This window comes from Chelon labrosus (assembly GCF_963514085.1).
Source record: "Chelon labrosus genome assembly, chromosome: 11".
NCBI lineage: Eukaryota > Metazoa > Chordata > Actinopteri > Mugiliformes > Mugilidae > Chelon > Chelon labrosus.
The window spans coordinates 3,688,010-3,832,188 of record NC_140344.1 but is presented as its reverse complement, the minus strand read 5'-3'; the positions used below and the strand labels follow the sequence as shown (position 1 = coordinate 3,832,188).

Sequence of the window (144,179 nt, the reverse complement as noted above, 5' to 3'; positions counted from 1 at the left end):
TGGGAATGCTAGTGGCTAGCCTTGGAACGAGTTGTCAGGAAAGTCAGTTATGTAAATTGTACATTGCTGTAAAATTTGTAATTTTTGTGCTGAAAATTCGTGTAAATCTGTGTACTGTTGTGCTCCCAGTTCCCTCGTCCACAACATTTCATTGCACTGCTGACCCTGTGTTAACCTGCACATGACAAATAAACCTGAATCTGAATCTGAATCTATCTAATGACTTGCGGGGGTAACCATGTGAAAGCTTGAAAAAATAAGTCACAGAGCTGAGTCAGAGGGCGACTTATCTGATTGTGTTTTTGTCTCTGTGATACCCCTGGCTGGAAGAGATTCGGTTTCCCTTAAGAAGGGCTATTTTAAAGGTTTACAATAAATTAAACTACATTAACATTATTATTAGCGCCACCTAGTTAGGGAACGTCAGTGTAAAGTCATCATAATCATCATAATCAGATAATTTGTACACTTTCCAGCACTAGAATAACCAGAAACTAGAATAATTTCCTTTTCATGGTAAAAAAAAATAAAAATCTTCGATAGAAATTTACTGAGTCACATTAGTCTCTCTTTGATTACTCTCAGGTCTTCTCTTTCATGAAAACCCTGCTAACTATGATGGAGACCCACTTCAGCCTCTGCTCTCATCAGTGTTAGTCCAGGACAACATCCATCCATAATAATTATTTAAATGTCAGAATACATCCTAACAGTCCACAGTCACAGATTAGAAACTGCGTCATCAGTACAGTTTCTAAAACTGGTCTGCAAAATATTCCAGCAAAGCCTGTGATCACTAGCAAAGTAAAAAAGTGACTCTGCAGCTTTGATAAATTATTTCACTGCTGCAAGAGGGGAAAGCGCATTAATTCTAAACTAAACAAAACTAACTGTTGGCTGGATGTAATAGGGTTGTTCAACTTATTATCACAGGTCCTGTTGACTCCAGCAGTTCCCAAATGAAAGTGAAGTTAGAACAGTTCCAGTTAAAGCTCAAATGATGGTAAAAGGACATTTCTACTGTTTGTTTGCATAAATGAATTTAAAGTGCCTTTAAATGAAGAAGATGTGGTGCACTGCCCTTTACTGTCGATTTACTGTCGAAATATTTTGAGCTGGATGTTTTGTGTAGGTGCCCTTCAACAACAACAAATGAAAGAAAGAAAGGAAAATGAAAAGGTGTCATTTGGCTCAAGAGAGTAAATTTTACCAATGTCCACTGGAACTGAGCTCCACCTCCTGACATCCAAATTGTGCCTCTGTCATCGCCTCGCACTCTTAATATCTGCTTTCAGACACTATCTACAAACCCGGCCTAGAAAAAGTCAACACCTATATTACTTTCTCTGGAGAATCTTTTTTTTCTGGAGAGACTTTTGAGTTTGGCTGATCGCATGCAGTAATGATGGCAATCGTCACTGCAGGCAGGAACTGATTAATACGCCATAGTGAATAGATTAGTCAGATATATATATCTATGACAGATGTATGTGTATCTTTTTTCTCCTGCTGTTCTCTTCTCTCTTTCTTCTTTCTCTACATGGCTGGCCTTAGGCAGATGGGTCCCTCCATATGAGCTGGGTTCTGCTCAAGCTTTCTGCCTGTTAAAAGGGAGTTTTTCCTTGCCACCGTCGCCTTCAGGCTTGCTCTGGGGGTTTCAGGCCGGGTTTTGTAAAGCGTCTTGAGACGATTCGTATTGTTATTGATGGTATATGAAATTGAACTGAATTAACAAATCAACAAAATTATTATACTTATTTATTATTTTATCTATACATATGGGCATACTTTAGTTAAATCAGTCCCCAACTATGTCTATTTTTATGTATGACCGGAATATCTAAAAACAGAGCTAAAGCAAAATCAACTGGACTTGCTTAAGGTTTCCCCTCTTATCCAAGTAGCTTTTACGTTGTGCGTCTCATCCGGCACATAATGACGTAATGAATAATTGTGTGTCAGCTTGTCTTAACTTTCTCCTGTAGAGAGGGTAGTTGCAATTGGGTGACTCCATGACTACAGAATTCTAAGAGGAGAGAAAACTGACAGTACAAAAAGACCTAGTAAATGCAGCTAGATGCACTTCTTCATTCAAAGGCTTAATCCAAAGCAGCAAAGTTTTCCTTGTACATTTTCCCTCATACTTCCTTTTTGCATTTTTTGAGCTGATGGGGTCCCACTGAAAGTATTATATGGATGTCAAGGATGGACACTACATAAAGGTAGAGAAAACAGTTCCTGGACATAAAAAGAACTTAAAAACATCCACTGGATTAATCTTATTACACACTGACAAAGTGATGATGAGAAGTGGAGAACATTGTACTCATGATGAGAAGAAACCTGATTTAATGTCATGTCAGAAAGCTCAGTACTTATTAGCCTGCAGATACTATTCCTGAATGTCTTTGGTGAGACTTACTGCTGCAGTTTGATATATAGATGCTTGCTGTTTTTATTAATAAATGTTTAGCATACTGGTAAATGCTTCTTCAGGTTATTTTACTAACTTCAAGTGTGATATGTGCAGATTAACTAATAATTAAAGTAACTAGTAATGAATGGATGGTTGCTTAATCAAGAATGCCTGAAAGAAAATGACTGTTGTTCTGTTTCACTGATACTCAGTCAATAATCAATAACTAATGATTTAGTGATTCAATATCTTCCATTTTTTTTTTCTTGGTAACTCATTACATGCAATGCAGTACTCGATTCAGTTCGAGTTATACGGCACATTTCAGTCAGATTCAGCCTGATTCATTCCATATTCTTTTCTCTGTAGCTACTTACAGTTTTTACTGATAATAGGGTGACAAAACAACTTAGAATCTAGAGTATTTTGTTGGTGATATTGTTGGTTCAATAAAGTCAGGAAGAAATCAAACCATGCAAAATATACAAAATACATAAATTGTGGAGGGACTGTACAGATTGTGCATGAACAATTTTATGAAAGTGTAAAAATAAAAGGTGCATTAATAAACAAGGTGTGTTATTGTAAGGCATGACTGTAAAATAAATATCCTCAAAAGTGGAGCCAAAGCAAATAGAGCTCTCCCTGGTGTCTGGCTGCAGTATAGGTCATAAGCTCCACCCCCTCTATGTTAGTGGATGGGACTTGGACCGAACTAAAACACTAAAATACACGTACGAGTACAAAGTACAATTTTTTTTCAAGGGTGGTTTCTGTCATTTTAGGTAATTGATATAATACTGGTGTATGTTCAGTGTTTCTGATAAGTTTAGCTTTAGTTAGTTGATGCTATGATAACAGGATGTGACATCACAATGACTACAAGTTGCCATGCCAGCTGCTCCGTAAAGTGGCCCTGTAGGACTGTGAGAGTTGGAAAACAAAAATAAATACAGTATATAATCCAACATTTCTTTGTGAGAGAGTGAAGAAATAATTCAATGAAAAGCGGCTCCGCGTGGCTCCACTCGAGGACCATAGTGTGCAGACTCTTGCTCCAAACTTGCAAGATTGCGCTGCCCGTATCGCCACAAAACTAACATCAGTTTGGCCAATGCAAGGAAGTGGGGGTGCATTGTCCATATTTATATACAGCCTGTGATGTAGACTTATAATGGGAGTCCGTGTGTGTGTGTGTGTGTGTGAGGGACTTAATACCAAAATTCAGTTGCAGATGAAAAGAGACTGTTTCTGTGGCCTTTTTAGACCACAAGTTCCTACCAGAGGGGACTGGCTTAAAAGTTTGTGTCCAGGGTGAGAGGGGTTGGCTGCAATCCATAGAAAGGTGTTTGTCACTGATTCTAAAAATGTCTGGAACACAGCTGGAGGGACAAAATACCAATATTTTTTAGAAGAATGGTGTTCCATCCCTCCAGAATGGTCTTCAAATTCACTACTATCTCTTCCCAGCTGAACACCTACTGTTGGTAGGTGATTAAGTGAATGTGAAGGCCCTATCATATGAGTCACATCATTTTTAAACTCTACAAAGCTGTTTCAAAGTTACTGCTGCAGTCTAGTCACCAATTTATAAGTTAATAACCACAATCTGCTTCTCATTGTTGCCTTGAGCCACTATATTATTCAAAACATGTTTAAATATAAATTCTTCTAACACAAAAATTTGATCAAACATGCTTTGCCACAAGCTGCAACTGCTGGAACTAAACTATGGTGATGCAGATCTTCTTCTGAGATGGTATTCCTTGGTGCATCCACATTGTTGGAAACTCTTCTGCATCGTCAGCAGGGATCTCAGGTTCACAGGTGTTTTGACCCTTAACCTGTACACCTCGCCCGAGTGGGGCAGCAAAGACTGATTGGTGGTCCGTTCAGCAGAGCAGACCATCAGAACCCTCCTCCTCAACCTGCAGGACATTTATACAAAACGTTGCAGGTGCATCAGGCCGGTGTTTCCGCTGTCTGAGGACAAAGACTGGGAGGCTGAAGAAGAGTTTCTATCCCTATGCCACCCATCTGCTCATCTCTGAGCCTTAACTGGTTGGAGCGGGGTCACTATCACAACCTGTGGGAAGACAAGATTCCTTTTCAGGTCCACACTCAACTCAGAGCTACGTTGCAAGGTAAAAGGTGGGTTCTTGGCCACGTGCTGGTCTCACTAGTCTTGTCCCCTTCCATCACAAAGGTTATGGCTTCAGGCTGTTGGGCCTGCTTGTTGTTGGCTTTGACTTGCTGCTGTTCCACCCATTTGCAGATTTCCGTGAGGACCTTATTGTGCCTCCATCTGTAGCTCCCTTCTGCCAATGCCTTTGGACAACCGGTCAGGATGTGGTTCAGTGTACAGGAGGCTGCTCCACGTTGTTTGCAAGATCGGTCTTCCTCTCTTCCCCAGATCTTCAGGTTGCTTGGGGTTTGGGGTTGGCAACAGGTCAGTCACAGAGCACAAGAGAAAGCTCAACTTCCCTTGGTCCATCAGCCACAGTTCCTTCCAAGACAGCGGTCGCTCCTGTGCCTGGTCCCACTGCATCCATTAACCCGGAGAGGCAAGTCCGATCACTTTCACCAGGTGGTCCTCCTCTGCTGCTTGTACCATGAGGCCTCTTCAGGCTCTGGCATCAGCTCTGCTCCACCTCTTCTTGCTGTAGTGTTCAAGGCCCAGGCATCCCTGGCATACCACGCCCACGATTTACTGGTGTTTCCAGTGGGATTCTGCTTACATCACAACTTGCTGGGACTTCCACTTTCTGCCGCATTAGATGATCTTGCTTGTGTGTCTTACTTTCCCATCTTCAGACAAAAGGAGTGTACCGACTGCCCTTGCCTTGGTTGATTGCACTGAAGGATGGGGGTACTCCCAGCCATTGTCTGTACGGATTTGCTGCACAGTCTTTCCATTCCTTCCACTTGGGACATGGGAAATTCATAAAGTAGGAAGGGCCATTGCAGGCGAGGTATGATGCCATACTGAAAGCATCAGAAATTAAACCTTCCGACTGGTTGGCTGTGCTCGATTGCCTAGAGCCAGGTGTTCAGCTGGACTTTGGTGTTGGTGAGATTGCCGCTGTTCTTTAGTGAGCTGTCGTGCTTTCTGCGGCATTGGATCGATTGATCTTGGATTATTGGGATCTCAGAGCCTTGGTTGCTGAAGATGTTTCCTGTTAGCTTCCCCTTCAAGATACTGAGGCTCCTTGACTTTTCCGGTTCGGACTGCAGGCATGACCATGTTGCCATCTTGTCCAGTGTGCTCAGGATCCACTGTGTCCCCTGAATTGATGGAGTCATCACCGTTATATCGTCCATGAAAGCTCAACAGGCAGGGTGTCTCGTGCCGTTGGGACACTTGGGTAAGCCTTGGCGAGGTCCAACCAAACGACCTCCACAGATGTTATATTGTGCTTGGTCTTTAGTGTACTTAATAGCAAAGATTTCTTTTTTTTTTTTAGACAGCTTTATCGATTCTCTTCACAGTCTCTTTAGAAACAGGAGCACAGTGCAGTGAGGGCAGCCTGAATATGTTCTACAGGTAAGATGTTCACTAATCACACAGTCTGCCACCCAAATCTGTCACTGATCCGGTGGACTGGAATTTGACAGAAAATGTTGCTGTTGCTTTCGTGTGAGTTTCTTTGACACAATTTTGACTTTAGTGCTGAATGGTTATGTGGCTTTTCCAAAGCAACGCTGAACCTTTCAATGCATCAAAATGAACACAAATCTGGCAGAGGCAGACACATCATCACTGTAAACCTATTCGTTCTCAAACCACTTAATAACAAATGTAGATGGATGGGACATAGGTGATCATTTGAGCCTCAACAAAACGCAGACAGACAGCCTCTGCTCTGCTCTGCTCTGGATTTCCTGACAAACTTTGAACAGCTTGTCCCTGAAAACCAATAACCATGAGGGTGTGAAATTGTCCTGTCATCACTCTTCTTTCCTTCCCTCCTCTCTTATTTTCCCCTTCTCTTTCTGCTTTCTATAAAGCTGATATGTCGTCCAAACAGTGCTAAGCAATATAAGCAATCTAATAGCTGTAATCACTCAGTCGATGATGCACAATTACCCATTCAGCACGCTGTGGGCACTGTGGCGACCTGGCAGTCTTATCGATCTCCAGCGGGGGGAACGATTAAAGGCACCCCGGCAGTTAACAGATGGTGAGTGACGGTGCTCATAAACCTCACACTAAAAGACTAATGTCCTACAAGCTGCATCTGGTGTGGCAGCAATAAACAACTCTGCCGCTGACTGTCAGTGCTGCGGGTGGGGAGAGTGGGATGATGGAAGGCGACGGGCCAGCTGCTGCCTTGCCAAACACGGTTTGACATGAGGGGAGCAGCGAGCGGCGAGCTCTGATGGAGGTCATGGAGAGACGGACTTCTCTCAGCTTTCAATTACGAAATTCAAATGGTGACAGAAGGGTTCAAGTCTGACTGGAGTGGTGGTTGGAAAGAGGCCACAGAAAACCAGAGAGGATGCTGGAAAGGTTTTTGGGTACTAAGGAGGAAACCTCAAGAACATCAAGTGTGTTTGCCAAATTTCATAAAGTCCTTAATTTACCATTACAAGGTTTTCTGTGTGGCAGTGGTGGTTTGGAGGCACGCTGCTTTGATTCTCTCAGACTGTCAGCAGCTATTTTTTTGCCATGACATTTTGCAATCCTCACTTATTCTGGTGAACCCTTCATTTACTTGTAAAGGCACCATGAGCACACATTTGTGGTTTATAGTGAAATATCTCGATAATTTGATGGATTTTCACGATGTTTGATTCGGACATACTTCACCTCACATCTTAACTGTCAGTGATGAAGCTGTGCTACCAAACTGACTTTTTAGTTAGAGGTATTGATTTTTATTTTAAAAATTTGTATCTGCTAGCTGCTATGTTAAACTGCATGTTGCCTTAACTATCAATGTACCATTAGCTTACAACAAACAAATAAAACTGCAACAACGTGCAGAACAAGCTGGAGCCTGTCCCAGCTGTCATCGGGCGAGAGGCGGGGTACACCCTGGACAGGTCTCCAGTCTATCACAGGACTTCCACAGAGTGACAGACAACCATTCACACTCACATGAACACCTACGGCCAACTTAGAATCATGAATCTATCTTTACTCTATGGTGGATGCTGTGATTTTCCATCTACAGCATCATCATGTCACATTTTTATTATTTTATTACTCCAGTCCTGTAACCTATGATCAAATACCTTCAAACCTAATGACATTCTCACAAGCCTCAACTGTATATCGTGCATTGTTGTACTGTAATTATCATATGCTATCATGCAGGTTGCCCAGTGTCAATGTCCAATCTTATTAGACTCATTATTTTATTATTTTTCTGAGCCTTCAACCACAGTGACTGTGAGATCTCTGTGTCCGTTCATTCTTATTACAACGTGGTAAAATCTGTAGAGATATAGAAAAGTCCATGGTTGTACAATATTAATGTAACTGTACAATATTGACAGCCTAATAAATACTTTACCTTAGTGTTACCTTCCATAAACCAATATAGAGTCAACAAATGCGTGACTAGTATCTCAAAACACATTAACACTATTGTTCTTGGGATGAATGGTGGTTTTCACCTGGCTATGAGGTCTTTACCCCTGACTAATCAACAGATGAGGAAATTTAATAATTTTCAACACTAAACAAACATGGAACGGACAACAGTCTTATTGTAGAAAATATGTTGACAGTTGTGTTGATGTTCACCGTTGCTGTAAAATGCATGCTGAGATAATTGACTGATAACTCTGAACCGTATTTTAACAGCACTTAAATGCATTGTTGGCAGTACTTAGCATGTGGCTGATGAGAAACACTAAATTAGGAAGAAAGCAAGAACCTACTGGAGATGACTTTTTTATCTTGTGTAACAGGATGAACTGACTATTGATTGCAAGGAAAGGAGAATATTCTTGACTGAGAAAAATAACTATTTGTTTAATGGAGCTTGTATCAGATTTATCTGTGTTAAGCAGAAGAGAGTTTCCCACAGTCCTCAGCTGATCAGTACAGCATGCTGTTCAGTGAAGCCCTCTCTGTATCTGTATACACAGTATGGACCTGTTTAATCCACCAGCGCTGCAGGAGATGGAGTTAGAGAGTAGCTGATGAACATAGTGGAGTTGGTATACTTCCACATAAAAGGGTGAATATTACTAGTACTTCCAGTCCTCAAATGGACACACACATGACCATAATGCGATGCTGTTTCTCTGGGTGCGTAAACAGGAAACTGTTAAATAAAATGTTAGCGGGACCATCTTAAAGACACAGCTTTATACAGGATTATTTGTTGAGTTTTTTCAGCACACTAGAGGCCAAAACATCACTTGATCCAAATGAAATCGAAATTGATTCTGCTTCCCACTGGATGTAATTGTTTCCCCCTCCACCAATCACAGTTTGAAAACTTATATCAAATGGATAAGGTTTGGTTAGGTGTAGACCCAAAAATGACTTGGTAGATTTGAGAAAAGTTCATGCTTTTGATGCTGTGGCTAGAATCAGTTCAGATCTTGTCAGAGTATGATATGTCTCTGAACAGGCAATTTGAATTAATTGTGGGGTGTTTTCAACTTTCAGGGACAGAGTAGTCAAAGGACCAATAACAACCGATACGGAAAAAAATATATCGTTGTACACAATAGAATAGTTCTACAACCAATCAGAGCTTTTTTGTTGTGAACTAATTCAGCTCTACAGCCCTTACATGACATGTATGACTTTGTCAGTGTTACTCTTCTGTCCATTACTTCTGCATGAAGCCTGCCCAAATTAAATAGTTTAAATAGATATATAATATATATATATATATATATATATATATATATATATATATTAAGTTCCCAACGGAGTGACTCCAGATCAAAAATTTTATGGGTGGTTGAAGTTTAGGCTGGCTTCCATGCCAAAATAGAATAGGATACAATTTATTGCAATTTGCACAGGTAAGAACGTACAGTAAGAACGTACATTCTTGTGCACAGTTCCCTGAGTCAGCTTTTTAATAAAAAACAAAGGTAAACATTTTAAGTAGCAGCAGAGTAAAGAACAAGAAGGACAAATAAATATTAAATACACACATTATTTTCTGAAATATATAAACTTTGTTAAACTATAAAAATATACAGTAGGCTATTGCATATTACGTTATTTCATTAAGATTATTGCACTTGTGATATAGTAAAGAATAGCTCTCTGTATGAGACTCATAGGGAGGGGGGTGACTTGAGCTAGTTAAATGACAAAGAGAAAGAGAGACAGTCCAGTCTGTGAGGTGTGACATGATTGTCTGTAGAGAGGTGTTAAGTGTTCATGATGTGAATGAGGTGGGGGATATAGTGTTTCTTTCCAACCTTGATGTCCTTGGTTATCATCCTGACAGTGATTGGTGTAGAAGTGTGACCTGTGAGTGTTGATGCTCTCTGGCCTGTGGTGTCTAAGGTTGTATTCTGAATCCTTTTCAACTGAGCAGAGAGTGAGTTGGATGGTGTTTGTCGCTGAAGATGCTCTGGACGTTTCTCCTGCAGCACTGTGTGAATAGTGTGTCCATGGAGGGGAGGTCAGAGGCCTCTATCGGCCTGGGCGAGGGGCTAACGTCTGAGTCTTTCCTCCTGATGTCCAGAATGAGTAAGAACAAGGTCGTTGTCCTCTCTGTAGATGAAGATATTGGTTACTTGTTCTCTTTTTGATGTCTCATCAAAAAAACTTGGGTTGGGGTAAGGTTAGTGCATAACTACGCAGAGGAAATTAACAAATGTTATTGTCATATGAAGTGGTGGAAACATGGCCGTGGGTTTAATCCACTATCAGACTACACATAGTTCACTGCGGTGTCCCTCAGATCAAGTGGTGAGACTCCAGGCTTCAGCGTCTAACCCGGTGTGATGTCTGTTTTCCAGAAACCGGGATGAACAGTGAGCCAAGAGCCGTTCGCACCGCAACAGCAAAGAGAGGAAGCGGCGCCCCCGACAGGTGAGTCTGTCCTACTAAATTGAATCTCTGAAGCTCAGTTGGTAGAGCAGGTGGTGGGCTTTAGAGTGCATCTGTGGATGTGCTCCCAATTTTTTTTTATCCTCTAGTCCTCTAGGGGCTATTATTTTAATCATGAATGTCCCTTGGTGACTCTAGGGGAATTTAGGGACAGACAGACAGACAATGACCAAGGGTCTACAAAGAGAGTCATGGTAAGAAGAAAAGAGTTTAAAAAATTTACTGAAAAGACTTTATACATACATTGTGGGGAAGGATGGGACCATGTGGTTGTCCCAAACAAATATAAACAATATAACCAGAATAAGGCTTAACTTTTAAACAACAAGCAGAAGACTGTCATATCTAAGAAATGACGTGATCAAAAATACATGAGTGGTATCAACCAATAACCCTAGTTAGTGTATATAAACAAGAGTTACCTGTGGAAGGTGCAGAGGGTACCCCAAACTCACCTATAGGCCACAACCTCCAACCACTCAGGCAGTCAACTTCCACAAAACAAACAGGTGGAAGGGAGAGAGAGAGAGAGAGAGAAACAAACATAAGTAGGTTGCCCCTTCCTGGCGCATAACAAACCCAAAATGTCAGACCTTAACCTTTTAGAGTCCTACGGGACATAGACACCGCAACTTGTACGTAACTTGTAACTTGTGCACTCATCACTCTGGCTCGCTCTGCAAAAATGCCACCCAAACACTAGTCGGTATATTTTTTGCGAGTCTGGTTAATTTTTGTCTCTACTTCCTTTCGTACAAATGTTTGTATCTCCGAACCTCCTCAGTTAATCTTTCCTCAATGTGTTCCATCTGTGTCAATGTCTATCAATTCGGAAATTGCAGAGATGAAGAAGCGTCTGGAAATACTAAAGTAGAAACACGCTACTACCAAGTGGACCCATCACAGCTCTTGCGCTGTGCGTCGCCGCAGCACATAGTTACATTTCTGGGGAGGTGCTCGTCAGTTACGGCGGTAGAGTCTGTGTAGGGTGTGCGTAGGGGTCTGCACTGTTGCTGTAGCTTCTGCGTCAACTTAATACAGAAGTCTAAACCGCCTATTAACCCTTAATTTTGTTTTTAACTTTGATAATTCTACAACAGTAACCAAATAGCTGTTGTGTCTAAACCAAGCTTTATTATTGTCACATCATAAACATACAGTAGCTCTCTTCCAACAGTTGTGGTTGATGTATTTTGTTTTCGAATTTGGAGGGGTCAGGATGTGGCAGGGGCTAGATGAAGAAAAGTCAATTTAACAAGATCTTACAACAGGGTGAACAAAAAAAATAAATGGTGCTACAGGTGTATAGCAAGATATTCAAACCAAAGAATCCAAAAACTATAGGAAAAAGGAAAAAAAAAAACACAGACATGGTGATACTGATACGGGAACACAGCAGGTAACATCTGAGATGACAGAACAGACTTGACAAAAGGATAGACATTGCTATATAAACACAAGGGCTGATGGGTAACAGGTGAACCTAATAAGGGGAGGAGCTCACAGACAAAAGACAAAAAATAAAAAATAAAATACCAAAACACACTAGGTAATGGAACAGAACCAATAAATAGTAAGACTAGTAAGACATCATGACAGGTGGACTTGATGAGAATCAGTATAGCCCTTAGGGGTGTCTTCATGGGAGAAAATCTCACAAATTGTGTGACCTAGTGGAATCTCTAATCAACCTGTGTTAACATATCTCCTTGTATTATTAACACAACCCTACTTTAAGTGCATATACAGTAAGGAGACACTTTATGTTTGGAGAAGAGTTGCTAGCATTTATTGCTATTCAACATGCATTCTTTACTGAAGTGCTATTCAGAATAGCAGCAGTATTGTGCAACCAGTTTTTAATGCTGGTTTGGTCGGTCAGCCGTTTTGTGTGAAGCTGACAGTGAGTGATGGTCCAGCTGTCCCCAGCTTTAACCTCATTCTCTATTTACATGGAAACTAAAGCCAAACTGTCCGCCAAATCCCACTGCCACCCGCCGCTGGACGGATTAAAGCTGGGATGAACACAGCACCGGCCAGAGCTGGGATTTACAGCCAGGCAGCCGCGCGGCCGACCCCGGAGAGACTGTGAGGATCTGTGAAGAGAACCAGTGGGAACGGTTCACTCTGCATGAACCCTCACTGCTCCGACTTTGAAATAATTAACTTACTGCAGCAGAGGCAGCATGCTTTCATTCCTAAATCACCAATTTTAGGTGAGGTGAAGGGTCAGAGTCTGTCCTGAGAATATTTGAAGATTTTAGAATTAATACTGTGCAAGTCTACTGCATCTGTAATCAGGGAAACATTTATAGAAATGACGTACAGTACCAGATTTGGCTGCCTGGCTGTACTATCTGATAATACTGGTCCAACTTGAAATGGTATTTACTGGATGGAAAATCTGTGAGGCTGGACGGGAAACTATTTCTGAGGCAGACTTGGCATAGAGGCCCATTCAGAGAAGGAGACAGCAAATTGAAATCACCAGAAAAGTAAATGCTTTTGTCACTTTGCAAAGAAAAGTATACGAATTTTGGAATATTCAACTCTTAACATTGTATGTAATGTTTTAACTGACTTTGTGCTACCTGAAAACACACTGTGTGAAGAAATACTGAAAGTTGTTTTGGGACTGGATGCTGAAATTTGAATCTTCATTTCTTCACTTGTCTTAGATCCAGGTTGTTGTTTCCTGGTGTGCTGTATGATTATTACAAGACTAGTAAAGGCCAGCAGATGATTCTGTACCGGCTATCTTGCCTAAAGTTATGACTTACGAGAAAATTCATCTCATGATCCTTGTTATCTTGACACAATTACCTTTGTTTCTTATTAAGATCAAGTAAAGATTACACCAGTGTATAAAGTAAAACTGCAGTTTATTCCAACTCTGCCTGTTTCCCGTTACATGGCTATTGTGGCTCTCTGGGTGATGCTAACTTGTCATACACCTCCTCTGTTGTAGGGACTTGAGGAAATGAGCAGTCACACAAATCTGTGTGAATATTGGCGTGCATACTGTACAAAATTACAGAATGAAGCCAAGACACCAGCTCACAAGTATAAATGTTCAACCAAATATCTGCAAAAGTAAGCCAACATAGCTAAACAGCAGATGGTCGGTTTGGACATTTAACATGTTATTGTTACATTTTTGACCTTAGAATGCTGAGCACAGACCAGACTGAACCAGTTTGTGTCAAACTGGAGCAGATGATGAGTCGGAGAGCGGAAGGCAGATATCTCATCTCATCTAGAGAGAGCAGACTGAAAAGGAGAGTTAACAAGCAAGCGAAAAACTAAAGACTGGCCTGATCTCACTCAGGCAGTCACACAGTGAGAGAGAGAGCGAGAGCAGAGGAAGCAGGATTGTCTAGTGGTGACGTATTACGTTTTTACAGTTTATTTAGCAAGAAGACATTGGTAGCTAGGTAACAAGCATAGCTCATTTCTAAAATTATAAATGATGCAATCCAACTCACAACTTACTCTTTGTAGTTTTGTTATGTTTGTGTGTTTTATTTGTGTATTTCTTGTATGTCAGTCCCAAACTTTCATGGGCCATTTGTGTAAAAACTCAACAATCAGACTCAATATGGCAAGATGGCACTGCTACAAAATCTTATTGAACCCTATCAATGAGTGATGGATGTGAATGTCATGATCAAATGGGGCACTCCTGTAATAATTTGTTTCCAAGTTCTGCCTTCAAGCTATTTTTGTTTCCTCACATCCTTTTTATTCGCTTATGATTCTTGGGAGATTTTGTTTCGCCCTCTAGTGGACGAGAATAAACTATGCATGCCTGCCTGTTAAAAGAAAAGGAAGACAAACGACATGGAAAAGAATACTCCCACACATCTTTCTTCATCAGTGTCTGTGTTTTCTGCGGTATTCCCTCATCCGAACGTACCAGGTTGTGTTCCAGATGGGGTTCGGCCTCCTTCACCGTGTCCTAATCAAAAGTAACGACATCAGACTTGCTCTGAGCCTCACAGAGCCTGACTGAGAGAAAAACATACACAAACTCAGTGAGGAGCTAACATTTATCAGTGACAAAAGTAAAGTATGCACTGGTAGGAAGGTGGGAAACGTGTCGTTCCAAGTTTCTTCAAAGTCTTTTAAGATTTAGTCAACCAGGACCATACTAGTGTTTGGTGAGTCTTTTACAGCTGGGAGAGTTTCATGCAAATCACCTATCTAACACCAAAATCACTACACGCGGACTCATTTTGGTTGTCATGCTGGATTTTTTTTACAGGGTGGTCTTATTTGAAACCAAGTGGCACTTTAGTCTGCAAGGCATTGTTATTTGTATAGAAATTCCCTACGTTCAGAATCCCATCCTATACTTTTTCATGCCTTTTACTTTTAGTCCATAAAAGTTCTGCAGCTGCTCTCACGATTCATTCAATTGGGACATGCTGTTGCAGTCCATAGAGCCAAATTTAAATGCTTGTGCAGTATTTTTAACCTTGAAAAGGCACCAAAAGAGCACTGGAGCTGAATGGTGCATACATACATACGTATGGCTTTCTGCATCGGACATTCTATGTTTTGAGGCATATTAATTCCTTTTCTAACATACTAAAAGTATTCATAATGTTGGTATCGGAATCCAGCCCATGTTTCCAGGCTAACATGTTTATGTGGCAACATTTTCCAGATTTTCTCTCTCCTGCACATATTTTTAGACTGAATTTTAGTCTGAACTTTCCCTTTAATATGTCAATGAGGGCACTTTTTGTTTGCAGTATGAGTGTGTTTGAAAAAGCTGATGATCTGTTCAGTTTTAGGTCTGTAAATCCATTACACTATAATGGATGACTGCATTTATTTTTTGCTACATCTTCAGAAATGATCATATACTGTATATCAGATCAGAGTCTCCTGTATTTTGGTTCTCTGACCATCACCAAATATCCAAGTAGCGTTGTAGTATTCTTCTGATTCTCGTCCCTTTCCCTGTTCTGAATCAGGTTGTAGTCTCGTAGTCTCTCGTGAGCTACTGTTAAGGAGCCAGGGCAATGTGGTTGTGACTACACGTCAATACTTTACAGGACTGAACAGCAAACAACAAAGAGAGAGAGAGAGACAAAAGCAACAAGCAAACATTAGTCCTTCACTTACTGTGAAAGCTGATAGCTTCCTCAGGTTACATTATGTTTTCATTAGTTTGAGTCATAGTTAATCAGAGGAGATGATTAGCTGCTAATGTGTCTCTAGATAGCACACGACACTGTTTACTCTCACATCAGTGATGAGTGTCTTTATTCCAAGATGCTGTGACCCACTGCTGCATTACAGTAATTGTATTCTTCAATGTCACAACGTTATACTGATTCTAATCTGATTCCCAGTGTGTCTCTGCATCAGGCTATTCACTGTCACATGGACGTCACCAATCAGACATAACATTATGACCATCTTCCTAATATTGTGTAGGTCTCCCTTGTGCCTCCAAAACAGTTGTGACTCATCAGAGAATGGACATGGGCCTTCTGAGGGTGTCCTGTGGTGTCTGGCAACAGAATGTTGTTAAGTGGGGGCCTTTGGGTCCTATGGGTTGAGGGGAGGGGCCTTGATGCATCAGGCTTGTACCAGTCCCACAGATACTCGATCAGTTTGGGTTCTTTGCCACAAAGTTATCTAATAGCAGGTCTAACATAACATAAGGGCTCGTCCGGGATTTGAACCCGGGACCTCTCGCACCCAAAGCGAGAATCATACCCCTAGACCAACGAGCCATATATGGATTCAGAATTTACTTGGTTTTAATGTTATGCTTGGTCTTATTTATACATGTATATATTCAGTATATCAGCGGCATGCAAAATCTGAGCACTCTGCTTGGACAGTAGTTAGTTGCATCCCTTTAGCAGAGCTTGTTGCATTTTTTGTAGCTAGCTTTTTCAAGTCGTTCAGTCCTTGTGTCCTTCTTTACGTGATAGTTGTCCATACTGTACTGAAAAATTATTTTATATTTTGATAAAATAACCTATACAGACCAAAACTGATTAATGTACCTTAGCTGTAGACATGAGACACTTCATACTGCAAAGTTGGACGTTTTTCGCTTCTGGAGCCATCAAATGGTCAAGACTTGAATGTGCTTTGTTCGAAAAATCATCTATAATTCTATCATATGCCAACAAAAATGTTGATAAATGTAGAGTATTAATGTGGAGTTCCACTTTCAAGTGGACCAGCAGTCAGCTTCCATCCGAATGCCACACAAATTTTAACTGAAGTTCTAACAAGATCTGCAAATGAGAATGCATGCTCTCACAGTATGTTTCCATCCACTACAGTTAACAAGAGTTGGGTTCATCAAATAATCAACACAACCGATTGGTGGTGCTGATTTTCCATTTCACCACTACAGAAGGGTTAGGGATCTAAGAATAAGAATAAGAAAACCTGTATTTGTCCCACAAGGTTCTTGTGACAGGTTCTTGACAAGTCACAGTCTCCTCATTGTTATAAGCAGATCTAATCTTCATGTCCACCATGGAAGGCTAAGTAACATTTTCACGTGCTTTGTGTCATCATTTTTTTATTGTTTGACTTGTACTTTTTTATATGTTACTATTAGCCATTATAAAAAAATTGGTTATATTTTTGTGTTTTCACATTTTTACCACACCGTGACAGATACATTATAAACCTGTGTTATAGTCAAACAAAGAAGAATTATTACTGGCACAGGGTGGAAACAATCTAACCCAGTCTCATGACTGTAGCTGTAGCTGGTCATTCTGTCTCCATGTGTTTGTTTAGTTTGATTGCACATCAAGTGAAGGTGTCTGTCATCATGGTGGATGAGCTGTGTTCCACAGTGCAGCAGCTGTTAGTTCAACATGACATGATGTCTTTAATCAGAGGTGCCTGTCCTGCAGAGAACGCACACACACACATACGCACCCACACACACACACACAGGCAGACAGGCATTGTTGTGAGATCATGCAGCTTCTCACTGAGGCTTCACAACATCAGTACAGCATGATCAATGTCTACAGCCTCACACAACCACTTAGAGCAGGGGTGTCAAACATAGGGCCCGCAGACTGCCAAAACGGGCCCGGCAGAGGATCTAATCTTGCCCGCAGCATGAATTTGCAAAGTGCAAAATGCGGAAATTACATAGATGGTTACTGGTATGTCCTATGTTCAACATGGTTCCTGAACGCATCATAGTTTTGTGTTGTAAAGGGTATGGAAAGGTGCCAATCTGTTTGATTAGCCAATTAGGGACCGAGAAGAGAGAGAGATGGAGCGAGAATGAAAGTCACCAATATATATATTTATTTACGTTAGTGTGATTTAGTTACGTTACAGCTTCACAAATGTTAAGATTTTCTGCTATTTCTTTTCATTACTTTATAATTGCTTGTGTATTTTAAACATTTCAAGCATTTGAAGGTTTGATATCTTCACAGTGCATGTTGTGTCCAAGCAATATATTATTTAATATTTCCCACCACAAGGATCAAATGATTAATCCTATATGAAATGAATTATTAGTAAGGTACAAACAAGTCAACCAACTAAGTACATAAAAATTAAGGAGTAAAATCTTGCCTTTACATGAATAATTTACAAGGTTTTTTGTATATACGGTGACCTGGATGACTGAGAACCTTCACAGACATATTTTATCTTTATCTCGTCTAGTCTTAGTGCTCTGTAGCTACCAGCGCAGCTACACGTCCACCATTTGTTTGAAAAAAAAAAGACCTCTTGATGATAATATGAGAGAGCCTGTTGCCAAAGTGTTAGAAAAAAATCAATATTCCTGTTTTGACATGCCAAGCATGCCGGGATGTCTGTGGTTCTCTTTCCTCAGGATCCATGTGAATCGGTCTTTAATTAACTGACGGAGAGGCTTCTCAGACTCCTGGCAGGTTTGTTTTGACACCGATGTGTGGATTTGTTGGAGGTGGACCTTCTGACTGCATCGTGTGTTTTTACCACCTTTCTGATTAACTTTACGTCAATTGAGCAGAGAGACAGGGGGCAAAAAAAATAAAAAATCGAAGGAGAGACAGAGGACGAGAGTGAGGTAGAGCAAGATAGTGTTGATGGGAGAGGGAGGGAGCGAGTGCACTGTGCCGAACACTGTAATTATGTCTTCTTGTCCCTCGATCGGCCTGCTGAGATGAGCGTTTAGTGGAAACAGATGAATCAGCATTTGATTTGAGGAGAAAAATAACAGCTCGATAAGGAAGAAGCACCCCCCCCCACCCCCCCCCCCCCACCCCCCCCCCCCAAAAGAAAGCAAAAACCATTTAACCCACCACACACACACACACACACACACACACAAAGAAAAGATAAAGAGAGGAAACTAAACAGCTTCCTCGTTTAAATTTAAATGTCGCTTTTGATGGAGCTGAGATGGTGGCTGTAGTTTTCCCTCCATTTCACCTCATCTTCTCTAAAATGACCAAATGTTGTTTGCACGCAAACAAAACATGCAATTTAAATATAATTTAGATAAGACCGAGGGTAAATATTGACCCGCATGTCTTATTTAGAGCTCAGAGTTACTGCAGGGACAGCTACCAGACCTCCATGCTTTGGAGACAATGTGATTTGTCTTACTTTGTAATTGATCAAACATTTAACATTTAATATTACATCATTTTTGTGGGTTCATTCAATTCTAAAGATAATTGAACGCAACAACATTTCTTATAGTCATAACCCTCTCATTGTACATGTTGGACCAATTTTTTCTTGATATTCATGGACAGAATTTTTAAACAGTAGCTATTACTGATGTCTTGCATTCAAAGTATTCAACTGGAAAACCATAGTGAAGCAGCAAAAAAACAAACAAAAAAAAACACACACAATGCATTTGTCTATGGCTTTTTCTCAAACATTTGATGAACACTACATTAGTAGATTTATGGTAAACTGTGGAAAAGACATGATCCAAATATAAAAATTTGCCCACAGGCCGCTGGAGACAAATCCAGGCAATGTAAGTCGCTGTCTGTGGATAAAAAAACACTTGTATGTTAGCATGCACACTATTTACAAGTCACCATTAGCATGGTTTAAGGTTCCGCTGCCAGGTATCTACAGCCACCACACTGACAGTGTAAACTCATGATGACCTCAGAGCTCTCAGAAACCTAAGGCCACCTCAGAGTTTCGTCTCCTCCAGTCCTGGCCTTTGATCCAAGCCGAGCGAGTTGATGTGGCAGAAGCACTCCTGAACGGCCCATTAACCACCTTCTCGCCATGCTACAGTTCGCCGCCGCTGATTTATGACACTGCAGCAGGCTGCTGAGGGCGCACGGTAAATCTGTATAAATGAATGTGGTGTGAGAAAAAAACTTAACAGTACAGCATGATCTTACCTGCCACCATACAATCATCCAGGAGCACATGCATATTTATGAACGCACACGAACGCACAGTTACTGTTTAGCTGTGTGAGGGGGCAGGTAGCAGAGGGGGTTATTGATGCTGAATGCTATCATTAGTGTTGGGGGGTTGAGCATTAAGTAGCAGCTATATAAATGCAAATTCGTCATCATTTCCTCGCTGTGTCTCTTTCATTGTTCTGCATTCAAGTGAGTTCATTGCCGCCATGTTTACTCGCTTTGTAAACACTCGACACGGCAGAGAAGATCTTCCTCACACTCTCCTCTACTGTTTTCCTCACATATTCTTCTCCCCTAGATGCTGCTCCTGCTTTTAAAAAAAGTAGACTTCTCATATCACACTGCCGGACAAGGAAAGAGTGTTTGAACACATCATTGATTTCTCCCCCTCTCAACAAACACTCTGTAGATGTGTTTGTCCAAGGTGTTCATTGACGTTCCTTGCTGCTGTATAATTGTTCCCATCAGGAGAATGGCCACTGAAGCTCTCTGGGAACACCATTAGGGTCTACAACAGTGCAGCAGAGAGCAAATTAAATGAACACGTGAATGAGTGATTATGAGCACAGCACTGTCCTCTGGCTTTTAAGCAGCAGTTATCGATCCACCCAACAGATACCCACTACTGATGAAGGAAACATTACGAAGAAATTGTATAAAAAATGTTATTATATTCCAATTATATTATAACTAAAGGAGAACTTATTAAAAAATCAAAACAGTTGTTCCAAATCAACTAGTTTACATACACCATTGTTGTTGTATGTACAAGAAGTTATTTAACCCCAACTGATGCAATGAGTAGCTTCTCATTTCTTAAACAACCACGTCTAAAGACACATCCTGTGGTCGTGGAAAAGATGTTAGTCTGTTTGAGAAGGGTCAAGTCACTATTAAAAACTGGAAGAACAGTGGAGAACCATCGTCTTCAAGGAACAAATGTGGTCAGTAAAGAATCCTGATTGACTGTAAAGGGAGGGCTCGTCCGGGATTTGAACCCGGGACCTCTCGCACCCAAAGCGAGAATCATACCCCTAGACCAACGAGCCACATTTATTCAGTATATCAGCGGCATCGAAAATCTGAGCACTCTGCTTGAGCAGTACTTAGTTACATCCCTTCAGCAGAGCTTGTTGTACTTTTTGTAGCCAGCTTTTTCAGCTCTTTCAGTCCTTGTTTACGTGATAGTTGTCCATACTGTACTGAAAAATTCTTTAAAATTTTGAAGGTTTTGGGGCAATTTCTGTATGCTTTTGACGTCTACATTTTCAATCTCATCATAGGTGTGTAGGTTTCCTGAGGACTGTTTTAGGCCTGCAGGAATCTAAAATAACCTATACAGACCAAAACCGATTAATGTATCTTAGCTGTAGACATGAGACACTTTATACTGCAAAGTTGGACGTTTTTCGCTTCCGGAGCCATCAAATGGTCAAGACTTGAATGTGCTTTGTTCGAAAATTCATCTATAATTCATATGCCAACAGAAATGTTGCTAAATGTAGAGTGTGACAAAAATATTTTATGTGGAGGTTTTCTAAAATAATTAAATGTTTATTTTGATAGGATGGATTTCATTCATTTTGGACCAGATGTGATATTTATTTATTTTTGCAATATTGAGTTAAAACATAATTGCATTGCAAATTGCAACAGTTGTAGAAGTCATGTCAGTCTCCACTAAGACAGTCAAAATGTATGTGTTTTCCATGTGGTTGGAAACTGAGCATACTGTTATTATATACTTTTATATAAGGCAGGTTTTTTTCTTCAAACTCCAGACTCTGCAATGCAGTCTGAATGGAGATGGCTCTAAGTAATGTGATTCTGTCATATGTATCCCCTTTTTATTTTAGGTGTCTGTGGCGGACACTTAGATAGTGATCAAGACATTCTAGCAAAATGCAGTGGGTCAGGAGCATCTGAATGCCCTGGCTATACGTTGTGTGGAGAGGGAACATGTCGGATTTCAATAAGAGCTTAACTGATCATGTTTTTTGCTTTGAAAGAGGACTGATTAATGTAGTTTAAATCGCATCTTAGTATCTGAGTATACACCATCTCCAAATAAACAAATAAGTGAAACCCATGTGAATTTGAATTATCTTCTAACTTTCCAGTGACAAATGGAACAAGATCAGGAACAAGTTAAACACCACTTTCATTGATTCTATAACGGGAGGCTCTTTAAATGCTTGTGAAGCTGTTGTGAAATCAGTCATGCGAAATGTGCTTCAATAGCTTTTTAAGATCTAAACACTGTGGCTTTATTAATTTTTCTAGATGCACCACAGTGAATCTGAGCCCAAATCCAAAACAGCCTGAAGGACATGTTTAACGGGGATCATGGAGAGTTAACATGCAGTTGTATAGTGTGTTTCGTGCTCATAATCACATTGTGGAACATCCTCTCAAGTTGTGCCGCTGCTATAATAACAAACCTAATTACACAGATAAAGCAGCAGTGTGAACCGTAAAAGAGTTGTTTTGTGTGATTTTGTGTGATTCCGGCTTAAAAGGGGGCTGGGCTGTCCCGCAAATCAGTAGTCGTGTTTAAAGATTTGCTCTTACACAGTTCAATACGAGATGCATGGCTGAGCAGCTCTGGTGACACCTGATCAATACCATCTTTAAACGTCTTTGAATAATACCCATCAGTGCTGAGGAAGATGAACGATATCAGCAGCAAGAGCGATGATGCAGCAGCTTACAAAGGGTGAAAGTATATGACTTTTACGCCCAATCAACCATTACTTTTTGCCTTTCTCTTTCTTTATCTGTCCATCCCTGTGGTGCTCTCCTGTTGCCTCCCGTTATCTCCTTCTTTCCTGTCTTTATTAAGCTCTCAGCTTCCAGAAGCTTGTCTATGCTGCATGTGTGTGTGTGCTATTGATTCCCTCTCCTGGGAGGATAAATAGGGCCATAGTATGGAGTTTAGTCTCCTTTTCTCTTTTGTCATTTACCCAGCATATAACAGGAGCCAACTGTGCCACTGGCACTGGTTCAGACTAGAGCTACGTGTAAACTGTAAATGTAAAGATTATTTAGCTAATAAACAGTGAAAAAATGGTTGTAGTCTACTAAAATAAGAGAAGATAATTCTTAAATTTAGCCCACAGTGGGGAAATTTGCAGTGTTGCAGCAACATATATTATTAAGGTCAGTGCACACAAGACAAGGAAAAGCAAACATTAAATAAGTACAAAAAATAGCAAATTAAAGACAACAGTAGTTATACATATGTGGACTACTGGGAGAAGGCTTGGTTGTACAGCAGCAGGAAGGAAGGACCTGTGGTAACGCTCCTTCACATAGTGCAGGTCAAGCAGTCGGCTGCTGAAGGCACTGCCCATGGAGGGGGTCGGATTGGTGACGGACTCGGAGTCTGCTGTGTCTCTGGCTTTTACAGAGAATAAGCAATACTTAAAGATTCATCTAAACCAAGGGTTGGCACCTTTGTGACATGGAGTGCCACTTTGCGTTATTGTTGATAATGGCACACTCGTTGAGAAGAAAATTTCAAAGTTAAATTATGACACAAAATACAAAAACATTTCCAACATACCTGGAATTTTATTCCATCCATATAAAGCACATCCAATCATATTTTTAAAGATATTTTTCTGTTATTAACTCAAAACACTGCTTTCATAAATATATTGCACTGGGAAGGGAGGCCAAAACTGAGACCACAGTTCAACTGTACCATATCTGTTATATCATAACAAAACACCAATAACAGTACTAAATCTGTATTATATCATAACAAAATAGCCATGTCAACATTTCAAAGACATGGACAAACAGCTACACATTTAAACTAAAACCAAGTGTAGACTGAGGCAACATCAACTTAACAGGTGCCTACCAGATAGTCAGTGTGATCCCTGACCCTGCTTTGCTTGGCTGAGCTCTGTGACCTGGGGCTTGTAGTTAGTTACTTTGAGTTGCAAACATGCCTCAGAGTGCTCTGCTGTTAACTGACTGCGGGTGGGGCTGAGCACATGTTTTATATGTGAAAACACCTGCTCACAGAGATATGTTGACCGGAAGACTGACAGCAGCGCCAGTGCAATGTCCCAGAGACAGCTGAATTTCTCAGGTGCAGATTCCCAGCAGGCGATGATGTGGGCTTCGTGATCTTGCACTGGTGTGGCTTCTAACTATTTTCTGAGCTCTGCAAACTTCGTCACCCACAGTGTTGAGCTCTTCAGCTCAATCAGCTGCATTTCCATGTGCTCTGTATCCATCCAGTCGATCAGAATAGCATCCAAATCATGTCCATCAAAGTTATCGGGCTTGATCAAGAAAGAGAACATTGGTTTGTACCTTTTAAAATCCACAAATTGCGTTGTGAACTCAGCCTCCAGCTCACACATGTACGTGCTTATCTCAGTGTTGCTAGTGTTGCGGTGGGAGGACAGCTCTCTTAGGTATTGGAAGTGGAGGAAAGTGGAGGTGGACATGTCATCTGAGAATACTGCCAGCTTACTGTCAAAAGCCGTCCATGTCTCAAACATGTCCAAAACAGTTTGTCCTGCACCTTGCAGTCTGAGACTGAGCCCGTTCAGGTGTCCCGTAATGTCCACAAGATGCATAAGTTTCACAATCCACTTATCGTCCTCCAGTTCTGGATACTTTTGGCCTTTTTCAGCCAGAAAGGCCTTGATAGCGTCAAAGCAGCTGACAAATCGCTCCAGAACTTTTCTGCAGCACAGCCATCTCACTGCTGAGTGGGAGTGGAGAGGGAGATCTGTATAGGCCCTGTCCAGCTTCTCCAGCAGGGACTGAAACTGCCATTGCTTCAGTGCGAATCGCTTCACTATGAAGTTAATAATCTTTGCCACCGTGGCCATAACTTCATTGAGATCCGAATTTGACATTTTTGCACACAGATTTTCTTGATGTATTATGCAGTGGAGTTTCCGTTTGCTGAACTTCAGCCATTTCATCGATACGTCGATGAACACTTCTAGCTGACGTGGGAATGTCCTTTATTCGTGACTTGATCGTTCCTTTATTTGGCAAGTTTTCAAAAAGAGCATCTGTGTTTTTTAGCAGTGGTAAAAACTCGGAGGAAGCCAGCTTGTTTATCATACCTGGACACTGCATGTTCAATTGACTCTGCTTTGTCTGCTTGGTCTTTGAAAGTCTCCTCGTGCTTCATCTCAAAATACTGTTTAACACTTGACATTCGGTACACAACATTCTCACAACATAAAGTGCACACAGCGCGGTCTTTCAAAAATACAAAACCAAACTCTTGTGTCCACAAGGACTGGAATGCCCTAGTTTTGGCCTTTTAGGCAGCCGGCGTTGCCATCGGCAGGTCTCTGGGAATGTGAGCTGGGCTGCAGCTACAGCGCTGCAGGGAATGTGGGTGGGAGCTGTCACTCAAACCCAAGAAATCAGGCTACACATAAAGCGATGATCGTCAGAACACTGAGAGGTGTCAGCGTGCCAGTGCTTATGCCATGGGGTGCCACCCGTGGCACGAGTGCCAAAGGTTGCCAACCACTGATCTAAACAGAGGAAGGGCAAGGTTCAACAGCGCCACATATGGAGTTGTCTTTCACTAGAGATTGTTACTAGGTGTTAGTCAAGTCTTTTTATCTAGTCTATCCTGACAGAAGCATTTTTAACCCTAATCTCTTTCTTTCCTCAGATCTGAATATGATTTGGAGTATGACCGGTATCCTGATGAACCATATAACCGGTAAGCCTGTAGATCATCATAGTGGTTCTTGAGTGAATGGTAGTTTCCAAAATTCGGGACCTGTTCCGCAACAGTTTCCTGATTCAGTCATGCTGACCAAATGGTTTACTTTGTTGTAATTAGGGTTGCAAAATTCCGGGAATTTTCAAAGTTGGAAACTTTCCATGGGAATTAACGGGAATATATGGGAATTAACGGGAATTAACGGGAATATATGGGAATAAACAGGAATAAATAAGAAATTTACAAAATTGAAGGTTGGCCCTTAACAGGGAACTTAAATATAGTTGGGGGGAATATATTGTAGCATAGTCTTGGCTAAAACAACCAGATTTAATGCAAGTACACTCCTCAATCACATGCACACAGCACACTGCTTACTGCAGGGCTATTGAGGCCACGCCCCCTACATGAAGCCTGGAGGATACACTTTTGAGCTCAAAGCACAAGACTATTGAAGCCACACATTTGAGCCCGCGGACTATATAAAGTCAAGTAAGTTTTGATAATATCATGGGGTAAATATATTTGATCTATAACGTTATTAATGTTTAACTTGCAAATATTAAATAAAAATGTATTAATACAGTAGCTAACTATCTGGTAAGTTAGGTGCTAAATGAAAGCTATTTTTGAAATGTCATGTTTTTGTATTATTTTGCATGGATGTCTGTTTATGACAAAAAATATTTACATTTATGTTTGGATATGATACAGTTTGTTTAAATTACCCCCAATTTCCAGTTAATTCCCATAAATTCCCAATAATTCCCATAATTCCCATAATTCCCATGGAAAGTTTCTAATTTGGAATATTTCCAAAATTCCCCAGTTTAACTTCCCATGGAAAGTTTCTGGAAATTTACCGGAAATTTACCGGAAATTTTCCACCCCTTTGCAACCCTAGTTGTAATAGAATGCATCTTGACTTGAGTTTGTTCTTTCACATGTTGGGTTAGCTTTATAACTCTAACCTCGTTTTCTAAAGAGGGAATGACAGGATGACACCAGTCTGCAGGATGCTTCAATGTGTTGTTTTAAAGGATATGAACAAACAACAAAGTGTGGGAACTTGCATGGATAAAATTACAATGTGGAAAAAAACAAATGTGTTGAAAAAGATCACACAGAAAAATTAGTTTTATAATTACTATATTACTTGCATCATGGAAATGCACCGGTAGAAACCAGAGAAAGCCTGCCTCTGATTGTGGTAATGCGATGTAAAAGTGGAGAAGTTGCCTGACCAAATATGTATTCATATAAGAACTTCCTAGAAACTGAACTGATGTTCTGGGTTTGATCCCACCAGCCATTTTAGTCAGGAGCTCTGGAAAACATCTAAGCATTTCAACAGCTTCTGAATGTATTTTCTGAGTGACTCAGATGGCACATTCACAAAAACTGAAAGGCGAAAATTGGTCACCCTCCGAGAACATGAACATCCCAACAACCCATTTGTTTCTTTGGCAAAGTGGCAAAGCGTTTTGCTGTTGGATGGCGGCAAACAGTTGACTGTGAGGTTAGGAAGTGATCTGCCTCTCTCAGAGTGCTGTTTACAGTTCCAGGAAAAGATGGAAACTGAGTTTGACCTTGCTGTGTTCAGATTTCAGCCACTAGAACAGGCATTTTGATGATGAATGCTGCTGTTGGCATTTGCCCTCCATCCACAGCTCGTATTATTTTACCGGGTGATGAAAACAGAACGGGGAACAGATACACATGCTCTGACAAAATATAGTCATGTTGAAAATAATACTGTACGCCAAGCCAACAGCGAGAGAGAGGAGGGGAATGACAGCTAAGCTGGGATGATTAAAATGACAGGATTTAATGGAACAGAAAAAAGTAAGAATGAGATTGAAAATAGGAAAGGAGAGATAGAAACGACAAGATAAAAAGAAAGGAGGAAAAAGAAATGAGTGCTGAGAGATGCAGACTGTAGAAAGAAAGAAAATGATGGGATAGAGTAGAGGAACAGAAATATCGAAGTATAATCAATAAATAATTAATCATAATGAAATCTGATTCAGTTTTCTGGAAAAAAGTTGGTGTACTGAGAAATATACACCAACAAAGACAAACCACCAATATGATGCATCATGAAGCTGAACTTGAAGCACAGTGTAAATGTTAATGGCTCCAGATAGAAAAACACTTTGACTACATACTTCAAATACTATAGATCATTATTAAAGGGGGAACCCTCAATACAACCTACAAGACACGCATAGAAACGGAACAATCACCACCGACAACAGATTGTTGTCGGTGGTGGCGACATTATTAGGCTAGCACCAAAAATGGGAGGAGCTGCCCTGGATGCTCCCTTAGATCTAATGTCTGAAGTAATCACACATTAATGGAGTACATTGTGTGGACAGAACTTTCTTTTGGAGGACTAAAGTTCCTTATTATAAATGTTTCATTATTAAGGTGAAGACCTTTAGGGCTAGGCTAGGTCTGGACCACATGTTAGGATCAGATGTTACACAAACATTTAGTTAAGGTTCAGTCCACAGTGACACTAATCAGCATGTCTGTTATTACAGCCAAACTATTTCCAGGTTTATTTACTGGGCAAAATTGGGTTTCATTAAGGAAGCAGGAAGAAAGATCAGATTTTTGAATGGATTAAAACATTCCATGTTGGGATGGGACAAATCTGATCAACAATAAAAGCAGATAATGAATGTAAAGAGGTTAATGCTTCTGCTTGGAAACTACATTTTCATAAACTCCAAAGACACTGCCCCACTCCAGCCTCTCTTCAGTTGTCAAAGAACAGTTTTAAAAAACAATGAAACATATGAAACATGAAAAACTACCTGACAGCACTGAAGGTGACACCATTTGTATTTGAGCACACAGCAAACTGAGGAAAACAATGAAAAAAAAAAAAAACTAGCACGATGCCAGCATTTGTTGGCAACAAGTGCCGTTACGGCATTTTAGTAAAATCAGTGAAAAGTAGGAGATGAGTTGGTTAGAAAGCCTCTCCTCTCTCTCAACCTGTAATTCCACCTCCATCAGCCGCTGTGAACTTACTTGAGCTGCTGGATGTGTGCAGCTGAAATCACAGGGAGGGTGCAGATAAACCAGAACACACACTGGGAGGGAGGGCAGCTCAAAACTACACCTCTGCTCACCCCAGTCCATCTGGCTCTCTCAGGCTTCCTCACAGAACAGAAAACACCTTCTGATGGAGAGTGATGGAGTAGACAAACTTTCACTCTGGATTCACTATGTTTATCTAGCATACAAATGTTTTCAAATGGATCTTTTATTTTTCCTCTTCAAAGTCAGGGCATCACATCCTGTATCCCAGTGGGCTCAAAGTAAGTCCAAACACAGAGCAAAACAAGAACAGAACTTTAACAACCTCAAAAATGCCATACATTTAGTTTTATCAGAATTTAAAACAAGCTGAAATGTATCAAGCACATATATGCATTAGAATTTGGAGATGGTTTCTCTGGTCCTCACAAGATATTTTTTCCAATAAGATATTGTGATCCACACAACCAAATGCTTTTGGTTTTGTATTCTGATGTGGTGTTAATCTGATGAATCTATTCATGATTATAACTGTGCATTGATAATGATAATAATTTTTTTCCAGAGGCTAGGCTGGTGTTTTTACTCACATACCAAACCATATACCATACACAGTAACAAGTTAAATGTTGACCTGTACCATGAAATTCTTCTTTTGCCATCCACCCAAACAGTAAAAAAATCTTTGAAATAGAATATAAAAAGATAAATATAATACATAACATTAAATAACTAGTGCAAATATCAATGCTAAGCATGCAAATGAGAATGTAAACAATTAACTGAAGTGTAAGCAGAAATTGAAAAGTGAACAGTGCAATGCATGACATGAAGTAGTCGATGATTATAGACTCCTGTCAGTTGTTTAGAAATCTGATGGCAGTGAAGAAAAGGGACTTCTTCAGTCTTGAGGTCCGAAATGTCACACTGCTGTACATCCGGTCTGAGGGTAGGAGTGTGAACAGTCCGTGCTGGGGGTAAGTGGGGTCCTTAGTGATGGAGACAGCTCTCCTGTGGACTCGACACTGGTGGATGCTCTGCAGAGAGGGCAGTGGAGTCCTGGCGATCTTCTCAGAAGTCTTCACCACTCTCTGCAGGCATTTGCTGTCCATGGCCATAGTGCTGCCCTACCACACAGTAATGCAGCTGGTCAAGATGCTCTGAACGATGCTGCTGTAGAAGTTGCTGAGGATCTTAGGTGACATGCTGAAGTTCCTCAGCCTCCTCAAGAAGTACAGTCACCGTTGAGCCTTCTTGACCAGCTGTGTGGTGTTCATTGTCCAGGCAAGGTCTTCAGTGATGTGGACCCTTAGGTACTTAAAGCTGCTCACCCTTTCCAGTTCAAGTTCCTGGATAAACCGTGACTGATGAGATCTTCTCTCCTTCCTCTTGTCCACTATCATGTCCTTGGTCCTGTCCGTGTTGGGGGTGAGGTTGTTGTCCTCACACCATGCAACTAGACTGGCCACCTCCCTCCTGTAGGCTGCTTCGTCCCCGCCAGTGATGCGTCCTGTCACTGCAGTGTCGTCCGCCAACTTCAGGATGGTGTTGTCCTTGTGGGGGGGGGGGGGCGACACAGTCGTGGGTGAACAGGGTATAGAGCCGGGGTGCCCAATATGTCAATCGCGATCGACTGGTAGATTGTGAAGGTAGTGCAGGTAGATCGGGTGCCATTGAGAAAATGTTTTAGATGTTAGTCTACCATAACCTCTGAGAGAGAGGTTAAAGATGGTGGTGAGTTAATGAAAGGTGAAGTTGATGAAATTGTGTCAGTTTAAGGTTTTGTTTTGTCATCCTGCTATGGCATCCATGCAGTTTAAATACAAGTTGTTTCTGAAACACAATGACCTTGCTTTCTCATTTGACTTTCACCCCCAAAATGGTTAATAAACTAAAAAGCAAAAATCTCCAAACAGCACCAGATCGCTCTGCCACGGGCTGAAAGCGCAGATCACTGCAGGCAACCAAGGACAGGTGGTGGAGGAGGGGCAGGATAACTGTATATAGGTTGTAGAATAAGAGACAGGAGATGGAAGAGAGGAGCAGAGGGCAGAGAGAACAACAGACGAGTGCAGAGAAGGAGAAAGAGGCTGACAGCATGAAAAATGAGCATGTTGGCAGCCGGCAGCCACTCAGATAAACGCTCCACTCACTTTCCATCCACGCTCTTGCTCACCTACTGTTCAGTCAGCTTCACCCAACCCCCAACACATCCTCCAACACCGCCTCATCTTATTCACTCGTGTAGATCATCCTTTTTGTCTTTTCCTCTCATAGTTCCGAACACATTCTCCATTTTCACACTCCAACAATGAAGCCTACCCTGGCTGTAGTTCAGTTACAGCACTACAGACATACATCGTGCTAAACAAGGAAATTACAGGACGTGCTGTTTGTTTCAGGCATAACATTATGACCACCTTCCCAATAATGTGTAGGTCTCTCTTGTACCTTCAAAACAGTTGTGACTCATCAGAGAATGGACATGGGCCTTCTGAGGGCAACAGAATGTTGTTAGTGGGGGCCTTTGGGTCCTATGGGTAGAGGGGAGGGGCCTCTGTGGATCATCCCACAGATACTTGATCAGTTTGGGATCTAGTGAATTTGGAGGCCAGGTCAACAGCTCGTGCTTCAAAGAGTGATTTTACTGTTATGGTTGATCGGTGTAAATGGTCATAGTGCAAGACATACAGCATATTAAAACACTCGAAGATGAAATCTGACTTCATAGATCCTTTAAATTATGTCTTTTTCTCCTGTCAGGTGATCAAGCAACATCCCGTATTAAACTAGAGTTTGTCAACACCAGGCTCTCTATTTAGTGTATTTTGTTTGTGTCCACATAACTGTTTTCAGATTATTGTTGTAGAGGTTTCAACACCTGAACCATGGATTAATGTTTCTGGAGTCTCTTGCCATGTGGTTAACAACAAAAAAATATATATATTAATGTTAAATTGCGTAATTAAAGAAAAAAGATATCCCCCTCGTCTCTGTGGCCATTTATAATGTGTTTTAATGTGTTGGAGTTCACCTTTCATATTTCATTAATGGTGTCTGAACAAGTATTGACTTGAGATTTGATTCCTGCCCATAAACATTACAACTGGCAGCCACTCAGAAACTACAGCTGATAAAATTATCATTTTATAATCACCAAATACCAATGCCAGTCCAACAGGCAACTTATCAGTCTGATGTGGAAATGTAAAGCTTGTACTGCACATGCATTAAGAATGGAATTTAAAATATGCTTTTGAAATAATAACTATTTGCATATGGGATTGTCATTTTAGATAACATCAACTTTTTTTTAAAGTAATTGCATTCTTTTGAATTGGAAAACGAGAAAACAACAAACATTTCAAATATTTCTCAAAGCAGAATGTGTCTGTTTAAATGTGCTTTAAGGAGATCTTTCTAGCTTTAGATTCTCCCTAACCATAATAAAGATGTAGACTAAATCTGACTAAATCTTAAAAGTGACAGTTTAGAAATCATAAATCTTAAAATGTAATATTTGTAGTTAATACCTTTTGAAATGTATTTACATTTAAAAAGGAAACTGGAAAGTCTGGTGTTCTTCAACCACTTGTGAGGAAGCTGCTTTCCTCAGTGTGGTCCATTTTGGTCTGCACTGCCCCCACTGAAACTTTCAGTCTTCCGCTCCCAGAAATAGCTTAAATTGTTGTGCTTTGTTTTACATTTTGCAATTTTTTGTTTTAAAATGCTTTTAAATCCTCAAACTTTTGGATCATTTTTGGGTTGACACAGGGTTTTCCATAGGGTCTCAGACTTGGACCCCACTCAAGTACCACACACTGATTGTCAGTATTGTTTCATTTTGTAAATGAGAACACTTTTCTTCACTTAAGCATGGGAATCTATACTTTAAGACATTAGCTTGTATGGGAAAAAATGTATAAATCTACAGTCCCCTTTCTAGCTTTTTTAGAAACACCTCAGAGTTTTCATCAGCTCAGGTATTTTTCTGGTTCTGTCATGGAAGCAATAATTCATCTTCCGAGCTGGCAGACCTTAATTAGACTGCGAACAGTTTCAATTCATTTCTCAATTTATTTTGAATCTTTCATATATATTTCATATATATGGCTTCTTATTTTGAGTCTTTGGGAATACTCATTCGGAGGGTTTAAACACTATAGCATAGTTTGTCCAGATGCCACAGAATATTTGACCCTTTTTAGCCAGATCAATATTCCATGCGTGCCGCCTTCTCTGAAAAGCCTCCAGCTATGATTATGGTGTGATTTATTTATTTTCCTCAATAATTACACAGATTTAATATATGAGGTGAGGCAAGGTAAAGCCATAAAGCCCAGCCATGCCAACACCGCCGTCCTGTAAATATTTATAGGAGTTTATTGGCTGGGTTGTGGATTATCAGCTTAGTGAGGTACAGTAGCCCCCGATCAGCATGCTACACACCCATAATCCTGACGTGTAAAGACTGCAGGGACAAACACAGCAGGAGGTTTAAGTGTGTTTATGTGTGTGTGCTGATCGTCCAATGCAACGAATCGAAAATTTGCTTATCTTATGTTACTCCTCTCCTGTGGACCTGCACCCGTATTTCACAATACTAAATAGTTTGTATTACACAGAGCTCACAAAGTTTTAGACAGAAATATATCAAATCTAAAATACTGAACTTTATAACAAGGAGAATAAAAAAACAAGTTACCAAAAGGTGAAGTCAGATCTCTCAGGCACCATCAAACCTGCAGGCAGTAAGTTTATATCTAGCGAGACAAAGCCCCTGTCCTCTTTGAATACTGAGCTTTTTATAGTTTTAGATTTTCCTTTACCTTCTACTTTTATTTGGCATAAGCCAACTAATTTTAATCCATTTATTTTTAATCTGTCTTTTTGATCATATTCATGCAAGAATTTTATGGCAGATCCTAAACAGATTCAGATTAAAGGCCACTTTTTTTTAGGTGTCCTGGTAAATGGTCTTGTTTTCATATTTGCTTTTGTACCTATTGCTACTCAAAGCAGTTTACAGTCACAGTGACTCATCAACCCATTTGCTGGGAGCAACTGGGGGTTCAGCGTCTTGCTCAATTGCGTGTTTCGGGGATCGAGTCTAATCCTCCGGCTCGATTCCAACCCACTCAACCCACTGAACTACAGCTGCCTCCATCCGGTAGTCAACTGGCAGTAAAGATGTACATGACTATCACGGTCTCACTAACCATTAATGAAGAGGCCATTAAAATTGTAAATCAGATAGATTTAATTGGTAGTTAAAACATCTGATACTGGAAACATCCATGCTAAAAGCAAACTAATAAGAGTAACTGTAATAAACCAGTATGATAAAGCGTACCTCCCAAATAAATTCTTTACATCTTAGACAGTTTTTTCCTCTTCTAATGCTTTATGATAACTGACTATGAATGCATCAATACTATATAACATGTAACTGTAGCAGCAGAAGTCTGAAATGTAAGAAATGTAAGACATGTACTAGGGCTATCAACACTAGGGATTTTATGATGAAAAGGAGCTTATTTGTCTTTCTGTTTTCATCTGCAGGGTGTGACACTGGGCTGAACACCCTTTAACCTTCCACACTCCACTGTGCTGACAGCTATCTGCATGACCGCATGGCATAGCACATCATCCACCGCATCTGCTATTGCTTGGCAAGTGTGCAAACCCTAAAACTGCTTGTGCATGTAGAGCGACTCTCTGAGGAGTAAAATCCTCCTCAATCAGCTGCACAATTAAACTGATTAAAGATACTGGGCTGACAGCTATAGTCCAAATAACAGTGGTGAAGCTGAAGGCTGAAACGTCCTGCAATATGGCTGATGTGCTTCTTTGTAATAATGCATTTTACTGGTCATATACTGTAAATGAAATGCCTTCACCTTGTCCTGACATTCAAATGCACATGCATGCAGATGATGCAGTTTTGTACTGTACATTACTGTACATGTTTAGATTTGTATCCATCAAACAGTGCTATTGCATAGGTGCCTGGTCCTACATTCAATCATGGAGAGTGTCTGGGATCACATGTAGAGACAAATGACACTGATATGACATAAAGGTGTTTTCACACCAATGTCTTTGTTCCAAAACAAGGAGAGTTTATTTCTCAGGTTGGTTTGTTTGGGCTGGTGTGAACACAGCAATCCTGGGATTTGTCTCAGGAGATTAGAAACAAAATTATAGACAAGCTTGTTAAAGGTAAAGGCTATAAGACCATCTCCAAGCAGATAGATGTTCATGTGACCACAGTTGCACATATTATTCAGAAGTTTAAGATCCACAGCACCACCCTGGATGTGGTTGCAAGAGGAAAATTGATGACGAGTTGAAGAGAAGGATAATACGAATGATAACCAAAGAGCCCAGAAGAACTTCCAAAGAGATTAGAGATGAACTCCGTCACTGTTTGAGCCAAAGTGGACTTAATGGAAGACGGCAGAGGAGGACTCCATAGTTGAGTTGGAATTTTCCTAAATGCATATTGACAAGCCACAATGCTTCTGGGAAAATATCCTTTGGACAGATGAGACAAAACTGGAGCTTTTTGGCAAGTCACATCAGCTCTATTTTCACAGATGCAATAATGAGGCAAAGGTTTTGTGTCTGTGCAGGGTGCGATCAAATTCATAGGTCATGGGTCCTCCAACAGGATAATGACCCAAAACAGACAGCTAAAAACATCCAAGAATGGCTAAAAACAAAACATTGGACTATTCTGAAGTGGCCTTCCATGAGCCCTGATCTAAAGCCTATTGAACATCTGTGGATAGAGCTGAAACATGCAGTCTGGAGAAGGCACCCTTCAAACCTGGGACAGCTGGAGCAGTTTGCTCACAGGGAGTGGGCCAGAATACCTTTCAGCAAGTCCGGAAGTCTCATTGAGAGTTACAGAAATCGCTTGATTGCAGTGATTGCCTCAAAAGGTTGTGCAACAAAAAATTAAGTTAGTGGTACCATCATTTTTGTTCAGGCCAGTTTCATTAGTTTGATTTTCAAATTCAAAATCCGTGTCTGATTTTCATTAGTTAATTTTCAGTAAATTTTTGTGAATTATTACTTTTGTCAGTTTCAAGTTATTTCAGTGACCACCGTGGGATTTTCTTTCTTTATCGGAAAGGTACCAACAATTTCGTCCACGTCTGTATAAACATAATCATTGTTTTCTACACTAGATGCTTGATCAGTCTGAACATGTTGCCCATATACAGAACACTGATACATGACTGATGCAATAAATGTGTCCACACTCTATGCCACTTTTGATTTGATAATGTCCTGATTTCCTGATGTCACAAAACTGTTGGCAAGAACAAGTGTTGAGGTAGTTGTTCTGTGAACACAAACTGAACCAATGCAACACTGTATTGTATGAATTACTCTTTGAATTTCAACAAAATAGAGATGTGAAAGCACCCTTAGTTCTCTGAGATGCCGGAACAACCTCATGCTTTGTGCACTGAAAAATGTCAGTAGCTATACCTCAGAGAGTGCATTTTTGAAACTTTCATCGCTTTGTGTCTCATATAGAAGATCTTGAAATGGCCCCTTTTCATTGAAGCAGAAACAACCTACATTTACACTGACACTGTATGTTAAAAGTCAGGGCTGGGTCTCTATATGAAAAAAAAAAATGACTAAAGATGGATACAGCCTTTGATTTCAGGTGAAAGCATGAAATATTCTATTAACATTTGATATATTTTTTTAATGGTGTGTGTTCTCGTTTTCTCAGGTGTTTGAAATGTAAATGCATTTTTCCAAGTCACGAAATAATCTTCTGAAATGAACTGTGTATGCACGCAGGTAAGCGTGTTCATGCATTTGTACGCGTGTGTGACAAAGAAAAAAATATCTATTCATGTTTCCCGCAGTCAGTCCTCTTCCAGCTGTAGATGGCTGATATGATAGACAGCAGAGGTTGACAGGGAAAGGAAAGGCTGCTCACCGTCCTCCCCATCGCCTCCTGTATCGCTCCCTCCATCAAATTGGAGCTGTCAGTCAGCTCTCACCCACAGCGCAACACACTCTATCAGACCGCAACAACCGCTGGAGAAAACACAGTGTTGGTGTCAGGGAGTACTAATACAACACGAACGCCTTAGAAAAAGGGAGAAGGCACAGCAAGTGCTGAAAAGAGGGCGTGTGGGATTATTTGATGAAATGGAATCAGTGCTGGTTATCCGTTTTTATAATACAAATCACTTTGCCCTTCAAAAAGTTTCAGTTCTCCCCCACTAGGTAACGCAGCCTGACAGAGAGGAACAGCTGTGTCTGGATTAAGATCAAATTCATTTTCGCTTGACTTTCAGCTGCAGCTACATAATAATGGCAGAGCTTTCATTCTCAATTAATTTCCATGTGGATCATTTAAATACTTTTATTAGAATTATTAGAATTTTTTGTGAACAGTTTTATGGACAAAGGACATAAGATGATGCTTCAAGTAGAGGAGTAGTCACTGTGGACCAAGACCAGTGTCCAGAGGATTTTGTTTGCAACATTGCAACCAAGTGAATGAATAAAAAGCATAATAAATGCATACACATCACCCAAAAGTCTATGAAAATAATCTTCAGCTGCAAGCAGAGCATCACACAGTTCTGGTGCCACAGGCTCAAAAACTCAATCACTCCAGATCCCTAAAGGAAGTCCTTTGGAAAATGCTTTGCAGTCAGTGATTGTCCTAGGTTGTGGTGCCACAGATATCAGCGGATGCTTTGCATGTTCCCTGCTTCATTTGTGGTGCAATCTTTGCAATTAGGGCACTATGTGTTAAAAATCTTATACATAGTCAGTATTGATAATTGAACTGTAACATGCTTATTAATGCTTATTAATCCGCACTTGATGTTTATAGCATAGTAAAAAAAAACTACATTGTGTGAGCATGGTAATTAGGCAAATTGTCACCCAGTGCAACAGTGCTCTACGACACAGAGGACATAAAGGATACACTGTGTCAGGCTTAGAATACACTTAGTGCTTGTTAGTAGGATACACTCACTGGTTTGCCTCTGCATATGGAATTTATATAACTGTTAACCATGTTGGAACTGAATTCTTGTCATGCAATTGGGGACGCTCCTGTCAGTTTTATCTACATGACCCCATATCACAAAGTCACAATCACAAATTGCCTCAAAGGACATTCTATAGGCAATCAATACAATATACAACACCATGGCTGAGTTCCAATCCAGCTATATATAAAATAAGTAGAATGCAATGTGCAGAAATAACCTTGTGTTTCTAATTCAACTGGTCTATTTTAAAACCTAAACAGTATATGACTTCACTGAATCACCCCACAAACTGAACTGCTCTTCAGTTTGTTACTAACATAAACATGCAGTCTGTTCATGACATAAATGACTCTACACTTTATTACCCTAATAAAACAGACAAGATACAAACAAGCAGCATGTCCGCTAAACCAGAGCCCCAGGCAGTGGTGCATTATGGGGCTCTCGCTCTCTCTCGCTCTGTGTGTGTGTGTTGATGTGTGTGTTTAAAACTTGTATGTGTTTTGCAGGGTGTTTGACTACCAGCGTGTCCCTTGTTCAGTCCCAGTGGAACCCAGTCATGTGAAACGGCCTCGCCCTTCATCTTCCTCCTCCTCTTCCTCCTCCACAGCGGCGTTGAGGATGAAGAGCAGCAGACCGTCCAGCAGGAGCAACAGAACGCACACCTCCTCCGACAGCAGCAATGACAAATGTAAGAAGATGTGCTGGGGTAACAGTGAAAGTCTTATAGCATTGGCACCTGTTTTTCAACATTACAAATTACTTATTTAACCCTTTATGGGACAGGGAGCCATATTTGATAACTTCAGCACACATATATATTGAGTTATATTGAGTCCCGGTGCCTTAGTCCTGGGTCTCAGTGTTGGGTTCTGTCCACTTCTCTTATTAAAACAGCGGAAAAATTATGGATAGTAGTTGTTTTCATTGAAAAGTTGCAGTCTTCTATGTAATTTTCCCACTTTGCAAATTCACACTGCGGCCCAGATTAGACTCTCTGGCGGGCCGCTTTTGGCCCACGAGCCGTATGTTTGACACCTGTGGTTTAAGTAAATTTGTTTACCACTTAAGGGCAAGGAACCATATATGATCTTGATTTTCTACATGAAAATGAAAATTTCTGAAACTGTCACAAAAGTAAAAATGGCTTCTTATGTCCTACAATAACTCTAGGGTTGGAATTTAGAATTTCCAAATATTTCAGTAAGTGTCTTATAAAGGGTTAAATGACAATAAAATACAAATACCTATACTTAAGGCAAGATCTTAGCTTTTGGTAAACAATACAAAAGTGGAGCACCAGATGTTTTTTCCCAGGAGTTGGTGGAGACTGAACCAAAGTTGAAAGGAAACTTTGGATTAAAACTGAGAGTCAATAAATGTACACCCCTACTCACCATGTGTACAAACCAGAAAATCACATATACAATGTTTCTGCTTTCAGTTCAGTTTTTCTTGAACAGCCTTGGCTACTGTTGGTGTGACCATCACCACCTTGTTGTTTTTGTGCGGAACCCTGGGGTGGCCCCTGGCGTGCCCTTGAAAGCCGACAAAGACTAGTAGAGATCTAGTTATTCAGAATTTCAGTCTCTTTGATAGAGAGGTAACCAGGTGAGTTCTGGAACGGTTTAAGTGGGAACGAGAACCTCTAATCCCTAAAATGGGGATATTTTGATTGAGCTGACAAGATGTGTGAACGTGGCCACAGTGTGAACAACTCTGTGTGGTGTGGTGGGTCACACTACATGTTCAGTGTTTGGTGTAGAAATTTTGTGTAATCATGTGTAGGGGTATTTATTTTTGCACGATCTGGCATGATTGCAGAGGGGCTTTGTTCGTTTTAAGGGCTCCTGGAGGATCCCTTTTGAGGAGGAGGTGTTACGCCCCTCTGCACCTCTAATGTCTTTGTAGTGACTGTGCAAGTGTCTTTGGCTTGTGCTTCATTGCCTTAACAAGCCACACTTGAGAAGATGTGTGTAAAGAGCGTTGTTGAGGCGCGGTTTATGCCTCTGCGGGACATAGACGCCATAACCTATGTACGTAGTCTACGTTGGTGCGAGCCATTTATACTTGTGTGCTCGTCCGTCTGGCTCGCTCTGTAAAAACACCACCCAAACACTAGTTGGCGCTGTGTCTTTTTTGCCAGTCGAGTTCATTTGTGTTTCTACTTCCTGCTTCACTTTCTACTTTCCTGCTTCACATTCAACAATGGGAACTGAAACTTCTGCCAAAATTTCGCCAAAGACGAGTCTTTCAAATGTTTGTATCTCCGAACCTCCTCAGTTAACCTTTGCTCAATGTATTTTATCTTTACTGATCGAAAAATCTGTAGCTATGGCGTCAAATTGATGCAGAAGTATAAGCCACTCATAAGAAGACCCCTTTACAGCTGCAGAGGCTCACCATGTCTCACCTTTTTGTCTTTTGTTGAAATAAACTCACAGTTTTGTAACTCTGTCATGTGTCTTCACTTTATGTTGTGGCTCCCAAGCAGGGTCGTAACAGCTACAGTCACGATTTTGTTTTCCAAGGCAACTTGTAACTTTGGCCTTTGCTTCTGTTTTTCAAATGTTTTTCAGTGACTGTTGAATCCAGTGAAACCACCAATAAACATTATAACTGTGTTTATGACAGTCACCCTGCAGAGTGTAAAGGACAAAAAGATGTATTCTTACTGTGGACGTGTCCTAATGGAAGAAACAGTTCAGGTTCGGTCATGTGGGACCGAATATTAAAAAGCTTTTAACCGAAGAGGTTAGAGACACCTACACCTTGCTGTTGGCAGAGGGCGATATGCAAGGGTGTTTAACACTGCGAACCTCTCCAATTAAAGGCTTTTACATTTCAAACCACACAAAAGCCACGGCCTTGATGACAGTAATATCTTGGGTTCCCTCTTTAAATTTGTAGTTGACAAATTTTCTTTCTAAAACTCTGCTCTTGTTATCTCCCGCCTGTGTGACAGCTCATCTCGGTGGTAGGGCCCCAGGGTGCTGGAGAAAAAGCGGGCGGGGGGCACTACAGATGGTCTCTTCATTAAAAGCTTCTGTACCGCAGGGCTCTCCACCCTGCTATAACCCTGCCGAGCCTATCAGCACTGGCAATTAGACTGAGTTAATAGTGCATAGCAAATAAGAATTGTTTATACTAGTTTATTACAAGCCTTAATAGTTTTTACTGCGCCCCATCACAAGAAAATTAGATTGCCTTTGCAAGCTTCCGAGGTCGAAAAGCTTTCAGGATTGAAGTAGTTTTCAGGGTCGTTTGATGAGCTGTTGGAGGTGCCATGAGTCCATTACAGAGCACAGCAAGGGCGAAGGCTCATGCAGTTAGAGGAGGTAGAGTACAGCTCTGAGACTAACTGATGGTGCAGGACTACAGTCTTGATGACTGCAGGGGTCACTGAGCGACACTTGCATCTGCATTGAGCTTTAAAACCTCACTCTGGCCAATGCGGAAACAGCACTCAACATAAAGTCAACATAATCAACATAAAACACATCAACACAAGAAACAGCTCCGAGTGATTTTACTGTACACATTGGTCCATGTTGTTGTTGATGGTTTAGGCTTTCTACCAGAAGCTCACGCCAGGAATGTGGATTAGTGAGGTACATCACGGATGTGGTCTGATAAGGTTTGGCTTGCAGTCGGTGTTTCAATTCATCCCAAAGGTGTTGGGGTCGAGGTCAGTGCAGAGTTCTGTGCAGACTAGTTCTTTCGCAGCAAACTGGGATGTTTTTTTTATGGAGCTGGTGTTGTGCACAAGGACATTGAAATATGCATTTAAATTGTAACCTTATGCTTTAGGATAAGACTTGACCTTAATTAAAACTATTGTGCTCAAACCAGACCTAGACCAGAGTTTTACCTAAAAATACCTAATTAATACATCTCTCTCTCTCTCTCTCTCTCTCCATCCCTGTAGTGAAGATGGCAGAGCTTCTTGCCATAAAGAGGGAGCTGACAGTCATTAAGGTTCAGATCGATGGCCTGCTGGATTGCGTAGACAAGATGGACAGACAGAGGAAGGACTGCTCAGGTAAAGACAGTGGACAGCTGGACAGCTTCATGTCCCTCACCTATCATCTGTTTATCCATTTGTTATTGCCTTGGAATTTCCATGAAAGGTTTTTCCTCTATGGGTCCATTAAGTGTGTCTGAGTTTAGATCCATTTTTTTTTAATTGTTTCTCAGTTCAGGACTGTGTTTCAGCCATATGTACAACAATAATCGGACCAAAGTTGCTGTCCATGTTGCTGGCAAGAACACTGAAAATTCTATCCAATTCCATCCAACACAAGTTTTCTTATGCTACAATAAGATGTGTTTCCATTTATGCAAGGCTTTCATTTATTATCATTTTGTTTGTATAATTGGAGATGTGCTACTGCTTTTTATCTATATGCACACAAGATTTAACTGTAGCTGATAAACTGTGACTCTGTGTGCATCAGCTCACCTCTCTGAAGTGACAGCACATTGCGATTTGCCATAAGATCCAGATTGCTTCCATCTCCATGTCAGGGAAAATGTGTATTTATAAGTATCATAAACATTACCATAAGTATCATGTGGATCCTGCTGGTGTTTGAAGCTGCAGGTATGTATTAAACTCAGAGAAAAACTGTTCTGTTAGTAATAGCTATGAAATTGTAGTGCAAATTGAATGAGGCATTCAGTATACTTTACATAAAAAGTGATTTGTCAGTATGGAGAGGTCTGTGGGTGTACCTCCGGCAACTAAAGACAAGCAAACTGTGTCTTTTGCACTTTCTCTGATGTTCATCAATCAATGTGGGAGCTGAAATATGGAAATGGCATGATGTTTAACATACTATATACTTGTAGTTACTTAATATAGGAGGCTATATGTGAGGCTTCCTTTGATTTGGTGTGAGATTTGTTTGGGCAATGTGAGTGTGTATTTAAGTTGCCTGCTCCTGCTAAAGTTTACTAGCCAGTAACCGTCCTGTTTTGTCAAAAAATCATTGCTATTTCAGAACACACGATGAGTTGTTATCTTGGCTATTCCCAAGTAATCTAATCCATCAGTGTATAACCTTTTTTTTCTTCTTCATAATTCTGGGGCTATATTTCTCATTACAAGGATCCCAGTTTTATTAAATGACAATATCAGCCTCACCCATCAGCCTGATCCATCCAAAGTTTGTTTCTGCAAATAATCTGTGGGATGTGGCATTAGGGGATGCCGAGAGAGTTCATCATCAGATATGAGCCAGTATCACGCTGCATCTGTAACTAATGGTTCAGTGATAAAACAGCCACCAGTGAAGCATGGATTGTGACAGTGAGGTAAACAGCGATAAACACGGGCCTCATAACCTTTCATAAGCTCCCCTTCAGCGCTCAGGACTTATCTTGTTGTCACCTTGTGTGTGTGTGTGTGCGTGCAGTTTTTTGGGGTGTATGTATTTTATGTCCTCATGTGTTAGATGAGAAAATTATCCAAAGTGACACGTTGACAGTTGTCACATATTTAGACTATTTTAAATCTTTTCTGATACTGAGAAAATTTCTCTTGCTAGCTGTAGCAAGGAGTTCTAGTGACACTTTATATTTAATAAAACTGTCTGTTGGAAGATGAAGCCAGCATTTTCATACAAAATACAGAGCTAAAAAAGTAATTTTGCGGATTAAAAAATATATATAAATATAGAAAATATATTATAGATTATACTCATGGAAACAGATATTTCACCAAAGAGTTTAACACTAAAATAACTACTTTTGGCTGTGTGGTCTGCAAGTGTAGAGATCATTTTAGCCTTGAAACATTTATTTTTCAACCAAGTGTTCTGGGAAGAGGCTTCTAGAGGGAAAACAAAGGTCTAAGGAGTTGCAGTTACCCATTTATTAAGAGGATATTCTGAGCTGAACTGGGATATCATGTTATATGGTGATTGTCTTAAGAACCTCTTTTTCAAGGCAGTCCTGTCCATGATAAGCAGCAGCAAATACAAAGCACAATTACAAAAAAGTTTACGAGCAGATTATGAAAAACAAGTGCATCTTGTGGAGTTGACCTCAAGTACTTTCAGTTTGGATTTAAAAGACCTAAATGAAATTATGTTTCCAATCATTCTGCAACATATTCCAAGTAAAGGGTGAAGAGTGGACAAAAGCCCTTTTTACCAAGTCAGTATATGCAAATAGAATAGAAAGCAACCATTGATCTTATGATCAGAGAGAGTAAGGAGCAGCTCTTCTCTGTGCAATTAAGGTGCAAATCTCCTTACAAACCTGTTTGTCACAATGAGAGAGAAGGCAGTAGTCCAGATATTGACTTGTATATAGAAGTGTATCAACAAATGATCCTTTGGGTGGCCAGAGCAGGTCATCCCACCCAAGAGTATTACTCATGTGGAATTGGCTCTTCAAGTGAGGAATCAGGTGAAATAACACAATATGGCGATGTAGACTGCTTATTATGTCTGATGGATTTGGTGGATCAGTGCATTGACAGCTGACAGAAGACCAAAGCTGACACATGCAGTACTGATACATTACTGTTACAATAAGTGCATAACATGAGCACAGTATATACAAACTGTCATTATCTCACATCTTTCTAGTGCAACACTTGGTGCAACTCATATTGGAGTTTGTTTTTTTATTCATGATATTCATGAATGTCAATATGTATATTTAACCCCTCAATTTGCACAAGTTAGTTGTTTCAACTTCTGACTAGCCACTACCTGATGCAATATGTAAATATTTTTTGTACCAATAAATTATACTTTTTATATAGTTTCTCTTGTCTACCTTATTCTATTTTTTGTATCTTTTTTGTATCTTGCACAGTTCTTCCCTGCCGCTGTAACACCCTAATTTCCCCACAGGGATGAATAAAGTCCTTATCTTATCTTATCTTATCTTACATTAATACAAAAACTGCTTCAGTGCATTAAAACGGTTTTGCACTTGCAATGGTACACAGGTTAATCATGGTTATTACAGTCCCTATTAATACAATAAACAGGCCATCATTCCAGTGACCCAAAGATTGGTTAAGCTGTCCACTATCTGTGGAAACTCTATTACTTGCTCCACAAATAAATGTTGACAAAGAAAAGGCACTCATTAAATTACATCATGACCAGTCCAAGCTCACTGGTAAATGATCCTTCTGGCTTGCCTTGATGGATGGCGGAAAAGCTCCTCAAATGTGAAGCCAAAGCAAGTAGAGCTCCCCCTGGTGGCTGGCTGTAGTATAGGTCATAAGCTCCATCTCCTCCATGTTAGTGGATGGGACTTGGGCCAAACTAAAATGTGAAAGTACACATCAAATCATTTAAGTTAGTTATAGTTAGTTAGGTAGTTAACAAAATGCTGATACATGTTCAAGTGTCAGTTTTTCAGAGTTTTGTTTTAGTAAGTTATTTGACGCTATAGAAACAGGATGTGATGTCATGATCACTACAAGTTGCCATGTCTACCGCTCCCTAGCGCCGTGAGAGTCAGAAAGTCTATAATATATAATATATAAAGTACAGTCTATAATTCAACATGTCTTTGCTCAGTATTAATTAAACGAAAAACGCGTGAGTCTAGTGGAAGAGTCGGTGGGTCAGTGGGAAGATAGTGTCAGTTTGGGGATGCATTGTTCACATTTATACAGTCCATCCCTCACTCTATGTCACTCCAGACCTCACATGCAAATCCACCATCATGCTCCTAAACTTACATTATTTTATTTTATTTATTTTGTATTTTTTCAAAATGACACTTTGGAGATTCTTCTGGAGCCAGCATCTAGTGGTATTTTGTAAAGTAGTGAGTCATACTAAGCTCTGACACACCTCAACCTGCTTTCAAGTTTTAACAGCTACAATTCCTAGGTACTACCAGGAACAAGTAGACGTTCAACGGCACGCAAAAACGTCCTAAAGCAGTGTCACTTTCTGCTCTCAGATACTGCTAATGGTCAAAATATCTGTAGGAGAAATAACACTGCTGTTTTGTATGTGTGTGTGTGTCAGAATGTCCTCAGAGCAGGGAGCCCAGTGCGATGGACTCTCCTCACCAAGGGTCCGTCAGCAGCCTGGAGAGAGAGAGTCCTGAACCAGGAGAGGCCAGCGAAGACGAGCTGTTGCACTACCAGCACTACTACCCCCACAGCTACCCCCATAGGGTAAATATATATCCCAATACCGCACGATTATTCAGCAGGGACATACATGCCACGCTTGTCCCCACAGTTACTCACACAAGACAAATACAATCAGAGCGCAAAACACTCCTTTACAAACTATCAGCCTCTGGATCTAAATGCTATACAAGAAGAAGCGTTGTATCATTTTGTTGTTAATTTCATACTTCCGTGATTCAAGAACTGTTCAACCACTTTACCCAAATAAAAAATGATGCAAAGAAAGATAAATTGTAAATTAAATTCATTCATATATCCCACAACTACCCAAAGAGGTAATTACACTCAGTAAACATAGAAGTGTCCCTAAGTATGCATAACTACACCTACATAGATATCTATCTGCAAAACACATGAGTTCCCAAAATCTGCCTTCTGCTACATCCATAACTAACCTCCTACACCCACCCACCCCCCTGGGGTAAATGACTCAAAAGCACTCTCCTCTGCAGTTAACACGACTATAGAAGGTAATGTAATACTGCTCTCTTGTGGATAATTCATTATAAACATCAACTCCTGTAAACTCGATGGAAGGATAGTTTTTTTCTTTGAAATGAATGGAAAGGTCAAATATGGGACTGCAAAACGACTTCCATTGAAATCAAATCTTTATCGAGTAATCCTCAGCTCAACAGAATGTCAGAAGATAGCAAAAAAATATCCCAGTTTCCAGTCCAAGGTGATGTCTCAAATGTCCTGTTCTGTCTGACCAGCACTAATGTAACTGAGGTTAAAGTAAAGTGAAGGTAAGAGACCTTTATGTACCTCAGTCCGTCCTTTCACCTCTTTTTACTGTTCTTTATGTCACATGGAACCCCTCAGAGACAACTTATTTAACATTCACCAAGCAGTAAACGTGTTCCTCACTGCTCCACGCTGCCAAGGCTGGCCCAAAGACAGTTTGCATCATCTCTGTTGGATGATGTTTACTGTTGCCTTGCAGCTCTTTATATTCAGCATCTCACCGGTGTAAAGCAGATCAGCCAAGCGGAAGAAAAGTGTTTTCGTGTTTCTTCTCTTTTTCTTTTTTTTTACAGGGAAACATAATGATATAGAATTAGCCTGCAGGCTTCCTACCTGCCTGACAGAGCGAAGCTGCCTCATTAATCTGAGCACGGGAAGAGAACAGACTGGCCCTTAATCTGCTGTATTGTTCCTCCGACAGGAAGAATCTGTGTGTGTGCGTGAATGTGTTTTAGTAAGGACAATTTGTCTCCCTGTGTGTGTGCGCGCAACAAAATGAGTGTTATTTCGAATGGGATAAAAATTGTGGGGGAAAAATGACTTGAAAAAGTGTGTGCGCTGTTTCCAGTAGGGTGCGGCAGTGATGATGAGGGGGAGAGAAATATGAAATATGGAAGGTTGTATTAATGAAGGCTAAATGGATTCTGATTTAATTGACTCACAGATGTGTTAAAAATTACATCCTTAATTCTTCCAGATAAAGCAGCGTCAGTCTGATCAGGAGGACGAGCTGTGAGACTGCAGTTCAGGTATGAAGATGGCACACTGGACATGACAGCACATCAATGGATCAGGCGGGCGTTACTCTATAATGTTGCTTGTGTTCTTTCTTCGAACAGGCCTGATCATTTCCTAAATTCCTAAAATAGCTTACCACTCCACACCATTACTGAAATACGAAGAGTGTATTTGTTGGGGAACACTTGCAGGGGTGGATTAATCCACATTTGTTGCTCAGGAAGTTATGCAGGATCGATTTAATAAAAGAAAAAAAAAAAACTTCTGGTAATGAAGGAACATGTCATTCAGTTTGGATCAGAGATGTGTTTTAATAGTTTCTTGACAGCACTGCAGCTCACTGACTCAAAGAAATAAGCTTTATCGGGCTTTAGATGCAGAGATAATACCCCCGTCACGGCTGACTTTGGTTTTGTAATAGGGAATCACTTACATTAGGAAAACAATACATCCAGACTTATCCTTTAACCTAAAATTGCACATATTTTGCATCATTGTACAAGAGTTTTGATTGATTTCCATTCTCCGGAGTTTCCGTTAATTTCAGTGTACCATTCATTTTGTTGACATAAACCTTTAATAGCTTTCTATGCATTGTGAGAGGCAAGTCAAAAGCCATCTGGGTGATACATAAGGAAGCTGGAATACTGTATATTTTTTAAATCAAAAGTTGCTATTCGGCAGCAGACTTAATTTCAGATGCTGTGTTCTTGAAGACTTAACTATTTGCAATATGTTTCTCATTTCAATGCTGAAAACAAAGACCGCATTCTTTTTAAATGCATGTCTGGTTGTCTTAACGCATAGCCAAGAGAATGAAATGTCATGACTTTTCAAGTACATTCTGAATTAGATTCTAACACCAATTTTGATCTTAATTTGTGCCCTGGAGAACCAAAGAAATCTTACATCAAACTCCATTCATGTCTCTTTCCAGGTCCTTTCAGAACCAGAAGGGCACATCAGTAACCGGTGGGTTGGGAGATGCTTCAAGAAGACGTTGGCAACATGAACTTCACTGGACTGATTCTCTTCCAGACATAAATTTATACATGACCATCAGTTTGACTTCTATTGTACTGCACCATCTTCTGTTCTGATTTCTCAATGTGCTCCTGATAGATCACTGCCTCCAGTGCTCCATAATATGTTGTATTGACACATGCAAGAAAACCTGCTTGATTTGATTTTGGTCTGTCCTTAATGTTGGGATCAGGGATGGGTCGACATTTTTGTATAACCAAAACTTGATTTTAGGGCAGCTGAGTTGAAATTAGAACACTATTGGCCTTTTTCTCTTATTATTTTTTACTGTTTGCCCGACTCACCTTGCTTCCCATGTTGGTCTGCATTCTGATCTGTGTTAGTAAAGTCTGTGTGGCAGCAGCTGGCAGCTCCTTATCACACACATTATTTTCATCCGGCCTGTTTTCATTTTGTGTTACCAGCTGTGTACAGGACCACGTTATGGTTGTGTTAAAGGCTCAGTGAGCGCCGTTTTATGACTCTGGGTGAATTACACTATTCAGTTCACTCAGGAAATCAGTAATAAAACGATACACAGACTGACAATTTCCTGAAATGAGCGCTAGCTCTGAATATAAATTGCATGCAGTGGATATAAAACAGAAGATTACACGGAGGATTACATTTTTCCACCATGAAATGATTATATGACAATATGAGTGATTGCTACATTTTCCCCAGTTAGTCCGTTATAAAACAGTTTGGTTTAGGTTAGGTCAGTTTTGCACAGTATGATATTTTGCTTCAGTTAAGCTAATGGATTCATTTGGTAGATAAAACAGTATGCTTTATGTTAGCTAGAGTAGTTTAAAAATCAGAAAAGTGATTGTTTCTGTTTAGCAGATTCTTGAGCACAGTTTGCATCAGGCTTCAGTTGGGACAAAGGGCCTGTTCAGACCTTATATTAGCATCCATCCTGGGCAATCCGATCCAAAGTGTACAGGTGTGAATGCACCCAGGATGCTTTGAGGTTACATGTGAGTGATCCGATCTCTGACCATATCAGGAGGTGGTCTGGTACACACTTGACCACATAACATTGATGGCGTAAACACAGAATGCGTCCTGGGTCACATTAAACACCACTTACTCAGCAGGGAGACTCTTACATAAGCAGTGTTCTGCCTCATTCATTCACAAACACACACACACAAATGATTACCTGAAAATTACCTGAATGTCTGTTCATTAGTAATGAGAGCCTTTTGAAATATTCTGTCCTTGTTGCTGTTAACTAACTAAATAAGACATAAATCTCAACAAGAATTGACAAATGAAATTAGTAAATGAATACACTGTAAATAAAATAAAATAAATAACGTAATGTGGTTAATTATTTATGAATGTGATCTGTGAATGGAAGGAGCTATGTGAGCTTTGTCAAGCTCAGTTAGGTATTTCCTCAATAATCACTGGTGTCTTAATCTAACTGTACTACTGGAGACTTTCCCGTCACTGCTTCAAACAGCACGGCTGTGGAATTACAGTGTGTTTGGAAGCTTTGAGCAGGTCCTGAAAATAGCCTACCATCAGGGTGGAGAAAAATAAATAAATAATCACTTCCAGTGAGTCAGAGAGACTTCAGAGCTTTTCCCAAAATGTAGAACATTTTCCCATGTCACAGCAAACAGCTGTCTGTGGGTCTGATACAGTGGTAGGTAGAGATCCATTAAAGACAGCAGGCCCCAAATAATGCCAGTGTTTATTCATTTGCATGAGTGTGAAACTGAGATCAGATCTCAGGTGCTCCCTGGGGACGCATGTGGAGACTCATTTTCTTGCCTGACACGTAAAGCTGCCCACTTGCAAGATGTTATTGCAAGGTCTGAACAGGGCCAAAGGTTTGCTAACTGCTTTTTTTTTGGAGTTAAAACAGTGAGGTTCAATTTAGCTAAAATGTGGAGGTGAGTAACAATGTTTGGCTAGCTGACAGATTACTTTGCTTCAGCATTTTAGCAAATCAAACTGTTTGCTTCAAGACAACTAGAGCTGTTCAATAGCTAAATAAATCTTTCAGAATTAAAACATAGTAACTAATGGATTTCTGTAGTGCATTTATTTGTACTATAGTACAAACTAAATTAGCCGTTGTGCTAACCCTGGCACACTGCCCTTTTTAACAAGTTAGTATTGACTGATGGGCATTGCTATGGTAAAAGTACCAAGGGTTACGTTTCCAGGCAAGTGATAAAGCTGTGCCAGAGGTTTGCATCTGTGGTAATAAGATGTACGATGATCCCTGGGCCATCATCAGTGCTGGTACACTGGACCGTTTTCTTGATCAATAGTTGATGAACTGAAGTGATTTGAATGACACCCCAACCTTTCTCTTAGCACCACTCTCAGGTCAAAACTTCATATATTGCTCCATTGGATTGGCTTATCAGTTTATTTGTCCTATGCTTGCTGTTAGCTATGAAAAATAAAGATATTCATATGTATATGAATATCAGATATTCAGTTTGATTATGCACAACAGTTGACTGTACATTGTTCGCATAGACACAGCACAAATACACATCAAGTGTATAACATTTACTGTGTCACCATGAAGGACCAAGTGTCATACTACTGGTTTTAGTTGTCCTGTTTCTATTATATTTGTCTTGCATCGTACTTTATGACGTCATGCTCGTTTTAGTAGGCTTTACAGAGAACACAGCTACCAAATGGCTGGCAAGTCAAACACTTTTCAAGGTGGACAGTTGTGACCTAAATACATTCAGAGCATTCACGTCAAATATTTGTCAGTTTAAAAAAAAGGACAATTGAATATATTTATGTGTGGCTCTTTATATGACAACACTGACATATGGACTTTTAAAATGGTAACACTAAAACAAACAAACAAAAAAGGTTTTATTAACAAATCTTGGAAGTGCAGATTTCCATTTGGAAATATTTAATTTGGCCTTATTCTAGCTACTGCTGTTGGTGTTTTTCTGTTTGTTCAGTGCTGAATGTAACCCATTACATTGTGGATGTATTAAAGGTATTTTTCATAAAAGATTGTTGTTGAAGCTTGTATGATTTAGATTTCTGCATTGAATGATGTAAATAATTATACAATTTAATGTGTCGATAAAAGTGCTGTTCTATTTTGTTTCATCCTGGTTTGCAAATGTTCTCGTGCAAAGTGTGGAAAAACGTAGAATCTATAACTACAAAATTTAGATTGAGATTTTATGCCCACTTTAAAAACACAACTTAGTTCCTGTGTCTGACGGACAGAATTGGAAATAAGGATGTAATTTTGACACTAAATAGGTTAAAAAAAAAAGTAATATTCAGATTCATATGGCAGAACACAGCCACATTATTATGAGTCTGGTAGGTGTTCAAGAGATCAGGAACAGACAAACATCGAGGTCAATTCCTCCTAAACCTGTGGGGTCTTAGGACTGTCCCACTACCCCAATTAGACATCCACTCTGCACCTCCTTAATATTTCCAGGAATGTAATCCTCCAGTGCACCCATAACCGCTCAGATGTTTCTTTCTGAGCAGGTCAAGGCTAAGTTGGCACAAGCTACCACTCTTACTTTGCCATCCAGTTCCTGGGATAGCACTGCCCCCATTCGACCGAGACTGGCATCCAATACTACACTGAAAGGAAAGGCAAAATAACTTCAAATATCACTTCCATCAGCTTCTGAAACCTGGCATATTACAGAAGCAGAAGGGCATGCAGTTGAAAGCCATTGTGGCCTTGTCTTTCTCAGCTGCTGGTACCTGGTTAAACACATTTCCTTAACGTCCTGTTCCCCCGAGACATTACTTGTGGTGGCCATCGTAGACAAACCTCCTGGCTCTTTAAGGCCAGGAGATTACAGATCAATAAGGTTAAGGTCTATGTGTACACTAGCAAGCCTGAGAGGACGGCGTCTTACTTTGCAAAAGGTTCCACGTAAACACGAGAAGAGGGTAAGCATTTTTGGGTGTCACCAACTTAACTATTGCTTCTTGTATGAAGACTGCATTTCTCCCTGGAAGCCTCACTGGCATTCTGACCCAGTGGTATCAAAAAGGGATGAAGCATACTGCAAAAAGAGCTCTGCGTAGCATCCACGGATCACATTCATGCATGAATAGTACAACAGGGACATTCAAAACACATATCTAGGAAGAGCAAAACTAAAAACAGATACGATAAACTGTTAGACCTCACACGGGCAGAAATAATTAATGCCGGGGCACTCCATAATTATGCTTCATGCTGGCACCAGTTATTCCAATTTCAGAAGATCCATTGAAACCCCTCCACTATGCCCATACCCATGTTCTCACATACCGTGGGGATGTTGTCTTCCTGCACACATAGAGGAGGCAATCAGTGGTCAGGACAACTAGAATATCAGTCTCATGACATAATCTAAGCTATCAATTTGGAATTAATAATTAAATGAATGACCTTTTATTCAGAAGGTAATAATTGGGAAACACAATATAAAATGTTATATAGCAAACTAGCAAAACAACAAAGGGTCTGTGTGAAAAAAATAGTGCCACCTACCACCTACAACTTAAGCAACAACAGCAAATTGTGCATATAATTTCAGGTTTCACGGCTGCAAAATCTGGCAGCACCTCTAAAGCTCTCTATTTAAACTAAACAAGATACAACCTGTCAGTTACTGATCCTGGTAGATCTATTTTGTAAGCTTGGACAGAGTTGGGTTTTCAAATCTATGCGCTATATGCTAAGCTAACAGATCCCCATTGAAAACAGCTTTTTAACAGATAGGAACAAACATGCTGTAACTCTTCTCATCTGTCTCTTGGCTAAAAGAGTAAATGAGCAGCATTGTTTGGCAGTGTCATTATATCAGTTTAAGAAAGAACCCATGTTTTGAGAGAGTCAGTAAGAAGTCAGATACCATGATAACCATGTACTGTATGTTAAATGTCTGGAGAATATGAAGAAAAAGAAACAAAACACCCAACTTTTGTCCAAAAACGTCAGAGATTACATTGTCAGTGTTTTAATTAAATCAGCAAAGCCTTATCATGTGTGAACTATAACAATAATCACATGCTGTTGACTGAAGGGAAGCTGTGCACTATGAGCTGGTTTTAATGATTTATTAGAATCAGGACAACCTTTGACATCAGGTCTGTTTGCAGTGAATGCTGGGTAAGTCTCTGGGATCGGTGGGTGTGCACAGTGCAGGCATAACTGGTTGGATGAGTTTTGGGAAGTGAATGAACTCAGAATAGAGTGGAGCGGTCACAGTCGCTGAAGGTAAGGCTTCTCTTACAATGAGCTACACTGAGACGTGTTTTTGTTTTCATCAATGGTAACTGTTAAATAATACCTAGGTTTACAGAGTGCTACCCATATGTGAGTGTTTTGTAGCTGTCTTTAAAGCTAGATTTAAGACACGTGATAGTGCTCTGTTATCGTGAGATATTTAACCTCTATCATTGATCTTTTTGAGATAATAATGTGCTTTTCTTTCCAATTGTTATCCCTGTTTTGTGTAGTTTTTAGTCTGTACATGCATGCTGTTAATTACTGTCCACCATGTTTATTCATCTAGTACAGTGAACAGTTTGGTGGGGAGCCCTTACGGGGTCTTAATACACAGGAGTCACGCGTCTTCAAAGACTGATACTGTATAGTATATCATATTTTTTAACATTATAAGTGTAAAGTAACTGATATATATTAAACAGATAGTCTTGAGAACTTAATTACAAATTGCTGAGCTTCATGCGCATCCCTATGATTTTGAGAGATATAGAGAGAGGGTAAAGGGTCAAACAGCTGACTATCATTGGACTAGTTTGACTGATACAGAGGTACAGAGCTTTAACCTGCTGGTCCTCCACTGAATTTATTCCTGTGACATGAGTCAAATGTTTGTAAAGTATACCAGATTAATTCAATTTATTAGTATTTCCATCCTTTTCCTGTTGTTTTCTTAACGTTATAAATGCAGCTGCTCCTCCAATTCTTAACAGTATTTTAGTTGGTTTTGGTGTGAAGATAGTGCAAAGTGTCTAATCTTCAATATAACATATGCACCGATCAAGCATAACATTATGACCATTGACAGGGGAAGTAAGTAACATTGACCATCCTGTGACAATTCAATGTTCTGCTGGGAAACCTTTAGACCTGGCATTTGTGCGGATGTTATTTAGACATGTAGCACCCACCTAGACCAGACCAGGCACCCCCACCCCATAGCAATGACACTCCTTGATGGCAGCAGCCATCCCAGCAGGATGCAGCCTGACACAGACACACACACAAAAACGCTTTAGGAACAACTCAAAAAAACATGAAGAACAGCACAAGGTGTTGACCTGGCCTCCAAATTCACTAGATCCCAAAATGATCAAGTATCTGTGGGATGATCCACAGAGGCCCCTCCCCTCAACCCATAGGACCCAAAGGCCCCCACTAAAAACATTCTGTTGCCAGACACCACAGGACACCCTCATGTCCATTCTCTGATCAGTCACGACTGTTTTGGAGGCACAAGAGAGACCTACACAATATTGGTCATAATGTTATGCCTGATCAATGTATATCTTACAAGTAAGTTAGTTCAAATATTAGAAGAAAGGCCAGTGACAACACAGTGAGCAGCAAGGTTATCCAAACATTTCCAAACTATTTGTTGTTATATTGGCCATTGGCTATACTAGCTATACAAATGTTTATCTAAAGGGCCTGCATAAATAAGTAAAATATCATCCAAAATATGCAATACTACAATACGAGCCATTAATTGACATATAAATCTAGGGAACAACTTCCCAGCACATGTGTCCCATGAAGTGTACACTTGAACTGTTTTGTGCTTTATGAACCAACAGCAGAAGTTTGTTTTTGGTTTGTCAATTCTTGGACACTCAGGGACTATATAGTAAATACTTAGCAAATGAGTCTTAGTGAGGATTCTGATTCAGCCAACACTTCTAGAGAGACTGTATAAAGATAAGACAATTCCGGGTGAAGTCTGGGTGATTTTTAAGCTTAGGTCTGAGTCTATGACTAGTTCTGTGGCGTCATGTGATCTCTTAGCTAAGCAGCAGATCTTCTTTTTTTGTGTCTGAATGCACTTCTTCCAGTTTTCTTTTACTTTAATTTTTCATTCTGGCATATCCAGTCTTTAATTTGTTCAGTGCACTTGAACACCAGCGCAACTGACAACAGGCAGGTGATATTGCTTTATCTATCTGTGTGTTATCTGGTAAATAGGATTCAAACTACTGATTGTGCTTACGTGTGTTGAACGCAGCACTGATAGTGTTATAAGACATACCAGTATTATAAAGTATTAAAGTTAGAAGAAGCCTGTACATATTAGTAATACTAAGTTATTCAACAAAGAAAACTACTTTCATAGATGTTTTAGGGAGTTACTTAACCAGATGTTAGCTCCTCTTGTCTGGCACCACTTTCCATTGGTACTGTGACCTATCTATTAGATCATGGCAGGAAAAGAGTCCAGCCCCCTGACTACTCACGTGCTGAACACCGGCGATGGCATCCCAGCTGGCAGGATGGCCCTTAGCCTTCATCGGCTGGACTCCAAGTTGATGATCTGGACCATGCTGAGCGTCGGGTAGGTGTTGAATATGCGTGTTTTGATTCGATCTCAGGAAACACGAGCCATATGCAGGACACAGGAGGCAGCTAGAAGAAGAACAAAAAGCAAGCTTTACTTGCAAGCTGATGGATATGAAAGTGCTTACTGGCATGCCAACTTTAAGCCATTTTACACATTTCACACAAATGGCCAACTGTCACAAAGCCTGAGGAGCAGATTAAAACTGTATTTTGATCTTAAAAACATTGTTATTCAGAAAACACTAAGAAGACAAACAGAATCAAAGGACACTTTACTTCACTGTGATTAAAGTAGAGGTTGAAGAAGACCTACACATCTGTGCGCTTTGTTAATGATTTTAGGACAACAAACGAAGATGGCCGATGCTCGGGACTCATCAGCCAAGAAGCATTCACCCCTGGCATGTACAAGCTGCGTTTTGAGACAGGTTCATATTGGGAGACGCTGGGCCAGACCTCCTTCTACCCCTATGTAGAGGTGAGATTCAGCGATAAGGAAGCGGACTGCGGATAGTTATATCTAAGCTCTACAATTCTGTGAACAAATGCTATAATGATCATTTAGAACAAATGCTAACAGAAAGACCTCAGTGTACAGGCTGTATAATAAAAATGGTTTAGTAATAGCTATTTAATCTGTATTTAAATAGACCATAAAGATAAGATAATCCTTTAATCTATTATTATAGCAGCATGTAGTTTAAGGACAGCTCACAAGACTAGGAAAAGTAAACATTACAGCAGCAGGAAGGAAGGACATCAGGAGTGCTCCCTGCACTCCGAAAGACCTAAGTGTCCTTAGCAGGTCTCACTGGAAGAATTTACTATAATGTAACTATATTAAGCTCAAGTGCTTATGAAAACACTCCTGACATGATTGCTAATCACCATATGTGAACAGAGCAGCATCAGGAATTACATTTGACCATGTCTAAGATGGAGAGTGTAAGTGAAAATGTTGAATAAAACACATTGTCATTGTTTTAGATGTGCTATCTACAAATACAAATCAACAAATAATGCCACAAACTGTTGGCAATTTAATTATTTTTCTAGATAAACAAAGTAAAAATCATTTGTGTCACTGACCCCATTTGTCTGCGTAATTCTAGGTTGTGTTCACCATCAGTGACCCGCAGCAGAGGTTTCATCTCCCCCTGCTGATGAGTCGCTTCTCCTACAGCACTTACAGAGGAAGCTAAAAGCTGTAAACAGGATCGACTGCAACCAGAGCTGGAAGGAGACGGCTTTCTAATGTCTTAGTAGATATGTGCTTTGGACTAACCCTGGACTAAGACAGACCAGTAAAGTTGTTGTTTAGTATTATAGTTGCAGACTGTGGGGTTTAGATACTTCTACAAAGTACAAATTGTATTTATATTTATAAATACTGACTAGAGTTGGTGTGACATAAGTACATCAATTACAATTAATTACATACTACATACAGAATCATGTTGTATGTAGCCTATTGAGAGAGAAATAAGCTGCCCAGATGCAAAACTCTTATTTCATTATTTCTCAGTGAATGTAGAACTGTCAACTATATACAAATCATTTTATTTTTTTTTTTTTTTTTTTTAAGTTATCCCTTTTGACAGAAAAATGTTGCTGGTTTTCACTGTAACTGGTGTTCTTTCTCTTATGTGATACTAAGTTAAATATCTTTGGGATTTGGAAGGCTGAAACAGTTTAAAGAAGTTTGCATGTGGACCTTTTTTTCTTCCCTTTCTGTTTTAAAATATTTAACAATTGTCAGATAAATTCAAAATAAAAAATAGTGTTAGTTGTTGCTGAAACTGAACGTTTATAATAGATATGTTTATTTAAACTAGTTTACTGTGCTGACTTAATGTGTCGTGACGTTTTATTTTTAATCTTTATTGTACTTAATATGATAACTTATGCGTGTTTCATTGTGTTATTTTTTATTATATAATTTTTTTCCCACGTTAAATAACGAATGTCAAGCGCAAAACAGCGCAGTCATTCTGTTTTGGTAACAGTTACACGGGGTTCAGGAAACCACTGTCATTTTGATCAGCCAATCAAATAGAGTGTGGTCTGTGAGGACCCGCGGTTGCCCCTGTTGGTGCCTGAATGGAGAAAGGTGTTGTCAAATTTAAATAAATTATTTTGCACGCATTAAACTTGTAATATGCCGTCCTTTGTGGTATAGCCCATTTTTGTGATCTAACTAAGTTCATAATTATTAAATAGAGTTCTTCATGCAACAATTCCAGCCAGGTATCTGACGAGGACGTCTCACTGGCCTTTACATCATCCTTCCGTTGACATTACATGCTGCTGCTCTTACTCAATAACACTTGTAGCAGCTATATGGACCAGGATGGGATTTTGGGCTAGCTGTTAGGCTAATTTAACAAAAAGCCAGCTCTGCATTTTGACTGAAAGACTGGACAAGTGGCATAGAGAGGATGTCGCAGGTCCTGAGGCTTCTTCTGCCTCTCTGCCGGGCTGGAGGTGCTCGAGCTCGGCACTCAGCGGTGACCGTAGGGCAGTTCTTCACAGCCGGATACCGATATCCCTCTGCTCTGGTAGGTGAAAGAGGAGGTTTACTTTAGCATGCCTTGCTTTTAGTGTTGGGTTCACTCGAAACTTAATGACCCAAGTGGGGTTTATATATGTACATCTAGATGGCCGGACTGCCTGTCCTATCCTTGTGGACCATCACTTTGCTCAGTGATCGTTTACTTTACAGCAATGTAGTGAATCCCTTAAAATAATAATGAAATGTAATAAAAAAGGTCTCATTTGTTTGATTATAAACTACTTTTCAGTCGGCATTCATATGATCCGCCAACAAATTTTATCATCAAACGTTATTGGGAAGAAAATGTGAATTTTTTTCTCTGTAACGCTGCTGTCCACTGTAGACTCGAATATTGCAGCTACGTGTGAATGACTATCCTGTAACTTAATTGCTTTTGTACGTATGTTATATGACATATGTATGTTATAAGAGTTTCAATGACTCTTTTTTCTCGAGATAAGCTAACGCTAGGCTACACTAATTAAAACAGCCGAGGCCTCATATTAGATTAAAAGTCATAATGCAAAGAACCAGGACCAGGATTGTATCCATTATGTTTTGAACCCCTCTGTCATTATTTGTTAGGTAAACTTCATGATCAACGTATAGTATGTAATATGTCACATGACTTTTTTTTTTTTTCTCGGTTCCAGTTCATTTTAAATATCCGGGCTAGAGTTGATGCCAGCGCTCTGTGGAGCCCATAGAGCAGACTTTTAGACAGAAAAGGGACATAGACGTGTGAAAGAACAGTAATGTCTAAGAAATATAATAGCTTATTGTGGCATAGGGGTTTCTTAACAGACCTGGGCAAAACCATCACATACGTCCCCAAATCCAAAGGTATGCCAAAGTGTCCTTGAGCAAGACACTGAACCCTGATTTGCTCCCAGTGCTTGGCACTTGTAGAAAGTACAAGCCATTTACCATTTCTATAAATATTTTTGAAATTTGCAGTTGTTTGCGGTTCACATCTGCCCTTGAATAAAAGGACTTGACTTCAAAAATTCTTGACCTGAGGAATAAAAAGGCTCAGAAAGTCATCTCAGCTTTTTATAGGTCCACAGTCAAGTGCGGTTTATGCCTCTGCGGGACATAGGTGGCATAACCTACGCACGTATCCTATGCTGGTGCGAGGAATTTGTATCAGTCTGGCTTGCACTGTAACAACACCACCCAAACACTGCTCAGCGTTGTGTCTTTTTTTGTAACTCGGACCTCCTCAGTTAAACTTTCCTTCATTTGTTCCATCTTTATTGATCCAAATCCAATAGTGGAGATGGAGAAGCAGCTGGAAATACTAAAGTGTAAATACGCTGCTACCAAGTGGACCAATCACAGCTCTTGCGGTCTGTGTCACCGTGACACATTTCTGGGGAGGTGCACATCAGGCTATGGCATTAGGGTCTGCGTAGGGTAGGTGTTGTAGCTACGGCGTCAAATTGATGCAGAAGTATAAACCGCGCATTAGACACACCAAATATAAACAGAGAGAATTTAGTTCAGTGACTTCTCTCCTCAGATGTGATCCTCCAGGATATTGTCAGGGTGTGTGTGTCCAGTTGAAGCTTTGTAGAAGTTACAGGAGAACAATAACCCTAAACATATTGCTAAACCTGTGACATGTCTTTAAATAAAAGTAAATAGGCTTTTGTAGTAGCCCAGTCCAAACTACGGTCCAGCTGCTGCTGAAGTGAATCAGTTCTAGGAGGGGGAGTGGTATAAATTCACAGTGCTTGACACCTGTGTGTGAATGTGTGCGTGTTTGCATGAAGAACTGGATAAATGTGTACTTGTGACAGTAACAGCCAGGGAGGTGCTGCATAAATACAAGACCACTTACCAGAACCTTTCAGATTGCTGTTGGTACAGGGTATTCAGTGTGCTAACAGTGTCTCTGTGTTTTTCCAGAACATTGGTCGCAATCCAGGAAACTTTCTGTCTTCTCACAGACTCCAGTCGGTTCAGCGAAGACTCTACTCCACTGAGCCCAAAGGTGAGAGCCGCTGGGTCTAAAGTAGGCCACTAACTATTAACATTAATACTTTCCTCATATTTCACATAGATTAATACAATAATTGATAACTAATTTCACATGCTTTTCACATGTACACATATGACACATGTGTTGTATGAAATTATAGTAGGGGTTATGGTTTAAGATTGGAATTGTTGTTTGGTGTGACAGATGTGCAATCAACCATTCTGTAACCGTTCGTTTATAGATGGAAAAGGAGGACCAACACCAGGAGGAGGAGGAAGATCAGGTGGAGGGAAGAGAGGAGGAGGAGGAGGCAGCAAAGACTGGTGGAGTCGAATACAGAAGGTAAATTGTAAAGCCCTGAAATGAAAATGGTTTCACGTTGATAACATTATTGATAGTTACTAGTGTGTGTGTGTGTGTGCATGTATATATTCCGTACCAGGAACAGTGAAGCCTATCTGCATTCATGTATACATTTTGTTTTTCCTAAATATGTTACCTAAATTCCAGTTACTAACAAACCCAATCTCTTTGATCTAATGCTGCTGCCACTGTGTTGGTCTTGTTTATAGTGGATACATAATTCACGTGTTCACATTGCATATTGGTAAAAGTTAACCCAGACGACAGTGACATCAACAGAAGCTGCCCGGTCAAGTTTGCTTTTGCTGGAGTTCCGTTTTGAGTCGTCGTGTTCGTGCTACTTTGACATACATATTTGTTGTTTGCTGCTCACAGATAACCTCTTCTGTTGTAAATAAGGCATTACATTTCTTGCCACTGTTAAACTTTCAACAAAAGGACATAGACATGTTTACCTGTGTGCTACATCACATCATCCTTTACCAACACATATTTTACCAACCATATGGGAACTCAGGAGACCAATGGCTGTAGTTTCGAAAACAAAATGTTCTCCCATTTTTGCTGGATAAAGTATTTCAGCAACTCTTCTGTATGTTTTGTTGTAGATTTTCAGTGGGTGACTGGTCTTGACTGGAAGCAAAACTCTTTTAGTACACAGCCATGCTGTTGTGATACACTCAGAATTGACCTTGTCTTGCCAACATAAGCAAGGCCTCCCCTGAAAAAAAATGTCTGGATGGCAACACATGTTGCTCCAAGACCTGTAAATACAGTATATATCTGCATTAACCGTATCTGTGTGAAGTTACCCATACCATGTGCACTAATGCACCACCATACTATTACGTAGTCTGACTTTTGAACCGTGCGCTAACAAGACCCTCTCCCCTTTAACTTGGAGGACACAGCATCTATAATTTCTTTAGTTGTGTCAGAACACAGTTATTCTGTTTTGGTTTTCGGTCTTGTTCCTTGCACACTGAGGTGTCTCTGGTCTCTCTGAAACTTTCCGTGCAGAGGTATAAATTCAGTTTTAGATTGTTTCCAAAAGTCAAGAGGAGGAAGCCAAGGTGACATTGTTGTGCTATATTTCTTTCATCAGTTGCTTGTAGATATTTCACCTTCATAAATGAAAACCTGATGGTAACATCGTCATCTGTGTATGTGTCGGTCTTCAGGGTGACTTCCCTTGGGATGAGAAGGATTTCCGCTACATGGCGATCACCGTGGCTGGCGTGAGTTCAGCTCTGCTCTACTTCTACTTCAGAGACAACGGCAGAGAGATCAGCTGGAAGGACTTTGTCCATCGCTACCTGGGCAGAGGCATGGTGAGGAGCACTCTGGGATGTTCTCACTGGATGGCTCATAACATGAATGAGAGACATGTTGAGAGAATGGAGTTGTCCTTCCAGACACAACATTGAACATTGATAAAACTAATAAAAGTTGACAATTTAATGCTTTGTTCAGGTGGAACGCTTGGAGGTTATCAACAAACAGTATGTCAGAGTCATTCTGGTACCGGGAGCTGATACAGAAACGGTGAGAGGAACTCAAACATTTCCTCCTTTATGTATTGCCAGCCTAATAAATACGTGGAAAATGGAACCAAGAAACTATAAGGAGGTTCAAGAAATCATCTTGACTCAAACAAGAAGGAAAACAAATGTTTGTCTTGCCATCGTCAGTGGACTTTTTGCATTTGGCTTAAACACAGTATAGAACAGTATACCTGTCCCATTTTCTGCTATTTATAGTTGATCTATTACTAGTTTTGCTTTTCCATTAAGTATTGTGGTCACTATTATCTCAAAATAAGGAGAACCAAAATTGCCTAACAAGTTCTGGTTGACAAATGGTTGCAGCTGTACTTTAGCTTGCAGAAGATGTAGTTTAGCTTCATTCAAAAATGTCAGCTAAATGAAAAGTGATGTTCTTTGACCCTCAGAATTACGTCTGGTTCAACATCGGCAGCGTTGACACGTTGGAGAGAAACCTTGAAGCTGCACATATGGAGCTTGGCTTGGAGCCATCGCATCGGGTTGCTGTTGTCTACAGCACTGAGAGCGACGGGTGAGGCTACTGCACAAACACGCCATGTGTTATATTAGCCAGTGGTTTTTAAAAGCTCACAGATCACTAACTACGTCAACTTTGAAATGTGGGACCCTTGTGTTGTAGAAGATTCTCAGTCAACCAGACAACAAAGCTAATACAAATCCTTAATTTGTTGGATTTACATTTTGTGGCTGTTTATTCTAACTATACCATTTTCCCAGCTCATTTTTGATGAGCATGATCCCCACCCTCCTGCTAATTGGCTTCTTGCTATTCACACTCCGGCGTGGACCAATGGGAGGGGGCGCCGGTGGTGGACGGAACCCCTTCAGCATGAGCGAGTCAACAGCTAAGATGATGAAGAACAACATTGACGTGAAGTTCAAGGATGTGGCTGGCTGCGAGGAGGCCAAGCTGGAGATCCTGGAGTTTGTTAACTTCTTGAAGAACCCTCAGCAGTACCAGGACCTTGGAGCTAAGATCCCCAAGGTTAAATACAGACACACATGAAAACTCACACACAGTCGATACTTGTGTCTGGTAGTTTTGGCAATTGATCCACCACTGGGTCAATATAGTCTAACCTCAAAAATCATCAGTTATCACTTTTATAGCCAAGTACTGACTAATGACAAGACAGGAATATGCACATTTAATCAAACTGCAAAAACTCTAAACAAACATGGTCAGTATGGCCTGGTTTGTTTGCTGCCTCACTTTAGACAGAGCTAGAAGGTAAGTTAATTGAGTTAGGCTATTCTATCTGGTTTAAACCGTGTATCAACAAACAAACTTGTAAACAACTTCATCCATTGTTGTTTATCTTCCAATTCCTTGACATCCTGCCCTTCAATAATAGCGGCTCCAGATCTTTCTCTCTAGTTGGAGCATAGACTGTCTAAAGATGGATGGTGAACAGCTCATCAAAAGGGAAGCCAAAGCACGTAGAGCTCCCCCTGGTGGCTGGCTGCAGTATAGGTCATAAGCTTGTTAGTGGATGGGACTTGGGCCGAACTAAAACACTAAAGTACACATCACATCATTTTTCAAGGATGGTTTCTGTCATTTTAGGTAGTTAACATAACACTGATGCATACTCAAGTATCCATTTTTCTCCCAGGGTGCTGTGCTGTCTGGACCTCCTGGGACAGGGAAGACCCTGCTGGCAAAAGCCACAGCTGGAGAGGCCAATGTCCCCTTCATCACCGTCAACGGCTCAGAGTTCCTGGAGATGTTTGTGGGCGTGGGCCCAGCCAGGGTGAGCGTGTGAACCCTTATTGTGTAGGACTGTTGAGTTCTTCAGAAACTAAATGTTTGACTGAGCTCTCTCTTCTGAAGGTGAGGGACATGTTTGCCATGGCGAGGAAGAATGCACCTTGCATCCTCTTCATTGATGAGATTGATGCTGTGGGGAGGAAGAGATCAGCAGGGAACTTTGGGGGTCAAAGTGAACAGGAGAACACCCTGAACCAGCTGCTGGTGGAGATGGATGGTAGGAGTCGGTTTTTGTCAGTTAAAACCTAGAGATTGGCTATGAAGTTTGGAGTTAACTGCCTTTCTTTTGTTTGTCTTTTACTGCAGGTTTTAACACAGCTACGAATGTCGTGGTCCTGGCTGGAACCAACAGACCTGATATCCTGGATCCTGCACTGATGAGGCCAGGACGCTTTGACAGACAGATTTACATAGGTAAACAGAGTCTTAACTCTCTTAGTGTCCACACACTGACCCCTTTGGAGTGACATGGTTAAGAGTTTTGCACAATTGACCTTTGGCTAAGCCCCGCCCTAGAATGTAGATTGACCAATCACAGCTCCCACAGGGGTCCGACACTTTTTCACAGCGCTCCATTGACTTTAACGCAGGCGTCTCATATTTTCGGTCTCGGCAGGCTATACTGTCGGTATATATCCAGGGTATGGATAAGCCCAATGATGTGCGCGCAAAACCCTGTGGAGCTAACCAAAACATCACCGTTACAGCTTAAGTTGCATAGTTGTTGATACGCTAGCACACGCTGAAGAAATACAACGTTATACGTGCGTAACGTTAGTCCTTTTGCTTCGTAATAACGATTACAGAAGTGAATAGAGACGTACCCAGCTTTACATGAACAGTGTTGCTCCTTGATATTGTCAGTCCCAGCCTCCGTCTCGATTAATAGGATATGCGGTGGTTCATTTTTTGACTGTGACCGGTATGCTTTTGCCTCTATTTGGATGCCTTGTTGTTCGTTGCGTTTCACTCGTATGTCCTCCTGAATATAGCCTTCGAACGCAGCCCCTTTGGCCTACTTCTATCGGACACTTTATTTGCTGCTTTATAAAAGTTTGACAAAAGTTCAGCAGGAAGAGCTGTCACAGCATAGGTCATGTTGATACCAGAGCCTTATAGATAACCAGAAAACCAAAGCCCAGAAGAGAATGTCGGACGTAGCAACAGTAACTAAGGGGGGCGGGGCTTAGCCAAAGGTCAATTGCACTAAACCATTGTAAAGACCTGATTGCGGTATGTTTTGAATATTTGTCAACCAAGCTAGTGAAGGTCCTCAGTCATCCAGGTCATGGTATATCCAAAAAACGTTAAAGAAAGGCAACTGGACTTGTAGAGTTTCTGGAAGATGTTTCGCCACTCAGCCGAAGAATCTACTCGGATGTGTGGTGAAACGTCTTCAAGAAACTCTACAAGTCCAGTTGTCTTTTTTTTTTTTTTTTTTTTTATTGTAACGTTTTTGGATATAACTACCTCATGTTCATCAGAGGAACAGTGTGAATCCATTAGTAATTAAGTGGGGATTTTCTCACGTGTGCCCACGTGACAACTGATTCACAGCGCTAATGGTGTTTAGAAACTTGCAGCATAGGTTTTTAAGTTTTAAATGACGGAATGAAGATAAATGAGGGATTTCTTTGCTGCCACACATGAACATCTCCCATCTCCTCTCAGGTCCTCCAGATATTAAGGGCAGGGCGTCCATCTTTAAAGTCCACTTGCGACCAATCAAACTGGACCCCAATATGGACAAAGACAACCTCGCCAGGAAGATGGCTGCTGCCACGCCAGGATTCACTGGTTTGTAAACTTCATTCTTTATCTTAATTTAACATTCCAATGAAAATGACTTAATTAAGGCAATCTACATTAGTTGATGTGATCCTCTGGATATTGAGTGTACATCATGTGCCATAAATGACGGTCCAAATGACAGGCATCTGCAGAACAAACATAAACCTTGTCTGTTAGTTGGAAACCAAAAACATAGCTTAAAACAAGGGAAATCTGCATTTTACGCTACTAGTAATATTGCACTAAAACGTAAATGTATAGAAGTGTTCCTTGATATCAGTCAGAACAGAGATATTGGTTGACGGCTGTTATTCTTCTTGTGAATAAATCAGGAGCCGACATCGCCAATGTCTGCAACGAGGCTGCTCTGATCGCTGCCAGGTACTTGAACCCGTCCGTCAACGGCAAACACTTTGAGCAGGCGATCGACCGGGTCATCGGAGGTCAGTGTGATGTCACTTCGCTTGCTGTTGTTATTTTGGCTGCTTCTCTGTTAAATAATTGCCATTATCTATGTCTGCATTTGTCAATGTACTTTATTCGAATGGCGAAGAGACAATAACAGTTAAGCGCCAGTCTGAGTCCTTGGTCGTCTTTTGTGTTTTTCAGGCCTGGAGAAAAAGACTCAGGTCCTGCAGCCCACGGAGAAGAAGACCGTAGCGTATCATGAGGCCGGTCACGCCATCGTTGGCTGGTTCCTGCAGCACGCTGACCCTCTGCTCAAGGTGACTATATAATCAGTGTGTTCAGAATTTAGCACTCTAAACAAGACATTTACAAGCATTTGTAAATCATAAATGGACATTTTCTGACATATGGAAAACAATGAATCGCTAATTATTAATCAGTAACAGAAGTAATAAAAACCCGTTGCTATTTGCTGTCTCAAACAGATAGCACACAGTAACAGATGTGTGGGGTAAATTTTTAATATTTTTTTTAGACGTGGTATTTCTGCAAGATTTTACCACTCAGTACTTCACTGATAGATTGCGCTGATCCTCCTGTTACTGGTGCACCCACACACATTTGCTTTGTGTCCAGGTGTCGATCATCCCGCGGGGGAAGGGCCTGGGTTATGCTCAGTACCTGCCCAGAGAGCAGTACCTGTACAGCAAAGAGCAGCTGTTCGACAGGATGTGTATGATGCTGGGAGGCCGCGTGGCTGAGCAGGTCTTCTTCAGCAGGATCACCACCGGCGCTCAGGACGACCTGAAGAAGGTCACGCAGTCCGCCTACGCTCAGGTACGCGCGCACCTTCCGTCCGATTTATACAACAGTCGAGTCTTATTTGTCCCGTGACACTTCATTCTGCGTGCTGTCTCCAGGTGGTGCAGTTTGGGATGAGCGAGAAGGTGGGGCAGGTTTCATTTGACCTTCCCAGACAGGGCGAGATGGTCATGGAGAAGCCGTACAGCGAGGCGACGGCTGAGCTCATCGATGCGGAGGTCAGGCAGCTGGTGGAGCGGGCGTATGAGCACACCCTGCAGCTCATCAAGGACAAGAAGGAGCTGGTGGAGTTGGTGAGACTCTAATATTTTTTATGCCTCCCAAAAACAGTATGTAGAAACAAATCTCTACATAATTAATCATAAAATGTAGTTTAATCTCATGCCAGTGATGTTAAGTCCCGATGTCATCCTCAGGTGGGAAAGCGTCTACTGGAGAAGGAGGTGCTACACAAGGCGGACATGTTGGAGCTACTGGGCCCACGGCCGTTCGAGGAGAAGTCTACGTATGAGGAGTTTGTGGAGGGGACGGGGAGCTTCGAGGAGGACACGAGCCTGCCGGAGGGCCTCCAAGGCTGGAACCAGGAGAAAGGAGAGGAGGCAGAGGAGGCGCCTCCCGCTCAGGAAAAGAAGCAGGCCGTGTAGAGTCAGAGAAATTCCGTGAAGAAGAAGAACAAACACATCCCAGCTGCAAAAAAACTGCGTACTGCTGTCTCAGTATTACAGAGCCTGGGAGGTTTTGTCCACAGTTTAGTACAATTAATAATCAAACACTCAAATTACTGAAATCAGTCCTTGATGCTTCATCTAATTTATTCCCTCAACAACTGGCATGGACTTTGTAGATTTGATTTTAAATTAGAGCCAATATTTTGATATATTTTACATTCAGACCTCTTCTTTTTCAGATGAATAAACCAAAATAAAGGAGGCAGAGGAATAGGGTAGCTTAGGAGCAGGATTTATTTATATGGGGACACTGATTAAGCCATTTATTTCCTAATTTCATCATTTATCAGAAATGGTCCTCCTGAGAACCACCAGGCTCTGTACATTCACACGCTGAGGCAGCCATGAGTTTTTTGAGGACGTTGGTCCAGTAAGCCTTAAGACTCCAACTGGAGACCAGCGCACTGCAGATTTGAATGCTCCTGAACGGAGTGTACTTGTTACACATGTAGAGTGTGTAAACATATAGACTCTTCCTGTTATTTATGTGCAAAACAAGGGAGGTACGTTCTCTGACTGACGCCTGCCTTCGTGATAAAGCGTAGGAGGTGCTCATTTTTAAATATTTTGAGAAATTATGTGAACTTTCTTGTTTGCTGGATTTTAGTAAAGTAAAGCTGTTACTGCTCACGCTGACGTGTTCCACCTGCTTCAGTGTTTGTTTCAGCGTGCTGGAAGGCTTTAATGATGGTAAATGAAGAGATATTGACCGGACAGGAAGCTCTGGTATCATCAGCTCAGAATAGTAGGATCATTTCATATTTAAATAGACTTTGAAGGATTTCTGCAGAGGCATGTGCTGATTTTAAAGGAAAATTCCTCCAAAATACTGAAACAGAACAGCCACTTAGTGGCTTCATTTCTTCAGTTCAAATGAACCGTCCCGTCTGCAGACTGCAAGGCTTGTCAAGTGTTTTTTCTTCATCATCAACTCCCCTGAACAGAGTACATTAGACCTTATAGTACTGCTATAGTACTTCTCCAGTGTCTCCATACCAACTCTGTTGACATCCAAAAACTCATAAACGCAAAACAGATGAACTGACACAGTGACAAACCGACTTAATCAGTCTAAATGTCTTCTAAAACAAGAGATAAGATACACATAAACATGTCCTGATATGTGACTTTATGTTATTATGTTATTTAAGCTGGACTTCAGTTCTGTTTGACTGCATGATAGATGCTCTTATAGCTGACTGTCTGACATTCACAGCCCTTTCACTCTGTGCTTAGTCACCTCTGCAGAGATGAGAGAGGGGCCAGGCGTGGCACCTCTCTCTTTTTCATGTGAACAGCTAAATGCAGCACTATCAGTGTTTGCTTGAGAGGTTGCTGCAAGTATGTCCCATTATCTCGAAGCAATTCAGCAGCCCCCTCTCTGTGGTGAACACTTTTTATTTCCGTGTCCCAAGTTCAGAACCTGGCATTATTCTCAAAAAGATTACTGCATTTTCATTTCCAAAAGTATTGACACAGTGAGGCCAGTTCAAAATCAAAAGATGAATATGAGACAGGAGATCAACAGTTCAGCTTTTCACGATCCACGACTCAGAAGACAGCACCTTTTGCTTGAAGCCACCTGTTTTTCATGTAAGCAAAAGTATTGGAACATGTGACTGACACGTGTGTTATTGCCTAGGTGTGTCCTATTGCACTGATTATTCAAACAATAAATGGTACTGAATGTCTACGCTCGGTTTAATTGTGGGTCTTGCCTGTGCAGACTGCATGTATAGTTAGAGGTGTAACCAACATGGAAACCAGAGAGCTGTCTGTGGGTGAAAACCAAGCTGAGAGAAAATGGAAAATCATCTGTCCAACCATTTGGAATGTCCTGAAGAAGAAAGAAACCACTAGTGTGCTGAGTAACAGGCGCTGGACGGGTAGACCAAGGTAAACAGCAGCAGTTGACGACAGAAACATTGTGCGAGCTGTAAAGAAAGACCCTAAAACAACTGTTCGTGACATCAGCAACTACCTCCAGAGGACAGGAGTGAAGGGATCACAATCTACTGTACACAGAGGACTTCATGAACAAAAGTACAGAAGCTACACGAGAAGATACAGAACACTCATTAGCAAGAAGAATAGGGAGGCCAGGCTGGAAAGTCAAGTCTAAAAAATTCTGGGACAAACTTTATGGGCTGATGAGACAGGTAAACCTTTACCAAAGTGATTTGAAAAGTTAAAGTTTTGAGAAAGAGGATCTGCTCATGATCCAACATACAAGCTCATCTCTGGAACAAAGTGGAGGTAGTGTCATGGCTTAGGCTTGCAAGGCTTCTTCTGGGACGGGCTCATTGATCTTCATTGATGATGGCAGCAGCAAAATGAACTTGGATGTCTGCAGAAACATTTTATCTGCCAATTTAAAGAAAGATGCAAGCAAACCGACTGAGAGATCCTTCACCATGAAGCAACATAATGAGCCAAACACACTGCCAAAACCACAAAGGAGTTCATCAGGGGCAATAAGTGGAAGGCTTTAGGCTGGCCAAGTCAATCTCCAGACTTGTAGAGCGTGCATTTTACCTGCTAAAGAGGAGACTGGGTGGAGTAACCCCCAAAACACACAACAACTGAAAGAGGCTGCAGTAAAAGCATCATGAAAGAAGAACGCAACGGTTTGGTGATGTCAATGGGTCACAGGCTTGATGCAGTTATTGCAAGCAAAGGATTAGCTTTAGCATTAGTCTTACTCACTTTAATCTAATTTAAATCTGTTCCAATACTTTTGCTCACATGAAAAACGAGTGGGTTCAAACAAAATGTGCTATCTTCTAAGCCTTGTATCAGATCCAGATGTAAATACCCGGAAAAAAAAAAAAGCTGAAATGTTGATCTCTTGTCTCATAATCATCTTTTGACGTTAAACCCAGTTGTTTTCAGTGTACAGTAAAAAAAGAGGAATTGGTCTCACAGTTCCAATACTTTCTGAGGGGACTGTATGACACATTAGATTCCTATCACGTTCAAACACATGGTTAACCCATTTATTAAGGTGAGACTCATTTAGACCTGTTAATATTAGCTTGTACATTCTGGCTGCACAGTGAACTGTGGCTCAAGTCCTATCTGTATTTGATATTTCTGCCCAGTGATGAAAGCCCCACATTCCAAATTGTCCTATTATTAGGAGTTCCAACTTTTCTGTAACAGCGTTCTGAACTCAACACAAACCATTTTGGTTAATGTAGGAAATGATTGCCTGAAGTACAAGACCAAGATCTCAAGGGTAATAGCTTTGAGTCAGTAATGGCGTCTAAAAGTGGATTTTTATGACCGTCATCACTGCAGCGGATGGAGAGCTACCTGTGTGTGGTACCTGTAATGTGCTCTGAGAAAGTTCTTCTGTGTTCAAAGGAAGTTTTGCTGCTTGGGCCTCCTGTGACCTCACTGACAGAACACAGGTCACAAAGAAACAATGGAGATCATCAACATATCTACTGTAACTTCAAAGCCTGCGATCATAAATTAACATCATGTGAGATTTATTAACTATCCAGACAAATAGTCACCGTTTTAAAAGTGTAAAGTTTTCCCTGCTGACAGTGTAGACTTCACAAAAGTGTAAAGGTCAGCTGAGGTCATCAGTTTTCAGCAGCTGTACAAGAAACACCTCATGACTTGGGCAAATTATCTATACTTTGGAGCAAGTCACACTTGCTGAAAGTTCATATTTACACCAATCAGCCACAACATTATGATCACTGATAGGTGAAGTAAATAACATTGACCATCTAATTCACAAATTCCCTAGATCCCAAACTGATCAAGTATCTGTGGGATGATCCACAGAGGCCCCTCCCCTCAACCCATAGGACCCAAAGGCCCCCACTAACAACATTCTGTTGCCAGACACCACAGGACACCCTCAGAAGACCCATGTCCATTCTCTGATGAGTCACAACTGTTTTGGAGGCACAAGGGAAACCTACACAATATTAGGAAGGTGGTTATAATGTTATTCCATGATCTGTGTATTTATTGATCTCCACCCTGATAGGCTATTTTAGAGACTCAGATAATAACTGAACATAAATGAACATAATCTGCAGCTCATCAATAAAGTGAATGAAATACAAGTGTACCCACATGTAGAAGTGAGAATGATCATTTATTTTGTTGTTGTTCTTCTTCTTCAGGTAAACACATCTATTAAAACAGAACCCAGACTCAGAAAAGACATCAGAAATCCCTGAATACTGTTGGAAAGGTTCACTTCACCGCTGACTGCTGCTGTTCTACACAACTTTAATCACAGCACTCGTAATTTTAAGAGAATATTTCTCCCTCCCCGAGGATCAGAAGGCAGCTGCTGCTGTGTGTTCAGCTCCAAGGTTAAAGTTCAGCTGCTCGATTGATGCCATGACTGTATGAAATGCTCTAGTCTGCTGCAGGTTATTCTGCACAGTAATATTTGGTACAAAGTACATTTTAGATGTAAAATACTTCAACAACATGTAGTTCAGATCTGCTCCACATTAAAAAGTAAATGGTGAATTTAACTTTATAGAATTTGGTGTTTGGGGGAATGCACTTCTAGAGAGTTCAGTTTTTCTAGTTTTATCGTGTGCAGCTACAGCAGGCAGAATAACTAGCTTAGCACGGAGTCCACAGATAGGACTCTAATGTACAGTTTCCTGTCTGAAATCTTTGCTATCTGCCTCTCTGCTCGTCATGACATAGTCCAACACATAACCCCTAAACAAACCTGTGAGACACATCAGAGGAGCTCACAGGTTGATACCGTTGGGAAGTTGCTAACACAACTTGGCTGCTACTGTGAGATCTGTGTGTCTCCAGGTGGTGTGTGTTGTACAGTTCAGCTACCTGCAGCTGGACAACACATCTGCCACGTTGCTCCATGAGCCACAGACTTTGGTCCCCTTTCCTCTTTGACTCGGTTTCAACAGATTCCTCAAATATTGTCCACTGTGCGCTCCGTTCACATTTGACCTGAAAACGTTTAAAGCTCTACCTTGATTCCCGTCTTTCGTTGAAAGAGTAAAGGTAAACAATGTCAATGTAAAGCTCTACTTAAAGACTTTATTTCAGTATCAAAATGCTACAAAGATGCTACATTCCTGTTTGAGTGTAATGGCAACACGTCTCCTCACACAAGCTGCGCTGTGTACACCTGGCCAGCGGGGGGCACCGACGTGCCCTCAAGAGTCTCTTGGGCATTTTCAGAATGATTGCCTCTCCTCTCTCCCACGGCTGACGAGCCACTTCACAGCTTTGATCCAGAGTCACTTTTACGTATTTGTCAAGATTCAGTTTAAAAAACAAAAAAACAAATAGCCCTTTATCTTTGCTGCAGAGTGAAACCAAGCTCCTCTGAACAGCTGGAAATAAAAATCTGAGATAAACCATGTTCTCCAACCTTGTTCTGTTGTCTCTTATGTTCAAGTAAAAAAAACGATCCTTTGGCTACCGACTCAGTATTTCCTTTCACGTCTCCTTCAACTTCCTGCTGCTGCTTTCATCCAGATACGTGGATTTGTCCTGGTTTAAATCCAGCGGTGGAGGACTAACGCAACGAGCAGTGAGACAGAGAAAAGAGTGTGTGACAGGGAGATCGCCGACGCCCCGCCACAGTCTTTAGCGTCCTCCTGTTGAGCAATAACAACATATTCACATTAATATAAACACAAATATTAAACTGACTGATTTACATCATAAGGAGAAGCTGGTTCATTTCTTAAATAATCATTTATGTATAGCACATCAGTGAATGAGAGAGTTGGTTTTACAGCAGTTCATTGATCACAATGCCACAGCTGCCAGTAGGATGCTTGAATGATATGCACTGTTTTTGCACCCTTCAAATTTTTCTCCATTTCTGCATAAAAATATTAAAAAACATGAGCAGATATTCACCTCAAAGTAGACACACAGAACCAAATCAAGTAAATGAAATAGAATTATTATATTTGTGCATTCACTTCTTCAAGAAAATGAATTATTTGTACATATCTGTGAGTTAAAAAAAGAATGTTAACCTTTGTTTTCAGTATCTGTGTGATCTCTATGTGCAGCAATAACAGTTAGTAAATGTTTCTAGTAACTGATGATCAGTTGTTGGCGTCTTGGAGGAATTTCAGCTCACTCTTCAGTACAGAACTACTTCATCTCTGAGATGTTGGTGGGTTTCCTCATATGAACTGTTTGCTTCAGGTCCTTCCGCAACATTTCTACTGGATTAAAGTCATGACTTTGACTTGGCCATTTTAAAACATTAACTTTAACCATTCTTTGGTAGAAGGACTTGTGTGCTTGGGGTCGCTGTCTTGCTGTATGACCCAGTTTCTGGGAGACTCAGATTGAGTTCACAGCCAGATGTCCTGACATTTTCTATTAGAATTCACTGGTATAATTCAGAATTCATTTGCCTATCAATGATGGCAAGCTGTCCTGGCCCAGATGCAGCAGAAAAGACCCAAACAAGGACATTACCACCAAACATGACATCTCTCATTTAAACTAAACAATACTTCTTTGGTCTCATCTGACAACTAAACATTTCCCAGATGGTCTTCTGGCTTGTCCACATGATGCTTAGTAAACTGAAGACGGGCAGAAATGTTCTTTGTGGAGTAGTGGCTTTGTCCTTACCACTGCCATGCACACCGTGGTTGATACATTACATTGATTGGAGACACTTCTGAACAGATGGACTCTAATTTGGCTTTGAAGCTAACTTGCAATCCAAGAGGTGCACTTACTTTTACACCTCACAGATATGTAACATTGTCTCATTTTCCAGAATAAACAAATACACAAATCATGAATCATTTACATGCTGAAATGTAAAAAATTCTGAAGTTTGCAACAACTTTTAAGTGGCGCTCTATACAGATATATTTATATTTAAAAATGTATTTTAAAAATAAGTGTGTTGTGTGAAAGAATGGTAAGGGTCAGATATACTTAACTCTTAACTCTGCACTCTCAGTCAGCGGGTGTCACACCGAACTTATTTCTGTAGTGCAGCCATGAACTACTTTTCCATTTTGTAAACACATACAGTACATTTAGCTAAGTTTGATTCTGGGAACAGCGGACTGCAGATTATCACATAACTTGATTAGAAACAAAGCAAGCTATTTAACACAGACCTGGCTGATGAGTTTATTGAATTTATTTATTTAGAGGCTGCGTCCTCCAAGCCTTCATTGAAAGCACTGACTCTGGAACCTACTACGTTTTTGGTTTGTTGTGCTCTCTTATTAAAGTCCGCATTATAGCATTATGTAATAGTGCTATGTTTTTGTACGTTTGTTCAAATTCAGTTCCAGTATGTAATGTGTTCAAAGAGTTATCTGAAAGTCTATTGATAGTAGGGAGACTTGGCTCTGACCTTTGGGTGGTAGGAGTGGCAGGACTCCGGACGTCGTCGCACCTTCTGAGATTTCATCCTGTTGCACTTCACCGTGGCGTTATGTTCACAGATGTTAAAGAAGATATGCTGTTTGCTGCTGAGAACTTGGAGCTGGCATTATTTGAGAAACTGTGATGCTACTTCTAATGACAAAACCCCCTTCCCAGAAAACCTTACCTTCAAGGAACATATCTACAAACTATTGTTTTCATCCAAACAAAAGTAAAATTGTCCAAACACAAACAGACTAAACAGAAATTTATCAGAAGTACAGTTTGTTTCTGAAGTATAGCAAGCCATTTGGGGCCAAATAAATGTAACAAGTCTGGACTGATTATAATAACAACTTCCTTCATCCTTGTTTGTGGAGTTAAATGAGTTATCTGTGCAGAATGGGGTATCCGAATGCACCACTGCCATCTGTAAGAACTCAGCACAAATGTGATATTTTAACAAGTGTGATGGTGCTGCCTCCCTGCAGTGGGCCTGTCTGCCCAGCAGGGGGCATCCTTGTTGAGTAAGGGAAGGATATATTTAATCTCTTTGGGCTCCAGTAGGATGGGTCCGTACTGACGAGAGCAGTCACAGTCGGCCTGGGTCACAACCATCACCAAGTTACTGTCGGGAATCTGCTGCACCACAAACATCCTGAAACAACAAGTTTCAGCCAGTCACTAAACAATCCACAACCAGTCAGTTTACAGTCACTTGTTAGAAATCATTTCAAGAGAAGTTTAGCTGCTGCTTAATAGCCAGTAAAGAAAATATATATAAATATCACAGTAACCTCTGAATACTATCAACTGACAATCAAGCCCAGTTTTAATTAATTGTCATCTATTCAGTCATGACATGTCTCTTATTTTGGTTTTTCATTCATGTTTGATTCGATTAATCACAGTAAGTAATGCATTACTCTGACATAAACACAGAATGAACAGGAGTCTAAATGAAAACTAACTCTGAGAATAGTTTTTAGCCCATATTCCTGTTTGGCCGGCAAAACACTGAAACCTGAATATAGAAGTCTTCTTTGAAAAAAGCAGCTCTGTATTAGTTTATAGGTTGATGAATGTGTTAAGTGTGTCATACTTCTGGCAGCGTCCACACTTAATGAGACTGTTGGCCTCTCTCACGGACGGGTCGTACATGAAGCCGGGATACGCCGTGTCGCAGGGCTGCAGCAAATCGACCTTCTTCTGCTTATGACCTGAGAAACACACACACACAAGATTGCTACACTTGCGACAAATAGTTCTTCTACTGTTTGTGTACTTATCAAGTACACAAACAGATGATCATGCCAATTTTTATCACATTTCTATCTCTGCCAGAACATTTTTATAAATGCAGCCAAACACGCATACAGGCCATAGATTACTTACTTGTGTGATAGCCAGCTTTGGCTGAATGGATGAAGATGGAACACAGTGACGACACAGAGGGCAAGGCGATGTGATGTGAGGGTGATGATGGAGAGATGACGATGAGGATGAGGCAGCCGTTGACATGAGACATAAAGCAGTGACATTGTGGATGATGAATGAAAAACAAAAGCTACATGTGTTTGTCTGTTCACAGCTCCTCTGACTGATCTAATCTTTTTAATCGTTTCACAGCTCCATTGATCTTCTGTATTCTGTTCTGCTGTTGTTCAGTACATGTTTCAAAGCCTCTTCATCCCCTGTGTTCTGTGAACTCTTGACACACATGATATGACATAGTTTTCCGCCTCTACCATCCAGTCTAGTTGCAGTTTAAATTTAAATTGACGTTGTATAAACACATGATTTCCTGGACTGATAGTGAGCCTCATCACATATGTGCATCAACAATCACACGAAGCATTAGCAAAAACAGAGAGCTTGCAGTGGTCTACCAGGTGAACAGGAGGCTCCCTGGTTGTTATCCAAGCACAATTGTGTGAAAGTTTGTCATAATTTTGAATTATGTTGATTGCCACATTGACCCCTGACCTCCACATTCTAGTTAACTTGGACTCCTTAAGTCATACCTCCAGCTGCAGCTGTCGCCTACACCAGGGGTATTAAAACTTTTGACCATAGGGTAGAAAATCAGGGATCACCAAAGGTATTATTGTTAATCCTGTGAACATGTATGAACCTTTTTATAGCTGTGAGGGTATTTCAGTCTGGACGACAGTGGTGCACTGATCAACTTCGTGGAGCTATTCTGCTAACTAGCGTAGCTTAACATTTCTTTACAAGAGTATCATTTTACAGTAAAAAGACAGAGAAACCTCTGACAGCATCAGCACAACACCTTACCATCCACAAAATAATCAGAGTGCCAGAGACCGCAGAGGTTGAAGTCCAGCAGGAACCTTACAGGAGACACAAACACCTTGTTAGAGACAAATAGAGCATGCAACATACAACTCCTACTGAGGAACACACTAATGAAATGAACTCACACATAATGAAATAATCACTATTCATATATACTTTTGATTAAATAAGTGTGAGTACTCCTATCACCACGACACTTCACTACTAAATAAAAATCCTTAGTTGACACTTACATGAGTGCGTTGGAGAAGAGCCATCTTAGCAAAGCCACAATGCTGAAAAACGGCTGCAGGGAAAGATCAAAACACATGTTTTTTTTTTAGGATTTGGGAAAAACCTGTCAGAACTACTTAATAGTAGCTAAATCCCTGTTAACAGCAGCAGTGATGAGACTCACACTGAGCAGAGGTCGAGCACTGCTGGCGTGATGGTGGCTGTTCTTACACATTGCCTGGTAGTCAAACAATGACACTCTGCAGAAAAAAACAGGTTAAATCAGTGACATAAGCAGACATCATGGGATATTTTTGCTTTTCTCAAGTGCAGCAGCACACCCGGCGTAAGATCAAAATGTTTTCTTAACTAAAGTTGCAGTAGGGCAGTTTGGTTGGAAACATAGCGTATGTACATGTATAATGTTTGGAAGCAAGAATTACTGGTTAAAGTTAAATGGACACACTATAGAACAGATCAGGGTTGGTGTGCATATAGAACTTTTGTGTTAGTAAACACAATGATGCTTTTCTGTGGGTGGGGCTTAGCTGGAGGCAAAACAATCCACAGTATCCACACAGACTAGCAGCTTGTCAGCTTGTTTCTGTCTGAATGTGTACTGTCACTCACTCCCCAGGACCGACAGTGTTACTTGAAAAAGTTGACATTAATAGACGGAACTGGATTAGCTTCTGTGCAACGGTCGGACGCTTGATAGAAAAACCGAGGTCTAATCCTCTCATTTTATTGTGTTGAACCACAGGTTTCTACGATCTTTTTGATGATCTTTAGAGAGTGGCAGCTGGTATACAATAAAATTTCAGTTCGGAGCTATTAACCACACTTCACCAATTCTGGCACCCCACAACACAGCAAGATGACATTTTAGTAACGGTAGCCACTGTGGTTTTTGCCTCCAGCTAGCCGCCGTGATGTAATCGTGACATAGGCCGTAAAAGGGTCTATAGAGATTCAACACCTAACACTTCCACCTATCACAAGGTAACACTACCTAGAAATCTAGCTAGAAAGCCAGTCAGTAGCAGAGAAGAGACTGCTAGCATTCCTGGCTACACCAAAACAGTTCCAACGCCCAACTTTTTTTTGGTGTAAACTCTGATATTGTTTTAAAATCAAAAGTAAATTTGTCCAATACTTTTTAAACATTCCCATCTTGATCAGCGATGCCATGACCGACCCATCGACCTCGCCAAAGAAACGTCCAACCTGGAAAAGACAATGTGAAGGTAGATATTTGTTGTTACAATTCAGCAAAATGAACAGAAGAACAGTCATGGTTAAAAGTAACATTCGAATGTAAAAGGAAATGAACACCAGTTCAGTATTTTTGCTAACCCGTCCATCCACCCTGACCTCCTCTTTTGTTCCTGTCTTAATTACCACAGTCACCAGCGGATACAGTCACAATGTGATTTTTCTGGGAGAGCAGTCTCAACCAGAGATATTGGAAGTGCACAGAATTACTGGGCAGATGGACACAATGACATTTGGCAAGAAATAGTAAAGAAATATCATGTAACTCCCTCTAAACCCATTGAATCTAAATCATGTCTGCTTGGATGTGGATTAAACAAATAGAAAAGCAAGTTTTATCGATTATGGTAGGTGGGTTTATGGACTTGACAAAGCCAGAGTACTACTTCGAGTTCTTAGGCTAAAATTCTACAGTCTAACCAAATCCTGGCTCCCTAGTAATATATGTCCAGCTCCTGAAACTGAAATTCAGCAGTAAATAACATTATTCTCACTGCAGTCTATTCAATTTGGGAGGAATGGTCCCTCGATTCTACTAAAATAAAATTCTATTATGTTAATGTTATTAGATTTTAGACGCAGCATGTAGATGTAAAGAAAGATTTTAGAGACTTAAAGTCATTCCTGTCTGTGAGGGTCTGCAGTGTGTCGGTTCTCTCTGGCCCTCAGCAGCAGCAGTAGCAGCAGCAGAGTCTGAATTATTCAGAGCATTTTGTCTCAGTGGCTCTATTCACGTTTTACAAGCTGTTCTCTGCCGACACTTCATCTTAGTCTGGATGGGATTCTCTCAGCAGCCTCTGAGGATTCACAGGTTGCTGAATGTTAGAAGGTAGAGGCTGCTTACACTGAAACTTGACCCTACGTTTTCCTGACAGCAGCAGTTGATGCGGAGGGTAAACACATTGGACTAAACATAAAATCAAAGCTGCACAAGTAGCAGGAGCTCTGCTGACGCACAGCAGCAAAGAGAGCAAGCTCTCATTACAGTCTCTAAAGAATTCAACGAGGAAATTGACTCAGTATAATCTGGACCACAAAACCACCTGGAAAGAACTGCTAAGGCTGATATAACATAGTCAATAAATCTTAATCTGAGCAAGACAGAAGCAGCAGCAGCAGCAGCAGCAGCAGCAGCAGCACCATATATTTAAACCAGAAGAAAGTGAAACGTCCGCCCATAAGACGGGCCTGTTTCAGAAAATTAATCTGCAGCCTGCAACCAAATTTCCAAAATCCTCTGTGCACTTGCATGGGTTGCATGGGTAGTAAACACAAGTGATTCTTCCTGCAAGGTGCAAATGTTAGCGTTTAGTTCAAAGCAGAGGTTGGATTTAAAAGCTTTGCCCTGTCTTACTGATGTTTTAAAATCGTCACTGTACAGAGAACACAACCTTTTAGTAAAAGTAAAAAAGTTTGTTTTCTTTCTGCAACAGGTTCCCAGGCAGGACCATGGATGGCATTTCCCGTGCACACCGCCAGTAACAAGCCTTCTGTTTTGCTTGGTCACCCTCTACACTTCCTCTTGCTGACCTATTTCTTTTAGTCAGCACTGACTTAATTTCTCTCCTGATTAAATATTTACCCTGCCCTGCAATGCACTATGAGCTGCACCTTCACACCACAGCGGCTTCGGCACCGGGGAGGACTCTAGGCATTTCCACAAGCACCCTCAAAAAGCCCAGAGCTCAGCAAAACATCGAGGAAGCACTTCATCATAATATCTGCTTAGTAAGGCCACTGGGAACGCAATAGAAATGCAAATAATGAAAAATGAGCTTTACAGCAAATGATTCTTTTTTTAAGTTTACCCTACACCACAATATTTTGCTGCTGTGCGTAGAGGCCGTAGCTCCTCTTAATCACGCTTCAGTAATGCCGCCAGTACTTCTGGTTTTTATATCTCACCTCCTGTACTTTTGAAAAACAAGAAGAATCATTTAAAAGAAAAAGAAATGAAAATGTTTGGTGGCTTTGTTGTGCCTAAGTGATTATTGATCAGATATTGCACTGGTTGGACCAAACATTCAGTCTCATAGCATTTGCTAAACTTATTCTTATTAACACTAAAACACCTCTGACCTCAAAAAACGTTGTAAGTCTCCAGTTTAGTCCTCTGTCTAGGATATGACAGTGTGTTTCAGTATGCTGGATTTAGATGGATCCATTATATATATATATATATATATATATATAAATAAAGCAATATATTATTGAGTATAGCATTATGTTTTCAGCAGTGTATAACTACACACATATTGTGTCACGTTTGTTTGTAAGGGAGCTAATCCTCTTCCATGGGGTGAGTCCTGTTGTGCCACCGTGTTTCTACAGGAGCCCAGAATCAACAAACCACCAATGATGGCAACATTTTGGAAGTAGCTACTGGCACCATCACTTAACATGACCAAAACTGAACCTTGTCTAATGTGGAGTAGAAACTAAGGCTACATTCAAGACAGGTTACTGACTCTTTACTAAACAGTACATCCATACTGAATGGATCCAAAGGCAATGTATTAAAATTGGTCATTATTAGTCCAACATCTGGTGATTGGCAGTATTTGAGGGTGTGTGTGTATGTAGCCATGGCCGAAGCAGCATTATTATTCTTTGGTCACAGTATTTTATTTAAGCAGTAGCCTACGTTATAATCAGCTGTACATTTGAATAAAGTTGCCTTCGCGTTATCTGCTGACATCAGTGGTCTTACACAATGGGAACATTTTAATTAATTTTATTGCTCCTCTTCTTCAATTTAAGACACTAAATCAGATCCTTGATAATCAATAAGCTGCTAAGACAGGCTGAACAGTTGCCCAGCACTGTTTGAAAAAGACTCTGATGGTGTCAGATGAAGGGCGTCTCTGTTTGTATCCTGTAACTCAACAAACACCACAGATAGCAGCCAATATGCATATGAAATTATCAAGTACACAGCTGCATATCCAGTTTTGGGTATAGTTCTCTAATGGGTGGATTCATGAATTGCTGCTGCTTTTAAGCTCTTTGATAGAAAAAAGAAATCTGTGCAGCAAGAATGTGTGTAATATGGCTAAACTCCAGCTGCTGCTTTCTCTCAGCACACATTTAGAATTTTGCTTAATGGGTTCATCATTAAATTGTCTTAATTCTCGAGGAAGCAGGCCATTAAATTAGCTAAATTAAATGGCCACTTCAAACAAAACAACAAAAAAAACTGGTGTTGTACTCAGCCAGTATCTAAGAGATTTGTCCAAATGCCCAACCCTTCTGCTTCCCCACTTCGCCGTCAGCCTGGTCAGCTTTATGTGTTATGACATAAGAGATTACTCAACCTGTGTCTGCACACTCACATTCACCGAACTGCTCTATGAAACTGGAATTCGTTGTAACCCTGACAGCTGTACACAGACAGCGTGCGACAACCCAACCTCATTTGGCCTCAGCAGAGGCTGTTCATGGTCACTGAAACTGGCCCCTCACACCAAGATCACAGATTTGACTGCTGACGTGAAGCTGAAGCTCAGGAGGGAGATTAAACAACTTAAAAATAGATATAAACATTCAACGGAGCAGGAGAGAAGGATCATGAACTGGGTGTGGCTGCTCAGCCGAGTATGTGTGCATATGTGCATTTATGGTGGCATGGTGGGCTCAGGATTAATCCCCAGTAATATGGCTCTTAAAGGGCTGACTTAATCCAGAGCTAACGAGCAGCTGTCAGATGGACAGCAGGCTCACAGTATGCACATCCCTCCACGCTTCAGAATGATATACAAAATGATGTCTGTGCAAATGGTCTAACCGTTATTAGTTCATTTTTTATTCGATTGTTATTCAATTAAAACAATCAAATTAAATATATATACACACCAATCATGCGTAACATTATGACCACCTTCCTCATATTGTGTAGGTCTCCCTTGTGCCTCCAAAACAGTTGTGACTCATCAGAGAATGGACATGGGCCTTCTGAGGGTGTCCTGTGGTGTCTGGCAACAGAATGTTGTTAGTGGGGGCCTTTGGGTCCTATGGGTTGAGGGGAGGGGCCTCTGTGGATCATCCCACAGATACTTGATCAGTTTGGCATTTAGTGAATTTGGAGGCCAGGTCAACACCTTGTGCTGTTCTTCATGTTTTTTGAGTTGTTCCTAAAGCTGGGGATGGCTGCTGCCATCAAGGAGTGTCATTGCTATGGGGTGGGGGTGCCTGGTCTGGTCTAGGTGGGTGCTACATGTCTAAGTAACATCCACATGAATGCCAGGTCCAAAAGTTTGGTCAATGTTATGCACATCTCCTGTCTGTGGTCATAATATTGCAGCTGATTGGTGCATATGTCTAAGGTAAATTGATCAGCAGAAAACATGGATGTTCATGATGCACTATTTAAAATGCTTGTTTTAAGAACGAAGGTAAAGCATTGGACATGTTTTGGTAGATAAGAGCACCTCCTTTTGTGGTATTCATGACCTTGTTAGCGGATATTTTGGATAAAGTCACGAAAGTCATGGAGTATACGAGTCATGTAAATGACTTCCCATGTTGTAAAGATGAGCTCACGAGTTCCATTTCAAGGCCGCATGAAGTTTGAAGCAAACTGAATATTTTTTCTTGGTCACAAAAAAAAAAACCCTTGAAAATCTGACTTTAAATAGAGTTAAAGACATATTCAGACATCGCAGAGCTGTGGATCGGTGTGACCTCAGACTGCAGGGGTCATATCTATCATGCTTCCGGCAGCTCACTCTGTTCTGTGAAAGCTCCGCCCCCGATGAAGGAGGTGTAGCAGCTGCTATATTCCCTATTAATGCATCACACATAGAGATTAAGATCCAAACTGTCCTCAAATCCTGTGAGTCATCCAGATGTTGTTTATGAGCATATTAAATCACCCAAAGAACTGCCACGAAACTGGGGAAATCATTCCGTGTCTGACAAATGGGCAGCACGCCCAAGACTATAATGCCAGAACACATCACGACTGTCAGAAGAATTGGCTTCTTGACAATGAAGTAGATTCAACTGAGGAGGTCAAAAGGTCCTGTTTAATTAAGTGAGGACTTAGAGGACTCCATCTTAAAAAAAAGACTGACTGTCCTCCTTTCAGACAAATCAGAACAATTATTTGAACTTCTGAACATTTCTTCTCAGTTTGTTCGACATGTGATGCGACATATTTTTAAACGCGCGGCCACTATCCGCTGGTGGAAGCATGTGTCTGTGTGAGCGTGTGCATCAGGGCGGAACTCCACCATGTGCGATACAGAGTGCAGAGGAGAATTGTTAACGCACAACAATGCAGAGACAAAAATGGCAAGTTAAACAACTCCATCAGTTCACTTAGATTCTTCCATCTGCCTTTATGCATGGGAACATACTGTATCTAAAGCGTGATCGTCCTTTTTAAAACTGTAGTGGTGAGGTAACGAGGTCAGGTCAGGTGATGGCTCTTACCTCGTTCCTCTCTTTGGACAGCAGGATGAAGCCGTTGTTGTCGACAAGAAAACAGTTGAGATCCTGGGCAGAAAAAATCAGAAAGAAAAAGTGTCTATCTGTTTTTTTTGTTGTTTTTTTTAACATAAAGGGCTGATGTGTGGTGTTGAGTGCTGGGTACTTACAGCACTCTCACAGCTGAGAGGACACACGCCCTCAATGTTTGTGCACTGTGAAAGAGAAAGAACGTAGGGAGATTTAAGAGGCATTTGTCAAAATATACAAATAAAACCAGCTTTAATTAACTCTATTATTGAGAGTGTACTCACATCTGTGTCACTGGGCTGGAAAAGAGAAACACAGAGAGTTAAAAAGTGATGCATAGATTGAACAGACACAACAACAAATATATAATAATATACAATTAGAAAAATATTTTAACATTAAAACAACTTTAAATATGCTTCCTACTGCATGTGGTCAGACCCCAGAGGAAACTCAAGTTGTTGTGTTTGTTTCTATCTTTTTAGGTGTACTCTCACAAATTTTAATATAGTTTAGTGGTGCTATGAAGAGCTTTGTTACACACTTTTATTTGTATTAAGGTGCACTGAAGAAGCACTGACAGATTCAGTTCCTACCTGGCGGGATCCGTTTTCAAAGTCATAAGAATATGACAGATGACCCATTTTTGCGTCGTGTTTTGGGGGTAGGGAGCACTTAAGCTGATATATAGACTCCCGAGAGAGAAGCAGTCTGGTTTTTAGAATGAATTAAAATTTTTACTAAAGTATACTTCTGCCGTATGAAACTCTACTGTAAATGGGTGGAAAATGGATGGAAATATGTAAGTTGGGTGATTTAGTGTCGGCAGTGAAGCGGTCTTGTAAATACATTAATCCAGCCTGTCATAGCTGTCAGCTTCCATTAATAATGTTATCTACACCATCAACCTCTACAAGACATCTGCGCACATTCAGCTGCAGCCCTGCCTCTGCTCCACTGAACTGTAGGAGACGTTCACAAGGTCGAAGATCCGTGGACAGGGAGTGTGTGTGAATGAGTGTGCATATCTTATAGGTCTACCTTGTGTTGTATTTGGTAACATTTTATATCAAGATAAAAATTCTGCAAAGTGGCTAATTCTGCTAGTCAGAAAACTGTTATGTGGATGAAAATAGAAAGACAGGTTTGTTTTTATGGTTAATTTACAGTATACAGTGTTTTTCTACCTATTGGTACTCAAACTGCTTTACAGTCACAGTGGCAGTGTCTTTCTCAAGGACACTGGACTCTGAGTTGAGTCTTATGATGAGCATGGAAAAAAATAATACGAATAATTTGTCCTGAGAGTGGGGCCAGGGAAGTTCATCTTCTGTTTCTTTTGGCTGTTCCCTTCAATGCTCTCCACAGCGAATCACCTGCTTCCAACTACCTTCATGTCCTCCTTGACTCCGTCCATAAACCTCCTCCTTGGTCTTCCTCTAGACCTCCCGTCTGTCAGCTCAGCATCCTTCTACCGATATATTCACTATGCCTCCTCTGAACATGTCCAAACCATCTCAACCTGACCTCTCTCTAATGTACTCTTTCCTGATCCTATCCATCTTGGTCACCCCCAGAGAAAACCTCAACATCTTCAGCTCTGCTTCCTCCTGTCTTTTCCTCAAAGCCACTGTCTCTAAACCATACAACATCGCTGGTGTCACCACTGTCCTGTAAACCTTTCCTTTCATTCTTGCTACTATTCTTCTATCCACCCATTCCATCTTGCCTGCTCATGCCTGTTCACCTCTTTTCTACACTCCCCGTTGCTCTGGACGGTCCATGTTGTTACTCTAAAGAGTGCTGATTTCAGGCCATCTCATATCTTGTCAGGCTTGCCTCATCTTTCATTAGTCGAGGGTTTCAGTCAAGCCAGCTTTAACATTATAATAATTTCCAAGACACAAAGAAACATGCTTAAAAAACTGTGGTAAAGATTTGTCTAGCAGTAAATCAGTTTGACATCGCTGACCCTTGGAGGAAAGAACCTGTGGATCACTTCAGAAGCATGAACCTACTCTAACATCAGTCGTGACACTGGATTCACTTTGCAACCCATGTAGCACTCACTAACCCCACTGGCCTTGCGTTTCTGAGCAAGTTTGGTCACACTCAGCTATTGTTTGAGCTGCGTACTAATTCTATTGTGCTCATACGATTACAGTTATCATGTCACCAAACATGCTTACAACACCCGCATTTACATATGCACATTTAGCATTCATTGTTCCCTCAAAATCTTGGGAGCACAGTGAAGGGCATAAATGTCTGTCTTTACTGTGGTCTACTGAGGGAAAAATTCAATTGTTTCAAATCTTAATTGACCTTTTTCTGCATGCATTCCACTGTAATCTTAATGAAAAGTCGAAGGGATTAAATGCCTACACTTAATAACTTCTGTTCCCTGATGAATGTAAAGGGAAATTAAAAGAAGGACCTCTAAATCCCGAAGATTGTTACTGGATGGTCCCAAAGCAAAAATCTACTTCATCTCTGGAAACTTGGTTACTCAGCTAATGTGATAGCAAACTGTGTGGTGGCCTCCCTGGCTTTCCGCCTCCAAAAAAAAGATCAGGACTGTTTTATTTTTTCTGTTAGAGATCAGAGAGTAGAAATACGTAACTTGAATTCACACAGGTCCAAACTGAACTTTTTCTCCATTCTCCTCTAGAATTAAACTGTCACCACGAGGACATCCATCTACAGTAAGTGCCAAATTCCCACTGGGCATATGCTGACGAAGACATTGTGTTCGTGCAGAATCTGGCAGAAAATGTGTGTAGTGCTAACCAAAAGCACAGCTGCTTTTGCTTCCTCATTGGAAATAATGGCCCGACTGAAGGCTTTATAACATGGTGATCAAAGGTGCAACTTCACAAGTTTAGGGTCACCACAGAAGAACCATGCACAAAATTTCAATGCTTGCTGTAATTACTTATTTGGAAGTAAGTAAGTTAGTACTGGGTGGCTGAACAATTAAATGCACAAAATTAGCTGGGGACTAAGTTTGTGTCCAAAGTTTATTTTTATTGAAGGTGAACTACATAAACTAAAAGGTTCCCTGTGAAAGTTTAGGCAAACTGTAGCACTATGGAACAAAGTGTTTATGAGTCAATTCCTGTTTTGTTTCTTCTTGGGCCTAGAGAATAGAGAGAATGCAATAGTCTATTGGCTCGGCCTGTTTTTAAATTGAGTTAAGCTGAATGTATGAGAATCTGCAATTTCCACATAAATAAGGATGCAGAATCCACAGGTGGGCTTACTGCCCCAAGAAAGGCTGTAAAATGGCAACAAACACTAAACAGACAGAAATTTTAACACGAATGTAAACAATTAAGGTTTCAGACTGAATAACTGCAAATGGTTTTATGATGAAGGAAAGAGCCTGTTGAGTTTAGGTGAGAAACAGATCCACAGGCCACCATTCCATGGTTTGTGTTAATGTGGACGTGTTATGGCTTGTATTTAATGAATAAGACTTTGATCCGTTAAGGTTACGGTTAGTGAAACTCTTTGGATAAAATGACATCTGTCAATGTGTGTGTGTGTGTGTGTGTGTGTGTGTGTGTGTGTGGGAAAGCGAGGTCACCTGCTTGGCGATGGCCCAGAACCTTTTTTCCAGCAAATCCAAGGACATCTGCAACCCGATGGCTAAAAATAGAAAACACACACACACACACACAGAGTGAGCATTAAGACAGACGCAGGATAAGATGGACTCTGCAGAGCGGCGCTGTACGCTTTGCTGTGTTTGTGGAGAAAGGAGAAGGGCAGGAAATCAATTCAACCCTGGGATCACCTTTGTCGTGTCCTGGCACTAATAAAGGGATGTAAACACTGATGAGCCTGATGGTGTGCGCGCTCCCTGCAGACTGGATAATGACGCGCCCTTTAGTAATGCACTGTAGCAGCTTCATTACTAGAGTATCACACTCTAGTATGCAGCAAGCTGAATGGTGAACAGTTGATACGGCCGATGATCTGTGTCAAGTCAAATCTGTGCTGCTGTGTTGCGGGTATAGTGTTTGTAATCATCTCTCTGACTGCAAGCTGAACCTGCCCTGAACAACATTGTCCAATCATTCCTTAGAAATTGAGTGCACACAGAGTTATAGTGTAGTGCACTTCCATGCTCTTCTTATGGTGTAATTGCACTTGCCTGCTCTTATTGGAAATGTGCAAATACTTCAAACAAATGCACAAATACTTCTCATTGTAGAATTTCCTTAGCTAACTACATAAATGTATATGGAAATGTCCCTGTCAGTGCTGACTGTAGCCATATTTTAGTTAAGGCCCATATTAGCGTCTTTGACATGTTCTACATTAACAAACTATATCAAACTCACTGGAATATCTTCTATCACAAATGATGTAAATGTACATTCTATTAGGCAGGTTTGTGGGGAAGAAATTACAGATTTGCCCTGAAATGTACTTTTATTTCCACGCTTCATGGATCTTCAACTGATTGGATGTTGAGCTTTTGCCTGTGACATGACATCTTTTGTCATTTTATTTGGAAAATTCCACATCCATAAAGCTTCATCTATCTATCTATCTAGACGCAGCAGCATCCGTTAGAAACCTCTCCGAAACAGGACCAGCAGGACTAATATCACGTCAAAACAACACAACACCTGGAACTGTTTTTGCCACTTCAATAATGAAAACTTTTTTTTAAACAGGCAGCTGGTTGGCAGCCTCCCACACACATACACACACAGACAGAGATGAGTAATTCAAGGCGACATGTTAAGCCTCTTGTGTACTGGTATTATTGGAAAAGTAGCACAGCGGTAAAACCTTTTATTTGTGGTCATTGCTTGTTATTGAGCTTGTAGTTATTGAGTGTTTCAGTGGCTGCAGATTCCGATCTGGTGCTGCTGTACAAGAGAAGAAAAAAAGTGTGGGGAGAATACGTCTACTTCTCATCTCCGACCTACCATCATTTTTCAAGTACGTAAATAAATAGGTAAATCCTAATACATACAGTTGTCTTTATCTGTAAAACAAAACATTGTATTTATTCATTTAATTTTAGGGTAGCACTTGTTTCATGTAACATCACCCATTTAAAGCTGGATTATACGAAGGCTACAGGAACAACCTAATAATTGGGTGTGTGGAGACAACTGAGCAGTACAGTATCTTCAGTATCTGGACCACAACTTGTAATTAATCTTTTACTCACTGACCTCAGACTGTTTAACTATGGGCCGGTCCGTGTAACGCTGTTTCATGCAATGCTGTTGTATGGTTCCATTTTCATTTCATTGTCTCCAAGGAGAAATATACTAGTCTGTCCTCTGAAAGAACTCAACTAGGAAGGATTGTGTTTGTCAGACATGTTGCAGTGCATAACATACTGTAACATTTCTGAAAGGAAATATTTCTTTAAACAATGTTAGGGTTGTCTCTGGTAGTGATGAAGCTACAGAGAAACATCAGCTGAATCTTCAGTTCAAATTCATTACTTAACCAAGTTCAGATGGTGAAAAGGAGAGTTGAATGTATACTTTTCTTTCATATCCCCCTCTCTATTCAAGTATGAGTTTAACACTTACTCTAATGTGTTGCCCTTGGTGCCAAGGGTAGTCAACATTTTTTATTGCAGAGCTAAAGAGTCATTTAAGTGAGTCAAACTACCTCTGAGCTCAATATGTAGCAGCAGGCTTGTAGTAGAGGCAAGAAATGTGACTCTGCATTTATGTTCAGGGAGTGTCCTGACCCTTGGGTCCTTTAAACCTCTTAAGGCATCACTCTTCTTCTTTCCTTTAAAATAGCCTCTCTGCAGACTCAGTGGTATGCGGCTTTGCTCTGCTGTTTGATTCCATTTCTCAGTTGTTTTGTGCTGCTTTCCCCTCAGCAGCGTCCTCATCGCCGCCCTTCAGCGCTGCAGCGGCACTGTTTCTGCTGCAGTCTGCAAGGACGAGTCCGCGACAGGACAAAACACATCCGACGCATTTATTCAAGCGTCTCAACCATAACTCTCAAATATTCGTGCATGCTCTCAGGACATCCTCTCTTGCTTTGTAAAAGCTGTATACTATTTATGTATTTTAATTAGCCACCTAACTTCTTCTGTGTGATGTAACTGCGTGTTGAGTGCAAGAACAAAATGGTTTTTAAGCCGAAGGAGTCAGAACGCCACAGAGAACATAAAAACTTTATGATCCAGTTTACTACCACTACTGTATTTCATGTGCCTTTTTCTCCTCTGCCTCAACCGTCCTTGTTAGATGTCTTATGCAATTTGTTTTAAATTTATTTTTAAGTTTACATGGATTTTGTGTCCTGATAAATCCATGATGTTATTTAGTTCACGTGATGCTGTGAGAAGATTCTGTTGACTGCAGTTTACAGGACAACGCACAAAACTAATCTGATCATGAAATGTGAGAAAAATCTATATGAAACATAAAGTTACTTAAGTTAACATTAAGGCAACTTAGTGTTTGTAACTACAATATGGAGTATAATATGGAGACTATACAAATCTAAGAGCCCCATATCATCTATTTCCCATGCTTTCCTATAAAAGTGTGGAGCTCCCTCTCTCTCTCTGTTCCCTCCCCATCTCTCGTTTTCTTTTTTCCTCTTCCAACTTTCATTACAGGAACCAGGGAACAGGGATCCAAATCCCCCACCCCGAGTCTCACTCCCTGGGTTCCTCTACCATCATCAGTTTACACATTCCTCCCCCTTTTCATCCCATACCTTTTCATCTCTTTTCATCCCATCCCCTTCGACCACTTTTCATCCCTTCCCCTCAGCCTTTTTCATCCCTTCACCTCAAACCCCGTTCATCCCTTTTCATCCCATCTCCTCGACCCCTTTTCACCATTCTCATCCCTATATCCATTTGTTTCACCTCCTGTCTACCTATAAACTTATTTGCATCAATTAAGGCGTGGTCTTTCTTAGGGAATGGTAAATTATTGTATTTAAATGAACTGTATTTGACCCTAACAAATAAAATCCAAAAGCTTCTAGAAGTCTTCAATATATTCTGTGTGGCCACTGATGACATTTGTGATTGACAGTTCTGCGGCTCCTGACCCTGCCCTGTTCCAGACAGAGCTTCTGCTCCTGCTTCTGCCCACTCTTTTATCTAACATAAGCTCGGGTATTTCCAGTAAGCTTGGTGAGGTGAGCGTGTTCCCACAGTGTGAAAGACAACACCCCTCACACCTTTTTTGGTCTTGGCTCCAGAAAAGAAACATGCCGCCAACCACATGCTGCAACTTTGATCTTCAAAGACCCACGACTGACATTACAACTCACATCTCAGTCTGTATAGATAACCAACAGATATAGGTAACCAACAGAAGTTTGGACATCCTGATCAAATATGATCATCAGGGTAGGGGTACCTACATTTCCACCAGGTAGGTACAAATGTAGCCGTATAACAAATCACCACTTAAAACATGATTCAATTAAAAAAAAAATAAAAAAAATGTCTCTTTTATACAGTGTTTTTTTTTTTTGTAGTTTAAATTTGCTGTACTGGCAAATTCATAATTTAGGAAAGTGCTGCAAAGAAATACTACATGTCACATCCTCTGTCTCTCTCTCTCTTTCTCCCTCTTTCTTCATTCAGAGCTCAGCCTGCAGCTGCAACAAACTCAGCTGTTACTATTTCTGTCAAACTGCTTTAATGCACATTACACACTCAGTACAACACAGACAGCATGAGTGCTCCACCACACACACACGCGCGCACACACACACACCATTAACAGGAGCTCAGCAGCAGCAGAGCAGCAGCATGTGGATTCTGTAGCTCTCTCTGACTCTCTCTCCCTTTCACGCACAGAGGCTCGCCCGCCCTCAGTAAGTGGGCTGGGTGTGTGTAGGACAGAGCACTGAGACGATCAGAGGAAGCTGAGAGAGCGTGCTGTGAGGATGAATAAGGGGAAGACGACGGAGATATGTGTTTGATCGGGAATAAAACCTCCGTATACCTTCTGCTTTCTGGTTTGACGTCTTCAGATTCTGGTTTCAACGAGGAATCAAGCTTCTGATATACTGAGCCGAGATCGGTTTGTGTCCTTGAAGACAAGTCTCGTCTGTTCAAAATCCAGGTTCCGTTGTTTAAAAGAGAAATATCTGGCTTTAAAGCTTCCTTTCTGAATGCTGCAGATAAAGGAAGAGAACAGTTTCTCTCTCTTCTTAATCTCTTTGGAGGCTGAAGCGGCAGAGCAGATGGTGAGCAGAGTGTTTACGTGTGAGTGTGCGTGTAGAACCTGCATGGACAGTAAATCGCATGTGCTGTTGAGAGTGGAAAAAGTGTGCATTTTTGTCAGTGCACCTGTGTGTGTGAGTAATCAATGTGAAGTTAGTAAGTGGATGTCCTTGTCTACTTAGTGTAACTAAGTGTACAGTTCGTCTTGACCTGTTTGTTCAACATTTTTGGGTTTTGTTTTGTTAAAAAAAATGTTTTATCAATCTTCTTTATTTCTATACTCAGTCTATTACTGATTTTGTCAATAAACTCAGAAAATAGTGAAAAATGTCCATTATTGTTTCCCAAAGTCACTTCATGAACTGTTGTGTTTTTCCAGGCTAACAGTTTAAACGCGTCCATTCATCGGTAGATTGTTGAATCTTTGCAAAATAATTATTTGAGTTTAGGCTCCAGTATTTCACCGTGCCTCAGATGCACAAAGAAAGCTCTATAAAGAAATGGCGTTCTCCCAGTTTGGTGTGGAAGAACTTGACTAGTCTGCAGAGTCCTGACCTCAACGTTATCTAACACCTTTGAAATTAACTGGAATACTATGAGACCAGATCTCTTCATCATCATCATCATCATCATCATCATCATGTTGGACTTCCCTGATGCTTTTCTGGCTCAGTGTGATATCAGGAGAATCAAGGTTTTTATAGAAGCTTTAATGCTCAGAGTTTTGGCATCACATCTCAGTGAACATGCATGGACTGAATCTTTGGGTATTTGGCTATACTTTCTGCCGTGTAGCACACAAGTTAATGTCCGTGCTTTAACCGGAGACACTAAAAGCATGTGGGAGTGAGCTTGTGTGTGTGAGTTTGGCACAAAGTCAGCGTGTGCTCGTTGTTTACTCGCTCTCTGTTGTTTCCCCGCTCGCCTCTGTCTCAGTGCGTGGCTCCTGCAGTGCGTTTGTGCTCGCGGCCTTTTGGACCGAACGCTCGGCTGCCTCATTCTCAGGCTGTTTGGAGGGAAAGTGCAGCCATGGGGGGGTTGGGGGTGGTGGTGGTGGTGGAGGGGGGCGGAGAGGCTGCCTGTCAGAGGCCATTAAGCAGCTAGCGGGATGCCGCGCTAAAGCCCAGAAAACCGGAGCGATGCACTGCAGATGAAGCAGGGGACATCGCATGGCGGGACTTCAATGACAAATCCAAACAGTGAAGTTTTAAATCGAGATAATAATCCTTCACTTGTCCACGTGAAGAGAAAGCTGGTTTTCTGCTTTCTGCAATGCAGTTTGAATCAAGTGAAATGATATGAAAACCACAGCTGTAGGATTAGTTAGAATTTTCAGTGTTATGAAGAAAAGTTTTTTATGATTTTAATCCTTAGCAGCCTTTTATGTGTGAAGAAAACACCACATACTGTAGGCCACAGGTCATGCAGGGTGTTTGAATACCAAAAGGATCGGTTAATGCAATCATTTAGTACATTAATACAGTTTGTAGCTGAGAGATAGTGTCAGTGTGAAGTAGGATGATATTATTAGGTTTCATTCTCTACAGAGAGAGGACCTTTGTGATAATCAGATCCCTGTTCCATTTGCCCTTTATTGTTGGCAGGGGAAGGAGCGGTCAGCAGTGAAACTAAAACAAAATTAAGCAAACATGCACACCTCAAATCCCCAATGATTCAGGGAAGGCAACTGCATTGTGAAGGGAGCAATTGTGGGAGCATGGTGTTAAAATCCTCACTGGCACAAATTTCTACTGTCGTCAGGTTTCTGTAATCGTAAAATTGATCTACTAAATGATGAAGCAGATATTTTAAAGACAGCTGAGGGAGATGTTTGTATTTCACACATGTTGCCATGCGTGACGATAGCACAGCAGCAGAAACAGGGAGTGGGCCGAGCAGGTCGAAGGTGGGTTTTTCTGGGACCAGTTGTCCTGACGCCATCTGGACTCCTGAACAGGCGCCTGTCCCACCCGGGGATTGAAACTAGAGTTTTAATCTGTGACCCACCGCTGCTGTGTGGGCGCCATCTAATCTGGTTGATGGCACATTTGACAAGCTGCTTCACTGGCTGCTTGCTCCCACAAACCTCCAGAAAATTCAAAATCTGAAGGAACTGTGGCCTTTTTTCTATAACTGGAACACTGGATACTAAGATGTAATCGCCATTTAGTCCAAAATTAGGTGAATATTGTGCTTTTGGGGCAGAAAACCAATACAGAAATTAGAAATCTATATAAAATAATTTAGGTAGGTAAGAAAGGATGCACCTTTGTCGGATTAGTAGAACTGGATATTAAATTTGACTTGTCAGAGCTGTGAAATAGAGGTTAAAGAAGGAGCTAAGTAGGAGCTTTTGGGTTCGCTGGTTTGAGCACCCTCTATGTCACATGTAAGGGTTTGATGCAGAGAACATATTCCTTATGTGTGTACATACTGTATGTACTGTACATGGCAAGTAGAGCTGATATGATTTGATTTTAAATATTAATTCATATAAAATAAATAAGTCTCAGGCACTCAAAACACCAGGAGCTGAATGCTTGGTCAAACTCTTAAAAACAAAAACATGCTTCCCCATGTAAGTGAACATGCATAGTGCACTTTTTCTCTGTGTAATCTCATCCATTACACCAGACAATAGAGGGGCAGTGGAGCTCATTCTCCAACAGACAGATCCAGCCCGTCCCACAGTGAACACTACAGGACTTCATTCACACTATTCTCGCTCCTGCTGTACAACAACTAACCTTTCTGTAACTCCATTTTATTCATGTTAACAGACACTATTGCACCTTATTATAATTTCTATACATGCATATAATATATAATCTTCTGTTTCCATTTCTTGTACATTTATTCATATGCTAATTCCGTAAATTTTTCGCTTATACTATTTTATTTAATTTTTCTAGATTTTACTTATGTTTTGTTTCATTTAATCTTTCTTTTACTTGTGGTTCTAAAGAGTGTTTTTTATGTGCAACTAAGCTACTGTGACCAAGCAATTTCCCTTGTGGAGTCTAAGTAAGTCTTAATCTAGATCGGCATGATCCTGTAACTTGTAATCAATTAAGCTGAGATTACACTTTTACTTTTTTACTTAGGTAACAGGGGCAGAGAAAGAATAGTATGACATGCAACAAAGATTCTTCACACTGACATCGAGCTGTGTAGATATGTGGCTTGCATCGGACGTATCGGACGAATTGCAGTGAAACTGGCCAGTAGCTCTCTGTGAAGACATCACTGCAGCTATTGATATCCTCCACCTCATCTGTTGCCAGTCCATTCATTAGATGTTTAGATGTCAAAAATGAGACTTATAGTTGGCACTAGAAGAGGAGTGCGGGCATAAGCGAATTAATTCAATTCAACCAATAGTTGCATCCATGATTGAGACTGACTTGGCCAACTCAGGCGCTGTGGCACTAGCATCAAAAGTCACAACATCCACATAAATAATAAAACAAAAAAATAACAATAATGCACCTGATGCAACACAAGATTCAAGCCAAAAACTATCTGGACAGGACGTTTTGTCAGATAAACCTGCTGGATAAATAATAAATTTAGGCAGACCCGGTGTCTTCGACCTACACCCAGCGGCCTCAGGGCTCTCAGTGGTGCCCTTAAAAGTCTGAGTCCTAAGAAAGAGATGCCAAGTAGGACACAGAGGAGGACATGTTCCAAGAGACGAATGAATGAGAAGAGGAATAGTGAATAGCAGAAAGCAGCCAGGAGCCACTTCAGCTCTTGATAAACAGAAGATGACACACAAGCTCCTACATTTGCTTTTGGTCCACGGCCTGCAGCTGTGTACGTGTTTGAGTGTGCAACAGTGTCTATGTGGAGTGCATTGAATGTTGTACATTAATCCCAAATTTATGCAGGGCGAGCTCTTGCTTTTTTATAAACACTTTCTTCAGTTTCGGTATAACATGATTCATTCTCCATCTTTCGTTACAACCACGAGACAGCACAAGAGGTCAGAGGTCATTTTCTCGGTATAAGATTCATCCTCTTATAGTAATGGATCCAATATGAGAAGAAATTGTCACTGAACATCTGATCTGAGGTTTATAAAATACTCTTTTAGTCTCTTTCACACAAAGTTATCACAATGCCAAAGGATGGATTGATCTGACACCTGACTATTTAATGTCTGGTCAAATTTAAACATACACTGACGTTTGCTCCAGACTGAGTAGCAAGCTAATGTTCTACTTGCACATACAGTATGTTTCCTTGACTTTGAACACTTACTGTTCATTATGAGGTCATTAAGCACTGGGACCAACACCAACATGCCAGATTGAAACATCATGAACTAAAATTATCTTCAGACACAGACTGGGACTTTGAACTTGTAATTTCTGGTCTGTTGATGTCAAATATTATTTCAGACTAACATCTGCCTGTTATCTCCCTCCTCCTGTGATTTCTCCTGCTTTGTGCTGTCAGTTGTGGCCTTAAGGCATCTTCCTGCCTCATACAGGCCATACAGCAGAGTGACTGGCATCTTTAAGCCAACTTCACAAAAGAAAGCCCTGCAACAAAAGAAAGACCTTGAGGCAGCGATTCTCCATCTCTTTATAGCAGTTACCAATGGATGAAGGAGTGACAACACTTTTCTTTTACTCTGCAGCTTTATCTCTCCTGCACACGTCCCTCTGCGTATCTGCGTGCCCAAAACTACCAAAGATCACAAGAGAAGGAAAATGAGTGAATTAAAAACGAACAAATCATCTTTTGATTGTACGTGTGAAACAATGCTGGCGCTGTACAGTTTCTGCAGCGTACAGGAATTGTGAGTGGGTGTTAAGAAGACAAAAGTTGGCAATGACTTTTCTCCAGTGTTGGTGATGAAAACACGGGGGATTATTTTGTTATTTTGTATGTTTGTTTCTCAGCAAGGAAAGCAGAGAACTAAATGGATCGAGGACGAGCAAAATCTGTGAATTACAGCATAAGTCAGGCCTGTAAAGCTGTTAAAGTTTTTTAATCTGCCCATACGCAATTCTCCACTTAATCCTATATCAAGTTGCAGCCTTTATGGTGCCTGAGAGGTTTGAGAAACAGGCGTGTGGCAAGAAACTCATTGGAATGCCTGGCCCACAAGGGTAAAGCATACAGAATGAACGAGAACATCTTCAGAGTCTATATAATAAATTTAAGTAAAGGAAAAGACCAAAGTAAATCTGAACAAAGCTCAGAGAGTATGACAAAGATTCAACTTCATAGTATAAGTGGGAGTTTTTCGATCATCCGGGAATCCAGAATGAAAGTCCAGTTCATTTTCTCATTTGTCATCGACACAAAAAATATTACATCTGAAGCTCTTGAATCGATATGAAGCTTTTAATTTGAAAGGGTAGAAGTCAACATAAAACTGAATGACATTTCCAGTCCCAGTGGTTAAGATGCAACTTTAAATGCTGCTTTAATCTGGCCAGGTGAAAATCTGACCTACTCAATAAAAACCTCCAAACCAAATGTTTATTTTCTGCCCAAAGCACAATGTTCACCTTTAAGTTATGTTCAAATATATCTGTAAAAGTCTAAAAGCAACATATCGTCTTCTGTGCCCATTTCTGTTTTAAGGACTTGTTCCAAAGGCAGGTGTCTGAGTGACGCGGCAGAGAGCAAGAACAGCCAGATGTCAGTCTGAAGTTGCCGTAGAGTTAATGTGGCAGACATGAAGAACCTGGACCAGTATGGACAAAGCCATCTGGAGAGTCTGGGTGAGTCATGCTTTGATCGTCACACTGTAACTATCTACACTGACAGTTGGGACATGCTTTCTTTCCCTAAGTCCAAGATATATGAATATCAATGGCTCAGCCCCTTTCCCAGTGGTCCGCAATGCTTGTTGAACAAATTTCCCACACTGTTGGGATTATAGTGCTGTCCTTTCCAAATTTAGTGAGATTTAAAAAAAAAAAAAAAAAAAAAAAAAAAGCTAAAGCAGAAAAGATTAACACATTTTGGAAACATGAGGCAAAAATTTGAAATCTCCATCACAGCACATTGCATTACCTTTTGTTTGTTGTTCTGTATCTTGCTGACTTCTGAGCTTGAGATACTTCAACTTCTGTTTTTATGTCTTCCAGTCTGTACGGCTCTGTCCAGTTTGGTGCTGGTTCTACTGGGGCTTCTAGGCTCAGTCAGTGGGTGTCCTGGTGTCTGCACCTGCTACGGTAATACAACTGACTGCTCTGCTGTCGGGCTCCTCTCCCTGACACCCATACTAGGACTGCTGGGCCAGGACTCACTGTCTCTCCGCCTACCCCAGAACAACCTCTCATCCCTGGACAAGACTGAGCTGTCCAACCTCAGCAGCCTGGAGCTCCTGGATCTTTCCCAGAACCACTTTTCCACCCTACAGCCTGGAGCTTTCTCTGGCCTGAGCAGCCTGCGCTGGTTAAATCTGTCCATTAACTACCTCGGCATACGTCTGACAACCGCTGACCTCAACAGCAGCACAGTGATTGACCAAAGCTTGAATGACAGTCAGGGGACTGTAGGTTTGAGCAAAGGGGTTTTCAACGGGCTGTGGCAGCTGCAGGGGCTTGACCTGTCCTCCAATGGCCTCCTGTGGCTACCTAAGGGCCTGCTGGATGGGCTTCAAAGACTTGCCTGGCTGTCCCTGGCCAGCAACCGGCTTGTGGCCTTGGACAGAGTCACATTCGAGCCTCTGGTGGCGCTAAAGCAGCTGCAGCTGCTGGGAAATCCCTGGGAGTGTGACTGCAAGCTAAGGGACTTCAAGCACTGGATGGAGTGGTTGATTTACAGGGGTGAGCAAGGCTGTTAACAGGTCTTACTAATTCTCAAATACTCTGAAGTTGATAGTTTGGCAGTCGGCTTACAGTGCTTACAGTGCCGGAGTGAATCCGGAGTCTGTGCTTCAAAAGCTGTATAATCGAACCAATTAATCTCCGCTCTGCAGGATGGATGTATGCTGAGCAAAGACATCTAAGAATATAATGACATCCATCTCTCTCAATCCTTCCCTGTCTCTCCTGGCCTTTTTCTTCCTCCCTTCCTCTACTTCATCTTCTCCATCCCTGTTCTACCCCCTCTCTTTTTTTGCTTCCCCTCTCTGTTTGTTTTGTAGATGGGCAAGTAGATGCGATGCAGTGCAGTCTCCCTGGGGAACTGAGGGGCAGGGACATCCGCAGCGTGCCAGCAGAGATGTTCACTTACTGCCTGCGAAGTCCGACAAAGGGGAACGCATCAGGTTATGCCACTCGGCCCCCCTGCCCGCCGGGCCGGGTCAGCAGCACAGAGGAATGTGTTCGCCAGCGCTACAGGCCTGTTAGTGTCCGACGGGCGCACGGCACACAAATAGTTGCTGGCGTGGTTTGCGGCACAGTGTGCGTCATGATGGTGGTCGCGGCAACTTATGGCTGTGTCTACGCCTCGCTCATGGCACGGTACCAGAGAGAGATGAAGAACCGCGGGCAGCCTCTGATGGCTGAGTCCGGAGCTGAGACAGACCTGGAAGATGGGCAAATGTCATCCCCGACCTCACCAGAAGAGACACCGCCCAAAGAGGCCTGTGGCTTCGTGCACGGTTATCGAATCAGCAGCTTCTGACACATTGATGTTTACTGCTGTTAAACCCTTCTGGACATTCTGGCTGCCTCTGCGCCTCAGCTGTAATCATTAGCGAGACAACGTTTGCAGAGAGAAACCCCGCAGCTCTGCCATTGTGCTGAAACTCTCTGGGCAGGGACTGATTGTAGAGCTAATGGAGAAGACTAGATTCACTGAAGCTGGAATGCCGCAGCATTTCTTTTAATGTATGGATGCTCTGTGAATTGTTATTCCCTGCGCTGCATCTCCCAGCCAGCTTTTAAACTCCTCTGAAGCTGCTGTTTGGCACTTCTGCACCTTGAATTCCCTTCCTCTGTGTCTTTGTTTCTTCTTTAGAAATAAGAAACTCCCTTTTCGTTCAAGCTGTCTCTCTTTGTATCCGAGCCCAACAAGCACAAACTCAAAAGGTACTGAAGTACAAACGTCTGTTGATCTGTGACATTTATCCTGGTGTTTGTTTTAAAGAAGTATTTTTCCCTTAATCAGTTCCGTGTTTTACGTTCCGCACTTTGCAAAAATAATTCTGAATGAATGAATCATAAGGTGGATGTCCTGTTGTATTCCTTTAGGATAATAGACACTTTAAACCATATCAGAGCCCTGCTACTGTCAGGGAAATGCTGCTTTAAGCTTCATCACCGAGTTTAACTGCATTTAAACAGTACTAGAGTTTTACTGCCATCTAGAGAGCAAGCTCTGAGCTACATAGCTTCTAATCCAGCACAAACTTTGAAGCTCAACAGAAAACTACTGCTCCTAACATTGCAAAGCATAAGCTACTGACTGAAAAAGTATGAGAATATAAGGCTGTAACTTCCAAATGTGTGACTGAATTTCTGTGGTAAAGCACATGAAACATTGTCTCAAATTCAACTCAAGGACTGTTAGTCAAGCTGAAGACAATAAACTATATTTATCTAAATAGAATCCTTCCTTCTTAAGCACGCCACACAACACAGTCAACATGACGACGGGTTCAGCCTTTCCTTCCAAACACAGTCCAAAGCAGATGATCCAACAACAGTCAGGAAAGCTAAGATCAACCTCTGAAATTAAAGGCCCCATATAACAAATCCTGGGTGACAACAATTCCAGACATATGAATTTTGAAAAACGCAAAGATCAGTGAAAATAGTTTACTTTGATTAAATATCCCCACATTTCATTTGCTTCTGCTAGTTAAACACAGGTTGCAGCTGGTAGTTTCAGCTCTGTAATGAGATGTTGGCTAATTCCAACAAATGCAAACACATATCCTAATTATTAACCCATGGTCTTTGCCATTTTTAGTGAAAAAGAAGATTATCCCTCTACTACCGTATGTTGCCACTGAAGAGGACACATTAATTAACCCTTATCAGTAAGCAAACTGGATAATGGAAATGTGTGTCACAGCATGTTTGAGATGTCTTCCAGAAGAGGAGGTAATGGTCAATAGTGCTGTATTTATACAGTGCTTTTCTACCTATTGGTACTCACAATCAGAGTGACATATCTACCCATGCGATCACACACCTGTGACAAGAACCTGGGAGCAACTTGCTCAGGGACACTTTGGTGTGGACTGGGGACTAGACCGCTAGCCCTCTGCTTGGTGGACGACCGGCTCTACCTACTGAGCAACAGCTGCCACACACCTCTTTCACATTTAAGAGCAAAACTCTTGAAACTCACCTCCAGCCATGGCCGTCTTTCCCTCTGACGACACTGTGACCGATGTCGTTGCTATGACGTACTTCACTCCTGTTGAGAGAAAGTTTTAGTTCAACGTTAACTGAAGACTACCGGCTTGAGAAGTTGTTTGAGGACAGCAAGCTGCTTTTTAGTTTTACCAATATAAAAAAAAGAAAAATAGACATAAATGTTGTCTACTATTCAATTAGTTTTTTTTTTGTTTTTTTTTTATTTTAACCATATAGCATCAATGACAGTACAAATTGTCTTAAGATGCTTTACAGAACCTGGTCTGAAAACAACCAGAGCTAGCTCTAAGCACCGGTGGCAAGGAAAAACTCCCTTTTAACAGGAAGAAACCTTGAGCAGACCTTAGCTCATATGGAGCTGACATTTATGACATTTATGAGATGGTACCAAACCAACCTTTGTCATTGACAGGATAGTAGAAGAAGCGTCCAGGAGTGTATTCCACAGCCAAGCGGTACCACAGAGGGAAGTGATCAATGGTGAACAGGTTGTCTTTATCAGATGGAGTCAGGAACCTCCTGTCGAGGGGGGAATTCAGCTTCAGATAACATTTCACTATTGAAATGTAATATTCAACTGTTGAGTGACAAGCTGTTTGCATTAATGATACATGGCTACCGCATATCTCCAATCTACCCACAATTCAAGTTTCCATTAAACCGTAAAAATGGGTAAAGGGCAAACGGAAACCTTTAGTTTTTTTTTTCCAACTTCATGTTATATAACTTTCACGTATGTTTCTGTTCTTCTTATTATATCACCTGACTATAAACAAATGTGTACAGGTTAATAACGTCACTGCCATTTAAAACGTGTCATGTCCAGGTACAGCCACAAAGCATCCAAAGGAGCCACAAAGTGTCTATTCAGTATGCAATAAAAACACAGTGAAATTTGAAATTAATTTCTCCTGTCTGACATTAAGGACAAAATGTCCAAAATACAAACATAGGACAGAAATTAGCCAACAACATCTTTTGACCCGCATTAAAAATTTAACATGTGAATCTCGAGACAGCAACATAGGTCATTGTGTGTCACTTTTTCTGACCACCAGGTCCCACCTGAACAGTTGCAAACTAGTTGCTGACTGCTGTTTTTGTGTCCTTAAGTTTAATTCATGATGTTTTCGATGGCAAGCAGATCGACCTGTGAACTCCTCTTAGACAAACTGAAAATTATAAATTGTTTGAGCCTTACTTTGCCACCCTAGTCTCCACTCCGGCATATCTCATGATCCTCATCAGGCCAGCACGGGTTCCAAGGAAGGCTGTCTCCACCCCTGGCTCCACCCTGCTCACACACAAGAGAAGTCATCTATCAAAAGAGGGTTATGCCAAATGATAAAGTCCATCAAATGATCTCACATTAAGGTGGATTTGCAGTGTTTTAACATCAATGAAACTGCAAATATACAACAAAATCTCCCAGATCTTCCAGTTTTGGTTATATTTATCCAAGTCTCTGAAGATGCCCACTACTGCCTGATAAATAAGGATGAATTAACTTTTTCAGATCTACAGTATAACGCAGAAGTATCTAAATTGATTTTTGGGGGGACTGTAGTGACCCTATAATTCTTAGTATGTCAAGAATAAAATGCAGATGTGCCTCATGTCTCCTGCTCACCTGTCGTTGAGCATCAGGGCGTTCCAGTAGGCCTCCATTGGAGCTGTCACCACGGCGTCAAACAGCGTCTGCTGCAGCAACACTTCATCGCCTAGGAAATAAAGAGGGTCAGTCAAATAAAAGCTAAAAGCAGGGCCAGATTCTCATTTTGTCCCACTTTAAAAATCTCCAGTTAAAAGCATAAAACACCTAAGTATGAATAAGTAAATCTATTATCGGTTTATTATTTCAGTTTATGGGTTTAAAACCTACACTCAAGGTCGGGCTCCTTTCCCAGCAGGTAGCGGATGGCGGCCTGGAGCTGGGAGAATTTTCGGTGAGCAGGGTCGATGTCTGTCTCACAGTATGTCCTGAGGAAAACAGATTTATTAAACCAGCTCAAACTCTTTCACAGTAATTTGACAGGTTGTGACTCAAAGTCTGACAAGTTTTCAGTCGATTCCTGCGACATAGTTTGATGGGAAATGTGGAAACAGTTTTAAGACAGTTGATTAACTTGCTAATATTCTTCCTCTAACTGCAGACCACTAATACCAACCATATTATAATAATATTATTCATCATTTTCTTATCAACTCATTCATCTTAAATATCATTTCATGCATATATTTTCTGTTTCACACGTACCACTCAGAGGCAATGCTCAGGTCTGGGGAGGTCAGATCGTGTAGCCCTGCAAAAGAAGATGCAAACACTTCAGTCAGTTCATAAATGTTAATGACTGCAGTTCAAGAAGCTGAGAAAATGATAAAAAATTTAGAAAATGTAGACAATAGCATCCAAGTTGTCTGAATTACATTTGTGTACATGTATAGAAAGGTATACCTCCTCTCCCACGCCTGATTTTTTGATTTTGGAGATGCACCTACTATGACCACACACAGCGGTTCAGCTTAATGACTGACTGATCTTATTTATCTTAATGCACTTTTCTAAACAAAGCCATATCAGACACAGCTCTTGATTTAAGGTATGGGCTGCAGTGAAACCATGGGGGAAATCAAGGGAAATCGTACCTTCTTCCACAGACACATTTCCCATAATCATCAGGCTCCCGTGACCTTTTGTCAGAGCCATGCCGAAGCTGCAGGGAGACAGGAGGGACAGACAGTGAAACCTCAGGGGGCTGTTGTCTACGCTGTATTACAGTATGTATCATGTTGCCCTCTAGAGGTCAGAGCACACATCTACAACTCAAAGAAATTTTCATTTATTTTCAAAATGATATGATAATATAAAAAAGCAGATGTGGCACCTGCAGTACACTATTGAAAATTAATGTATTCTAATATTACCGTCCTGCAGTAATCCCTTTAAGACGTTTATGTTGAAGCAGCGTCAGAAAGACGGTAATTCAGATGGATGAGGATGTAGTCTGTGGTGCTGTTAAACTGCATTGAATCATAGGCCGAAGAGTTTCTGTTTTTTACCCCTTTTTTTTTAGCCCTCTGACTTAAACATAACACAGTTGAATAGTGCTACAGACCACAGCGTGCAAAACGAAAACACAGTTCAATCAACAGCTCTATCAGTTAATGTTGAGTACCATAACGTTCATGATGTTGAGATTTAGTGCACGACTGTAACATAAGAATGCATTCATTTTCACCAGAGTACCTAATAAACTGTCTATCTACATAAAACTATTTGGGCAGGAACCTTATTTTTTTTTATTATTTTATTTTTATTTTAACTATCTTCACCTATTTTTATGTTTACTAGTGGTTCTCAAGAGTGTTTTTTATGTGCAACTGAGCTACTGTGACCAAGCAATTTCCTTTGTGGGTGAATAAAGTCTATGTCGCCCCTCCCTTACAGTGACCCTGACAGAATATTACCTCACAGAATAAGTCAAATATCATACTGGATCTGATTATAGGATGTTCTCAGACTGTGACAGTATTTGAAACAAATGTAATACCAACAATTTAGCCAGCGTGTCTGAATTTTTACTATCGTAAATGCAAACAAATTCCAACCCCTTTGGTTCAATGATTGAAAAAGCACTGTTTCCACTATCACTGAATATCAGGTATGTCTTTTGCTTGTTAAAAGTTGCTATAGTACATAAAGAACAGTTCTCTTTTACCTGAAAGGTGTCTCATCAATGTTTGTGTAGAAATAGTTGTTGACGAGGTACATTGGTCTTTTCTGTTGGAGAGAGCATCAACACAGTCAGGGCTTTATCACGGCCTGTCATCTCCCTGGATCAACTCAGTTCTCAAAGTGACAGTATTTTTTGGTCAGAGGTCAGCTGAGTGATTCAATTACCTGTCTTGTGTTTAGATTCAGTTCATTGTCCAAACACTCTGAGTTGATCTGGAAAAATAACTAGGCATCTAGCAAGTGTGCAGGTGCATCCTACATGTATATTAGAATGTCTACATCTTCCTACAGTCCTCTTTCCAGATCTCTATTGACCCATGTCACTGGAGATGTGTCCCCTTTCCCATCTAGAAGTACTGGTTTTATTTCTGCTATGTGAGTTTAATTCCATATTTGCAAAAAGTATTCCTGCAACTGAAGTTAAAAAATAATCTGTGTGTGATGGAAGCATTGTAGGAATTGGCTGATTCCTCACCCCCTTATCCACAGAAGCTCTGATGCTCAGGCTGATGCTGCCCGTCTCTCCTTTCACCATGGCAGTCCGCAGCTGAAAGAACGAGACGATGCTTAACTCAAGCTACAGGCTATTTTTCACCAAAATGAACACATGTAAGTGGACAGGTCAGTGGCACTAAGGGAAACAACCCTGTTCTAAGGAATTCTCAACTGCAGCTCTACTAAAATTGACGTAACAGAAGTCAAGTACAACAGTGCTACATCCATTTTCATCATAGTCACACCCCTCCCCATTTCGCCACTTTAGAGCTTCTTTGAAGAGTAATTTGCGCCACACACTCTGTGACCTTCTCTAAGGGTGGCAAGGGGTCATTCTATAATAAGATTTACAGCTCAGCACCAGCACTGGTCCGGTGAAAAGGTTAATATAGTCAAATTATTTTCAGATTACCACGTGTGAAGGGTTTTATTCCTGAAACCACATCTCCTGATTTTAGCTATTTAATATTGAAATGATATCAGAAAAGTTTATGTTTACCATCTCATCTCTGTCCTCCCACTCCACCTCAGACAGATCCACACTGTTGTAGTTTGGCTTCGGCTTCAGTTTCTTTCCATCTTTATACTGTAGGACAAAGAAGGCACTATTACTGAGAGTGTGCATGTAGTGAAATACAGTATAAGTCTCCTTATAAATACTTAATACCTTTTCCTCCAAATGTACCCTTCAGGACATCTGCTACACTGTAATACTTTAAATATAGATCTAGTAAATCAAAGCTGCTGCTGCTGCTGAAGAGCTCTTGAGCTAAATTTGTCATCTGCTGTGATTTAAACCTGCAGTCCAGAAACAGAACTCACCAGAGGTCGAAGGTCAGGGTGAGCCAGGATGTAACCATTGTTGGTGATGAGGAAGGCGTAGCCATGAGCTCCAAGCTGAGAGGAAAGCAGAAAACAAGGACATCTATGCTGTTATTGTGAAATCGGTTGTCTCATTTTAAATGCACGGCCTAGCGGGGCTGAGCTCACCATGTATCTAGGAGCCAGCTTCATCACCTCCATCAGTGGGATGTCAGAGCCAACAACACCGAGCAGGATCCCGTGGGACAGCTGCATTGTGAGAGTGTGGTTAAGACATACTACAGCATGTAATCGTTTAGGTATTTAGACACAAATTCTCCTCAGTCTGTGATGTTTGATACAGCAACACTTTTAGTCAGACACTTCTGACTCTGGAGAACCTATTTTTCCCACAGCACTGCCAGATAATCGCCTTCTAGTGACACCACCAGTCAGAGTGATTTAAACTGGGTGTCTTTTAACACAACAAACTACCTTATATAAAAACTGATAGAATTTTAGACTGTTTATATCATGTCTTTTTCATCTGCTCAAATTGTCAATGGTTGACTTTGTTGAGCTGTCAAGTACGGCTAGTGGCAGAAGGAGCATTTTATGAATTATTTGCAGCTTTCATCTGTTACTTTTAACAATTTCAGATGTTACTTATTGCTATTTCCCTGTACCAGTGCTTTTGGTTGTGTCTAATGTAATAAAAATCTATTACTTAGCTTCATTTAAACAGGTTTTTAGCATTATAAAATGCTAATTTGCTGACTGCTGCTGAACTGAAGTTTAAAATTTAAGGCGGAAAAGCACAAGAGCATCACTACCCTATGAGTAATTATGATTTTTTTGTTAATTGTTCTGAACACAAAATGGATAGACCAGCGACCTGTAATGGCGCCTCTCAACCCTCTAGAGCTGGGGTATCAAACTTATGGCCCGCGGGCCAAAACCGGCACATCAGAGGATCCAATCTGGCCCCGCAGGATGCAAAAATTACATAAAAGACTTCAGCTGCAATTTTTCAATAAAAGTAACTCATTCATTCATTTTCCATACCTGCTTGACATTGAGAGGACAAATAAATGACTGGAGCCTATCCTAGCTGTCATTGGGCGAGAGGCAGGGTACACCCTGGGGCCTCATGTACTAACAGTTGCGTAGATTTCCTTCTAAATCGTGACGTAAGTTCAGATTTAGAAGCATTTCGAAGCACATTTCCTTTGTACATCCCGATTGAACGTACCCGACTCCTCCCTGTCCACGCCCCTTTTAAATATGCAACTCCCCGTCCACGCCCATTTTAAATATGCAAATTATATTTAAATTGACCCTGCACCTGAGATTCCCCTCTCTGGAGACGCTACTCACTGGAGTAGAGATGCGCAAAAATGTGTTCTTTGGCACGCTTCCACAATGTTGGTTACTTGCATTTGCGCATCACATATGATCTGTACATTGATCGAATGAAAATGTTTCCTGTTGACATTTACAAATTCATGCGATGGCGCTTTTATAGCAATGTGTGTGCAGTCGATAGCTCTGATTGCATTCAGAAAACCGTCTCTCGCTGCAGATTGCTCTTTAATGTTGACCTGTTCAGATGCATTGTATGGGAATCTGATATACCTGGCTGACATGAGGATAACTCCGTCCCACGCGGCTTGCATGGATCTGCTCAGGGTCGACCGGCACAGTCCCGATCGGTCGGAGTAATAGTTTTCACATTGATGACAGTTTCCCGGCATCACCTCTAAGTGTCGCCAAAGGATCGATATCTGTAGAATCCTACTTACGCCAGCCACGTCGTTGGCGTAGGGACGTACAAAATTCCCGGACATTTCACTCTTGATACATCTGAACTTTTACGTGAGCGAGTACTTACGTAACGTTTTAGCAGTTAGTTAAAGCCCTTTTAGCTTTAACTAACTGCTAATCCTAATTTGTCCACTAGGTGTCACACAGTTTTAGTCAGAGTGGTGGACATAACATGACAATGAAACCTAGAACTAAACAGTAGATGAAGCCGAAATTGCACTCATTGCAGGTCCTCATAAAATGTTCATAATGTACTTGTACATTATATTTAGAGTTGTCCTTATTTATTAGGTTATTATGATGTTATGTTGCTGGTCAGGCCCGCTTGAAACCAAATTGGGCTGTATGTGGCCCCTGAACTAAAATGAATTCAACACCCCTGCTCTAGAGGATAATCAGTAATGGATACTGGATGGATGGAAAGTATTTAAATAGCCTATTGTTAACTTTATATTTGATTTTACCTTTTGCTTGGAAATGGTCAGGTTTTGTTATATATTTTTCATTTACAGGTAAAGAGACAGACCATTAGTCATTGCTAGGTTACTGTGTATCAGAGTTGGCACCGACCGTCTCCGTCTTCTTGCTGAAGACCGGCATGGCCACTGAAGTCATCAGGAGCAGACTCTGAGCCTTGGTAGTGAAGAGCTGAGAGGGAGGTAAACATAGTGTGGTTAAATTTTGAAAAAAATAAGAATTTGCATATATAGACAGATGTTTAAAATGTTGTAGCAGACAGCATAGTCCACAGTGACCGTCACTGGCGTGCCTTAGAAAACTAAGCATATTCCTAAACAATATCACTCTGACTGGATTAATGTACTTCTTATCTTACAGTACTTTTGTAGGGCTTTTTTTTTCACCACATTTCTCCTGACAAAATGTATATGTATGAGGCTGAACTCCAGGTGGCGATGCAGGACTAAAGACAGTACTGAATGAATTTAAAAACAGAGATGATACAATCTAGACCTTTAGAATGGGTTTTCAGAGTTAGATAACTTAAAGGCATTCATTAAATAACTTGAAGTGAGTCATGCAACACATTTTCAGAGCCATTTTCTTTCAAATGTATCATCTATTTTTCAGATTTTTGTGGATGTAGGATGAAATGCATTATTGTCTTCTTGTAAAGCGTTGGACATATAAAGCATATTAAAAAAGAAGAAGATTCAGCTGATGCGAACATAGAACAGTGTTGACTTTTAAAGCTTTAACTAGGAGTAGTGAGAGGATTTTGTGATTTAAGGATTCTCCGGGTGTGCAGCAGGACCAACAGTGCTCAGAGCTGGGGATTTGGGTTTCATTTAACTTAACTGGCAGCTGTCTGTCCTGCCAATGTCTCAGATACACACAACCCAGAACCTGAGATGGAAACATGCCCCCCTCCCCCAATCTCAGTCCAAATCTCCAATTTGAACCAAACTGTGTGTGGTGCAAAGACAAAATACTAAACACAGAAAAAAGTTATCTCATGTTAAACGTGAGGCAAAATAGGTCAAAAACTGTCTGGAGCCCAACAGATGAAGAATTAACAATTGATCTAAATCTACAAGCTCTTCTTTTTTCTTTACCTCCTTTGTGTTGGGAAGCTGCCGGAGTGATGGAGGGAAAGGCCCAGAGGAGCATGGGAGAATGAGCCCAAGGAGACAGGGAGGAAACACACAGATGAAGGTGAAGTGACAGTGATGATGAATATGAAGATGGCCACGGTGTAGTGACGTAGCAGCTCACCCCCAAATGATCAGAACAGACAGTACTTATTATTAGCTGCTTCTTTAAGGCAGGCTAGCTCACCACGGTGTCCATGTAGGCTTCCGTCCAGATGATGTCATGGTCGTGGTTGATGACCATTGGCCGGCTGAGCACGTGCAGGTACTCCATGACATTTTCTTGCACGTCAGCCAGAGTGGAGATGTGTGTGTAATAACCTGAGAAGAGCCACGTGAATATATTTGGGTGTGTGCATGGGCACAAAAAAGTGGGAACACACACACTACCACACACACACACACACACACACAGGCACAGGACTGACCTTTGTTGTTGCAGGCGATCCACTTGGTGTTTTGAGCAAAGGTCATCTCTCTGCCGATCAGGTAGGTGAACACTCTCACCTGAACAGAGAAGCAGACGCAATGAATTCTGATTATCATTAGGAACATGAAGTCTCCTATTTTGGTGTTTATGCATGTAACACACAATTTTTGCATAGACTGTCATTTTTAGAAAATAATGAAGAAACCACTTTTTGCCTTTGGATTTGGTTAATTAAAGGGTTAAACAGAGCATAGTATTTTAGATGATGAATGCACGGAAAGGCTGACATCCTATAAGGTTGCAGGCATGTCAGATTAATTATATAAAAGCAACCACTGTGCATATATGATTCAGTAATCACTAACCAGGATACTAGTATTTATCTTGGGTATAGGGATGTGCACAACCGTATCCTTTTTATCCTGTTGTTTATCAGTTGTTACAACTTAAAGATATAGATAACTACCAATGTTTTGAAATGTCAGAATATTTTGTATTAGTAATATAATTACTGTGCTACAGAAGGAGAATCAGGAACATGCAATCATTTTAGAGAGGATTTAATCTTGGGTTTTTTTTTTGTTGCTGTTGTTTTTGTCAGTCAGGATATCAGTTTATTATAACAGCTTGTTAGTAGAGGCCCCCTCTATACACTGTGATTCAGCAGCAAATCATTACTTCTGAAAATGTATTTACAATTTACAGACTGAAATGACACACTAAAACTGTATTTTGTATTTACAGTGGGGCTGTCTGAACAAAAGCTTGGATTAGGCTGATTTGGTGGCCTTCAGCACATGCCACATGTACAATTAATGCGCTAGGTTCCTGGAGATATTTGGCGAGAGTCTGGGATAATGCCGGTGGTCTCACCCTGCGGTCAGGCCAGTTGAACTCCTCAAACACAGACTCAAAGTCCTCCATGGCCCCATCTGTGATCAGCATGATGGCCTGGTTACACATGCTGCCCTGACCATTCGCCCTTGCCTGTACACAGATACACAGATTTACATGCAGCGTATACATAGGCAGCAACAACATTTACCATCCATCTATACCACCACTTCAAAGATTAAACTTAATATTACAATATGATCATTTCAATTAGGATGGAAACTTTTGTGTGAGTATTTGTTTAACATGAGAGTTGACAAGGGCAAAGAGGATCACAAACCTCGTTCAGGATTTTGAAAGACTCCTTCATGGCGTTCTTGATCTTGGCTTCTCCTTTAACGTGCAGTTCCTCCACCAACAGTTTAAAGTGCTGAAAGAGAAAGATGTTTCTTACAATGACAGCGCTTCTTAGACTGTAGAGGCTATAGTCCAGTTAGACATGTACATGAATCTCAACCTGTGGAACTGTGATGCCACGCGAATACCACTGTTTAATTATATTAAATCTTATGTTCTGCACCGGCAATCACAACACCGCCATATTGGCTGGAAAGCGCCAATATTAATGGTGCTTTCCTGAATTACTATTCGGTTGACAACTGCAAGCAACTAACTAACCTGTCGACAGCTGTTGTGCCCCAGGATGCCAGAATAGTCGGGGCCAAGCAAAGGGGAAATCGTTTTATAGGATTCCCAATGATCCCGTAAGAAGGCAGATTACTGCAATAAAACAAGGAGAAGCAGGCAAGAGAAAACGGAGCGGTGGGATCCCGAAACGGACTTCGCTTGTGTAACGATCACTTTATATCAGGTACCGAATCCAGAGTTTTCCAAGTGTAATGCCTTGTTTATTTAGCATGTTTTTAACACGATGTCCAACACATTTCGCTTCATAAAGGCAAGCTAGGCTAATGTTTATAACGTGGAGGGGGCGTTGCTCATTAGAACCAAAACTACTAGAAAGAAATTCGGGATTAAACAGGTACCTGTTATTGTAGTTGCTTTAATGCCATGAACCTCCTCAGAAAAATTCTTCAATGTATGTTTTCAGTAACTCTCTAGAGTAGGACGGAGGAAAGTTAATAGTTATATATATATCCGGATAGGACAGGTCAGGAACATTGTACGAGCCAGCTGTTTCAGTGCTCGAAAAAAGCACACCTGGAGTATGATAAGGGTCCGTGACATATAATCTGTCGAGTTTTGCCTTGTACTGGTCAATTTCTACCTGTTCAAAGCGCGCAGTAAACTCTGACGGCCTGAAATCAGCGCTGGCGCCATTCATTTTCCCTCAGTTTTCCTGCCAATATGGCGGTGTCAACAAAAAAGTCACGTGACGCCCGGAGTTGTATATCGTGCCAGATTACATTCAAGGTTACCTTTCCTGTAGGTCTGTACCTTGTTCTTTTGTTAAACAAACTAAATAGCCTGAGGTCATTTATCTTATTTACACGTGGCATGTCATTTCTGTCTCAGCATGGTCATTTACAATTCTCCTCTGCTCTCTGTGTGGTGAACAGCGCACACACAGAGACCACAATACCGCTACAGTGCCACCTAGGGAACACTCTGAGTAATGCACTTCTGATATTCCAACACACTACAACTCTCATTAATAATTGCCCTCATAGGAGAGGTAAGTCCCAGAAATGTATGAACAGGCTGTCGTCTTGACCCCTAAAACCATAAGCCCTGAGATCCAAAACACAAGGCCTCACAATATAGAAGCTCTGTACACATACACAAATAGATATCTAGGTTGGCTGGCTGTGGTTTCTGATGTGGCTCATAGAAGTAGGCCAAGAGGTTGACCTGTTGATGATGCTGAGGGTATTCCTGTGTGTGGGGGGGTGTGAGTGTGGCTGCTAAGACGACTCCTCAGCTCCTTAAGCCTCCACGAATCAGATAATGGTCTTACCTCCCTGTTGTCCAAGTCAGCCTGGACCAGGGTTCCTCTGAAGCAAGGCTCCACGTAGCGAACGTAGTCAGTGTACTGCAGACCAGAAGAGACACAAGAACCGGTAATTTAATGAGCAAACAGCGGTCAGTGACTGAAACTCTTGAACCGCTAACCGAGGCGTCGCTGAGACAATTAGTCCCAATTACTCTATGAGCACAAATAAATAAGTATTTGTCAGTCCAGACAGCTTTACATCGATGGTTTTCATTGTCAATTCTACATTTCAGAGTTGAAAATCACCTATTTTAGACACTACTCCTGTCAGCACCAATAGCCATGCTTTAGAACGGTCTGAAACGCTGTAGGAGTTTCTGAAATCTTGCCCTCCGGATTTCTTCAGTTCAGTTAAGTTCAGGTGGGCTGGGCCGCTCAGTGGTTGGTTCTAGGCCGCATGTGGCCCGCGGGCCACTAATTGAATAGCCTGATGTAAACACTCTGATGCCATATATCAACTATACACATCTTGCTAAAAAGCCAGAGAACTAGTGATGTGCTTTACAGGTGTCCATCTCCTCAATGTATCCTGAGTGTGTGCACTAAGTCACTCAGGGACCACATTAATTTTGCACTACAATTTAACATCTACCTTTGAAAGTATGGAATCTATAACAAAAAGGTGGCGTGCACCCTCAGATACCACACAGATGCTTTTATGAATAAAAGGCAGAAACCCTGAACCTGTTTCCTGTTAATCAGTAGAGAGAGCCTTTAAAGATCTGTTGTCCCAGTAGCTGTTAATTAACTAAACTAAGAAATAAATCTAAAAAAATACAAACAGGCTGCGTGTAATTCTGTCATTAAAATTGGCATTGGCATGTGGTTAATTAGCCATGAGTTCATGTGAATATATGCAAAGTAGTCATGTGGAGTTAAGTTGTCGTATTTCCTCAATCACTTATTTGCCTTTGCAGAATGGGAATCTCCCGCTTTATGTATTACCAGAGATTCTTTCCTTTCAGCACTCTGCAAATGGAACTTTTCCATGGTTATCGTTATACTCTGACCTTTGATGGGTTTCTAAAATAACACTAGAGACACAAACAAATAAATAATAGCTGAACATGTGTGCTTTCAGTGAGTGAGAGAAAGACTTCACAGCTTATTACGCTCTAATTTTTGTGTCATCATCATTTGTCACCATGGCGCAGTGCACACAAAACAAACTGTTCTGAAACAGTGGTAGATAGTGATCCGTTGATAGAGACAGCAGCTGTTGCAAAATATCCTACTGCGTCTCAAATGATGTAGGTGTTTATTTGCATACAGAGCGTGGAACCGAGATCACTCACAAGTGGTCACTCGAGCTGGAGACACATTTTATTGCCAGGCCTGAACAGACATACTTATATAATTGGGATCGGATCACCCATGTTAATGCCAAGTGTGAACAGGGCTAATGATTGGTTGGTCTGGATGGTTTTCAGGACTTAAAACATGTTTTCGAGAGGATTACCCAACATGAAAACAATCACCAAGATAACGTGGTGACATACAGATTGCTTGGCAGTGTAAACATAGCTACCCAATCCCTTGTGAAATTGGCAGTAGGTGCGTTTTACAGATTAAATTGCTTTAGGTAAGGTGCATGTGACTCACAGCGATGACGTTGACAAAATCGTTCTCTCCCAGTGTGTCTAGGATAGTGTTGATAGTGTGTTTGGCAATGGTCATCTTAAGCCCCTTCATACTGCCGCTGATGTCCACCATGATTATGATGTCTTTGGGGGACGTGGCAGCCTGAATGTACCTGAACACAAGAGAGACACTGAGTTAGACACCAGCACTACAGAATGTCAGACAAAAATCCCTCATTACAACTATTACGCGAGCTCCACTCACTGAAGAAGGCGGTGGAATAAAGTGGAAACTTGTGTTTTGAACCTTTTATCAAAGATGATCACACACTCAACCATGGAAGCGATTTGAACCAGGGATTTTACTGTCCCAAAACTGTCTCAATTACCATTCAGGGGCATATGCAGCTCTCTGGTATTATTTAAATTAACATGCATGAACAGTCACATATGGTGCCATGTGGGCTGCACTGACCCGGGTAAGGAGCAGCTTATCGTCTTTTGCAGGGGATCAGGACATCGGCTGGCCGCTCCTCAGCCGACATACAGCCTGAGGTATGACCGTTTCATACTGACTGAAACTGAGGTTTACATAGGGATTTAGTCTGATAAAGTTAGTCTGGTAAAGTTTTGGGGTTCCACTGACACTCATCAAGTGTTTATAATTTTGGACACTTTTCTGTGCAGCAGTTATGGCTGATTTTATTTCAGACAGAAAAGTATGTTCCTGTAGTTCTTTATGATTCTTTATATCTCCACAGATAACTCCCAGAACTCTGTAGTTTTCTGTTTCAACCAACTTCTGCTCTGGTGAAATTTGCCAACCATGTATAATTAGATATTTTACTTCACCTATCTGTTCCTGTGTTTCATTCTCTAATGTACAATATATTGAACTATTTTTAAAAAAATATATTTTTTTGTCATGTATCACAATAATTTCTCAGTTTGGAATACATAGTGTGTCTGTCTATCAGTTTTGACATGCCAAGGATCAACAAACAGAGAGTGGTTAATGTAGTATTTTTAAGTAAATGTAATGCCCAGTCTAAGTCTGCTTCAGTGAATTCAGTCAAATATTGTGGTTGTCTTCTGTGGCACCCGTAAATACATTAAATCAAGTTGTTTCTAGCCTCATTCTTCACTGTATGTTCTGTATCTGTTTCCCTGCTGCTGCCAAGTTGACACCTTTATTAGTTAACAGGCTGAACTTAGCAAGCCATCTGTCCCTGTGTTTACCACAGAACACTTAATATAATTAAAATCAATGAACCGCCCTTATTCAGCAGCCATCAAACAAACAGTCCAACTTAAATTCAGCTCTGCTTCCCTCCAGAGGTGATTCTAGACTCAGTTGTGGCTCAGGGGAAACATTTCCAGTTAACAGATGGCCAAGATTACAGAAAAAAAGTATTGCCCGGATTAGTTTACATTTCCCTCTAGTGTCCTATTAAACAACACGTAAAACTAATGTTAACTGTCAAAGAAAGATTAAACTAAATGATTCTAGTGGAAGAGAGAGATCTTATTCAATTGTCTCTCTCTCACTGTTAAGGCCAAAATTATTATTAATAATAATAATCATCATCATTATCTGCTTCACTTTCTAGTCTATTGCTTTCTTCTCTCCTCTTTTTTTTCTTTCTTTTTTTCACTCAAAGTGAATAACTTCTTTTTTATTTTGAATTTTGAAAATGTGTTGTTGTCATACTCAACTTCTTTAAAGAGTCATGCGCACACACGTGTTGCTGATGCTGTAGTTTCAAATTTTTATCTCAGGTGCCCCCTATTGGCATGGGGCCTGAAGACATACACGCTTCAGAGAACCAGTGGAGAAAACTCACCAGTTTCTGTTCCTGGAGTCAAAGGCTGCCACACCGTTGGCATCTGGAGTCCATTTAATACCTGGCAGAGAACATACAGAGTCAGCTTATAGTCCACTTACCTTCTGTGACACAGATGGTAATAATGATCTACATATATTCAGGCTTCTAATTATTATTTTAGTAAGTAAGTGAGTGAGTAATCTGATCTGATAGAACAAGTAAGTGCTAACACTAATGCTAGGTGATCAGGCTGCACAGAGAGTGTGACTCTGTTGGGTCACAGTTTGGGAATCATAATGTTAACTGGATTTACTGATGGGAGTCTAGCTGTTGAATCATGAGGTAGGGACATGGATGGGGTGTTTGTGTGTGTTTGAACAATTATGTTTAATTAACTTGGCAATAAATGAGAATATCCCCTGAAACCATCGTAATTCTACTGATGATGATAGTTGTGGCCGCACAGTGCTAAGAGGGTAGAGAAATTAAATGTCACTGAGAGAAACTCGGCAAAATTTTCTGTAGTTTTCGTGACTAAGTAACAAAAATTGAATGACTAAGATTGGAGTCAGGAGGCAAAAATGGATAACTTTAGGCATTACTAAAGAGATATTAACACTTGTTCTTTTTCTTTCCTTTTTTGTCTGTGGCTCCCGTGTTGTGACAGTATAGACAGTACATAAATATGGACAAAGTGTCTGCACTCCCTTGCATTGGGCAAACTGATGCCTCTTTCCCGGGGATAGCCTACACGAGACGCCATCTGGCAAGTTTGGAGTCACAGTCTACGCAGTACTGTCCAAGAAATGTTGGATTTTACGCATTTATGTATTTTTTCCTGTTCTCACTGTGCCACGGGACCAACTGTTGCCACAGTGATTGGCATGGTAGCAGGTAGTCTTCATGACGTCACAGCCTGTTTCTATAGCGTCAAATAACCTAAACGAAACTTATCAGAAAAATAGACACGTGAATATGCCCCAGCATTATATTAACTACCTACCATTATTGGAAAAAAAAAAAATTGATGTGTATTTTAGTGTTTTAGTTTGGCCCAAGTCCCAGCGACTAACGTGGAGGAGGTGGAGCTTATGACTTATAGAGCAGCCAGACTCCAGGCGGAGTTCTAATTGCTTTGGCTTCACACTTGATGAGCTGTTCTGCATCCATCTTTATTTACAGTCTATGCGTGACAGCAGTCTGTCTAACTCTCTCTGACCAAGCTTTCATGGTCAAACTGGTTGTTAAAATGAATCTCTCTCTAAATAGTATTTCTCCATTGACACACTAAAAACTTACTGTTTGATGCAACATCCTAAACCCAAAAGGTGCTAAATGTAAATTTCCTCTTATTCTATTCAGTTTCAGATGGACCCACAAAATGAATTTTAGCTCCTCTGACATCAGTGTTGAACTCACCAGGGTAGATCCTGAAGAAGCCAGTGGAACTGCCAAAGTACTGCCAGGTGAGTGTGGGATCCTTCTGGAAGTTACTGATGAAGACGTCGTTTAATGCCTCCGAGTTGTAGATGGCATTGAGGATGTTAGGATCTGCACAGAGGTAGACGCATCTTGGTTCAGATATTTGAATAAGAGAGACAAGGCTGCTAATGACAGTGCAGATGTAAAACAGCAATGACCTTTGTTGTAGACGTTGGTCGGAACCTGGATGTTACTCTGCTGTGTGTTCACCAGCAGATTGTTGAAATGCTCATTCTCCTCAAGGGGAAACTCTCCCCCAAGTTCCACATAGTTCCCATCCTCATCCATGGTGTTGATCAGCATGGAGTTGTAGTAATCAAACTGAGAAAGACAGCAGAGGGGAGTGACTAAGCAAGTACCAACACGTAAGGGGAAGTAAGTAAGTCTAAGGGAAAACACAATTTTAACCATTTCAAACAAATGGCATCCACATGATTTTGTTATGGATTTGGGATATATTATTTTGTTTTTTTGTTACGTTCAGCTTCTGTTACCAAAGCTATAGCTTTATTATGTTAACAGAACTCTGTGAGTTTGAACAGATTTGTTGTGATTTGTGATTCCTTAAAAAAAAAAAAAATCTTATGTTTTGGAGCTGAAGACGGTTCACAGATAATGTATCAGATCTATCGGGACGCATTTGCAGTGTTTGTTCTATTTTACAAAGTCCAGCACAGAAATAAGTCATTAATAATTTTTTATTTGTAAATTAATCTTTATTTCAATTCTGTCAAAATTCTCATATACACACAGTTGCCATTAATCAAGGACAGTTAATGAAGTTGTTGACGTTTGCTACTGGTGAATGGAAATGAGCAGAAACAAGATGGTTTTCTGCTTATTATTATTATTATTATTTTAATAAACCGATTCTTAATAAGCATTTTGCTTATTGGCCGCCTATTCAAATAATTAGCCATTTTCTGTAATCTGTATCTCTTGTTTATATCACAAACTAGAACTAGCAAGTCACTGCCAAGATGTACACATCAAAGGCATATTTCAGTTGATTCAGTTGAGACCTTTACTGTCATCATTTAGAACTGACTTAGCCTGTCTTAAACTGTTAATTAATACTAATGTTGTAGCTAACAAGCTGAGTACACGATCAATTTATGATATATATCTAGTAAGACAATAATAAATCGCTAATCACTGTTATTGTTTTGTTTGTCTTGGGCACATGGGCCTTGGTATCATGTCTCTCTTATGGTGACTTTGGCATGGAATCTGCTTAAAAATGATGTCCCCAGTAAAGGGAACGATTGGGATTTTCAAAAATGTAATGACTCAACTTTCCTGTTTGATAAAGCTTATAGCTAGGGCTGGCCTAGATGAACCTGAACCATCCCTTAGTTACACTGCCACAGGCCTTCTAGGACCTCCTCTGACCTGCAACTCAAATCAGGCTATAGCATCTCATTTAAAGTTAAAGATAAAAACAATGTAGTCTTGTATATCAATCATATTTAAAAATAAAATGTTAATGTTTTCAGACATTTAGAATAAACTGGTTTAATTTGCAGATTAAAGATGCACCAATCAAGAGAAAAATCAAAATAATTAGCCTTTCCCGCTGCTATATACTGTCTCATCATTGTCATTTACTTTCCATCCCTCATTCTATCAAGTCATATAACGTCACTGTGCCACGGCGTTTATTTTCTGCGTGTAGTTTCTTGGCTGCAGTGTCGACCCAGTTTCCTCACTGGCTCAGCGAAGTTTGATCTAATCTAATTTCAGGTGTCAGCTTGAAGCTTTTAAGCTCCAATCTGCTGCCGGTCGTCTACTTTTACATCTGATCCGCAGACAGTTAGCATGCTAATGTTAGCAGTCAAGACAAAAGCACAGCAGAGGCCAAGTACTCAATACGACAATTGTGGAGGATTGTACATCATTTGCAACTTTTGTGTTCATACAGGATAAAAGTTATTGATGACCAACATAAAATCATATGTAAGAGCACTGACCTCTAATGAAGCGTTGTATTCATGGTACAAGTCTGCATCTTCTGCTGACTCTGCTAACCTCTGACACAAAACATACAAAAGAAATATGAAATGACCACCACAATCCTTGATAGTTAATTTTGGGGAAAGTATTACAACATGTAACATGTGAGTGATCACAAAAATTACTGTTTGTGTGTGTGTCCTGTCAACAGGTTGGCAGCCACTGCTTTAAAGAACATATCTGAGATTAACCCACTCACTCTAGGGAACATTCAACTTGTTCCTAATAGCATTTACTCAACTTCCATCTGAGAAGATTGACACCATTGTGTGGCACTAGAAGGCTTTTAGCTTAGCTTTGCACAAAGGCTGAAAGCAGGGAAACAGCTTTCCTGTAATCTCAATAATTAACATTCATATGCAAAACTATAAATAATAGCAGTTATACATGCTGGAAAATGAAGAAGTAACTTTAGTTGTTAAAGTAAATCACTACTTTCTGTGCTTGAAAAGGATGTGACACTATCCTGGGTTAGGGCCAGTTCAACTCCCCAAGCCCACAAAATTTGTGTGGCAGAAAGTTGGTCTGGAGTCTCTTCACTGAGAACTGATTATGCTCCAGCAAATATCTGCCTGGCCAATCAAATAGCTTATGTGTCGATGAACAGAGATGTCGTCATACACTTTGATGACTTTCATACACTGTGAGTTGACACAGATGCCTCTGTTTGTTTATAGGACTGGCCAGTTTTGTGCAGTTTTATTTTTCTGTATCAGTTGAAATACTCCCTATTATGAAATAGTCTGACATGACAAACCTTATGTCTAGGAACCTACTCTCTTCCTATAGGCAGACTTGAGAAACATGTTTGTCATTCTTCTTGTCTTTGTGTACACTTTCACAATTAAAGTAAAATTCAGAACTATTTCTAAAACGAATAATTTTGCTGAATATTAATGTAAGTTACCCTTCTGTCAAATTAAGTAATTTGTATTTTACTATGATCTGAAGCTGCAAGTGGTACCAAGGTACCAATATTCTACTGTTCTGTGTTGTAGCTGTAACTGTAAGAGAAGGTGAGTGATCTGCTTATCAGAGGAAAGCTTCTCTGATAAGTTACAGATTTATATCCTTACCTTCACTGACTTCATCTTACTTCCCAACATTCGTTCAATTTCATCAGAGTAGTCCTTCACCAAGTCATCTCCGTTTAGCTCCACAATCTTGATGATGGACTCCACGTCCTTCAGTTTCTGAGTGAAAACAAAAACAGGTTCTAAAAATTTAGCTTCAAGAGCTATTTCGCTGGTCATTGTTAAAGGGGATCCAAATAAAAATAAAAAAAACACAACTGAATGAGTGTCCAATAACTGTATACTATATATATATCTTTTCTATCCACAATATGTTGTCAATTCTGTGTCCACAGTGGTTCTATATTCAGATGAAAAACATTGCATCAAACCTTGCTCACATACTGCACTACGTAAAACAAGATTTGAAGTATTAGTTTCTGTCAGATCTGTTTTAATTTGTATCGATTTCCAGATGTTTCCAAAAAGTGACTGAAACTATGAAAGTGATCTGATGGTTTTGACAATTGGCTTGACAATTTTATCAAATACTTCACATTGTCAGATTTACTCTCTCAGATTATTTCAGGAGGCTGTGGAGTAGTGGTTAGATGTGCAGCTTGGGACCAAGGGGTCCCAGGTTTGCCTCTCGCTGTGTCCATGGCTGAGGTGCCCGTCCTGAGCAAGCAGCTAACCCCCAATTGCGCCCTGGGTGCAGCCCTTAGAGGCTGCTGCCCACAGCTCCAACTGTAGTTGTAGCTGGTTGTTTGTTGTTTTTTTTTTTGTCTTACTGAGGGGATATTTGAGGTAATCAGGTCACTTTCTCTAGATCAAGAAGCTTGTGGTGGATCAGCCAGATGAGGATGAGGAGGGACTGCCCAGCCTGGTTATTTACTCTCTGAATAACTTGATTAAGCCATTCACTAATTCCAATTAGTCGAAGCAGCCCATGAACAGAAGCAAGTACATGAGCGGAGCCAAATGTTTAGTATAACCCAGATGAATGTCTCCTGTCTCTGATCCGCTAACCTGATAAGCCAGATGGGTTTTGTTAAGTTGTATTTGCAAACTGTTGTGAGGGGGCGGTCAGTTAGAAAAGGTAAGCAAACCACGTGTCAATCACAGTAAACTTCAACCAGTCAGATCGTAGTAAGGGAGTGAATGATCGTAGTAAGGGATTGCCAAAGAGGGAACACAACAAGCTGCAGTCTGATGTGATATGAATGTGAAGCTAGATAGTTAGGCCTGCACTGTGCTACTGTGAATCTGCCACAAGCACATAGCTTGAAACCAGGTGAGATGGAATGCCCTGTGATCTTATGATCTAGAAAGTCTCCTCAGAATCCAGTTGCCTTACAGCATTACCAGTCTGCATCCATCCGTCTGGAATTGTGCGTCTAGACATGTGCGTTTTTCTAGGCTGTATCTAAGACTTCTACCTACAATATTAGGCTATTTTAAATTAAATTAAATATATTTAATTTATGGGCGGCACAGTGGTATGGTGGTTAGCACTGTTGTCCCTTTTACTAAACAAATGTCACAACTTATGTAATTTCTTTCTTCAATTCTTATGCATGGTATTCCTCAGTGCTCAGCATCTACAGTATATGCATCCTTTAAAAGCCCAGTAAAGCTGCAGTACGGTGTTAGGATAGTGTTCATTAATGCACTGCTGTTGCTCAATTTTTAACTTAATTTAGCACACTATGTTATTACGATTAAACACATTGGCGAGTCAGTGATTAGAACAAGTGAGGCACTGCTTTACAGAGTTTACATTAGCACGCTTCAGTGAGTTCCTTGCTTACACTGTGATTTTCGTCTCTGACCTCCTAAGACAAGAAAGAAATGTCCCTTGTGCGTCTAAAACATTTCTGACTCATCAAAGAATGGACATGGGCCTTCTGAGGGTGTCCTGTGGTGTCTGGCAACAGAATGTTGTTAGTGGGGGCCTTTGGGTCCTATGGGTTGAGGGGAGGGGCTTCTGTGGATCAGGCTTGTTCCAGTACATCCCACAGGTATTTGATCAATTTGGGATCTAGTGAATTTGGAGGCCTGGTCAATACCTTGCGCTGTTTTTGTGTGTGCCTGTGTCAGGCTGCATCCTGCTGGGGATGGCGTCTCCACCGCACAAGATAACGCTGGAACTTCACAGTGCAAAGACTCTAGCAGCACCAACCCTACCGCACCAGAAACAGAGGTCAGCACCAACACTGGAGCAGTGGAAATACTGACCAACACCACCACTGGAGCACCAGAGATGGAGGTCAGCTGCACCACCGGTTCCCTTCTCAACAAGGAGGTATGTGGGCATTCCGCAAACATCGCAGGTACCAACTACCAGAGAATCTCTGATTCAGTTGATGATGTATCCATAGCACATGGTCATGTTGGAACATGTCAGGATAAAGATTTGGGCAAGACCACCACTGGACTGCCAGAGACAAATGCAACAAAATGCATCACTGCCCAAAGACCTCCATTTTCATTCTCCACAAAGGATTCCTCTGGTATCTGGGCACTGCGTGCGCATTGCAGGTACCACTTGCTTGCCCACCTGGCAGAATCTCTGCTTCACTTCGAGATGAAGATGATGTGTCCATGAAACAAGCTAGTACTGGAACCACTCAGGGCAAAGATCCAGGAAGCACCACCACTAGAGTGATGGACACAAGAAGAACCTTCTCTGCCCACTACCGCAGAATCTCCTATGCAGTGGATGCAAACAAGACAAAAGCCGACACTGGGATGGCCACTTCACAACAAGTGGTGAAGGTGCCGCGCAGATTCAGTCCCCGCAAACAACAACTTCTCTCATGGTGGGGCCCTGCAGCGCCATCCGAGGTACCAAGGGCCTATCCCTGCAAGGCATGACAGAGCTGACCGTCACCAAAGACGCCCACAGGCAACCTACTATTACCCACGCCCTTCACGTGCAGAGGTTGCACAGCTGTGGTCAAGACAACACATCTGTTGTCACTGCCAAAGTTGTCTGAGGCAGCCCCAGAGGTATGACAGTTCCACCTACCAACAAACACCGAGGCCACATAGACAGCACAGAGGCAGGTTCGATGGCCCACGCTGGAGATGTCGTCCTCAACATCCTCGGTCTAGTGGGCATCACAGCCAGCAAAGACACAACTCTGATGTCAACAGCAGCAACATCAACAATGTCTCTGGCCCCCAAAGACAGAAAAACAAACTGTCTAGGGATAACCATCATTCTCCAGCTTCTCAAGCTCTAAGCCATCCAGTCCTGATGACTTATTGAGCTTGATTTTGGCATACTCAAGTATGAACATTTGATGTTCATGAATATTAGAATATGCCTCAATAAACAAATTAAACTGAAAATTCATCATTCATTCATTATTCATGTTATGTGATTATTATTGTGTAAGACAGTAGTCTAGAGAGTAAGGCAGAGAAAAAAGTTATTAGTTATTATCAATTCAATAAGTTGTTAAATTATTATCCATACTTTTCTCTAGAATTTCTGTATTTTATTTTTAAATGTTACCTTGCAGCAAAGAAAGAACAGTGACCCTCCCTGCAAGAGCGACTATTTTCTTCTTGTCATACTGCTAGTTCTGGTGTTTTATTCATAATGTAGTTACATTTAAATAGATAATGCACTTGTTAGTGGTGTTTTTGTTTTGTGGGCCTTTACTGTACTTACAGGGGAAGGGTGTATAATATTTAACAAATTAAGCTTTTTTAAAGTTATGTTTGAGTTTAAAATCAAAATTGTAAATTATTAATAAGACTCAAAAAACTGAAATGGAATTATTTGGCCATATTTGGTGTGGGGGAGCTTCTTTGCTAACAAAGGAATTAAATTTTGCCTCATCATCAAGGATCATATGGAATCAGACTCCAGCAGACACAACCCAGAGTTCAGTATGGAACTAATCAGGTTTGATTAGATTCATTTTAGTTGACACTGATCTTCTCAAATTTGGCGCAATAACAATCGTTATGGCTAGCCTGGAACATCTCAGAGATTTCAGTATTACTTTGGTTTGTATTTGGTTTACAGTACTGTGTTTCTCTCACAGTCTCACACATTCATAGAAAGAGACAGTATCTAGATGGGACAACATAACAGTTATTATAGGTTGGATTTAGTTGCCATGTTGGGTTGTTTGTTGTTTGTTCTAACTACAGGAGGTGGCTGTGTGTTGGAAAGCAACAAAGTACTGACTGCCTCTGACAGATCTAAATCTGACAGATAAATGGATGAATATCTAAAATCAGAGCAAGCCACAAATCCTGACGCCGGTAAAGAGGGCTCGGTCCTCAATCTGGGCATTACCATGATCCGGGAGTGTGTGTGTTTTGATATGCACACACACACACACACACACACACACACACACACGGATGGACACTAGCACATGCACTCAGTCACACACATTCAAATGCACATCCAAACAAACATTAACACTTTGCATCGCTATTTGTTTTTAGTTCAACTAGTCTGGTGACCTCTGGACCGGTTAAAGGCTCTGCTCATTCATTAGTTTTACTTCCATCAGTAAAAATTGTATTATGTCATCCAAGGCCTCACAGTGACTCTAATCCAGAACAAACTGTCATACTGCTTTGACAATTAAATTCTGCCCAAAACAGACTTTTCAAAACTATAAAGAGAGTGTTTGTTTTTAAAAATATATTAAGGTGCCAATAATGTCATGTAATATTTTGCCTTAGACATTCATATATTTAATGTCACTGCTAAAAAGTCGTGACAGAATCTGTGGTTAGTGTAGATGTTTCTGTAATAACAGCAGGGCAGGAAGAAATGCACGCTGATGGAGCTGTCAGATGTGCTGTTATTTATTTTTTCCAATTCTGTCCTGAATGCTGGTTTTAATGTGAACAGTGAACAACAGAATGCTAGATAAAAATAAATCAGCCCAGAAATCTAAAAGTAAATCTAAGTTACAGAGTTAGTTTTCAGTTTTCTCATACATTTTCTGAGGATTAGAGTGGATTCGTTCCCCCATATGACCTGCTCGAGGTTTCTCCCCGTACATTCCCTAAACTGTCAGAAATAGCAGACAGTCATAGTTTTGGTTTGAAGAGACTAAATATGTCAGTCTGAGCGATTTTGGAGGTGAAATGTCTTTCCCTTTTTGGAGGACTAAGGATGTATCCGGGTCTCTGTAGCCTCCGTGTTGGTCGAATTCCAATAATCCTTCACTTCGTGCAGACGGAGAGTTACGTCAACGGACACCAACGCAGAACCATAAATAGACTTTTTTCTTCTTCATATTGCCTTGGTTCTTCAGTTGTCAATCAGCATTGTGGGAAATTCAGAAAGACAGAAGCTAAAGTAATGTCATCTGAATCCACACAGGGATCACATATTAGAAATCCAGACTGCTGGTAATAACACTTCAGTCTGCACACTAATATGGTATTTTAAGACATTTTTTATTTTTTATTTCTATAACTTCACCTGCCACCAAGGTGTGTGGAGTAGGAAAATAAACTGTAGAAAGGTTAAATTTCCAGCCGCACTTGTAGTATATCGGCTCAGGGTCTTGACTTTTCTCTAATACGGTATAAAAAGAGCAATGTCTGCAAACATTCTGTTTTGGTGTACATCAGGACCTGAAGGTTGAACTGGACACTCTTCACAGACCCTGGCTGAGGTCCAAAACATGCTTTTCACGTTACGGTTTTGACTTAACTTACCTTTTGTAGTAGCAGAGAGCCGGAGTATTTGGTTGTGAGCTCTCGAAGCTGAACAGAGAACACCGATGCCCACTGCTGTACCCTGGAAAACATAAAAAAATATTTAGTAGTAACTCTCTCTCTAGGAGCAGCACTCTGACCACTTAAATGAGATCGGGAGCTACATTGTGTAAGGTTACAAGCACATGTTCAAAATTAAACATTCAACCATAAAAACTTTAAGAGATAAAAAAAAAAAAAAAACTATGAAAAACATGTGTAGTGTTATTTTCTATAAAGTGCCTCCTCTTCAGTGATGCAATAAATTTTGTGAAGCCCATCTTGGCTTATGCTTTTGCAAGACTCCAGCAAAGTTCAGTAGGAAGTGCAGCTGTTTCTCTTTTCTTTGTAACCTTCTTATACACCTGAGGAAAATGTTGATATTCCCAGCAAATGTCCTTTCATTATGCCTTTGATATCCTATTTTAAGTTATCAGCCTTTAGCCTAGTTTGCTAAACTATTAGCCTCAGAGTCTTCTAGAAGGCAGCAGTTAGCAGCAGAGTTCTCGTGACTGACAGCCAACACATTTTGTGTACCTCACTTCCCATGTTGTAACCACAAACTCAACTCAGTTCAAGACACAGCCATGCATATATTTGTTTCGTCAGTAGACATACAATTTATTTGAGGTAAGATAAGATTTTATTTGTTCCCAGGTGTGACAAAATACAATAAGGTAAGAGAAGAAAAACTATATAAGAGGAAATATGAAAGGTACAAAGAATGTGTACAGACTAAATCAGTTTTAAGTAACTAACTACTACTACTCCCACTACTACTTGTACTAATTATTTAAGTTAAATAAAAGGCTGAAGTGGTGGAGGCTGAATATACATATCAACATTCATGAATATCAAAGTGACAAACTCCAATAGGAGAATTGCTCTTAAAAAACAAATAGTGCACCACATGTTGTTCCTGTTGTTCCCATCGTATTATGGACACACACACATTTATATTATTACGCGTATTCCCTTGCTGACTTGAATGTAAGAGGATTTTATTCTGGTTTGTGCTGGTTGGTTTCTTGATTCACGAGGACCTGTGTCTGGCCTCAGTCTTCTCTCTGGATCGACCACTTAGGTTTGAGTGCCCTGATATCAGCTGATATCAAATCCTGCCGCTCGAAGGAGGAAGGACCTCCATCTGTTACATGCACTTCTGTGGCAGTTATGAGTGCATGGCCAGTTCACTCTTTTTTTTTTTTTTTACTTCTGTGCATAGTCATAAGAACACTATCTGTCCACTGGCCGTACGAGACAGAGTAAGGCATTAACAACAAAACTACTAAACTGTTTTAAGAGGAAGAATGTGTTACTAGTTCAATAAATCAGTACAGTCAGTTTTGTCTTAATAATGGAAATGTGTGTCAAACCTCAACAAAAAGCAGCAACGGTGACAAAGATAGTAGAAATTACATATTGGAAGCTGTGGTAGCAGAAGAAATAACAACACTAGTATACATACATGGTTAGCAAAGGCAGTATTCAAAAGAATTCAGAAAGGTGGTGATGATTCCAGTAACGGTGTCATCATAACTATACAACAAGCTGCCTGTAAAGCTCTTGTAGTGTACTGTATAGATGGATATTGTGTTTGAAGGTTGCATTGCTGTGAGTTTAGCCCGTGCATTGCCATGGCAACGCTCTGCTCAGCAGCGCTGCGTTACGGCAGAAAAAGGCCCTTAAATATGACAGTGATGAAAGAGATTTAGATAATCTGTTCTTCATCTGGGTCACGGCGGAGAGCTGCAGGTGTGTGCTCAGCACAAACTCACACTCACAACACAACAGCGGGACACACAGCAAGACAGGCGATGTCTGAATTACACGGGGACCCCTTCTCTCTTTTAGGAGACTGGGAAGAACAAAACCACACAGAATCATCTGTTATATCATTTCTGATCCAGATGTGATCGCAATTCAAAAAATGTCAAACAGACTGACTGTCAGAGGGTAACACAATTTGAATAACAGTAACAAAAAAAATGGAGGCATCTAGTGATTATTCATTATACTATTAATACGTTTCATTTTCTTGTTTTGTCATTTATTCATTTTGTCTATGAGATGACAAAAATTGCTCTAATTAATCTCTTCACATGTCATCCTTGATAACATAAATGCATTTTTTTTTTTTTTACTTAATTGCCTACTAATCTATTAATTGCTACTAAACTATCACTTAGGAGTATTTCACTTATTTAGTTTTCATCAGGCACACATTTTGCACCACTGAAAACCAATCATTCTGACTGAATAGTTTTCCAATGAGATGACTGAAAAGATCAAAATATTGAGACACTGTGCTGGTGAATAAGTATATATATATTTATAGGATGACTGTGTGAAGTCAGCAGTGAGTTCACATGGTTGTGTGTGTCTAGTCAGCATGTGCTGAGGAACGGAGGAGTTTATTGGTCCATCTGTTCTAGACATTAATCCCCTGAGTTGAGTGAAGACACACACACACACACTCACACACAGACAGACTGTTTATTTAAAATGCATTGTGAGGTTGTCACTGATTTTACAAGTATGTGGTCCAAACTAATTTGTCTTACTTTTTTATTTTTTATTTGTTTTGTTCTTTTGTTGAAATGAGAGCTGCTTTAGTTGTCTTTAGTTTCAGGACCATATCTACAACCAGTCAAAGACTCAAAACAACTATCCTCCATAAACCACAATGGCCTTCAGCTTTCTACAGATTTACTTTTTAGCTTGCAGGTTCAATTGAAATTCAGTTCTATTCAATTATATTTAAATGGTGTCAATAAGTGTTCCAATTATTGCAAGATGCAGAGACCCCCAAAGCAAGCAAGCAAACCTTGAGCAGAACCCTGCACATATCGAGGCGCCCATCCAGGTAGCGATAGAAAAAGAGAGAGAAGGGAGGAGAGTGGAGAAAGGAAGATGGGAAGAAAAAAATGACAAGAAGAAAAGTTTTGATTTACTGTCCGGTTTGGAAACTGCAGTTTCAGATAGAAAGACCCTGCAGAGAATGGTGCGCACAGGAGAGAGGATCATGGTCATCCCCGAGTCCTAGGTGCACCAGGAAAGCTTCCAGCATCTTAGACGACTATCTAATACTCAGCAACAGCTTCCTCCCCCAGGCCATCAGAGCTCTGAACACTCTCCCTGCAACAAAGACTCACTAGCTCCCCACCAACCTCAAACTCCCACACTTCGCACACTAGCCACTAGCCAAAATGGACACTTGCACGACAAATATATACGACAAACATATACGCTGACAAGACATTGTCTGTCTATAGAGCAGTGTATCACACCTCTGTATGATTTTATGAACATAGTGTGGAAGTGACAGTAAAACCGACATGAATCTTGATCTTGAATCTGCCTTTGACGCTCTTCATCCACACTTTCTGGACCATAAACTCCAGAACTTGTAGACTATCTCACCAGTCAGTTCTCTGTTATCACTGCAAACACTCCCAGGAGGTTATGGTTGCTGTGTAGAGGGACACATGATTGTCTATACAGAAATCAATAGGTAGCTGAAGTTGGGTAAATCTACAAGGGCCAGGCAGTTTTGACCAGTATGCTTGAAATTCAGCAGCAGCACAGATCCTTGTTCAAAACTGTTAACATTGCCAGGACTTTCAGGGCCAGGGAGCTGAATTCACCAGCAGCTGGTGGTGCATTTGCTCAAATTGCTTGCATTTGCTCAAACCTGTTTTTGTTGAACACTATTGCTAATGTTTGACATGAACGAACCAGTGTGTGCTAGCTGTACAATTCACAAAATCCTTACTCTTCACTTCTAAAGAGGTATACAAAAGACCTTCAAGATCCCAAGATGAATCAATACAGAATCTCTTGGAGAGAATGGATGAACCATCTACAATTAAATAAGCTGTAATGGCAGGAAGTAGCAGTGTTAAAATATTGTAACCATCATCTGACTTATTGACTTATTGAGTCCATATGAAGGCGCAGTTCTACGTTATTAACCCTATCCTGTAGCATTTAGTTAGACACTATTAAACTCAGGAGACCACAAGGCAACCTCAAATTTAAAGTAATTCCCTCATGGTGTGTCTGAGATATCTCGGTTAGAAGAAAGGGACATTCGAAAACAACCCAAAAGTTTAACACCTCCAGCTATAGCTGTCGTTGGTGCAGAGGCATAAAAACAAAACAGGATTAATGTTGTCAAAAGTGACCGATAGAAATCCAAGAGAGGGTTAAGTGTTATCTGATTTTTCTTTCTCATCCAATAAATCTCATTGAGCATGGTTACCTTTTAATTATCAAACAAGTCATTCAACCTATTATTTAGTTTAGCTGAAAAGCAACAAATCTTTAAAGTTGCTTTCATGGCTTTCACACTTATATTTCAAGCATATATCAGAAGAAAGCCACACAGACCAATGTAGGAATGAACCATAGACTGTATAAAGATGGAAGGCGGAACAGCTCATCAAAAGCGAAGCCAAAGCAAGAAGAGCTCCCCCTGGTGACAGGCTGCAGTACACGTCATAAGCTCCACCCCTACATGTTAGTGGATGAGACTTGGGCCAAATTAAAACACGAAAGTATATGTCAAATAATTTTTTTTTCAAGGATGATTTCAGTGATCATGTTCAAGTGTCCATTTTGTTGGAATTTTGTTTTAGTTAGTTATTTGACGATATAAAAACAGGACGTGATATCATGATCACTACAAGTTGCCATACCAGCTGCTCCATGAGAGTTGGAAAAAATAAATGAATAAATAAGTACAGTGTATAATAAAGTATTAATCAAACGAAAACATGAGTGAGTCTGGAGGAAGTGGGGGGTGGTCATCGATATTGCAGCTCTGCGTGGCTCCACTCTTGGACTGTACTGCACAGATTCTGGCTTCAAACTCGCAAGATTTCGCTGCCCGTATCCCCGGGAAACTACCGTCAGTTTGGCCAATGCAAGGAAGTGGGGACGTATTGTATACAGTCTATGGGATAAACCAACATTCTCTGCTGCCACAACAAAAGCACTTTGTTTTTATGTCTCCTTTTATTCTGTATAAGTCATACAATCAACTAAAACCCTGTTAGACTATTTCTGCAAGCTCTACGTTAGTAACACATTTGTTGTTTATGTAGGCAGAATTAACTGCGACATTTGCTTCTAACCTAAGACGCAAACGTCCTTACCGGCTCATATTCTACAAAATCTGTATTTTCCCTATACCGTTCAGTCAGTCACACAGTTTTCCACTCTGTGTAAGACAAAAAGTCATATGTCGTTATCTCTGCATGCCACAACAGATGAGGCGGATTTGCAGGGGTTTAGGCGTCTTTGTGTCCAGGTGATGGGGCAATCTCTGGCCCGGCCTGTGGCGGTCAGTTGGGTGGTGAATGTGGGACACGGTGGAAGGTCACCGGGCTGAGAGGGTGTGGACAGAGGCCAGTGAGCCGTGCTCGCCCACAGATGGGGGAGGACGGGCGTGTCCTCCAGGAAGCTGCAGCCTGCCGGACTACAGATGCAGGGAGCCACTGGTGCTTCACTGTAAGGCTGTTTGATAGGTTCATGCTAATGGAGCTGCTAGGTGTAGAAACTACAATAGCACAGTTCAAAAATATTAGTTATAGGCTGAAGTGAACAAGACACAGCTCATATATGAAGTCATTTTTAAGGTAATGAAACCCCAGCTAAAATATATTATAAATATATTAATCAAATTAAGCATTAACATTGTTATAATCTACGAAGTGTAAACTTTTCAGCTAACTTTACTCCAGTTAAGTGTCTGTTCTAGAAAGAGCCATCTTCAGCTGCTCCTAACTCTGGGAAGGGACAGCCACAAGCACTAATGGACATGCAGGGTGACTGCTGATATTGATGCAGATGTCTAAAAGGCTCTCATTACTAATGAATAGACATGACTTACAGTGCTTTTTCCTTTTCAGGTGATCATTTATGATAACAGCTGTGTGTTGTTGTTTTTTTCTCTCTCTAAATGAGTGATGCCAAGCTCTACTTACGCAAGGGCAAGATATTTAAGACAACTTCTGGGATTGGGTCACTTAAATGCATCCTCAGTGTGTTCTTTCTGTGTTCACACCTGTACCTTAAGCTGGTCACTTTTGATCGGATTGCCCAGGGCAAATGTCAATGCAAGTTCTGAACGGAGCAGAGCAGAGCATACAGTAAGTTATATAAAGACAACAGAAGTCAGCTAGAGTAATTGTGCCTCCCATCGGTTATTGACTACAAGTCAGCTACACCGCTGGGGGTACGTTTTATGACCAATGGTTTTGTTTTGTATAGATTTGATCATGTCATTCATTTAGAGGTAAAGCGTCTTCCATAAAACAAAACTTCAGGAATCTGAGCTGTTAATATCAGTCAGTTTAGGATATGGCAGATAAAGTAGGAAATAAACACGGAATCTAAATGATTTGGACACACACACATCACTGTAGGTCATTTGACCAAAGGTAATCTCATGCTTCCCTACTTGTACCGTTGAGTGTGGAATTGTGGTTCCTGTCAAATAGGTCCATCAGTCAGTTGCTTAGAGTAGTTAGATATCTCCAACTTTGTTGAATCTGTGATTTGGATTTTGAGGATTTTCATCTGACTAACACATCTATTTACATCTGTATAGATGTATGTTTTTTAAAAGTCTTATAGAGAACAATCTAGATTCATCTGCTGACACTAACACCAGATTATACCCCTACTTGATACTGCTGTGATACTTTTGATAAACTTGAATTATTATCTTTTTTATTATTATTATTAATTTTGCTTTGGATTGTCCTAACACTCCACCTCCATTGTGGAGATTTGGGGAAACTGATGTGTACAATACACGTATAGTGGCAACCTGGTAATTAGGCATTTTCACATGAATCATGTCAGACGCTAGCTTCTGACAGCAGACTTGAGATCATTTAAAGCAGTCATATCCAACAGCATCTCCTCATCCTGACTGACAAACAAAGGAGAGCAGATGTCAGGGAGCCCTGAGGGACACTGCTCACACACAGTTATTCCCTCAGGACCTTCATGAAAGCACAGCACACTCTGAGAGTTTACTGTCAGAAGCTTCATTTATCTAGAACAAGTCCAATCAGGACTACTAGCTATAAGCTTCTCGTTTAATACCTGTCTTAGAAGCAGGGGGAGCATCTGCTTACAGGCCCACTGCTCTGTAAGGCTCCCGTTTTTGTGACTGTTAGCTGACTAGCAAACAATGTGAACCTCCTTCAGTTTTCCCACATTGTACTAGTTAGTTATGAACTAAGTACTGCTTTGAGAAATACGTGATGCAGACCTCCAAACTGTCTACATGAGCTATGAATACATGTTCTATTAGACTGATTGAAAATATATGCTGTGGGGATATAACAGCATAGCTCCTATGGAACTGAGAGAATCGTGAACTTCAGATATGATCTCTGAAAGATATAAGACAGTTATTTAGTCCCATATCTAGCCCTGTAGATGTTAGTTTTCACTTTCACAGAAAAACCTCTAAATCTTACTGACCAGTCAAACTTTGTTGACACCCAGAGACATGTATATTTTATTCTCAAGGAGATCCTAGCTTCTCCAAAGATATCAAACATGCCAGGCTGAAGTTAGGGGAAATAATTCTAACACGATGCATAGGAACTGCACCCAGTTGCAGCCCTAAAAACTATGCATGCAACCTGGAAACGCATAGTTGGCTAGTGCATAGCTGAGCATCTCCTAATGATTTTATCACAATGGGCTGAAGATAAATACACTGAGATCCACCAGAAGAAGAGGCACTTACGTCTCTGGTGGGATCTTCATCTGAGCCTGAGCTGTAATCCACAGGCAGATAAATCCCAGAATGCTCAAGAGGTTCCTCATTCCCAGTGCACTGCCCTCCATCCTGCTTCCCTGAAGTCCCAACATTGAGCTCCTCGCAGCTTGGACTCTAAAACTTTGGAGACAGTTTCCCAAACAGGGACCGGCTCTGAGAGTTCAAGAGGATGATAAAGAGTTTGTAGGAAATGGTTTCCTCATGTTGGCTAAAGACAGAAAACTGCAGTGCATGTAGTAGTGGTCTTTTGACACAGAATGCTTTCCGTCATGCCAGGATAAAGCCATCCTGCTGCCGGCATCTTCACCCTGCTTTGTTTCAGCCTTTCATCTTCCTCAGGGAAACATTCCAGACACCCTTGATGACTTTAAAGTCACCCAGGACGAACTGATGGAGAAAATATATATTCTGTAGAAAAAAAAAAATTCTGATTAAGAATCCATCACAGTGACACCAGAGAAAAAACGTGACAAAAACGTTTCCTCTGCTGCAAGTTCCTCCGGGTTTTTCATGCTTCTTCCAAGTTGGTCTTCATAAAACCAGGAGCAATAAGTGGGTCCATTTTTCCACCATGCACACATTTAGGAAGCCATAAAGCCGGCAGTCTGCAGCAGATTCACCAACTGCTTGCCTCCACTGTCGCCCAATTTGCGACATAATCCACTTGGATTAAAAACTCCTCTTCCCCATGGAAGTGAGAGAGAGAGATAGAGAGAGAGAAACAGGGGGAGTGAGGGGAGGGATTGGAGCAGGGGATTGGATGAGAGCTCTGTTTTATCTAAGAGGATTAGAGCAATTTCTGGAGACAGACTCTCCTGCAACCAATCAGAGCTGCCGGAAGACAAAAAAAAGCCCTGTGGTTCAGTTTGGCTGAGAGAGAGAGAGAGAGAGAGAGAAAGAGAGAGAGAGAGACCAGCCAACAGTGACATGATGCCCCGATGCACTCTCAAACACACACACACACACATACACATAAACAAATCATACAGACAATGAGCTGATTAACCACAGAGATATCCACGCATCTGAGGTCAATACCTGGACCAGGGGCAGCGACAGGAACATCTGATGTGTGTTATTGGTTTGGGAAGAAACAAACCAGCAACCACAGAAACAGAAACAAAAATGTGGCACACACTCCTAGGTTTCGGTCTAGTCCAGATCCACCGGCGCTTTACATACACATATCAATCTGAGATGAACCCAAGTAAAGCCAAAGCTGTTCACCACTTGCAACTCACCATGATCATACTATCCTTCCATCTCTGCCTCCTCTTCCTTGCCTTTAACTGTTCTCATCATCATCATCATGAGAGCCATTAAAAGACCTGGCCTGATGGGTTTTTTAGAATGAGCGACATTTAGGCTCATAAAGGCAAAGATAGTGTGACTGTTTTGGAGTTATTTGCTTCTCTGGTCTGCTGTTTATCATGTTTTCTACCAAGAGCTAAGATCTTCACTCAGCTCACACCAGGAGGTTTTAATGGTTAAACTTCAGCAAACATGAACATCAAGCTGCCAGATCAAACTGAACACAAAAGCAGGGTGATTTTGGAATAAATTAGTTTATAAACAGACTAATAACAGTTACTTGATTAGTAGATAAATTATGAACTCGGTAAACGCGTCTACATGAATACAGCTCCATCTTCTCACATAGGGAAAAAAACATCAAACAAAATGACCATAAACAGTGAAACCAAGTCACAAGCATTTATAATATTTGCACATCATCTTTCTATATGGCTTTCTTGCTATGTTAGTCTGTGCCTGTTGAGACTGATTTGACCCCGGTTTTTGCTTCTACTTTCCCATATCATCGCCAAATCTTTAATCAATCCCCTGTAGTAATCTAAGAATCATTCATTCATTCATCTTCTGTACCCGCTTATTCCTGTTAAGGGTCGCGGGGGTCTGCTGGAGCCTATCCCAGCTGTCATCGGGCGAGAGGCGGGGGTACACCCTGGACAGGTCTCCAGTCTATCGCAGGGCTAACACAGAGAGACAGACAACCATTCACACTCACACACACACCTACGGCCAATTTAGAATCACCAGTTAACCTAATGAGCATGTCTTTGGATGGTGGGAGGAAGCTGGAGTACCTGGAGAGAACCCACGCAGACACAGGGAGACATGCAAACTCCACACAGAACCTGGGTCCTTCTTGCTGTGAGGCATCAGTGCTAACCACCTCGCCACTGTGCCGCCACTCTAAGAGTCATGGTGGAGGTATTTTTATTCTACTTTTGTATTCCCTTCTCAGAAAGTTTTCCATTACCTTGTAATAATGATCACTGTAACATGATAAAGCTCAGCCAAAATCCAAAGTTACAGCCAGGGAAATGTATTCCAAAAATTCCCAGCCATGACCCCTGAGGGACTCCCACGTATATCATCAGAGCAGGTACTAACAGGAACTTGTGAAAGAGTGTGGAACACCAGCTAAGTTGCTTGCATTAAAATTAAGTCTCCTGTTTTATGTCCTTCAGTGTTTTGATTTTACACATAGAGTATGTTGGCATGTGCAATTGTGTTTAAGTTTGAAGCTAACATGCTATTTTAATGCATCATATCTGAGTATCTATAAATTGAGTCTATAAGGCCTTGATGAAAAATCTGTTCAATGAAGAGAAACTGAGACGCAAAGTGGAAATAATTAGGGAAGTAACTCCTTTTAGAAAATACGACATCATGTTGACTTTCTTTATATTGATTCTGTGTGAAATTAAGATCTAAAGTCCTAGATAGATTGATCTTCTGTATTCAGTATGTCTGAAATTTAAGTCAGTTTGAGACCTCATTTCATCCTCTTGAACATAGCCTGATCCCCACATTAAGAGTTCTCTAGCACTTTTTTTTTTAACATTTACCCTTTACACACGTACTGTGGAACGTATGGTACCAGCAAAATAATGACATCCACCTCCACATCTGCCTCCCTCACTTTTAGGCAGCACAGTGACAGCAGTTGTTCAGTTGTAGAAATCACACTTGGCCGTGAGTGCAGACTGCTGGCAGTGGTTTGGTGGTTTCACTGTTCTGAGAGCCATTAAATATTGATCAGACTCACAAGAATAACCACAGAGTGATCAATAGATCAGAGTGTCAGAGAGGCTCTGATCCTTCACTGCTGCGACCGATCACGACGTCTTCACTGCATTTAAAAATGGCTCTTCTGTGCATGGTTCCTCATCTTCACGCCCCCCCATCTACAAAATCAACAAATTAAATCATACTTAACAATCTTTGAGGGAAAAAAAGTAAAAGTAATAAAAGTTGTGAAAAGATTAATCTTCTTAGTGAGGATGAAAATAATGAAGGAAATATATATCATATAAATAAAACTGTTAGGGGCCAACCAGTGAGGAAACATGACCACAGGAGCTTTTAACTGAAAAGTGGATTTTACATACCCAACAAAATGTAAAAACAACCAAACTGCAAACTTAAGTGGTACTATAAAAGAGATAACTTCTGAGCAACAAAACTAGATCTAAACTGATCAAACTAACCTAACACAACGCCAACACACAAGTTAAATACTTGTTTGATCAAATCAAATGAAGTGCTAAGAGGCAGACAAATGACCAAGAACTATCCCCTCTGTGCCATGGTATCAACACATGGTACAGCCTGATGAGTTGGGCCCAGCATTTTTGCTGGCTTGCCATAATGAAGGACACCATAACAAGGCAACTCCAAAAAACAAAGGAAGAAAGTTTAATGCATCAAACAAGGCAACCAAACTATTATAACCTCATAATGTTAATGTCTGCACTCCATTTACCACTATATGGTTAAGAGCCAACTGTGAACTTCGAAATGGTTGACTTTCAATATAACTAATGAAGTAAGAGAGTGAGCTGTAGTGAGTTCACCATGTGATGACTGTGTCCGTCACAAACTTCATAACTCAAGTGATGCATTAGGGTCTGTGAAGGAAAACTCCTGCAAAATAATGAGCCAACAGCTCCCTCTAGTGTGAAAAGGTTACACTACACTTTTTTTTCCAAATCTGCATCTCCATTGCAATTTTCAATAATGTGCAACAGTGCCAACAGATTGAATTGTTAATTCCTTTTTTAAATTTTACTACTTTTCTGCTTACTTGCCTTTTTTTCTGCTATAATGTTGAAAATTTCCCCATCATGGGACCAAATTGAGACTATTCTTCTTTTCTCTTATCTTCTCTTTTTTAATGTTCAAGTAATCAATAATAATTCAGACTGACTCCCGCCTTTAGATGGCAATGTTTGGTATTTGAGAGAAATACCAATGCTGCATATGCTATATACTGGCCTTCATTTTTATAAATGCTTTGATAAGGCTGACATAAAGATAAGACATGCACGAAATGGGACATATGACAAATATAAACTGTATAATGGCACTGTTATATTACATTTAGCACATCTGTACTTACACACAATCTTACCTATTATTGGCATAAAGTAACACTGATACAGTATCAGAGTTAGACTAATATTGCACCAGCTCTAAGACAGCATTTAAAAGTGTGTTAAAATAGTTATCTTCATTGAGATTTTAATCGTCCAGCGTAAAGGTGAGACTAGTTTCATCAACTGCTGTTCAAAGGTCAAGAATGCGCTCTGAACCTCAGCATCTAGATGGATGTGAAGTTCTTATGGGAATGTGAGCATTTAATTTCAGGACAACCAGCACAAGACGCAATGAAGATAATGTGAGACAACTGAGAGCTCCAAAAAAAACTGCTTAATTGACTCTGAGGTCAAGTGTTGTTTGTTTGCAAACCTTTTCCATATTCCACAATTTGGTATGTTATCAAAAAGAGTAAAAACTGAGGACTTGTGAGAACAAACAGTCACAGAAAGACACAGAAGGACCAGCACCAGACTTTGACCTGAGTGAAATCCAGAAAAAATAAAATAAAACAGGAGACAAACAGCAGCAAGTCTTAAACAGACAGAAACGACCAACCGGTTATAAGTCAGTTCACAGACCAGCAGAAATATGGTCATGAGTTTGGGTACAGATGGAGAAAAATATGGCCATTCATAAAATCAACAAACTAAGAAAGACAACAGAAAGACAACGGGCTAGCCAGGGGTAGAACTGTAACTGGTGGTAAATAGATAAACTTGTAGTTGTTGCTAGAATTCTGAACTCTCACATGTACAGAGGTAAGCTCAAAGCAATCAAAAGATTGTATGCTTTTTAAACATGCTCCAAAGACTGTTGCCCAGATAGTTTGCTAGAGAGAACACTCATTCATTCATTCATTCATCTTCTGTACCCACTTATTCCTGTTAAGGGTCGCGGGGGTCTGCTGGAGCCTATCCCAGCGGTCATCGGGCGAGAGGCGGGGGTACACCCTGGACAGGTCGCCAGTCCATCGCAGGGCTAACACAGAGAGACAGACAACCATTCACACTCACACGCACACCTACGGCCAATTTAGAATCACCAATTAACCTAACCAGCATGTCTTTGGATGGTGGGAGGAAGCTGGAGTACCTGGAGAGAAGCCACGCAGACACAGGGAGAACATACAAACTCCAAACAGAAAGGCCCAGTCGGTCCATGGAACATCTAAATCATAAATGGTATGATGTATGAGTCCTGACCTAAACCCCATCGAACAGATGCCATTAAGAAAAATGGCCGGCTATGCTTGGATAAGGATGAACGGAGGACACTTTATTTTTCACAAATAACTAAATACTTAATGTATTCAATAGTATATCAATTTAATACACATTTATTTTGGGAAATATTTGGCCTTGCAAGTGTGCCTGTGCTGTTTCTTAAAAAACAGAGGCCGGCTTTGGCATTTTAGATGCTGTTGCAATCAAAATTATTCAGCCACCACTGAAAATTAAGTTTACTGGCAAAATGTACCAGCTAGCAGCTGTTTGCAATGAAGAAATCAAACAAGAACAACTTAAATAGGCAGCCGTCGATAGTTTCCTCTTTCTGCCACATCCAGGTAGTGTAGCCAGTGCTCCTTTAACTTTAAACTTTAAAGGGAGAAGATGCAGACTCCACACAGAAAGGCCCAGTCGGCCCATGGATTCGAACCCGGGACCTTGTGTGTGCGTGTGTGTATGTGTATATACCATATGTTAGAGGGCTCCATGTTCCTCATGAAGATAATTCTTCTGACATTTCGGCTCACCGTTTAGCAGCAGAATAAGTTTGGGATGATCAGATGTGCTGCTGACGTACTTCGCTGTATATCACAATCTACAAACGCGCACAGATATTATATACACATCATGTTTTGGAACACTATTTCACATTGGATACAGTTTCAACATTGTGTAATATTACATGTGAAACTACATTTTCAGGTGTCAAAACAGGTGGTTTGAGGGTTATTGTGGAGACGTACAGAAGGAACTTGAAATTGAATTCTTTGTAAGTTTTCCCTCTGATTAGAAAGAATAAGTTATGGAAAATAAACATAAGCATTAGTGAGGTGAAGTGGGTCAACTTTTGCACACAAATTGCTTTCAGCATTTTTATGATCCTGGTCATGAAGTTCAGTTGTCCTTCGACCACTAGCTGAATCCTCGCGCTAGCACATTCTTCGCTGAGACTTCTCAGAACTATGTGTGTGTGTGTGTGTGTGTGTTGTAAGGTGCTGATGAGGTGGGTTCCAGGTCCTCGGGGTGCCATGGAGGATCTGGTAACAGTGTAGTCTCAGTGTCTGAGAGTAAATCACAGCGAGTGCTTCACTGACAAGCACTCACACACACACACACACACACACACACTGTTTTTACTCAGTTTTAGTTTGAACCATTTTGTGCCCTGTGAAAACAAATCTAAATGGAATAAGGGTTGTAATTATCACACAAATTGGGGATTATCTTTTTAAAGAAGCTATTTAATCAAATTGTGGACCGAGTACAGTGTATAGACAGTAGATCACTGATTCCCTGAGCCCATGCCATGTGAAGACTTTTGTGTAGCCACTATGCTCAAAATTGCAGGTTGCAATTGCAAAGCTGCAAATGACTTCACACCAGCAACAGAAAACAAACAAGCAGGAACACAGAGATTTTAAGCCCTTTCTCGGTTGTTTGCTTGTTTTCTGAGGAGAATGTGTGTTGAAGTGTAGATTAATATGCGTTTGGTCTGTGCGATGCCATATACACCATTTTTATGGTTAGGAAAGTATCTAAAAATAGAATGACCTAGTAAACACACCTGAATTACACAACAAGGAATCTTCATTTACTGTAGTGCTCTGCAAACCAAACCCCGACATCAGCATGGAAAAACAAGTCTAAATTAGATTAAATTAGATTAACCTTAAATTACTATTTTCTACTGATTTTTACCAGCAGGCTGGATTTAGATTCCCCTCTTTTTATCATTCATTTTGTTAACGAAGACGATGATGAAAAATATTCGCCAAAGACCACTTTTTCTGTGACTAAGATGAGCTAAAACTAATAAATTATGAAAAAACTATGATGAAATGTGTGCCTTTTTCTGTTAACAAACAAGACTAGAACATTATTTGATATGATGAGATGTTATCGTAATATAGGGCATTGAAAATACATGATCTCTTCTTACAGGCTGACTCTTCTTCATCATGTGTGTCCCCGTCATTGGTTGGATAAGGGGTGTTTGTCTATCTGATCTCAGCTGATGGAGGATCTTGTTTGATCAGCTCAGCCCACACAATTCCACTCAATTTCAAATCTGGTGTCTCATATCACATAAAGAGAAGTCTGTCATCAGCAAAAAAAAATTACAAAATCTGTTTTTATGTTACATTTATAACACAACACTACAAAAATGTTGTAATAACACACACAAAAAAGATTGATAATTAACCAGAGCACATGGTCAGGATACACCAGCACTCCACAAGCAGTTGTACATAACTGTGATACCTGAGTTATGTCACATGTAGCATGACATGCCAGTGGCCAAGCCAGAGCATCATCGGGCCTCTCTCGACACCCACCCTGAGTTCAGAGGTCAGGTGGTGTCCATGCCAGTTATATAACATCCTCACAGCATGCATAAGAGCTGCTCCCACTTTCACTAAATACTGACCAGTCAAGTTACGCGTTCTTCCTCTGAGTTTGATTTAAACTGTGGTTTGTGCATCATTCACAAAACATAAATAACCGCACTGGTCAGTGGTGATAAACTGAGAGACTTGCTCATTAAAGCACAAAATGTTTCCAAATACGTTTTTATCTTTATCTTTAATAAAGTTCTTTTGACATTTGGTTGGAAATGGTCTCTTTATCAGAAAAACAGCCAATAAGCCAATCACAAAATATGTTACAAGTGAATAAAACAACAATCTACAAGGAGGCAACCTAACTCCATGGTGGTTTGGAAGGCTTTCATTAACAGGATGAGCAGAAGGACTGCACAAAATGAGAGGAGAAAACTATTCTATTTAACTTTATAATGAAAACATTTCAATAAATGTGAAAATTCAGTCAAGAAACTTTACAGAACCCAACCTGAAACCCCCTGAGCAAGCATTAAGGCTACGGTGGAAAGAAAAACTCAGTTTTAACAGGAAAAAAACCTTCAGCTAAACCCAGGTCATATGGAGGGACCCATCCTGAGGCCGGCCAGGTAGATGGGGTTCAACTTACAACAAAGGCCTCTGGCGAGATTCAAACGAAGGATGTTGCAGTCTGTGGTCTGTTTGAGAATCCGTAACCCAGCAGCACTTCTCTTTGTGGCTTGAGTGATATGCTCAGTAATCTAAGCTAATCATAAACAAAGGACAGAGCAGAGTCTTTGATGAGCATCTAAATTTCACACTGTTGCCACTTGACCCGTCAGAAGCTTTTCAGCCAAGTCAGCATGTTAAATGAGCAGTGGAACAACTTGGTCAGAGAGATCACTCCAATAGCTTAGAGAAGAAGGGAAC

At 40.7% G+C, this 144,179-nt stretch overlaps 5 protein-coding genes across 5 annotated transcripts; 4 read left to right on the top strand and 1 right to left on the bottom strand.

Annotated features, from left to right (window-relative positions):
• Positions 1 to 25,332: 25,332 nt before the first annotated feature.
• LOC311496163 (RNA-binding Raly-like protein) lies at positions 25,333 to 42,111 on the top strand (the record flags this gene model as incomplete). Its single annotated transcript, XM_084555927.1, has 4 exons — positions 25,333 to 25,400; positions 25,524 to 25,574; positions 38,188 to 38,239; positions 41,594 to 42,111. 4 exons carry the CDS (start codon positions 25,333 to 25,335, stop codon positions 41,840 to 41,842), a joined length of 420 nt encoding a protein of 139 aa, XP_084412053.1. The 3' UTR covers positions 41,843 to 42,111.
• An 11,473-nt stretch (positions 42,112 to 53,584) lies between these two features.
• Positions 53,585 to 58,098, top strand: LOC311495816 (5-hydroxyisourate hydrolase-like). Its single transcript, XM_084555427.1, has 4 exons — positions 53,585 to 53,607; positions 55,809 to 55,945; positions 56,293 to 56,428; positions 57,063 to 58,098. Exons 2-4 carry the CDS (start codon positions 55,812 to 55,814, stop codon positions 57,150 to 57,152), a joined length of 360 nt encoding a protein of 119 aa, XP_084411553.1. The 5' UTR covers positions 53,585 to 53,607; positions 55,809 to 55,811; the 3' UTR covers positions 57,153 to 58,098.
• Positions 58,099 to 58,254: 156 nt separating this feature from the next.
• Positions 58,255 to 71,897, top strand: afg3l1 (AFG3-like AAA ATPase 1). The gene is made up of 16 exons (XM_084555426.1): positions 58,255 to 58,508; positions 60,416 to 60,500; positions 60,730 to 60,830; positions 62,033 to 62,182; positions 62,325 to 62,396; positions 62,803 to 62,927; positions 63,134 to 63,401; positions 64,033 to 64,170; positions 64,251 to 64,404; positions 64,494 to 64,601; positions 65,859 to 65,984; positions 66,311 to 66,421; positions 66,588 to 66,703; positions 67,023 to 67,223; positions 67,307 to 67,501; positions 67,625 to 71,897. Exons 1-16 carry the CDS (start codon positions 58,389 to 58,391, stop codon positions 67,850 to 67,852), a joined length of 2,298 nt encoding a protein of 765 aa, XP_084411552.1. The 5' UTR covers positions 58,255 to 58,388; the 3' UTR covers positions 67,853 to 71,897.
• A 1,050-nt stretch (positions 71,898 to 72,947) lies between these two features.
• Positions 72,948 to 135,447, bottom strand: LOC311495950 (voltage-dependent calcium channel subunit alpha-2/delta-4-like). Its single transcript, XM_084555633.1, has 40 exons — positions 135,245 to 135,447; positions 127,432 to 127,513; positions 121,789 to 121,905; positions 120,670 to 120,729; positions 118,858 to 119,020; positions 118,637 to 118,768; positions 117,236 to 117,296; positions 115,414 to 115,564; positions 113,776 to 113,850; positions 112,138 to 112,227; positions 111,837 to 111,950; positions 110,962 to 111,040; positions 110,721 to 110,854; positions 110,498 to 110,515; positions 109,494 to 109,571; positions 107,289 to 107,369; positions 107,121 to 107,195; positions 106,798 to 106,884; positions 106,279 to 106,350; positions 105,787 to 105,848; positions 104,714 to 104,781; positions 104,325 to 104,370; positions 103,950 to 104,047; positions 103,698 to 103,788; positions 103,269 to 103,361; positions 102,465 to 102,586; positions 102,039 to 102,107; positions 88,167 to 88,228; positions 84,862 to 84,876; positions 84,718 to 84,762; positions 84,554 to 84,616; positions 79,002 to 79,072; positions 78,030 to 78,105; positions 77,866 to 77,918; positions 77,612 to 77,667; positions 76,709 to 76,729; positions 76,416 to 76,533; positions 75,854 to 75,971; positions 75,303 to 75,383; positions 72,948 to 73,554 (listed from the first exon to the last, which is right to left on the bottom strand). Exons 1-40 carry the CDS (start codon positions 135,367 to 135,369, stop codon positions 73,453 to 73,455), a joined length of 3,324 nt encoding a protein of 1,107 aa, XP_084411759.1. The 5' UTR covers positions 135,370 to 135,447; the 3' UTR covers positions 72,948 to 73,452.
• On the top strand, positions 98,464 to 100,364 carry LOC311495951 (uncharacterized protein; the record flags this gene model as incomplete). Its single annotated transcript, XM_084555634.1, has 3 exons — positions 98,464 to 98,509; positions 98,879 to 99,562; positions 99,883 to 100,364. The coding sequence occupies 3 exons, from the start codon at positions 98,464 to 98,466 to the stop codon at positions 100,362 to 100,364; spliced, it is 1,212 nt and encodes a 403-aa protein (XP_084411760.1).
• Positions 135,448 to 144,179: the final 8,732 nt, after the last annotated feature.

Bases quoted from the DNA above. Each gene is read 5' to 3' on its own strand.
- LOC311495816 (XM_084555427.1), top strand. From the start codon at position 55,812: ATGGCAGGAAAAGAGTCCAGCCCCCTGACTACTCACGTGCTGAACACC. The intron at 55,946-56,292 runs GTAGGTGTTGAA...TAATGATTTTAG, and splicing joins TGGACCATGCTGAGCGTCGG to GACAACAAACGAAGATGGCC. The intron at 56,429-57,062 runs GTGAGATTCAGC...GCGTAATTCTAG, and splicing joins CCTTCTACCCCTATGTAGAG to GTTGTGTTCACCATCAGTGA.
- LOC311495950 (XM_084555633.1), bottom strand. From the start codon at position 135,369: ATGTTGGGACTTCAGGGAAGCAGGATGGAGGGCAGTGCACTGGGAATG. The intron at 119,021-120,669 runs GTCAGTGCTCTT...TGTCTTTCTCAG, and splicing joins AATACAACGCTTCATTAGAG to TTTGATTACTACAACTCCAT. The intron at 77,919-78,029 runs GTGAGTCTCATC...CTTTCCCTGCAG, and splicing joins GTGCTCGACCTCTGCTCAGT to CCGTTTTTCAGCATTGTGGC.
- afg3l1 (XM_084555426.1), top strand. From the start codon at position 58,389: ATGTCGCAGGTCCTGAGGCTTCTTCTGCCTCTCTGCCGGGCTGGAGGT. The intron at 58,509-60,415 runs GTAGGTGAAAGA...GTGTTTTTCCAG, and splicing joins ACCGATATCCCTCTGCTCTG to AACATTGGTCGCAATCCAGG. The intron at 63,402-64,032 runs GTTAAATACAGA...TTTTTCTCCCAG, and splicing joins TTGGAGCTAAGATCCCCAAG to GGTGCTGTGCTGTCTGGACC.